Below are 144,179 nucleotides of genomic sequence, written 5' to 3'. Positions count from 1 at the left end.
AAATAACTGGCTTCACAATTTAGTAATTTAACCATTTTCCTAAATGCTATATATTATGTAGAATATACTAGTGGATAAGATATACTGTAATCTTGCATCAGCAAAGAAATGGAATTACTACTATAATATCCCAGTAAGTAAAGTAACAGTAATAATGTTCTGATGGAAAATGTTATTATTTTTATTAAAATAATCATTAATAATTTTAAGATTCTACTTCCCTTTCAGATATCTGTGTCTAACAATAAATGACCCTCCCCTGGGACCAGACTTTAGGACATTTGTTTCACAGCTTTTAATTAATGACCCAAACTCTACTGGATAAGTAGGATTTGAGAGAGAAAGAAAGAGTATAAACGGGGCGGGGTGGGGGGAGGAGCAGAGGGGCAAGCAGAGCAGGGAGCCTGACTCAGGGCCCTATCCCGGACCCTGAGATCCATGACCTGAGCCGAAGGCAGACACTTAATCGACTGAGCCACCAGACGCCCCAATAAGCAGAATTTTCTAAAAGTACTTTCTGGTGAAGTATTATCCCTTCAAGTCATGAGATAATCTTTACCACAGCAATGCAATGGACCATGGTGCTAAATGACCTGAAATAACAGATACCCCAGAAAGATGGTATTTAGTTGTCCTGTAGGTGACTTCCTGATCCTAAAACTAATTATAGTGAAGAGTGAATTTAACAGATGCCTGTGAAATTGATTGAGCAATCCTTTTTAAAAAACAACAACAAAAAAAGTACTCTGCAGGGGCACCTGGGTGGCTCAGTCAGTGAACTGTGCAACTCTTGATTTCGGCTCAGGTCCTGATCTCAGGATAGTGAGACTGAGCCCTGTGTCAGGCTCCGCGCTCATCGTGGAGTCTGCTTGTCCCTCTCCCTCTGCTCCTCCCCCTGCTTGCTCTCTCTCTCTCTCAAATAAATAAATAAAATCTTAAAAAAAAAAATACTATGCAGATATCTTAACGCATTTCTTTCTAAAGGTTCTGTGAGTTTGTGTTGGTATGGATTCCCCAAGAAGCAGATGCCAATTGAGGATTAAATGTGCAAGAAATTTATTAGAGTAAATGCCTATGACAGAGAATGAGGAGAGAAAATGGGTAATATGAAATGTGAATCTGATCATATCCCGGTCCTACATAAAATCCTACAATGCCTTCTTATAGCCCTTAGAGTATATACCATATCTTTAACATGGCCTGTAAGGCTCTGCATGATCTGGCCCTTACCTTACAACCTCAACTTTTGATTCTTTCCTTTTCAGCTGCTTCACACAGACATGTTGGGGAACTCTTAGCTTCTTGAAAATGTCCTTCTCTTTCCTGTTCACAGGCCTTTGCACTTGATGTTCAGTTCCTACCTTCCCATAGAGCTAACTCCTACTCTACCTTCTCATCTCAGTTTAACCATGATTTATTCTGGGTAACTGTCCCTGACTCTCCAGTAAGAGTTACCCTGTGTACGAACTCAGTAGTCAATAGATTCCCCTTCCACTCCTCACCTCCAATCCTCAAAGGGATTTTCTTATGTACAGGAAACACGGGTCCTAAAGCCATGTCTGCTATTGGCCTTCCCAACTAATTCCACCATCAGTTCAATGTGACTTTATTTATGTCTTACTTAATCATCTTGCCAGTGGTAAATGGGCAGATTTTGGCCTGACTCCAAGGTACAGCAGTAGGCACAATCAGGGAAATAAAGATATTTTGCCTATTTCCCCTAGACTGCTTTAATAGCTTAGAATAAGTAACCTGCTAGGAGGTGATGGCTTGAATTTGTGGCAAGAATATGAGCTTGGGAGTCAAACTCAGGTTATAATCCTAACTCCACCCCTGATGAGATGTCTGAGTTGACTCTGTGAGTCTCAAGATTTCATCAGCAAGAGACACCTGGGTGGCTCAGTCTGTTAAGCATCTGCCTTTGGCTCAGATCGTGATACTGGGGTCCCTGTATCGGGTTCCCTGCTCATCGGGGAATCTGCTTCTCCCTCTCCCTCTCCCTCTGTGCTTTCTCTCTCTCTTCCTCTCAAATTAAAAAAATAAATAAATAAAAATAAAAAAGATTTCATCAGCCAAAAGGGCAGGGAAATCATGGCAGACATGAAGGAACAGGGTGGTTGCAGGGCCTGTAGCTTTGGAACCTTCATGAGATTGTGAGGATTGAGGATTACATGCAGTGACATAAATATATGTAAAGCACAAAAAGAATCTGGCTTTGTTGGACACCTGCCAATTTGTAGCTCAATCATCCTGAGCTCAAGGAAATAATAAGCTGATAATTCAACTAGGTCCTTACATAGATGTTCCCTATCAGTGGGTGGTAGATTATAGGGGCTAATGCCATCCCTTCTGAGGGTGCATGCAGTCCTTGTATGCCTGACCCAAATTGTGGGTAATGAAGGCTCAGGCGATTGTGTATGCTCTCCTATTTGCTTTTAAGTTTTCTCTTAATTCATTCTATTTCATATTTGCACCATGCGGCAATGAGTGCCCATTACCTCTTTGCATAGCAGTTGGAGACTAAGTAGGGACACATACCACCTATTCCAGTGTTATGTGATTTTGTAAACAGCAGAGTTTAACTGGCCCACCTAGGGCAGGAAACAACCCTCTTTGGGGGGCCAGTCACCTGACAGTCTAGGGCTATGTGTTGCTAGCCCAGGATCATGTTCGGTGGCATCAGAGGAATCTTCAGACACCAAAGCTCCCAAACTCACAAGTCACTGGAAAGAGGTGAGTTTTCTGCAAAAAGAAAACCCAGAAGACTGAGACACTAGTTGCATGACTTCTGCTAAGTCCCAAGGCCTCACTCTTAGACATTATTTTACCAGGTCTGGAGTAAGGCCAGGTGTATTTCTGAAAATGTCTCTCACAAGTCGTAATGTGTCTCCCTAGATAAGGACTGCTAGAACAAGCCATCTCCAAAGTTCCATTAGCTTTTTAGTTCCAGAGGCAGGCTGAATTGTCAACATATGGGTTTTCTCTCTTGTTTTATTGGGTAAATTGTATAAAATAATTTGTACGTTCTACCTTGCCTTCAACCTCAAATGTCTGGTACCTTTTATCATTTTCATAGAACCTAGTTGCATGTTTAGCAACGGGATAGGTAGATGGTCTCCTGCAAAGTTAAGATGTTTATACAACTTTTGTTTGTCACATTGTGATGCTCTGATGTATGTTGCGTCATTTTCTTCTGCTTTCTATGTAAGGACCACTACTCTCTGGTTTACAATTCTGCCTTTTTACATCAATAGCCCATTTATAATTTACTGACTAATTTTGCAGCATGCATTCAGATATTTTCCTGACCCATCACTATAGTAACAGGGAGAGAGGCCTCATCTTGGAGGAGATGAAAGCTGAAGCCTGAGGAATAAGAGCCTATGGGGAAAAAAGGAAAATCTGAGGTAAAGGTTCCCTTCAGCTTTTTCTTTGAAAGAAAGACCTTTATGTTTGAAATATCGTAGGGGCAGCTTGTGCCAAGAGTGATGAAATCTTGTGGAAGTTACTGTGTTCTTCATGCCAGGTTACCTATTTAGATCTTGCTGATAATATGTAAATGATGCCAACATAACACCATCTGACCATTGTCCCTCTTCATTGGCATGTACTTTCATCCAGGGCTGTGGTACTCGCTGTCTTCTAGCTGATGCTGAGGAGGCCAAATCCTGACTCACGACAGTCATACTCCATGTCTCTTTTACTTGGCCAAGAAAACTGTTACATTCTCTCTTTATTTGTCAAATGTAAAGATATTGGGTCCTCCCTAAAACTTACTGCTGAGCTGCAGAGCATGAACACTTCAAGGAAAGAAAAGTAAAATATATCGAAATCTAAATGAGGAAAATAATGTATAAGAGCAAAATGAAGCAAAAAAATCTCTGAAGAGATGAGAAAATAATTTCCTAAATTCATTCCATTGGAATAGTCTACAAAGAGGGAAAGCCCAAATCAAGTTGTTACTATAAGTAAACTTTGCAAAATGACTACAGTCAGGCAGTTAGATTTTCATGACATTTCATATTTACTAAACTGCAGCCTTGAGATTGATGTTGGGGGTCATTTGTGTGATCTTCAAATATGTGGACTTTCTGCATAGGCCTCATAACTCCCAGGAAAATGGATAGGTTTCCCCAAAAGGGAAATTAGCGGATTCTAAAGGGATTTATAGTGTAGACTGTAAGGAAAAAGAAAGAACAGGGAAAAGTCAGGGGACAGTCTCTTTAGCTGATACAGTGCCATCCTTCTCCAGAACAGACTCCATTTTTCTCAGTTACTTAGTTACCCAGCATATCACAAAATCTATTGGCCCTTAGGTACAAAGAGGGGTGAGTCAGAGACTTTACAGGATTATTTCCTAGTAGAAAATTATAATAAATGTATCATGGATTTCTCTCTCTCTTCCATCACAAAGTGAACAAATACATAAGGGAAAAGAAGGGTTAGGTTAAGGGACAAGATTAAAATGAGCTTTTGAGCTCTCAGATGTGCCTTAGGGAGGTCATAACTGACTCTGAACTGCCTCTTATCATGTTGGGGTTCCAGAAAATGTTGAGTTGAAGGAGGATGGATTTTCTTGTAAAGATCTCAGGCAAATGATTTGCTAGAACCATAGCTGGCATCCAAGGGATAGAAATCATTGGGATTGTAGGGTATTTAAAGTTCAAAACTTTATTTTTTTTTTAAAGATTTTATTTATTTATTTGACAGAGACACAGCGAGAGAGGGAACACAAGCAGGGGGAGTGGGAGAGGGAATGAGGGAAGCTAAAAAGAAACATCCATTTCCTTTTAACCAGCAGGCCAAAGAGTCTTCTGGAATTAAGAGATTCCAGGTAATTATAAGAATAATGAAGTGGCTTGTTGATTTATTTCTGGAAATATTCATTAAAAATACAAATTACATTCTCTTTTGCTCCTTCATTAGGCTTGTTCAAGTCATTACAATGTGCCTCATTTTTGCTTATCTGCTGTCACTGGCAGTGAAGTAAAAGAACTCGCTCTGATGTAATGGAGTGGATAACCAACTGATATACCAAGATTAAAAATTTTGGTAAGGCAGACAAACCTCTGAAGTACCATTTGAGATATTTCCTGGCCGGATCTGACACGTTTAGCACCCTATCATAAAGTGAAGGGAGGCAAAGTTATTCTGTTCAATAAATGTGCATCCTCATGGATCTGGAAAGAAAATATATGAGAATTTAACTAAGGTCTAAGTGAATCATAACGTGAATCTTAAAAGGTTGCAGCAAATGTTAAGTTTCTTGTTCACAGTTTAAAAAAGAAAAAAATGACTCCAGATATGGTAAAATTCCAACATCCTAAGAATGTAGTATTGCATAAATCATAGTAAGTCAAATAACTGGAAAGCAGCATTACATCTTCTTGAAATCAGAGTCTAAACTAACTAAAATGACTACATCTTCTATGTTTTCTGTGCTTTTTTGACAAATCTGGTTGAATGAAATAAACTTCATCTTTCCTAACAGACACAAAATAAATAGGAGAAATGCCCATTTGGTGCTTCCTGTTTGGTTCTGTTGATCGACTAATGTTTCCTCCTGCTGTAGCAATTGAGGATGTTTGTATTCTTGAGCCCTCCACAGGGAAGCAGGAAAAAATCTGAACTCTGATGACTGTGTACTCTGGCTTTGATGCGCTGCTCTGTGCACTGGGCAGAGGAACTGAGCTGAACTAGCATTAAAAGCAGCAAAAATCCCAATTAAGAGTCTGATGTTTAGCAGCTGCATCTGTAAGTTTACTTGGGTAAGAGCATAATTTCTGTAGTAACACACATAATAGCTTCAACTGCTTTCAAAATGAGGCAGATGAAATATACAATAAGTCATTTTCTAAAAGATATGTAAAACGGCCAATGAAGTAGGAAGCATACAGCAATAATGGGCCCATTGGTAACAGAATAGTTCCAGGGAACATTTTAGAGTCGACTATTATTACAATGCTTCAAAGTTTTGAACTTTAGGGGTGCCTGGGTGGCTCAGTCTTTAAGCGTCTGCCTTCAGTTCAGGTCATGATCCCAGGGTACTGGGATTGAGCCCCACATCGGGCTCCCTGCTCAGCAGGGAGCCTGCTTCTCCCTCTCCCGCTCCCCCGGCTTGTGGTCCCTCTCTCGCTGTGTCTCTCTCTGTCAAATAAATGAATAAAATCTTTTAAAAATTTAAAAAAAAAAGAAAAGATAATTTAAAAGGAATAAAATAAAATAATAGTAAAATCAGTCTGCTTTTTATTATCACTATGCACTGACAATTCTAAGCAATGGCAATGATTCTACTCCTCTCTGAAAAAAACAATCTTTTGTTGGTCTAAGTTCTAAACAACTGCTGCAGTTACTGAAATTTAATAATACATATGTAAGCTGAAAATTACCATGTTTTCCTATCACTTATTCTTTAATAAACATTGTATTGCACACACAAGTAATTCCAGCTCCCCTACAGGTGGACTCAGCTACACATATTTATTTCAAGAATAAGCAACCGACTTCTGTTTTTTCGTTTTCATAATTGCTCTAGTATAATTATTTATTTTGAATCTGTGTTTAAACACAGTATTACGTAGTACCTCAGGGGCTAAAGATATGAACTGAGCTTGAAGCAAGCTCAAATAATTCGCAACCATTACAAGCTTTGAGAATTTTACCAAATAAAATAAAAATTTATGAGGAATTTTCTGGTGAAGGTATTCTTGTGGAAAATTTCAACTGCAGAAACATATGAAAGCTGCTACAATGAATCCCAGAGAACAAAGACATGGACAGTATTGCAATTTCTCAAATCTACTATGAAATGGGATATTTATGAATCTCTGATACACATCCTTACTTTTTTTTTTTTTTTTTTTAAAGATTTATTTATTTATTTGTTTGACAGAGAGAGAGAGAGAGAGAGAGAGCGAGAGCAGGAACACAAGCAGGGGGAGTGGGAGAGCGAGAAGCAGGCTTCCTGCCGAGCAGGGAGCCCGATGTGGGACTCGATCCCAGGACCCTGGGATCATGACCTGAGCCGAAGGCAGACGCTTAACGACTGAGCCACCCAGGCGCCCCCACATCCTTACTTTAAAGCTTTCGATTTGTATATCTGTTTCTTAATGTGAGAGAAACATTTGAAATTAAAATAAAAAATGTTCCTTAGTCAGCTATGAGTCAGGATAGATTAAGAAATCTGATATGTACTATATCCTGATTCTGTTGACCATGAGTATATGAAGATCAGGTTGACAAAACCATTGGCAAATTTGCAGAAGTGAAGTTTCAAAGCCAGAAACTGCAGTGGAATTATTCATCACTATGGCAGACCATTATGTAGGCATAAATATTTTTCTCCTTTTTTCAAAAAAAAATTAATGTATTTTTAAAAGTATTAGAACCTTATTTCTCGTATTTTATTATTTTTTTAAAAGATTTTCTTTATTTGACAGCAAGAGAGAGAGAGCATGAGCAGGGGGAGGGGCAGAGGGAGAAGCAGGCTCCCTGCTGATTGAGGAACCTGACTCAGGACTTGATTCCAGGACGCTGGGATCATGACCTGAGCCGAAGGCAGGTGCTTAACCGACTGAGTCACCCAGGTGCCCCACATTTTATTGATTTTTTACTAGCAATATTTTATATGCAAAATTTAATAAAGGAAAATTGTCACTGTCTGAATTGCTTTTCTGGACATAGTAATTGTTATTTGTTGCACTTCATGATTGTTGCTGAAAATACTTTTGTCTGTAAGAGAAAGAAGTTAAAATGGTCCTTTCAGGTGTCAACTCACTAGGTATGCCTAGTTTAACTCAAAACAAATAAAACACATTCTGTCTTTTTAGTTCAACTCCATTTTTGAAAATTATGCTAATAGCAATTCATTTTAATAAAGCAGACTCTTAATAATCAAGAAATAGAAGAACTACCCTTAAATACAGCTCTCATGTACCATAGATTTTAGTTATATATATAGTTATTAATTTTAATTAATAATTATTATTAATTACATGTTATATATGCTATATATTACCAAAATATATGCCAACAATAAATATATGCTTTGTGTCTTAACTAGTTTGAATAAGCTTAGTAGGATGAAAAAACACAAAAAAATACAGCCTGCTGAAATTTAGACATGAAGAAACAGATTATGAAGATCTCATAATAGCTAAAAAAGATGAATCTCTAATTTAAAACCTTCCACTATAGGTGATAGTTTCACTATTGAACTCTAGAAAATGTTTAAGGAATAAATATCTTTATGACTTTATAGAAAACAGAAAAAGAGGGAAGGCTTTCCAATTTAACTTACGAGGCCAGCATAACCTTGATATCAAAACAAAAATAGGAAATTATGAGGAAAAAATTAGGGGGCAACTTCAATCATGAACACAAATAACAAAATTCTTAATTTCAGCTAACCAAACAATATGTACAAATGATAATATGTCACATATAAGTTAAGTTTGCTGTAATGATGAAATATTAACATAAGAAAACCAAATCAGAATTTACCACATAAACAGAATAAAGGGAAGAAGTTGTATCAAAATCTTTCTGGAAAAGCAGTTGATTCAAGTCAGCATTTGTCTATGATTAAAATACATCTTTTGGCAAACTAAGAATAGAAAAGAATTTCTTTCATAGAGGATATCTATAAAACACCAATAGCAGTCACCATAGACATATTGAAAGCTTTCCTTCTGAGATTAAGAATAAGACACATATGAGAATTATCACCACTTCTAGTCAGCCTTATACTGGAGGTCCTATTCAACGTGGTAAGGAAATAAAAGAAATTTTTAAAAAAACCATAACACTGATATTATTTAATGTGACTTGTCTATGTGGAAAATCCCAAAGATTCTACAGATAGATAATTAGAATTAGATGAGTTTAGCAACTATATATTTTTTAAATTGCACTTCTGTGACAGGTTAACAACAGAAAATAAAACAAAAAAAATTTACAATAGTATAAGAAATATTTAAACCTAGGAATAAATATCTAAAAATTGTGAAAGAAACATAAAACATTTCTGTGAGACATTAAGAGACATAAATTAATGCAAGCTGATACCACATTCATATACAGGAAGACTCAACATTTAAAATGTTCATTTATTTGAAACTGAGCTTTAGATTCAATAAAATTACAGTCAAAATCCTACTAGGTTTATATGTGTGCTTAAATGTGTGTGTGTATTTGTATGTATCTGTGTATGAGAGAGAAAGGAACTTGAAAGCAATTATGAAAAAATTATGAAATATATATGTAATATTTTCAAGTTCACTTCTTTGCTATGTTGCTCTCCATCCCAGCTGGTTGGTTTTAACTTGTTTTACTTTAGTGAACATTAGTGTACTAATCTGTTTACACATTTGTCTCTCACTTTTAGATTCCAGTGTTTTACAGGGCTAGCTCTTATATTTGTGTCTGTGTTATTCCCAGTATATCATATCACACACATGTCTGTTGAATGAATGAATGAGCTTTTCTACTCAACATCTTGACTCAGTGGGTAAGTTCCCGTTTTAACCTTTTTAAGAAAGCTTGAAATCACTCTGCTACCTTCCAGCAGAATTAAAGCCAAATCACATTCTTTTTTTTTTTTTTTTTTTTAAATTTTTTTTTTTTTAGAGAGCACGAGCCCAGGAAGAGGGCAGCAGAAGGAGAGGGAGAAGCGGACTCCCCACTGAGCAGGGAGCCCGATGTGGGGCTCGATCCCAGGACCCTGAGATCATGACCTGAGCGAAGGCAGACGTTTAACCAACTGAGCCACCCAGGCGCCCCGCCAAATCACGTTCTGAAAGGTAAAGGATTCTACTTTATTTTTCCATTTGAAGTAATTCAGTTTCATTTCCTGTGGCTCTCTCAATGCACACACTGCCCAAGTTTCACAAACTGTATCCAGAGAATAAGGCTCTCTGTGCTGATATTGTTTTCTGTTTTCTCTGTGTGTACTTAATCATAAACATCTCTCTCAGAATTATGTTCACGATATGAACATCCCTGCTGTACGTTTATATTTAGATGTCAACTTCTTTGGAATCTGCGGGTAATTTTATTTAATAATAAATCTGTGTTTTATAGAAGAAAAATTTAAAAGTATATATCTTGCAGTATATCAACAGAAAATGCACCCTCTTGAAAAGGATCATGATGACCTAGACAGAATCTAAAAAGTTGTATGAAAGAATGGTATACAAGCCTGCAAGATGCTAAATAATGTGATAGAGTTAATTTTAGCTAAAGACTTGCTCATCTGAATGTTAGTTATAATTTCTAAAACACGTTTTAAAAAATACACATTATTTTATTTTATTTATTTATTTTTTTAAAGATTTTATTTATTTATTTGACAGAGAGACACAGCGAGAGAGGGAACACAAACAGGGGGAGACACAAGCAGTGGGAGTGGGAGGGGGAGAAGCAGGCTTCCCGCCGAACAGGGAGCCCGATGTGAGGCTTGATCCTAGGACCCTGGGATCATGACCTGAGCTGAAGGCAGATGCTTAACGACTGAGCCACCCAGGCACCCCAAAAATACACATTATTTTAAAAATAATACAGAATGTCACCTACCTGAATGACATGTGGTCTGTTGTGTTTGTTTGCATGTTTTGAAGAAAAACAATAACATTGAATTATTTTAATATAATTATCTTGTGCCCAAAATATCTATATATATATATTTTAGGCTAAGTTCATAGTCTCTGTTGCAAAATATTAATGACTGATATATATGTATTAATATTTATGACTATAAGGAGAATAGCTAGTAATAGTGATATACTGATAATACCCATGTTTACATTCTATCTTTTTAAAAGCAATAACCTTGTGAGTTATAAGTACTATAACTACCCCTGTTTTACAGATAAGGAAACTAAGGCACAGAGAATACGTATTTGCTCAATGTGACACAGTTGGTAAGTGGTAGAGCTAGTACATAAATCTAAATGATCTGGCTTCTGAACCCTTGCTCCTCACTGCCATCCTATAGTACCTTGTACATATAAGGAAAACATATATAAGAAAAGTTGTTTTGTGCAAGATTTCCTTTAGCTAAATTTTGCAATGGTATTCATCATTTAAAATTAGAAAATCCTAATTGCAGAATTAATCTGCATTAGTATTGAAAAACATTAGTATTACTGGTGATTACAGAGGGTCCTGAGGTCAAATAAAGACAAAAGATTTAGAAAAATTATGTTCTGATGAAGTCTGAGATTTCAGAAATATAGGGTAAAACAGTTTGACATACTTCTTAATGACTACTAGCAAAAATGACCTGTGTGATTTGGTTTTTTAGAAATGACTCTGAATATAAGTTATGTCTGCTCTGATTTATATAGACTTTTTACTCCTCTATTGAATAACACTTCTGGCAGTTTTGTAGAACATTCTTAAATTTGGTATAACTATGAAGATTACACCTTCAGAAACTCCAGCAGAAATTTTGCAATTACCATGATTCTGTCCGGTAAGAGAAACGACAAAAACCACAAAGAATAAACTTCATCAGTTCTTTCCTGTAACAAGAGCTTTGTTATTCTTCACAACTCTGTTTGGTGTCCTGATTAACCTTTTTTTTTTTTTTTTTGGCTCTACTTATCTTTAATTAATATGCATCCTTTCATAGTGAAATGTTTTAAATTTGGATCATATGAATTTAGAAGTTATTATAATTAATAGACTGAACCAAAGATTACCTTTGGCATAAATTCAGAGCGAGTGGAAAGCTTAGCTAAACAATTCGACCCACACCCAAGCAGCATCTGCAGAGTTTTTGTTACCTAATTTGCAAAATCTGTGCAGCTTATTCCATTCACAAAGCTGTAGAGTGATAGAAAGCTTTTTCCATTTTCCAGCAAAATACTGTTCAGGCAGCAACATGTTTATAAAAACAAAGCAGCTTCATGCCAGTTCATCAAGATTCTCCAGCTTCTGTAGTCAAGGGTCTCTGGACCTCTGAGGGCTTGCCCAGACATCCTTGCTCAGGACCATCTGGAACTACTGTGGTTCCAGATAGCAAAACTGAGTATTTCAGAAATGTTTGCTGTAATCTTTGTTTTATTTTTCTCATGCATCCTGTGCTAGAATCTCTATTCGTCTGTATCCATTTACTAGTAACATGGTTTTTCTCAGTAGATAAAGTAGTTTGTCTTCTTCTTGTCTTTAACTGGCTGAAAAAGTCCAGAGTGGGATCTCCTTCACCCCAATCCTGTCCATCTGCTTACCATATTCCATGGCCACGTGTCCTGAATTTTTCATCTCCCAAAGCTGATGTGGCCAATCTACACTTCCAAGAACTTACATAATGTTAAATCTAAGAACATTTACAAGTTGTCAGGGAACATGTAACGCCCACAAGTAATTATCTTTTTTTCCATTTTTTCCTTTTCTTTCTTCTTTTTAGAACTTACTTCAATTGATGAAAGTCTCCAAATTTTTTTCATGACTAGAATTTTAGGTTGATGAAAGGAAGTGCTAAATATAGTTTAAAAAGCAATGTTCTGGGGGCACCTGGGTGGCTCAGTCATTAAGTGTCTGCTTTCGGCTCAGGTAATGATCCCAGGGTCCTGGGATTGAGCCCCACATCGGGCTCCCTGCTCAGCGGGAAAGCCTGCTTCTCCCTCTCCCACTCCCCCTGCTTGTGTTCCCTCTCTCGCTGTGTCTTTCTCTGTCAAATAAATAAATAAAATCTTTAAAAAAAAAAAAAAAGCAATGTTCTGCTAACAAACTCAGATTTTATTTTTCGAGCCATGGGAAACTATCATTTTGCTGTTTTAAAAGGGACTGTAATGATCAGAGCTAAGTTTTAAGAATATTAATCTGAATACTATGTTTTGGATGGATTAAAGAGAGAAGAGGACAAGGTCATGAAAACCAGTTATTGCTGTATGATCAATCTGGATGAGAAAGTAATGAAATCCTGAGCTAGGGAAGTAGTAGTGGAAATAAATAGGAAGGAGAAAAGGAGGAAGGCAACTGAGGTTTCAGGTTGCCTATTTCCCTGTTTCCTACTCTTAGTGCTAATACTATTATGGAAATAGGGAACAACAGAAGAAGAATTGTTCTTCTGCTGTTAGTGGGCTAGTGAAATAAATATCCAAGAAGAGGTATTGAACCAGACAACCTAGTAATTAAATTTGAAAGTCTTTTTACTGATAGTCTGTGAAAATGAATGGAATTTCTACGTGAGAGTATGTGGTATAAAAGATAAGAGTTGCATGGGATTTTAAAATATACTCACTGGGAAAAAAGGGATTGAGAAAGAAAAGTATACAAGGAAGGAACAGTCATGGAGGTGTGAGGAGGGGACACATGAGAGTACACAATCACAGAAAGCCAGGAAGGAGAGTTTCATGCACATTTATCTATTTGGGGTTCATTGAGTCTCTTGGATAAGCAGATTAATGTTTTTAATCAAATTTGGCAAGTTTTCAGTCATCATTTTTTCAAATATTTTTTCTGCCTCCTCATGCTTTTCTTGGGTAACTCCCATTAAATGGATACTGATACATTTGATGTTGTTTCACTGATCTCTGTTCTTCAGCTTGGATCATTTCTACTGATTTGTCTTCACGTTCACTGATTTTTAATTCTGTCATCTTGAATCTGATTTTGAGCCCTTCTAGTGAATTTTTCATTTCGGTTTTCAAATCCAGAATATACATTTGTTTCTTTTTTCTAATTTCTACCACCTTACTGAGAATTTCTGTTTCTTGATCCATTATTATAATGCTTTCCTTTAATTCTTAAAACATGGTTTACTTTTGGGACGCCTGGGTGGGTAAGTCAGTTGAACATCTGCCTTCAGCTCGGGTTGTGATCCTGGGGTCCTGGGATCGAGTCCCCCATCAGGTTCCTTGCTCAGCAGGGAGCCTGTTTCTCCCTCTGTCTGCCTCTCCCCCTGCTTGTGCTCAATCTCTTTCTTTCTCTCTAACAAATAAATAAATAAAATCTTTAAAAAAAGAAAACAACATGGTTTACTTTAGTTCTTTGAACTAAATAGCCAATTTTTAAAATAAGTGCTTTGTATTTTTTGTCTACAAAATTCAACTTTTGGGATTTAGGAACAACCAGAGACTTTTTTTTTAAACCAGAGACTATTTATATTGACTGCTTTATGTTCTGAATATAGGTCACACATTCTTGTTTCTTTGCCTACCTCATAATTATTTAGTTGAAAACTGGTTAGACATACTAGACAACATATTGTAATGAGTCTAGATTTATTTATTTACTTACTTATTTATTTTTACTTCTGAAGGTTATTGCTGCTGTTGATTCTTGTTTGATAATTTGGTAACTTGCCTGGACTAAATTTGTAAAATTTTTCTCTCCTGCCATTTGCATGTGCTGATGTCCCCACATATGTGCATAGATCCATATGTATCATATATGTCATATATGTGTATATCTCTATTTCTTAAACTGAGCAAAGTTTTATTTATGTACATATATACATGTATATCTGTATATAAATAAATATATGTATATATACAGATATACACGTATTTCTGTATATAAATAAATATACATATATAAATAAATATATACAGATATACATGTATATATAGTATATCTACATACACACACATATACACATACGGTATTTTTTTTTTAAGATTTTACTTATTTATTTGACAGAGAGAGAGAGAGCGAGAGCAGAAACACAAGCAGGGGGAGTGGGAGAGGGAGAAGGAGGCTTCCCGCAGAGCAGGGAGCCCGATGCGGGGCTCGATCCCAGGACCCCGGGATCATGACCTGAGCCAAAGGCAGACGCTCAACAACTGAGCCACCCAGGTGCCCCCACACACATGGTTATTTTTATTTTGTTTCCCTGTGTCTGCATGACTTAGTGATTTGACAGGTTGTGCTGAACACATTGAGCCAGTAAGTTCTCTGTCCTCTGCCAGTGAATCTCTGTGAATATGGGAGCTCATTGAAAGTTCAGGCTATTTTTTTTTAAGTGTGCTCCAATTTCAACTTTTACTTTCCAGTGGGCCTTTTCATATTTCCCCTATGCATGCACATAGCTCCAAGGTTGGCCTGGAATGGGTGACTAGCTTTGGCTCCCTCTCATCTCCACATATACACAGACAGGAATATGCCTCAACCATGACCACAACCTCGGACTAGTAGAGCTGTTGGCTCTCTCTGTTCACCCACCTAAGAGCTCATTACTTCCACTAAAAATGTTGGGAGTGGTTGTCTCCCACCACTCCAAATCGAGTGAGCTCACACTTACCATGACAGAGAAGCTGCCAGTTTTTATAGCCTACCCTACCTCTACCAAACCTCTGTCCTTACTGAAGAGGCAACAGGGGGTAGAGAGCAGCTTCAGGCCAGAATGCCACAGTCTCTTTATTCTTACTCAAAATTCAACAGTTTTTCAAGCCTAAACACTTTTCAGATTGTTGTATACCTTTGGTCAATTTTCAGAGTATTGAAATTACTGGTTTTGTCAATTTTATCTAACTTTATAACTGCATTTTAGAAAGAGGTTTTACACTTTACTTTCAAATTTTATACTTTATTTTTTCTCTATTTCAAAGTGATTTGTATGTCATAAAGGAATAGGATAATAAGAAAATTGAAAATGATCAGGTCATTTCAAATGCCTTAATAAAAACTGTTCAAGAGGATACGGTGGAGGAATGATATAGAAAGTCAATGTACTATCCTTCTACATTATTCTAGGATCTACTTACTTCCTCACAGAATAGAAATCTTTGACTCTCTAACTCCTGTGGCAATAAACTTCATTTAAAGAAGCATACTTACATTAGAACTCATTCTTCAGGGGCATCTGGGTGGCTCAGTTGGTTGGGTGTCTGCCCTCGCTCGAGTTGTGGTCTCAGGGTCCTGGGATCAAGCCCCAAGTCGGGCTCCCTGCTCAGTGGGGAGTCTGCTTCTCCCTCTTCCTCTGCCCTTCCGCCTGCTTGTGCTCTCTTTCTTTATCTCTCTCTCTCTCAAATAAATAAATAAAATTCTTAAAAAAAAAAAACAAAAAAAACCTCATTCTTCAGAGAAAGGAATTTACATCTCTCCTTTTCATATCAGAAAAGTTTATGCCAGAGAACTCAGGATAAGCCAATCTGAAAATTACATTTTTTTTTAAAAGATTTATTTATTTGACACAGAGAGAGAGACAGCTAGAGGGGGAAAACAAGCAGCGGGGAGTGGAAGAGGGAGAAGCAGGCTCCTGGCTGAGCAGGGAGCCCGATGCGGGGCTCGATCCCAGGACCCTGGGATCATGACCTGAGCCGAAGGCAGATGCTTAACGACTGAGCCACCCAGGCTCCCCTGAAAATTACATTCTGAGCTTCCATCCAGATTTTCTCAGGGACAAACCCCTGACACAATTGTTTATTCTTTGAGGGTGCAAAAAATTCAATGAAGCATTGTGTTCTATTCAGTTGATCATTATGATATTTAAAACTATTCCTTAAAGAGCAAAGTATATGGTTCTCTAAATATCAGGCAGGTCCTCACTGCTTTGGTGGTATTCTCAAAGAGGAGTTATGTGCCAAACATGTATTTTCACTAAACCGGTATACTGCATGTACACATATAATCGGCTTCCAAGCAAGGAAAAAAGCTAGAGCAATTTTGGGGGGAGGGTTTAATGAAATTATACATGATGAAGATAGATTTTCATTGTATAACAATTTCCCTGGCACATGTTCCTTTCAGAAAAAAAAAAAAAGTCTTGAAAGTCACTCTGTTTGATGAAACATTCCAGTCACTGTTCTGCATTGTATTATTTTACACAGAACTTAGAGTCTTAGAAAAGAATGTTTATTTGTTAAAAGCTACTGAAATTGGCTAATATTATTGATACTATAGTTTGTTTTTACATAGAGTTTAGTAGAAAATTTATTGTGATTAAGTACAAATGTAGTTGTCTACCTTTCACCTTTTCCTCGAAATAGTCAACACCGTTAATAACTTTCCTACAGTAGAGATGTGAATGTTTTTCCTCTTGCTGAGTCCCCAGTGTCATGAATCCATAATCTAGAATGCTTATTTTATTTTATTTTTTTAAAGATTGATTTTATTTATTTATTTATTTATTTATTTGACAGAGAGAGACACAGCGAGAGAGGGAACACAAGCAGGGGGAGTGGGAGAGGGAGAAGCAGGCTTCCCACAGAGCAAGGAGCCCGATGCGGGGCTCGATCCCAGGACTCTGGGATCATGACCTGAGCTGAAGGTAGACGCTTAACGACTGAGCCACCCAGGCACACCTAGAATGCTTATTTTAACAGAACAGTCATCTGATCTCAGTTTGGCTATCCCATACCCAGATCTCCTGGCAGCCACAGAATAACCCTTGCTGGTACCCATGAGAGAAAACAGAGGTTCTGTTTGGGTATGGTAGAAGATAAAAAAAGGAACCTGGTACTTCATTTCACATCTTAAAATTTTTGGTTTTTATTTAAGGAAATTGGTAACCTTATTAACATCTAAAGTCTTAGGAACTATTTTTGTAGCTAATTATAATATTACATTCTTAATGACTAAATATATCACAACTACATTCTATTATAGTGGTATTTGTCATTATTAATAACCCATTATTTTTACCTCATAAAATAGCCATATATATATATATATATCCTGCAGTTTTTAATAACATTCCATAAAAAGAGAGAAAGAATAAGGTATTTGACCATCTTGGATTGTTTTTCATAAATCCAGTGCCCTCAAGTATATAATTTTAGAAACTCAGGTTTTATCAGTTTAATTCAAATGATCAGTCTTTGCTGATTAGAATAGTATTCTCTATCATCCAGTGTATTACAACTCTAATTTTAGGATATTTAGGAATTTGAGTTTGTAATCAGAAAGCTCCCTGGTGCTATGAATGGAGACAAAGGTCTTGAGGAATGTTTATCTCAACTCAGAACCTGGAGAGTTGTCTCTCATGTTTTATAATACATCTTTCTAGTGGCCTCAGTTCTCTCATCTCAGAGTGCTACTTTTTAGCTTATGAGAACTTTAAGTCCAATCATTAAACCTTACTAATTGTGTGTAACCTCCGTGGTTACACTTAGTTCCCACTGGACTATAGCCAAAATTCATTCCAGTCTCTCCCATCATCTGGAAAATGTTAGTTAAAATCTCCAGACCTCAATTCTGTCTGTAAATATGTAAAATAAAAGGGTTAAACTAGATGTCCAGCTACAACATTTTATGATTTTAGGTGTTTATATATTCTTGGAATCAGTATCAATACATAGTGATACCTTATTGAATGTTAAGTGAGTGAACCTACTATTATCTGTCTACACATAGTTTCCTTGGACAACCAGTCCTTTCAGACTTAGTTTATCCCGTTACTATGTCTAATGATTAGTTCAACTAATATGACCAGTCAGAACCATTTGTTTTCTCAATCACAAGGGCTCACCAAACACAGCACTATTTCAAATGATTAAGTACCTGCCCTGGAAGAATCTCTCAATATGGTGCTGAATTGGCATGGGTCATTGATCTTAATTTCTAGACTCTGCATGGAGATAGATGTGTTTGGGATGGTTGTTCTTAAAAGCAAAAGACTTAACATCTGGGACGCCTGGGTGGCTCAGTCATTAAGCATCTGCCTTCGGCTCAGGTCATGATCCCAGGGTCCTGGGATCGAGCCCCACATCGGGTTCCTTGCTCAGCGGGGAGTCTGCTTCTCCCTCTGCCTGCTGTTCCCCCTGCTTGTGCTCAATCTCTCTCTCTCTGTCTGACAAATAAATAAATAAAATCTTTAAAATATATATTTTTACAAAAAGGGTTATCCATAGTCTTAGCATTAGGTGGAGCAGAGGTCCATAGCTCTTGAATGGGATAGTAAATACCAAAGAATTGAGAAATATAAAGCAGGAACTTTGGGATGCTTTGAGGAGCACACGTCAAACCACCACAGCCTCAGATGTTGTGCTACAGAAGTAAGAGGGCCAAGAAGAAAGCATTAGTCAGGTCTGGAACTCCACTCATCCCAATAATATGCCTGGCAGAGAAATTACTACCTGTTTTGCAACATAGCCTTAGGGCAAGTCTGGGCAAGCTTTGGGTGAGCAAAAAATTGGCTTCCCAAAACTGACCTGGTTTGCCAAGCCAACCCACGTACATGCCTCACACATGGAATCTTCCTTTTTCCCTCTTCTCTTTCCTTTTTTCCTTCCCACTTCCTTCCTTCTTCATTTCCTGCCTCTCTTCCTCTTCCTCCAACCTCTTTCTTCTACTTCTCTCCACTACCCCTGCCCTATCTGTCTGTTCTTCTCTTTCTTTCTTTTTCAGAACGATTTGTGGAAATGTGGAATGTGTTTGTCAGACAACTGCATCAGGGACAGTTAAGCGGAAGCCAGAGGCATGAGTGTTGTGGTCATCATAAGTGCTTGGGCTTCCCCACCTCCTCATTTGTTTATGTTAGCTAAGTACTAAAATCAAGGTCTTTACTAATTTATAGTTCAAATACACATGTGAGTAAATGTGTTTGTGTGTATGTGTATATGTGGAAGCATATATGTGTATGAGTCTGAGTTTGTTTAAACACTGATGGATGTTTTTCCAAATGAACTGATGATGACCTCTAAGTTGTGGTTTAACAGAAGGAACTTTATGTCCTACTTTTTCTCTGGAGAAATTAAAAGATTACTAAGGGTAGTGGTGGAGCAGCACTGTGCATATTTGTGTGTGAGTGTGTGAGTGTTAGGTAATATTGGGTGGAAAATTTAGGGATATTTTCCTTTGTAGTATTCCAAATAAATCTGTTTATGTTGTTATTTGTTATGTAGTTACTGGGAATAAATATCTTTCTTCATGAAGGCCTTCTTAATTTCCAGAAAATCTTATAACTGTTTATCAGTAAGGTCTTTAAATAGACTTTGTTTCATTAACAGTAATAGCTACCTTTGAGCATTTACTCTGTCTGGCATTGCCCAACACTTTACATTCTCATATTTAATTCTATAGATGGGCACTAATATCCCCAGAAAAGATGACATTTGGGGAGGCTAAGCAATTTGCCTGATGTAATAGAGCAAATAAGTTGTACTGCTGTTACTTGAATATAGATCTGTCTCTAGCCACAGGACACCCGACATTGTGCCATAAAGGGACTCAGATAAATATGGCATGGCTTATTTTAGAATTTTTCTCCTTTGATGAGAGCTTGTCTGTAAAGATGCCTGCTTTTTGTGAACTTTAAGCTAATGTAAAATGATTTGATAACTATTATTTTAAATTTTAAAAAATCTTCGGGCGCCTGGGTGGCTCAGTCATTAAGCGTCTGCCTTCGGCTCAGGTCATGATCCCAGGGTCCTGGGATGGAGCCCCACATTGGGCTCCCTGCTCCGCGGGAAGTCTGCTTCTCCCTCTCCCACTCCCCCTGCTTGTGTTCCTCTCTCGCTGTCTCTCTCTCTCTTTCAAATAAAATTAAAAAAAAAATCTTTAAAAAATAAAATAAATTAAAAAAAATCTTATAGTCAGTCTAAACATACTCATATGCCATGTATAGAAATTCTTAGAAAAGGTTTTAAAGTAGATGTAAGCAGCCTTCAGATGCTGAATCATAATCATAATGGTTATCTGCTTTTAAAGAGTGATGTAGCATCATTTTCTAGACTTAAGAGAACTTTCAAATATACACCTAAACCTGCAGCAATATTTGGAGGTAATATTTCCTGATATATAGTCCTCTTAAAGAGAATGAAGGTAATAGTTAGTGCAGGCTACACAGGAACAGAGTCTCCTTGGGATGCCTGGGTGGCTCAGTCAGGTTAAGCATCTGCTTTCGGCTCAGGTCATGATCCCAGGCTCCTGGGATCCAGTCCCGCATCAGGTTCCCTGCTCCATAAGGAGCCTGCTTCTCCCTCTCCTTCTGCCTGCCGCTCCCCGTACTGTGCTCTCATTCTCTCTGAGAAATAAATAAATGAAATCATAAAAAAAAAAAAAAAAAAAGGAGCAGAGTCTCCTTCCTCACATTTGTCTTTGAGATGTAAGGTGAGGATTAGGGAACTCATTGAATAAATGTTGACCCAAACTGTATGAATTTAATGATCAAAATCCTTTTAAAAAATGTTTAAGGTTGGAAAACATTTTTATTTCCAACCGATAAATAAAGTTTTATCTGTTGAAAGCCTGTTGTGTGCTATGTGCTGCTTAGGTCTTGTATCACACAAACCTGATGCAAATCTTAACAACCACTCTAGGGACTGGCCTTTATTCTCGTCAGGTTCTGTTGGTTGCGAGAAACAGAGTTCCTCCTTTCATGCTGTCTCAAAAGTGGTGAGTTATTTTAGGGGTAGATGGGGGTTTGTACATTAAGGGAACCAAGAAACTCGTGGTATTGCTGTACAGTAAAGCCTTACAAGAACTGCAGTTAGAACTTTGTCAGAATGTGAAGCAGTGATTCCAGAAAATCACTCTTTCCACTCCAGGAAAGAATGATATTTTGCTGGCATTAATTTTTCTTTAAATGTTTGGTAGCATTCACCAACGAAACTAACTGGCTCTGGGTTTTTCTTTGTTGAGAGGTTTTTGATTGCTGATTTAAACTCCTTACTCATATTGGTTTATTCAGATTTTCTATTTCTTCATGATTCAGTCTTGGTAAGTTGTAAGTTTCTAGGAATTTATCAATTTCTTCTAGGTTATCTAATTTGTTGGCCTGTAATTGTTCATAGTTGCCTTATGATCCTCTCTATTTCTGTTGTATCAGTAGTAATATTTCCTATTTCATTTCTGATTTTATTCATTTGAGCTTGATCTCTCTCTCTCTCTCTCTCTCTCTCTTTCCTTTTCCCCCTCCCTCCCTCTTCCTAGTTAATCTAGTTTGTTGGACTGGTTTCTTAATTTAGTTCTTAGTTTGTCAATTTTATCTTTTCAGAAAACAATTCAGTGTCATTGATCTTTTCTGTTGTTTTTCTGATCTCTATTTCATTTATTTCTGCTCTTTGCTATTTCCTTCCTCTTACTGATTTTGGGCTTAGTTTGTTTTCCTAGTCTTTGAGATAAAAAGTTCGCTTGTTTATTTAAGATCTTTTTTCTTAATGTAGGTTAAAACTACTTTTGCAGTATCCCTATAGGTTTTGATATATTGTATTTCCATGTTTGTTTGTTTCAAGATTTTTTTTTCTCTTTTGATTTCTTCTTTGACCCATTGGTTGTTCAGGAGTGAGTTATTTAATTTCCACAAATTTGTGAATTTTCCAGCTTTTCTCCTGTTATTCATTTCAAAACCATTATGGTTGGAAAAGATACTTGGCATGATTTCAGATTTCTGAAATTCACTAAGACTCTTGTGACCTATCATATAATCTATCCTGGAGAAGCTCCTGTGTGCATTTCAGAAGAATGTGTGTTCTGATTGGATGGAATGTTCTGTATATGCTCTAGTGTGTTCTGATTGGATGGAATGTTCTGTATATGTTATTAGGTCCATTTGGTCAGAATTATGGTTCTAGTCTAATGTTTCCTGTTGATTTTCCATCTTTAATTTATCTATTGTTGAAAGTGGGGTATTAAAGTCCCCTACTGTTACTGTGTTATTGTCTACTTCTCCCTTCAGATCTGTTAGTATTTCCTTAATACATTTAAATGCTTCAATGTTGGGTGCATATATATTTATGATTGTTATATCTACTTGATGAATTAACCCCTTTATCAGTATATAATGATCTTGTCTCTTTTTGCTATTTTTGGCTTAAAGTCTTTTTTGTCTTGCATAAGTATAGCTGAGCTACCCCTGCTTTGTTTTGGTTTCCATTTGCATTAAATATCTCTGTCCCTTCCCTTTGAACCTACATGTATTCTTAAAGCAGCTGAGTTTGTTGTAGGCAGCAAATAATGTGAGTCTTTTTTTTTCTTAATCCATCCAGATTTTGTATGTCTTTTTAAATTTTGTTATGTTTTATTTATTTATTTTATTTATTTTCTTGTTTTAAAGTAGTCTCCATGCCCAGTGTGAAGCCCAGCACAGGGCTTGAACTCACGACCCTGAGATCAAGAGCTGAGCTGAGACAAAAGTCAGACCTTTAACTGAGAGCCACCCAGGCACCCCTGGACAGTTTTATTATAATGTGCCTTGGAGAAGACTGTTTTGGATTTAAATTTTGGGGGTGACCTATTAGCTTCATGAGCTTGGATATGCAAATCTCTTTCCAGGTTTGGGATGTTCTCAGCCACTATTCCTTTAAATAAGCTTTCTACCCCTTGCTTCCTTTCTTCTTCTGGGACTCCAGTGATGCAAACATTATTTCTTAGAATGGTGCTCTATAAGGCCCATAGGATTTCTTCATTCCTTTCTTTCTTTTTTTATTCTCTGATTAAATCATTTGATTGATCTGTTTTCTAGATCATTGATTCTCTCTTCTGGATTAACTCTGCTGTCGAAGCTCTCTATTCAGTTCTTCAGCTCAGTCATGAATTCTTCACCTCCAAAATTTGGGTTTTTTTTTTTTTTAATGTTTTCTATATCTTTTTTGAACTTCTCATTTTATTCTTGTATTGTTTCCTGATACTGTTAAATTTTCTGTTGGTGTTCTCTTGTAGCTCTCTGAGCATCCTTAGGACAATTATTTTAAATTCTTTGTTGGGAAATTCTTTGGGGCCAGTTACTAAGGTTTTTTGGGTTTTTTTAATATTTTATTTATTTTTTGACAGAGAGAGAGAGAGACAGTGTAGAGGGAACATAAGCAGGGGGAGTGGGAGAGGGAGTAGCAGGCTTCCTGCTGAGCAGGAAACCTGATGCGATGTGGGACTTGATCCCAGGACCCTGGGATCATGACCTGAGCCGAAGGCAGACCACTTAACGACTGAGCCACCCAGGCACCCCACTAAGGGTTTTACTGTATTCCTTTGGTAGAGTCATGTTTCCTTGATTCTTTGTGATCTCTGTAGCCTTGTGTAGGTGTCTATGCATTTGAAAAAAGTCACCTCTTCCAGATTTTATGGACTGACTTCATTAATGAAGACTTTCACCTATGGGTGGGGCACACTAGAGCATACTATGACCCCAGGTCTGGGGTACTGGGCACCAACTGTGAAGGCATGTGGCAGCACCAAGCTGGGGATGGGAAGGACATGATATCTTTTTGGCTCAGGCTACTGGGGTGAATAGCATTGACAACTGTGTGGTACCTGGTGAGCACAGTGGGGGTCCATAGTGGCTGCAAGGGCTGTTGGGGTTCTCAGTGGCCTCCAGATCCAATGGCTATGGAGCAGGGCAGGCAACAGTGGCAGCTGGAGCTGGTGATAGGCACGTACTGTGCTACTGGGGCCAGCTGCAGGTGCCTGTGTAATGGCAGGAACTGGTTGCACTATACTTGGTGGGGGTGGGGGGGCGGGGAGGAGGGACAGGCAACATTGGCTGGGGCATCTGCAGGGGCCCTGGCTATTGGCATGTTCTTCCATGGCTGCACAATTGCCCTGTAGGCTTGTGCATGCAGGGGCATACAGGGGTATAGCTGTAGGGACTAGTGGCAGGTAAACACAGTGGTGCAGGCTAGGACAAAGGACAGGGCCTGATCTGGGCCCACAAGCAGGTGGGGAGACCCTGGCTGTCAGTTTATCCTCCTGTGGCTCCACAGTCTCTCCCTGGGTATGCACACTGCAGTTGAGGTCAGGAACAGTTGTCAGGCCATTGGGTGCAAGTGTACAGAGCGGCTAACTTTGAATATGCACACAGCAGTGGGGGTCAACTGTGGGGGTTTGTGCTGGTGTCTTGCACTCTTGCAGCTACAGAGGCCTGGGCTGGTTGCTGGTGAAGTTCCAGTCTCTGATGGGGGGTAAGGCGGTGGGCGGTGGGTGGGGGTGGGCAGAGGGACTCAGGTGGCTGGCATCACCAAATGAGAATACCTGTGGGGTGAAAGTTGGTGAAATCTGCAGGGGTTCTGTTGCGTCTGTGCTGACCACTCTGCTGAATTAGTCTGGGGATCAGGCCCCTATGAGCTGTGATCGCCCCGGCTGCATGGCTGCTGTTGGTAGCACCTGCATTCCCAGCTGCCTCTGTCTCTGCTGTGCTGGTCTGGGTAGGGTGAAACCAAAGCAGGACCTTTGTGTAGTGTCCCAAAATGCTGGGTAAGCTGATTGCTCATCCCACTATTCTTTTCCTGTCAAAGGGAACTCTTTCTACCTGTGAAGTTCCCTCTTGGCTAGAACAGTGCCGGCTGGGGATGGGATGATACAGGAAAATGAAGCGGTCTTCACTCCCTTTTGGTGAGATTTCAGGTGTTTTGTTCCATTGTGTTGCTAAAGTTTCTTAAGTGGATGCCAGAACTCTGCGGGAGCTCATTTTGTTTGTGAATAGCTGTCTAATTGTTGATCTTCGTTGCAGGGGGAAGGAGGCTGCATTCTCCTATGTCACCATTTTGGGCTCATCTGTTGTTTTGTGGCTGATACTTTTCAGCCTTCTACTCCAGTTAAGCCACAAATACCCTCATCTACATTAAGACTCCTTTCTTTTCCCTTTGGGATAACACTGGGTAGAGCTTAATCAACCTAATTTCAACATATCTGTTTTTTGAAAATTCCCTAGTAGCCTCTTTTGTCCATGCTTAAATGATTATGGAAGTCTAGAGACTTCTAATACATTTACCCATTCTTTTCATGTCAGTAAAATGAAAGTATTATGGGACTCTTCCCTTTAAAAGTTTTTTCAGGGGCGCCTGGGTGGCTCAGTCGTTAAGTGTCTGCCTTCGGCTCAGGTCGTGGTCCCAGGGTCCTGGGATCGAGCCCCGCTTCGGGCTCCCTGCTCGGCGTGAAGCCTGCTTCTCCCTCTCCCACTCCCCCTGCTTGTGTTCCTGCTCTTGCTATGTCTCTCTGTCAAATAAATAAGTAAAATATTAAATAAATAAGTAAAAGTTTTTCCAACTGCTCTGTTACCACTCAACTAAGGACATCTGAAGGTGAGACTCAGTCCTAGATTGAGGGCAACTAGTGTACACAGAAATGTTAAACAGGCTCAGAAATAGATTCATAGTTACAGCTGCAGCTCCAAGTCACCAGCTGGATGTGTCCCGGCAGAGTAGAATCTGGCCTTTTTTGTTTTGCAGCATCAGCTAATTGTTCTTTAATGCCTTTTAACTTGAAAAAGTTAGTCTTCAATAACTGAAAGCACCCTATGCTCTCAGGATTAGTGTTGAAATCTTCCAGCCCACTGAGTGGACAGCAGATAGTCCTTTGGTAACTATCTGGTGTGGTGGGGGGGGACTGACCACGTGACCACTGCTTCCCTTATTTCACTCACCTCTCCAACAGCATGAGGCTTAATTCGGTCAGTAAAAGATGTTCAAACACTTCCCTGCAGATTGGTATGAACTGGCTGCTCATCAGATTTATCTGGTGAGATTTGTCTAGGATATGACCCATGCCCGAGGAACGGGGAGTGTTCAGAAATAGAGATATTTTTAAGTTCCTCCAGTAATTTTGGTGAATAGCCAGGCTTTGGAGCCATGGCCCAGAGCACCAAAGAGAAATGTAGCTCCTGCTTTTATCTTATGAACTTTACACTAGAGCAGTGCTGTCCAGTTTGGTAGATGGTAGCCACTAGCTGTGTATGGCCATCAAGCGCTTGAAATGTGAGTAGCTACTTGAGATTTCAAAGACACCTTGACACACAGTATTTTGAACATATTGGGTCATGCAGAAATTTTATAAAACCTTATTTTTTTTTTTAAGATTTTATTTATTTATTTGACAGAGAGAGACACGGCGAGAGTGGGAACACAAGCAGGGGGAGTGGCAGAGGGAGAAGCGGGCTTCCCGCGGAGCAGGGAGTCTGATGTGGGGCTTGATCCCAGGACTCCGGGATCATGACCTGAGCCGAAGGCAGACGCTTAACGACTGAGCCACCCAGGCACCCCTATAAAACCTTATTTTACCTGTTTCCTTGTACGTATTTATTTGTTGTATATAGATGATGACGTCACAAAAGTGTTGTGATCTTTTTTTTTTAAGATTTTATTTTAAGTAATCTCTACCCAATGTGGGGCTCAAACTTACAACCCTAAGATCAAGAGTCACATGCTCTACTGACTGAGCCAGCCAGGTGCCCCCCCGTTTATATATTTTAATGTAGCTACTAAACATTTAAAATTACATATGCAACTTGCATTATATTTCAGCTGGACAGTTCTGACCTGGAAGGCATTTGTTCCATGGGTCAAGAATTTTGAGTCATAAAGTTCTAAAGTTCAAGGAATCTTGCAGATGATACAACCCTTTCCTTTCATATATGAGGATACTGGCACCCAGGTGGGTGAAATAACTTATTTTCACAGGAATTGATGGCAGAGCCAAGATATCCCTGAATCGCATATACTTGGATCCCCATCCAGTGCTAGCCTCTCTCACGCATGCTGCCTGCGTTTGGCTGCAGTAGCTGTACTGAGTGTTTCAGGGTTCCTACAAGTCTGGGGCATAGAAAGTTTCATCACCTACAGCCCCTACTGCAGTTTCTGCTCACGGGCTCCTGTCTGCATAGCTGGTGCTTCCAAAATTCATTACTAAAGAGCCATCTTTGGGCCTTAAGCTGTTGTCTCCCCTTTTCACCATCTCACACTAATCACTAGCTTTGACTCCGCACAGAGCTGTGGTTTTAGTGAAGTCTTGGTAGTTTTCCAAAGCATGGCTCAAAAAACTAACAAACAAAAACTGTCTAGCTAATTAAGAAGTGTGAGCCTTAGGAATTCCTTAATAATGCCCCTCCCCAGAATAATGCCAGAAAAAAATTCTGGTTTTCTCTGTCATCTACCAAACAGTGTTCTTTCTCTTCCCTTTTCAGAGTACTAGCTCACTCTTCAGAAGGATCAAGTGCTGATGGGTAGCGAGCCACTCCCTGGCTCCTGCCCTTTAACCATAAAAACAAGTTTGTTTTTTTTACATGGCATCAGCAGAGACTTGCTTATATCAGACTTTTTTGGTTGTTTTTATTTATTTATTTGACAGAGAGAGAGATAGCGAGAGAGGGAACACAAGCAGGGGGAGTGGGAGAGGGAGAAGCAGGCTTCCTGCCGAGCAGGGAGCCTGATGCGGGGCTCCATCCCAGGACCCTGGGATCATTACCTGAGCCGAAGGCAGATGCTTAACGACTGAGCCACTCAGGCACCCCATCAGACTTTTTTATTTATTTATTTATTTATTTTTTAAAGATTTTATTTATTTATTTGAGAGAGAGAGAGAATGAGAGAGAGCGAGTACATGAGAGGGGGGAGGGTCAGAGGGAGAAGCAGACTCCCTGCCGAGCAGGGAGCCCGATGCGGGACTCGATTCAGGGACTCCAGGATCATGACCTGAGCTGAAGGCAGTCGCTTAACCAACTGAGCCACCCAGGCGCCCCCATCAGACTTTTTTAAAAACCAAAAAATATTTTTCCTTCTCTCTCATCCTTTAATAAACCATTGAGACTTTTTATAGATTTTATTTATTTATTCATTCATTCATTCATTTACTTACTTATTTAGAAAGTGCTTGAGCAGGGGGAGGGGCAGTGGGAGAGGAAGAGAGAGAGAATCCCAAGCAGACTCAACACTGAGCTTGAGCCAATGCAAGGCTCAATCTCAGGACCCTGTGATCATGACCTGAGCGGAAATCAAGAGTTGGACACTTAACAGACTGAGCCACCCAGGTGCCCCAAACTATGTGAGAATTTTAAGAAAATAATGTTATCGGTAGCATCCAGAATATTTCTAGAATCCTCTCCCTACCTCCATAGGAATATTTGCTATTCTAAATGGTGCATTCCAGGAACCTACTTCCCTGGATGATTCCAAGTCTGTTAAGATCCATGTATGTACGTGTCTAAAATGTATGAAAATCCATTTATGTGTGTCAAAGTCAGTGAAGACGCAGAGAAATATCAGGCCAGTGTCTTTGCATTTTGATGTATATCCTTCTGGATTCCTTAGATTTAATCTGTCTTTTTAAATGAAATAGACTAAAATGGAAAATGTAAATATCGGTTTCTGAAACTGTCTTAAATGTATCTATTTCTGTATCTTTCTCATCTATCGATTATCTGTTGTCTGTCAACTATATACCCATGTTAGTTTTTAGCTTTAAAAAAGTTTGAAGAAAATCTGCTTTAGGGGAACTGTCAGAAACAGATCATTAGACTTTGTAACAATTCTTACGATTTTTTTTTTTTTAAGATTTTATTTATTTATTTGACAGAGAGAGACAGCGAGAGCAGGAACACAAGCAAGGGGCAGTGGGAGAGGGAGAAGCAGGCTTCCCCCGGAGCAGGGAGCTCGATGCGGGGCTCGATCCCAAGAGCCTGGGATCATGACCCAAACCGAAGACAGACGCTCAATGACTGAGCCACCCAGGCACCCCACAATTCTTAACGATTTCTTGGTATACTGAATAGGGAACACTTCCTCTAAGTTTGCAGATGTGATGACATCCTTCTTTCACAACTTCTTTTTCCCACAACTCCCATATTGTTTTTTTGCCTTTTAAAATTGTGGGTAGAGACATAAAAAAATGGGGAGGGGGATGATACTAAGTCTTATGGACATCTTAATAAATTATCAGAGGCCTTTGCTTGGATGACTCCAAGCTCTCTGGGCCAGACCTAGCTGACGTTCCTCCTCACTGATGCCATTCAGCAGAAGAGGCAGATGGAATGTCAGCTCCTCAAAGGGCTTGCCTTGATGGGACCAGACTATCAAGGGTGCATTAAATGAAGGAGGTTGTAGAAAAGTTTGGGCACCTATTCAGACACATGTCTTTCATGTGTTATGCCTCAAGCACGTACTTGGAGGTCCGTAGCCAATGAGACTTGTTTATACTTCTGAGCCGTAGGACTACCAAACCAGTAACTGAAATTTAAAATGAAAACTTTACAGTGATATATAAAAGCAGAACACAATTCTGAAGGAGAAGGTATCGTGAGAAATATTGCTTCCCTATACAATTCTGACACTTCAGTCATCCAGGATATAGAATGTGGCACTTTTTAAATTGCTGATCCGGAATAATTGAGCCACCATTTGCCATTTCAATGTCAAAGCAACAAAAGTCACCTGCAAAGATTGAGGCCAAAATAATTTACATTTTCTGATTTATCCTTCATTACACCTATTCTGCTTATTGGGGAAAGAAGGACATGGACATATTCTGCTTCAGTTTCTGGTAAAGCTGGCAAATAAGACTTGCTTATATATTTCTGAACTAAGAAAATACAGATAGTTCTAGTTCTGACAATGTTTCTTGCAACAAAAACAAAATTTTATGTTTAGAATGGTATTTCAGCAATTTCCTGACTGAAAGTGAACAGTGTATTTTGTCCAGCTTCTTAATAGTAAAATGTAATTAAAAAATAACCATTGTTATCATTGTTTATGGATTTCAGTAGTCATTGTCAGCCATCATGATCAAATTTAAATTAAATATATCTTTCTTCCTATTTATAATTTTAGCTCAGCTACTATAGTCATATGTCTTGTTTCCTATATGTACTAAATAGTGTTTTCATATTAGAAGAATTCAGAAGCTTCTTAGCTTTCAGAGAATGACATCTGATTGATCAGGGACATGCGAAATTCAATGCTATTCTTTCACTCTCAAAATAGAAACTGTAATACAGATCTTTCATTTCAATACAGTATATATAACAGGTGTTGTGGTTAAGTGGAAACAGCTGGGAGTTTTACAGTATTATTACAAATCAGAATTCTATAATATTTCCTTTTCCCTTCAAGCATTTGTTAATCTCAGTTCATCTGTGGTTCTAAGTATTGACATAGCTTGCTTTCCTCATAAAATGGTATCGTTGACTTGTGAGGCAAGATCTCTTAGGTTAAATTGCTAGGCCATGGTCATTCTTAGTGGCATCCAACAGAAGCAAAATTCATATGGCAACATCATTTTCAAACAATTCCCCACCAAGTTATGTTTTACTTATAAACTTGCTTACAGAGAAGGAATATTATCCTATATCTGCATATGGAAAGAAAGTCACATCTTTTTTTAAAAAATGATTTTATTTTTTTGTCAGAGAGAGAGCACAAGCAGGGGGAGCAGTGGGCAAAGCAGGCAGGGGAAGAAGCAGGCTCCCCGCTGAGCAGGGAGCTCCATGTGGGATTCGATCCCAGGACCCCAGGATCATGACCTGAGCCGAAGGCAGACGCTTAACTGACTGAGCCACCCAGGTGTCCCAGAGTATGGATTTTTGAGTAGATGTACCAATTTGATGTTAATTCTCCCATTGCTTTGTGACCACTAGTATGGATATTTAGCATGTTCGTATGTTTGAAAATGTTGCCACCTTGGCCTCATTAGAACAGAATTCTAATTAAGCCAACTGCTCAGATACTATTCTTAATAACTCTATTAAACCCCAGGACTATTAAGGAGATTGTTAGTTTTTTTGTTTTTTTAAAGATTTTATTTATTTGACAGAGAGAGACATAGCGAGAGAGGGAACACAAGCAGGGGGAGTGGGAGAGGGAGAAGCAGGCTTCCCGCCGAGCAGGGAGCCCGATGCAGGGCTCGATCCTAGGACCCTGGGATCATGACCTGAGCCGAAGGCAGACGCCTAACCATCTGAGCCACCCAGGTGCCCCAGATTGTTAGTTTTGATTCGTTAGTTACTTGTTCCTCTCTGATGAGTTCGAGGTTTTTTAATTGTTGAGTTTTTAACTGTTTCATGTGCCTGGGAGAGAAAAGAAAAAATATCAAGAGGTTGTGTTTTCTACTCTCATGTGCTAACTTTTGTGCTGACAGTATTACAATTAAATTCACTGGTCAGACCTCTGGTAATTTGAGATGTTTTAAAATTTCATTTATATACAACTATTACATATTTGGGTGAAGTGGCATCTACAGTTTTTATCCTAGAGTGATTTATATTCCTGGTATTGAAAGAGATTTTGAAATTATGTAACTCAGAACGTAAGTTTTAATACTAAGAAATACTAGAAATACTGCTTTTATTTATATGGTTGAATGACATTTTTGAGATTTACAAAGTAATCATATCATGTTTGTATTTTAGAATTACCCCTGGACTCTAAATTTATAAGACTCCTTTTTTTTTTAAGATTTTATTTATTTATTTGAGACAGAAACAGAGAGAGCACAAGCAGGGCGAGGGGCAGAGGGAAAGGGACAAGCAGACTCCACACTGAGTGCAGAGCCTTTACGTGGGGCTCGATCCCCAGACCCTGAGATCATGACCTGAGTCGAAGTCAGACGCTCAACTGACTGAGCCACCCAGGCACCCCTGTAAGATTCTTTTAAAATATCTCATAAGCATCTGGCTACTATTCAAATCCTCATTTAGTCTTATACAGTGGAAAGACACTGACCATCAAATAAATCTTTAATTTTTATGAAGAAAAGAGAACCATGTATCTAGCAAATGTATTCTCAAAATAGCAATTCTAAAAAAAAAAAAAAATCCCTATTTAATGCACTACATCACCCGATTAATGAAAGGTATTAACAAATGTGTTTGTATCTAAAACTATAAAATAGAGCTATCCTATCACTTTCCTTTTGATGTACATTATCTAGATTATGTACACTATATTAAAATCCAAACTGTTTTAGGACTGAAAGACCCTTTAGTGATCTTCTACACCAGTGCTTCTCAGATTGGATTTACCTGCAGCACTTTAAAACTTGCTTAGCATGAGCATCCTGTAACAAATGGAAATCTCTAAAATTGGACCCCAGGCATCAAAGGTTTAAAAATTCCCCAGGTGATTCAATGGGCAGCCTAGTGTAACAATAAGTGGCCTAGGCCAGTGATCCTCAAATTTGTACATAAGAACCACCTATAGAATTTGTTACAACATGGACTCTTGGTCCTTACTTCCAGAGGATCTAATTCAATACATCCGGTTTTGGGTCTGAAGGGTTTCAAAATCCCAAGCTATAAGGACTGAACCAAACCCCACCCCCATTCATATGTTAAAATAGGGCTTTCAGGAGGTAAAGTTACTTGAGGTCATAAAGGTGGGGTCATAATCCTGTAGGACAGGAGGCCTTATAAGACGAGAGAAGGATCCTTCTCTTTCTACACATGCGTGCCCAAGGAAAGGCCATGTGAGGACAAAGTGAGAAAACAGGAAGAGAGCTCCCCCAGAAACCGAATTTCCCAGCACCTTGATCTTGGACTTTCTAGCCTCCACTATTGTGAGAAATAAATTTCTGTTGTGTAAGACACTCAGTGTATGGTATTTTGTTGTGGCAGCCCAAGCTGACTAATATGCCAAGTAATGCTGATGCTGGTGGTCCATAGACCACATTCTGAGTACACTAGCCTAAGCCACATCCCCCAGGAATTCTGTTTCAATTTGTCTGAGGGTAAAGGCAGGGAATCATTATTTTTTAATGTTTCCCGGGTGATGTTGATGTATAACCAGGACTGAGAACCACTGATCAAGGGCAATTGCTTCAACTTATAGCTAAGGACACTGAGACTCAAGGAGGTTAAGTGGTTTGCCCTAGTTATCATGTATGCTATTGCTGAATTTTCCAAATTTATAGGAGGAGAAAAAAATTCTCCTGGGGTTACACACTAGTATGTGAAAGATTTAGTCCTAGAACCCAGCACTCTCCATTTCTAGGATTGACCCATTCATTTCTCCCCAAACAACATTAATTTGTTTAATTCAGGTAGATTCACTTTAAGTGGCTTTTTCACTATAGTACAATCCAAGAATATTGTATTCTGTGTTATAGGTCTGCTCCAGAATTGTTGCTATTTGTTGTCACATGCTTAATGACTGATCATAAAGTGAGATTATACACACACACACACACACGTATATGTATATATGTGCATGCGTGTGGCTGATCTTCACACTGTAATAGTAATGTGCCCACTATGAATAGAAACACTGCCATCTAGCATTATCCTTTTTTTTAACCTAAATATTTTTATTTATTTATTTATTTGAGCGAGAGAGAGAGCACAAATGGGGAGGAGGGGCAGAGGCAGAAAGAGAGGGAGAAGCAGGCTCCCCACTGAGCAGGGAGCCTGATGTGGAACTCGATCCCAAGACCCTGGGATCAAGACCTGAGCCGAAGGCAGAGCTTAACCGACTGAGCCACCCAGGTGCCCTAGCATTATCCTTTTTGCAAGTAGCAGGAAACGTAGAAAATTGATTCATGCGATAAAAATGTGAAAATTTGTTGAAACTTTTGAATGCCTTAAAAATCCCAGGTATAATGAGGGTAAATGACTCAAGGAAGGTAAAAGTTTATTGAGGATTTCACCTCAAGGACAGGAGCTTGGTTAGGTGGCAATTGTTAAATACGTAGTGATGAGCATACTTTGCCCACATGTCAGTGGAAAATTATATGTAGCATTTACTATCGAGTTTAACAATGCTAAATGAAGGGTGCCATCAATTTACATTTTGAGTAGGCATTTGATTTCCTTCCAAAAATAAAGCTTACTTCTTACGCATTGATATTTTGTTAATGGAAAGAATGCAGATTTACATTTTTAAATAAATTACCACAGTTCATGTAAAATATGAGAACCTCAAAAGGAGAAGTTAGTTAGACTTTTTTGGTCAATGATGCAGCATGGGGAAGTGGGAAAAAGAACATGTAGCTAGGACCCAGTCTTCCCGTCTCTACCAGTAATTAGCAGCAGGAACTGGCAATCACCACCTAGGCTAACCTCAGTTTCATAGGAAAATGAAAGGGTTGGCATATGATTATTCCAAGGTTTCTTCTTTCTTCTTTCTTCTTTCTTGCATAGATGAGAAGTGCTTCTAAGAAATGCTGTTTTTCTGTTAGACTGTAGTTGGGTTTTTATATTTTGCTGCTTTAGCATTTCTTTTTTTCCTTTTTAGCACTTTTAAAAACACCAGTGTTTTCCATTTGGCCACGAAGAGCAAAAATGGCCACCCCAAAATGGAATTATTTATAAAAATAATAAAAGCCAGAACGCAGAAAAAGCAATCTGTATTCTTTGGAGCTAGTTTAGAAAAATGGCATTGGGTTACATACTTAGGTTTAACATCAGCAAACTAGCAGTTATTCCTATCCTCCAAAAGATCATCTAAAAGACAGTATCAATGCAAAACAACCAATATTTTCTTTGCTTAATACAGTTGATCTCATTGGCAGAAGAAAAAGTCCTGAGTAGCCTAGCTGTTAAATGTTTCATTGGAGTTTATTATTTATAATACTTGGGCAGCAGAAATTTGAAGTGAAACATTAACTACTGAAACAACTTCACTAGTTCACCTAATACTAAAATCAAGTATTACTTCCCCAAACTGCATATCCAACAATAGTACTTAGAAATAAATATATTAGTGAACTGGTGTAAATGAAAAGCAATCTTCACAATATTGTATATAATTATTAAACCAGTACAAACATGGTAAATTAACATATTATCTAAATCTAATGCTTCATTTGGTTCAAGTGCCCATTTAGTAACACTTCTACAGATGTTGGTTCCCAAACTTTCTGTATATTGGAATCACAGGGCTTTAAACACCCCAGTCATATGCTTTGATTGGCATAGGCCACCAGAAGCTGGCCACCAGAAGCTCTGAAAGCTCCCTAGATTGTTCTAATACTATGGACCATTGGTTCTTTTTTTTTTTTTTTTTTCTTTTTTAAAGATTTTATTTATTTATTTGAGACAGAGAGAATGAGAGACAGAGAGCATGAGAGGGAGGAGGGTCAGAGGGAGAAGCAGACTCCTTGCCGAGCAGGGAGCCCGATGCGGGACTCGATCCTGGGACTCCAGGATCATGACCTGAGCCGAAGGCAGTCGCTTAACCAACTGAGCCACCCAGGCGCCCTGGACCATTGGTTCTAACTATGGCTGCACGCTGGAACCATCTGGTATCTTTAACAACATATGGGATGCCGAGACTCATTTTAGAAATAATTACATCAGAATTTCTGAGAGTGAGCCTAAGCATTGCTGTGTTTTAGGTACTCCCCCCAGGTGATGCTAATACGGGATTAGAATTACTACTACAGAATATTGCCAAAGCAACTCCTTATCCTCCTAAATACATTAGCATAAAGTCCCATAAGGCTTGGCTTCCAGACTAATGCAAACCTGACCTAATCTCAACTACTTTTAGCAGCATTGTGAGTGAGTGGGGTGCATGAAGACAGAAGTTGGGCTATTTCTTGGAATAACACACCATAACAGGACATGGACATTGAGCAATCAGATTCCTGGGCCATGAACCTGTCCTCAGAATCTTCTTAAGGCAATTCTTCCTTAACTGCACTTTTCTGGAAGAAGCCAGAATTTGGTAAAAAGACGAGAATTAAGTACTATCCAAGCGCCTGTCATAAGGAATCACTAAATTAAATCACACCTCAATGAACATCCATTTCTTTTCTTTTCTTTTCTTTTTTTAAAGATTTTTTATTTAAACATTTGACAGAGAGAATCACAGCGAGAGAGGGAACACAAGCAGGGGTAGTGGGAGAGGGAGAAGCAGGCCTCCCGCTGAGCAGGGAGCCCAATGCGGGGCTCAATCCCAGGACGCCGGGATCATGACCTGAGCCAAAGGCAGACACTTAGGGCGCCTGGGTGGCTCAGTTGGTTAAGCGACTGCCTTCGGCTCAGGTCATGATCCTGGAGTCCCGGGATCGAGTCCCACATCGGGCTCCCTGCTCAGCAGGGAGTCTGCTTCTCCCTCTGACCCTCCTCCCTCTCATGCTCTCTGTCTCTCATTCTCTCTCTCGCAAATAAATAAAATCTTAAAAAAAAAAAAATTTAAAAAAAAAAGGCAGACACTTAACGACTGAGCCACCCAGGCGCTCCAGTGAACATCCATTTCTTAACTCCTCAGTGATGTTGACAGTTCTTTACAGTTCTCAAAAGCCACATTTAAGAAAAATATTAATATTAAACATGTTTAAACTACTCTCGGTTCCTTTCATGACTCAAAAGAACAAACAGTATCAGTCATTCATGTTGGAAATATCAATAATCATTTGTTTAATTTCAGAGAATAGTGCTGTCACTTGGTAGGTGTATGGGACACCTTGGATAGTTTATTTTATTTTGTTTTGTTTTCTCAAGACGGGGAGGCAGGGGGAAGTGGCAGAGGAAGAGGGAGAGAGAGAATCTTAAGCAGGCTCCATGCCCAGTGCAGAGCCCGACACAGAGCTCCATCTCACGACCTTCACGGCCCTGAGATCACAACCTGAGCCAAAATCAAGAGTCGGATGCTTAACACACTGAGCCACCCAGGCGCTCCCACCTTGGGTAGTTTTAAAATAAACCAGTAAGTGATATAAAAAGCATCTATTTCAAAAGTCAGTTGAGAATAGAGAATAACTTTCACCTGAGGACACTCAAACTGAAAGTGGGGGTTTTAGATATGAAGTTAGTATAGACCAAGTGATTTAGTGGAAAGAGCCTGGATTTGATATCAGAAAACGTACTCCTATGCAGTCTGAGCCACGTATACCTTGGGAAATTCACTTCACCTTTCTGAGCCTGTTTCCGGTCCAATGAGCATTGTAATGCTGACATCAGTGCCCGGCATACTTGATCTGTTAGAAGACTGGAAGGCCAGGAAATATGTACCTGAAAAAGAATTATATAAAAAGCCTTAAATTGTGACTGAGAATGGAGAGGGTACAATTCAATTATGATTAATAATATAGGTAAATGTTTTCTTTTGTTTTAATGATGAAAACTAAGTCCAGAAAGCTTGAGTCATCTGGAGATGAAGCAATAGCAACAGAACAGTCTGGGCAATGGAGAGGGGCCGGTCGGTGCTAGACAAGTCAGGGAGGCTGCGGGTCTGAGTCAGGGGGGTTGGAGAAGCCTGTGGTGGATGTCTGAGCAGGGCTGAATGCTCAGAAATGGAAGGGAAACTGAAGACTATCACTGAGTAAGTACAACTCAAGTGAAATCAGGCTTGAGCAAACCGAAATGATCATACCTCTTCAGTGACTCAAGGATGAATCTTTTAGGTGTAGGGTAAAGCAGTTTTACAAATAGACTATTTGGCCTGAGGTAGACAAAGAAAAAAAGCATTTCAAGGATGGAGGCAGTTGTACGGTCATGGACCAACTGGCTGGTTAGTAAAACCTAAAGGGCAAATTTGAGTTTAATGAATTAAACAAGGGAACAGAAACCATGCACTTTTAACAGCCCTATAAAATTGGGGTCCATTAGGCTAGAGCCAGGAATAAACCAGAAAGACAACTAGATAGATAGATAGATAGATAGATAGATAGATAGATAGATAGATAGATATAGATATATAGTTTGTTTTATTTATATATACATACATATTTTTTTGTTTTGTTCAGACCAGAAGAACATAGAAGGGATGCTTCTATTTGAGATAGATGACAAACAGAACTCATTCCTTTTTTCTTCCTTATCATGAAAAATAACCCTTCAACTGAAAGCGTAAAATGAAATTTGCAAGAGCTAATTGCAAACTTAGGTGAAGAATTTGGAAGAAAATAACCTAGCTCTCTAAAGCTTAACTTCTCTTATCTACAAAACTTACATCTCAGCAAGGAGAGTTTGCAAGTAAGGACTTTCATCTCAAATCAGCATAGAGAGAGATGAACACTAAAAGACCAGAGATGGACAAGTAGAGTTCCAATTTTCAAAAAAGCAGCACCTAGATTCCTGAAACCAAGACAGAGGGCTTTCTACAGATCCTGAGCAAAATCAATAAACCTATTCTTACAGTAATATCTAGGTACTTAGAAAAGGAAGAAATCCAGAGATTAACAAGAATTCACTAAGTAGTCATTTCCTTTCTTTGACAACGTTGCTACCCAGTAGAGCAAGGACCTCTCATAGACAACACGTTTGTTGTTTAAGCTGTATCTGGGAGGAAGAAGTTGCTTTTTCCTAATCCCTTGGCCTGGGTATGGGTGGGTAACTTTTTCTCATTTCCACAAAGATGCCAAGTACGCATGCACTTTAGCTGCTACTCTGGGACAAGAAAAGAAAATATGACTAAGTAACACGTGAGTCCTTCGTTGATGAGAATATTCATCAACAGTGTGCTAATTCAGTGTCAGTTGGCAGTGGAAAGTGCCTGAGAATGAGGACTTGAATGATGACATGGCATACAGACCAAATTTGTAGAAGACATAAAATTGGGAGGTAGAATTACCCAATTAATTATGTCAGTGATATTCAACATGTCAATGAGCTAAAAGAAGAGGCGTGACAGCACAATCAAACTTAATACAATCATGTTAAGGGATGAACACCAACTAGAATGAGTGTAGGCTGGGAAGGTGTGTTTCGGAGTAGTTATGAAAAAGACTTGACTACTTCAGAGTTTTAGGAGATTGTAATCCAGGAGTCATTAGGGTAATACTGCTGCCGTAATAGCTCACAGGGTTTACTTGAGGAAATACAGTAATTAGAACAAAGCAATTAAACATCTTTTTACTCTGTTATTTGGATGAAACCTTGAGTTTATTATTGGGGTCAGATTGTAAGAGGGACAATGGCAAAGGAAACTGCCTTCTAAGAGCTTTTCAGAAAGGATGAAGGAAAGCTGATAGAGTTGGTAGGTACCGAGAAAAACTGAAGCACTCTTCAGTGGAATTAAGGTGCCAGATGCTTCCTGGAAGACTCCAGAGGTCAAAGTTGCCGATCTTTGAGGCCTTTTGTATATGGGGCTTTTGCAAGATGTAGATGTTATCCAACAGCAGATTCTAGATCAATTGAAGGCAAAACTGGGGATGAAGGGAAGCAAATGACAATGGGTACTGTCACCTTTGAAGAGTTCTAAATCCTGCTGCACATTATGATCACCTGGGAAGAGATTTTAAATGCTAATGCGTAGACTCTAGCCCTAGAGATTCTGATTTATTGGTCTGGTGTGGGGCCCTTATTAAAAAGTATTTTATCAAAGTCCCTCTGCTGATTTACTGTTCTAGGTTGGAAAATCACTGAGCTAGATGCCTACTCGTTGAAAAGTTAAATCAAACCAGATGCTTTTTCTAAGGTGTCTTCCAAATTCGAGAAGATCAATGGAAATTAACACTTCTGGATTACCTTCTATAGCTAGGCACTTTCACAATTAATCCTCTCTAATAATTGAATTGATACATGTAAATCCCTTAGCACAGTGTCTGGCATGTAGTAACTCTCAAATATTAGCTATTTTTATTGTATAACCATTCAATGGAGGTACTGTATCTCTACATTACCAATGAGGGAACTGAGAGTCTGCAGTTAGTTTTCCAAGGCCTCTAGTAATAAATTGCAAAATAGGGGGTGCCTGAGTGGCTCAGTTGTTAAGCGTCTGCCTTGGGCTCAGGTCATGATCCCTCGAGCCCCCCATCGGGATCCCTGCTCAGAGGAGAGCCTGCTTCTCCCTCTCCCTCTGCCTACTGCTCTGCCTACTTGTGCTCTATCTCTCTGTCAAATAAATAAAATCTTTAAAAAATATATAAATAAATTGCAAAATAGGGATTTAAACCAGATTAAAGCCAGTTCTAAATTAGAGAGCCCTTTCTTCTCTGCTCCATAGGTCAGTGGTTTACCTGAGTGAACCTTTAAAAAATTTAATAAAACCACTTCCTGTTGACCTGTTTGTAAGGAATCTCTCTTCAAATGCATTTTTTTTGAAAAAGAGAAGCAAAAAAGTAGACATCCACATTTTTTTCCTAATGTGGCCTAACGTGGAAGGTCTTGAGAACCTCTGAAGACAAGGGAAATGCATGGAGGTGGCCCTTTAGAACTCCAACAAAGCACTTTGAAGCAAAACGAAGAAAAACTCTGCTCTCTGGTAAAACATCTCCAATTCTAATGAATGGGTAAACATCTGTCACTTTTGTACCTCTAGCTCTGATAGGTTTGAGTACACGCTAACACGGAGGGAGGCGAAGTCAGGCCTCAGGTGATGGCCTGGTCATATAGGACACCTCCCTGGAGTCAGGATGGACCAGGCTACGTGCAGTGGCTGCTTTAAGAAAAGGGAGGAAATCTCTCCGAAGGGGTTGTGACTACTAAGGTTGCAAATCCTCCACCTGGAAAACTTTGAGGGATCAGAGGTCTCCTCTCCCTCCTCCTCCCTCACCCTTCTCCCTACACGGGCCTAGGAGATAAGGTAAATGAAATTTCCTCTTGAAAGCCGCATACACCAAATGCTCTGTCCCTGGCCCCTTTACCTTTGATGATTAAAATCCGTTGAGTTTGCAGGGTTCGGGGCTTTTGGATTTAGTGATCTCCGTAGTGCAGTTAAGGGGAGAACTGCTTCTAAGTAGGTGATTTCCTCCCTCCTCTCTGAGAGTACAATCGAACACAGGAGAAAAGGAGGAGTAACTATTGTGGAGAAGGGGAGGGGAGTGGGCAACAGCCTCGGGAGCAAGGTTCTCAGCGTTTTCCTCGTTTCCTTCCCCAGCCTGTACGGAAGCATCAGCTCCTCCCCTCCGGGCCTCCAAAAGTATCTTTCGGAGTCGAACCCTAAGGGTGTGGGTCACTTAGAAACCAAAGCAACTCGGAGCCCGAGAGGCCTGGCAAGGCAGGGGTCCGTGGAGGGGAAGGGTGCGTGGGGCCCCAGTGGAGGGGAAGGCCCAACGCAGCGCTGAGCCGGGGAGCCCCCGGAGAGGAGGCGGCGGAGAAGGCGGGGCGGGCCGGAGGCCGGGGTCCGGCGTCGGGGGGGGTCCCCGTTTCCCCCTCCCCATTCTCGCCTCCCCGGGCTCTGGTGACGTTGCGGTTTCCTCCTCCCTCCACCGAGCCTCAGCGCCGGCCGCGTCCCGCCCTCCTCCCCGCTTCGCCCACACCCCTCACCCGCCCGCCCGCCCGGCTCGCAGTAGCGCCGCCTGAGGCTGCAGCGGCGCATCCCGTGGCGCGGCGCCCACCGGCACCCAAGGCGCGGCGGGCGCGCTGAGGGCTCGGCTCTGAGGGCGCCGGGGGTCCGGGCGCCCTGGAGTGAGGGGTCCGAGAGGAGGCTCCGGAGCCTGGGCCGAAGCTGGGGAGACAACGCCCGAGAGGACGAAGCCGCGGCGGGGAGCGGTAAGCGGAGGGGCGCGCGGCGGGCGCCGTTCTGGGCCCCGCGCGGCGCAACTTTCTTCCGGGGTCTCGGGCGGGTCTCTGGGCGCCGGCGGAGGCGGAGAGCCACGTCCCCTGCAGGGCGCGGAGCTCCGCGGGCTGCTCGCCCGGGCCCGGCGTGGCTGGGCTGTTGGAGGGCGCGCGAGGCGTGGAGCCCGAGCCGTGGGCTTGCCGGGGCAGCTCCTCGCCCCTTCCCGCCCCTTGAGCGCCCGGCGCAGAGTCGGCGCACCGTAAGGTCCCGGAGATCGGTTTCCGTGCCTCGGCTCTGGCCGGCCGCGCCGCGATTTCCCGGCCCGCCCGCGGGGCTCCCGCTTCCCCTCTGACGGGTCGGGTGGCACAGCCTCGCGCCCTTCTTTCCCTGCGTGCCCCGCTAGTTGGGGAGAGGGTGGTGATGGTCGTGTGTGCGGACCCCTCTGTGCGCTGGCATCTCCTCCGTGCGGCTGCGGAAGCCGGGGAAGCACGTCCCGAGCCTCCCCCAGATGCTGGATTCCAGCGCCGCTTGGCTCCGCCGACGCTCGGAGAAATTGTGGGTAAACCTCACTCGCAGGCAGCTCCTGGTGGTGGTGGTGGTGGGACGCTTGACTCACAGGCTGGGAAGCTCTGTAAGCAATGCCACATGGGCTGGAGATCTGTCGGGGCTGGAATCTGAGCTAAGTCTGTGACCCGGGAACTTTCTCGTTTTCATCGCTCATTTGAGGCAGCAGCCTCCGCTTAGGCTGGCTGCCATTGAAGGTTGAAGCCAACTCCATTGCTTAAATGCAGGAGGGGAGCCTCATTTACCTGGAATTCCTTAGGTCAGGAAATGACACTTTTAGTGTCTAGAGATCTTCATGTAATAAAGTTCTTTAAAATATTTTTCGTTAGTCGTGGTTAATGAGACATTAAATTTGAGAATGGACGTTCTCTCTTAGAAATCGTTTCAAAACAGGCTTTTCAGCATTTTTGACAATTTAATCTTTCAGGAACTCCCTTTTCTTCAGCTTTTTAAAAAAAATTTCTCGGGGCGCCTGAGTGGCTCAGTCGTTAAGCGTCTGCCTTCGGCTCAGGTCATGATCCCAGTGTCCTGGGATCGAGCCCCGCATCGGGCTCCCTGCTCCGCAGGAAGCCTGCTTCTCCCTCTCCCACTCTTTCTGCTTGTGTCCCCCCTTTCACTTCGTCTCTCTCTGTCAAATAAATAAATAAAATCTTTAAAAAAAATTTTTTTCTCAATAAATGATAACTTCTGAAATGATAATATGTGCACTATTTGGTAGAGTATTCGGACAATGCCACCAAAATGGATCATAAAAATGTAATGCCCTTGGAAGAATAGACTACAGGATTATCTGAGTATTTGTCTATCATGTGTTAACTTTTTTCTTTTAAGGTCACCATATAGGCACAAGTCCTTTTATGAAGTGTGTAGGTTAGATGTATTTTAGTAAAAATGAGAAAAGATGAAATTTAATGCCTCCATCATCTACTGACCCCTCTGTGTGGGTACAGCAAAAAGTGCAAGACAGTGCTGGTAATTGAGGAGATATACAGAGGTATATATAAGAAACTGCCCTAGTTCTCCTGGAGTTGCCAACGTAGGGAGAAAATATAACGAAGAAGCACCTGAGAGTTTGAGCCTGAGAAGTGTCATTTTCCATTGATTGGTATATCATGTCAGTGTCAGTTTCATCAATTTTTGGTTAATAAAGACAGTGGCCTGCAAAGTACATTTTTACATTCAGGTTAATATATTGATAGTACAGTCATCTCTGAGGTTAGGGGCCTAGTGTGGGAAGACAGTGGTAGGAAGTTAGCTAGGTTGGCCACATGAGGTCAGGACCATTACAGTGACTAACATTTTGTGTGAGTATCAACTTTAGTATTTATAAAATTAGTTCACAAATTAGCTAATACAGGTTTTCAAATGAGATTTGTGGTCTGGCTAGTCCAATTATCTTGCAGTGCTGCCTCGAGGGGACATGGTGGTCATCCATAAAGTTCTTAACTTCACAGATACTGTCCTATCTACCTTCCCCAGTGCTTCTTTTTAAAGATTATTTAATCTCTGAAAAAGGGTTTATGATCATAGGTGAAAATGCATTCTGCAATTACATAATAAAGTACTATACATATTTTCATGTTCTTTGTGGTAGATTATTTTGGTATTTATTTGTACTGCCTTGGATTCACACTGTGTTGTGTGAAAGAAATTACATTATTCCCATTCAGTATTAGGGTTGCAGCAAATGATTGGAAAGGAATAAAGGATAAAATATTTAAACGGGTTTTAATGTATCAGTAATCTAAGTTTTCAAAAGGGGTTAAGAAACTAGTAAAAGACCAGCATTTTGTCATTGCAGTGTATATGATGTATTACTTAACCATTAGCATGTTTGAGTCTAAAATATAGTATTCTTACTGTTTTCTCAGCCCCCCCCGCCTCCTCAAAAAAGAGAAATAGTGTTATTGGCCTGAGATGTGTTTGTGACAGGCCTTGGAGGAGGTGAGGAGCCTGTGGTAGAGGGAACTTCAACATCATAGTGGATTTTGGTATTTCATTTACTGAGAGGGGCTGGGCCTTTACTATTCTGAAGGAGTGGGTAAGGCATTCCACGAGGTTCGATGGGCAGCAGCCTTCTGAAAGAATGTGTCCAAGCAGAGGACAGGGCAGTTCTTGTTACTGATGCCTGAGGGTTTCCTCATCTTGGAATTACACTATCTTCCCCTAATTGGGGGTCACCCAATTACCAGCAGATGTTTGGATGACACAATAAAATTCTCTAAACCTAGAATCAGTGCCCAACATGGGAATTAGGCAAATATATAAGCCCAGAGTACCAAAAAGAGAAAATGTTTTCCCATGCAATTCATTTGGTGACTTAGTGGCAGAATAGGAACTAGAGAGTAAAATCCCAGATTCTTGAGGCACTGATCCATGCGTCCATTTGGTGACAGCGATAATTAGAAATGGATGAATTTCTAATTATCTTGCCAACTCTAATGCCCAATTCTAATAGGAAATTCCCTTTTAAAAATTAAACTCTGGGGGCGCCTGGGTAGCTCAGTCGGTTAAGCATCTGCCTTTGGCTCAGGTCATGATCCCAAGGTCCTGGGATTGAGTCCCACATGGGGCTCCCTCTTCCTCTGCTGCTTCCCCTTCTTGTGCTCTCTGTCAAATAAATAAATAAAATCTTTAAAAAAAATTAAACTCTGCATTAAGTGGATAATATTTTTAATTGAAATAATTGTTCTTTAAAGAAAATCTCTCTGTTAGTGAATAAACTTAGTCCCATGTTCTGATCCATCTACACTTAGTGTTTCACAATTTCTAGTCACATATAGAAGAGTGGTTTGGTTAGCTGTCGGTGGGGAAGTGTTACAGAAAAGATTCAAACTAGTAGAAAGTATTATGGGTGGGGTAAAGAGGTGCCATTAGGTGTAATAAACTCTTGCTTACAAATTCATATGTTTAGACAATTGAAGGAAAGGAAAAGTCCCTGATAGATCATATGGCTACACGAATACTTGCATTTTAAAATCACCTAGTACTTCTAAGTTTTTTTCAAATCTAGTATTTTCATATTTTGGCCTAGTGGAAATGGAGAGTGATACAGAGGAGGTGTCTTATCCTCATTTTAGGGGTGTGGAAATGGAAATATTGTGAAGGTAAGAGATTTGTCTGTCATTTTTACAAATAGTTAGTGGCCTACCTTAAATACGAGGTGAACCCACATTGCACATTTAATTAGACTTTTCTCCTTCATGACTCCAAGTTCATGTGATTAAAGACTCTTAAATTTCATTTTCCTACAGATGTAGTTTATTATCCCTTTTCCTACTCACTACTGTCCAGGGACTGTCAGCTCCGTCAAATGCTTATGTGCTTCCCAGACTTCTGTAAACTGGCTCTTTACAGACCCCCTTCCCACAGCTCCCTCTGCTTCCACTCTGGGCCTTATAAGGATTCCATTGTGGGGCCTCTTCGAATTCCCGAATTCCTGCAGAGTCCTAGGCTCATCGCTAAGTTCTCCTTAGCTGCCTTTAGGTCTTTGAGTGCTTTACCACTTGTGTGGCTTGCTTCTGCCTATCCAGGCAAGCTCCAGCCTGTTGGGGGTGTGGAATCCAGATCCTTTTTCAGATGCCCAGAAGAGTATAAACCTGCAGGAGGCAGAATGAGCGTTTGCAGAGCCTGTTGGAGATCACAAAGAAGAAAAGGGAATGATTTTAATTTGGCAAGAGAAGAAAAGACAGTTGAGGCCATCTGTTTATTTCTTTTTTTTAATCTTTTTTTTTTTTAAGATTTTATTTATTTATTTGTCAGAGAAAGGGAGAGAGAGAACAAGCAGGGGGAGCGGCAGGCAGAGGGGGAACCAGGCTCCCCGCCGAGCAAGGAGCCCGATGCGGGACTCAATCCCAGGACCCTGGGATCATGACCTGAGCCGAAGGCAGACGCCCAACCGACTGAACCACCCAGGCGTCCCCCCATCTGTTTATTTCTTGGGGTAGTTTGTAATTCAGTAATTCAGAAGAACACTATGAATTTTTAATGTGTGTGAAGATTACCAGTGGATTTCCTTCTAGTTGTTTCAACTCCTTAGGGATATTCCGTAAGCATGAACGTGGTAAGTGTTGTCATCAAATGTTAGTAAACAATTGCTGAAAGAACAGAATTTGCCTCTTCAGTAATATCTAGAAGCTATAAACATACTGATAATAAGCGTGGTTTGACATTTTATATTTGGGAATGGTTATGGCCATTAGATAAGTATGGTCCTGTTTTTAAAAATATAACAAGACATATATGCAGTTAACTCTCAATGGCTTGTACGTGACATATGTATTGTAGGTTATTTGTGTCCATCTGCTTTGTCCTAGACAGGGTCAGAGAGAGTTTGCGACTGAGTGTACATGCCAAAAAAATTTTTTGGTATTATTTATGGAATTAATATTGCCTCTCTTCTCCCCAGTTAATATGAAAAAATAGCAGGATAATCATAGTAAAATTCCCTGTATGTGTTTAAATTAGTATACACTGCTCTTTTTTTTTTTTTTTTTTTAAGATTTTATTTATTTATTTGACAGAGAGAGACACAGCGAGAGAGGGAACACAAGCAGGGGGAGTGGAAGAGGGAGAAGCAGGCTTCCCGTGGAGCAGGGAGCCCGATGCGGGGCTCGATCCCAGAATCCTGGGATCATGACCTGAGCCGAGGGCAGACGCTTAACGACTGAGCCACCCAGGGGCCCCACACTGCTCTTTTAGTAGAAATCAAATAGGTCCACAATCAGTTAAAGAACTGTCATTGAAATCTTTCCCTTTGAAATATTCATTGCATACACAGATGCCTTAGAGTTGTAAATTTCTATTTGTTGATTAAATCAAGGCTTCTGCATTTTTCTTGCATGTAACAAACTTAGCTACTAAGCAACAGGCACTTGATGCATGCAGATGTTATACCACAGCAAAGTTGAATCAGCATTTCATAACTCTTAAAAGGAATTTGTAAAGGAAATGGGCTTACGAAACTTGTGGGTCTATAATATTTTTATTGATGAAGTACACAGGCCATATACTGGCTTTACTATTGGAGTCTAATGGCTAGTGCAAGAAAAATGGGGATATTAGTTAGCAATTCATGAAGTGGGAGGTAACAACGTTAGGCTGGTTACATACATTTCAGTGTATAATGTAGTAATCTGCACATTATGTTGTGATGCTAGCAGGGATTACTCATTTCCAGATGTCACAGTCGACACATTGACACTTAGATTTAGAAGACTCTCTTAGATTGAAGTATGGAAAGGGTTATTGCATTGCTAAAGTTCGTTTGCATCCAGAAAGTTGCGTCACTGACAAGAAACTCAAGAATTGCATGATGAAAATCACCAAGTAGTTTAAAAGTGTTCCCATGCCAAGGTACGCTCAACAGCCTGGCAGGCCCAGGAGAGGGGCGGGGAAGACTGCCTGGCTGCGGGACAGTCCTGCTTACCTTCTTTACAGCTCTGCTTGTAATTCTTTCTTCTTGAAGCAGCACTGTTTTTGTTATTTGAGCCTACTGAGGACAGACTATAAGTCACGGATTTCTAGAATTCTACAAATTCTGGTGAAGAACTCTTCTTGGGGCCTTGGCTGTTTCATGATAGCATTCTAGGAGGTACAAATGGGGCCAGAGTACCAACAGTGTGGATAATCAGGCTTGGGCCAGCTGCATTTTGGAATCACCTGCAGTGTTTACACTTCTCCCTTGGGGGGGATAGGTCTGGCAGGAAGGAAAAAGTAGCCTAAAAGGGAATGTTGAACAGCTGTTTCCCATCTTCCCTGAAGAAAAAGAAGAGGAAATCGACTTACTGCAAGTATCAGGAGGGATTTATGCTAAATACAGGGAAGTTTTTCTGAATATTTTAACCTTTAGAATGGCTTTCTGAAGGAGGCCTTGGAGTTCTTCTGTGTTTAAAAAGGTTTAACTGAGGCTGTCCTGGAGGGATGTTAGCATCCGTCTTCTCGGGCTCTAATTTTATGACTTCGGCTCATCTGGATATGAAAATCTTAGGAATTAAAAAAGACTTAATTATATGAATATAGAAGAAATGGTCAGTTTTAGTGTTTGAAACATAAGTTATCTTTATGGTTTCTACTTAGCATTTTTGTTATTAGAACAAAGTATTTGCTCACTGGCTAAATACTGATTATGTGTAAAAGTCCTTTAATAACCTTTCATTCAGGTACACATTATAATATCTGAAAATTCCTCTTCTCTATACTTAATCTGTTTCCTCCCCCAAACAGGTCGCTTTTCTTCACATTTCTTTTTTATTCAAGAAAACCGTTAAAAAAGGTTTTGGCACCAGACTATAGTATTCCATTTGGGCTTTTCAGTAATATCTTTTATGTTTTTCTGCTCTGTTTTTTTTATAGTATAACTAGACTGGCAGTAGTGGCCACAGGAACATATGGGGCATTCATCAGTCATGTGGTCAAAATACAGAGGTTGCCTATGTCAGAAAGAGTCTGGAAACTTCTCTCATTTACCAAACTTCTTATAGCAGTATTTATGGTTAAAAATTAATTATGGTACTTATAAAAATGGAAAGTGAACTTTGTTTCATTTTTGTTTAAGAAAATAGAATCTCCAAGAGAATTGAGAGTTTCAGGCCAGTGGTTCTGTTTTTTCTCAATATTAAAATTAGACAGTACTTGAGGTGTAATTCTCTTAAAAGCAGGTTCATTTTGATGCAACAGCAAGTGTTGGAAAAAGCACTCTCAGCCAGTGTCAGTGGGCAAGAAGTGGAGCCCAGCAAAGTCAGTGTCTTAGGCAGTTGGAATCGGTGTTTCAACTTAGTTTTGCAGTCGATGGTTTTAAAGCAGTTTTGAAATGACCTTTCTCAAAGGAAATTCTGATTCTTGGAGGCACTGAAAAACCTGCAGACTTATATGAGGTAAGAGTGTCTTTTGCTGGCCCCTTTGGTGGTAAGCTTAATTTCTTCTTTCCCTCCTTTATCTTTACCTTAAGTCTTCCACAAGTTAGAGGCCATCAGTTCTACTGAGAACCCAGTAGAAGTAGAGAGCAAAATAAGAATCTGTTAGGGTGCCTGGCCAGCTCAGATGGAAGAACCAGTGACTCTTGATCTCGGAGTCGAGTTCCAGCCCCACATTGGGTTATAGAGATTACTTAAATAAATGAACATATAAAAATCTTAAGCTTCACCGTTTCTTCTAAGGAAACCGAGCATTGTTCAGATTGGATTCCACGTTAACCAGGTGCTATGTTATGGTTCTAAGGTTCTCACCATTAAAATTTTTAGACTTACTGTGACTTGTATAGAATTATTCCATATTAAATTCAAATTAACAAATAGTTAATTTTGAGTATCTGCTGCAGGAACTTGAGAGCTTTACAAATTCAATTTCATTTCTAGTTGTTGAATTTCATCTTGCCAGTTTCAGGTTAAGTTGGACCACATTCAGTATCTCTTTCTTGGGGAAGAAATGTGTGTAGTATTTATACTACTAAATTGCCATAAAATGATAAATCCCGTGCCTAAAGAAGGTGAATTGAGCTAGCAGTGTTAGGGCAGATATGTAACAGATCCTTCTTTGTGTGCTTACACCTTTTTTTCTTGTTGGTGAAGCCACTGAAGTTTGGTTCAGTGATTGCAAGTTTTAGAAAAGATAAATCTGTGTTACTTGGGAATGAATGCTTTGATATATAACTTTTTCCACTGTACTTTTGAACCTAGAGAGTTAGATGAAAGAACATTATACTTCAGCGATAGAAATACTGAAAGGATTTAGTCATTCTGCAAGTATTTGCCAGGTACTTCTGTGTTTGAAGGGACGTCTGTGTGGAGGCTAAGAGGGGAAGCATACAAAATAAATAGGACATGGTTTCCAGGCTTGGGGAGCTATAAAATCTGGTGGGGGAAGGATAACCAAGTATGAAACTTTATGAGAACAACTAAGTGCTGACCAGAGCCGAATGCATGCAGTAGAATGGCAGGAAGGAGGAGATCCGTAGGATTACCCCGGCAGAGAATACCCAGCTAGGAGGGGAGAACGAGCTGGGCCTCAGAGGACTTTATGCCAGGAAGGGGAAGGGAAAAAGCATCACAAGCAGGGCAGCTGAGCCAAGGCACAGGAAGCAGAGAAAGAGAGTGGCTGCTAGGTCGAGGAGAACTTGGGAAAACTATGGGAATTCACTTCTCTCCTGTAACATTCTCTTTCCTTTCTTCCCTTCGTTATGCATCTGTTCTTCAAGTGTTTCTTGAAGGTCTGATTGCATGTAATCAGCTGTGTATGACACTTTAAGAAAGACCAGACCAAGACCCCAGCCTCACAACAGCTTATACCTCAGTGGGTAAGATTCACCTCCAATCCCTTTTGGATCCAGAGAAGACTGAAACCATAAATATGAGAGAGGAAGATAACATATACCTTCAAATAACTCAGTGTGCATGTAATTAGTACTAAATGCATACATTAGTAAATGCATATAAAGCTATAAATATTTTTATTGACCTCTTTTTAGGCCCAATTCAGGCACCACCTCCTCAGTACCTCTTTCTCCACCCCAGCTTGTGGTAACTTCTGTAAATCTCCATAGTAATTTGTCATTCTCATGCAAACATCCTTCTTTTTATTTTAGTGGTTTGTGTAAAAATTTCATTTCTTTTGCCCTCTTATAAGATGATGTAAGCACCTTCTTGGCTGGCATTATTCCTGAATTCTCAAGGAATATTGAACAACGCATATACGAGGCCACAGGGGAGACCACTTATGGATGGAGCTGCCAGGGAAGGCTTCATAAAGAATGTTGTATTCTTTGAGAAAGATAAGAGTTTGGGTGTGGAGCAGCATCGAGGGGGAATTCCATGAACGAAAATAACAGTGGGAATAAAGGACAAAAATGTGAGTTGTGCTGAAGCAAGGAAGAGCAGGTAAGTACAAAGGGAGAATTTGTGTAGGGAGGAAATGAGTGATGAAATGAAGGTAGGCAGGTGCTAGATTGTGGAAGCTCTTGGATGAGAAATTTGTTCGTTTTATTGTGGGAAATAGAGGCTCTTGGATAGAAAAGTGATATTATAATAGTGATTGTTTAATTTGTGAGGAATTTTGTGGTTTACAAAGATAGTTGTTTCATGGGTAGTATGGTCAGACTGCGTGGGTTTCTCTCTTGGCTCTTCACTATGTATGTGACCTTGGGTAACTTACTCAATCCACCTATGCCTCAGTTTCCTCATCTGTAAAAAGGGGATGATATTAATATCTACATTATGGGCCTGTGGTGAAGATTAAATGAGTTAATCCATGTGAAGTACTTAACACCGTTCCTGGCACTTGGTAAGCACTATATATATTTATTGTTTATAGCAATAAGAATTACGATCTCTGCTTTTGAAATGAGAAAATTGTAGAGCTAGGACTGCATTTGCTAGAGCTGCTGTAACAAAGTACCTCTAACTGTGTGGCTTAAACAACAGAAATTTATTCTCACAGTTCTAGAGGTTAGAAGTCCAGAATCAAGGTGTTGATGGGGTTGGTTCCTTCTAAGGCCATGAAGGAGAATCTGTTCCATGCCTCTCTGCTAGCTTTCGGTGGTGTCTGTCAGTCTTTGGCATTCCTAGGCTTGGCAATACTTCACCCTGATCTCTACCTTCATCGTCACATGGCATTCTCCCTGTGTGTCTCTCTGTCTCCAAATGTTCTCTTTTTATAAACATACCATATTGGATTAGGGACCCATCCTACTCCAATATGAGCTTTTCTTAATCAATTATATCTTACAACCCTGTTTCTAAGTAAGGTCACATTCTGAGATATGGGTGATTCAGACTTCTACATGATGAACTTTTATCAGACACAATTCAACCCGTAACAGACTCCAAGTCAGATCTTTTGAGTCTATCACACTATGGCCATCATGTGCCAGAAGGATTGCGGAAGAGGGGAGGTAGGTCTGTATGAGAGACAGTTAGTGAGCTCTCCTTGGCTTTTCTGTCTCCTGTTTGCCCGGACCTGCACCATTCCCTGAATGGCTGCAGTGATGGACATGTCACAGAGACTCTTGAGATAAGGATATCTCCCTGTCTCCTGAAGGGATCTTTTGCATTTCTTTCTTCTTTCCAGCATAGCAGTCTCTTGCTTCTTTCCATTTGGGGATTGGAGAGAAAAGTATTCAGATAAGTTTAGGGATATTAAACTTACACTGGATAATTTCAGTCTTCTCTGTAAATTTGGACGATTTATCACTGTCCCAAAGTATAGGTGAGAAAGGAAGAATTGAATACTTTTGGAAAGAGGCAAAAATCCAAAGTATCAATGTAAGGATTTTATTAAAGAGTCTATTGGAGATGAGTAAGTGGGTCAATATGCTGAAGTCAGATAGAAGTTGATGCCTCTCGGCCTTATTGTTGGAATTGAGGTGGAATGGGCAAATATGATTGAGGTTTGTGAGTCACTGAAGTTAAAAATATCCCCAAACAATAGAAATTGCCTGCGATGGTTAAAAAGAGTACATCCACAAGTGGTGATTTCAAGTGGCAAAGGTACTAGAAGAGTCACAGAGAGAGCTAAGGGGTGGCCCCAGGAATCGAAAAGGCTCACTCCACCTTCCTTGTGGCTTGGGAAGAATGAGATGTGACCTCCCAGAGAGCATAGCAGAGGATAGGGCGTCACTGAAAAAATCAAAGTTTCTTTATAAAATCTTTAGTTTGGAAGGAGCCGAAGTGACATCTGCTCCCCCTCCCCTGCCTCATTTAACTTAGGAATTGCCTGACAGGTGGTCCTCTTACCTCCACATTCATTTAGGACGATACATGAGAAGAAAGTTTAGAAAATAAGATTAGTACAAAAGGAGTTTTCTCCAGCGTCCAGCTCCACGAAGAGAACACCATCAGATTTGACAAAAGAAATAGCTAGGTGGAAGCTGGTTGTGAGCAGAGAGGTTGGGTGAAATGTGTAGAGTGGAGATGAGAAGTGTATGCCTAGATTAGGAGATGTGGAAAACAGAGCTACCATTCCCAGAGTAGGATGCTAAAGACAGTATGAAATAGAAACAGTTGATTCACCAAGACATCCAGTTAAGCCTGTATAACCTTGGACATACAGACACAAACATTATTCTTTTGTTATTCTTTTGTTCTGCACAGTGATCATAGTCTTCAGCAGTCTAGTAGAGCTTTTCCTTAGTTTCCTGGCTAGTAACACTTTATAGATCTATAAAAACTCACCATAATAAGATATCTAGCACAAAATAATAGGAGTGGCATAGGTGTCCGAGAAATAATTCATTAGAAAGCATCCTGATTCTTTTGAATTCTCTAGCTAAAAGAAATGTTATCAGTAGAGGAAGGTTTGTTTGTTTTTTTTTTAATTTGCAAATAGCACTAATAAAGCTCTTATACCAAACCATTAAATAATAATAATAATCTTTGGGAATACAGTTAAAAGTGGGGACATGAAGGGAATCACTCTAAATTTCAGAACAGAACAACTTTAATAAAAGTCTTAGCACCAGACAACCAACCATCCAGCAGAAAGAGAGGCCTGGCTGGTCTGGGCAGGAGTAGATGGGAAAAGTGGCGGGATGTCTAATCCAATGTGAAATGAGCTGAAAGTTTTATGGTGGCATTTAGAGAAAGACCTGGAGAAAAACCCATGAAAACCATTTGTGGACTGTTGGGAAACAAAATGGGATGCTCAGGGCATGGAGTGTGATATGAGGTGGGCCAGACACATTAAGGAAGGTGTGACAAGACTTGGGGGCACAGCAAGCCACCTGCAACCTGGGGCAGATGCGGTGTGAGCTTTGTGCCCCAGGGAGGGTTGAGAGGGCAGTGAGTATGGGGGCCACTATCAGTAAACTGTAATAATCGCCCTGAGTAACCTTGAAAGGGTCAAACATTGTAGTCCATTTTACCTCCAGATGGTTTGTCTTGGTACACAAAGATTTTTATTGCTTCTTTTTATGTCGTTATATAATTATATGTATAGTTATCTCTGAGTTTTTAAAGGTTTACATCTTGACACATTAGTTAATCCATTCAGTAAATAATCTCTGCGTGTTTATTAAGTGCTGGGCACTCTTCTAGGTGTTGGGGATATAGCAGAAAGCAAAGTGCCCTTATGGAGCTTGCGTTCTAGAGGGGGCAGCCAAGCAGACAAAAGAAATAAGTAAATTATATAGTAGATTAGAAGGTTGTAAGTGTTCTGAAGAAAAGTAAAATCCAGAAGGGAGTTAGGGAATGGTGGTGATTGATTTAAATAACGTGGTCCCAGCCAGCCTCGCCGAGGAAGTCACATCTGAACAAAAGCTTAAAGGAGGCGAGGGAGCAAGCCATGTAGATGTCTGGGGGGGAAGCATTCTAGGCAGGAAGAACACAGGTGCTGAGGAAGGAGCACACCCCATGAGCACAAGGAGAGCAAGGGGGCCACATGGCTAGAATGGGAAAAGACACAGAGAGGCAACAGGGGCAGGCCACATAGTGCCTTGAGAATGATTGTAAGCACTTTGGTTCTTACTCTGAACAATGAGAAGCCACTGAAGGATTTTAAACAGAGCAGTGACATAACCTGAATTGTGATTGAACAAGGACAGGTCTGGCTGCTGTGTTGAGAACGGCCATGGGGAAGTAAGGGTGAAGGCAAGCAGACTAGTTTGGGACCTTTGTAATAATTCTGGCAAGACATGCTGTGGCTTAGGCATAATGGCAGGGTTGAAAGTGTCTGGGTTCTGGATGTATTTTGAGGGTGGAGTCAACGGAATTGGCTGATGGTTTAGACCTGGAGACAGAGTGGGCAAGGGAAGGAGGGGGAGTTTGGGCCTCAGTTGCTGGCAGTGTTGATTGCCGGGAACTGAGATGGGCAAGTCCTGAGAAGACAGTGCCTGTGTCTTTGGGTTAATTACATATATGTATCATTGTTTTACAAACCAAGGCTGTGGTATTCTGAGTTTTGATTATGATTCATAAAAGGACATTTGGAAAGTACTCAGAGATTTCAGTGCCAAAGGACTATGATCTGTGAGACAAAAATGAGAATCGAAAAAAGTGCATATAAAAATGTTTGAGAATGTGAAAGGCAGCAAAAAAGGTTCAATGTTGTCATTGGTGAGTACTTAAAGATTGGAAAAATGGAAGAATGCTTGAATATAAGTAAGAAATAAAAACGAGCTTCATGTATAGTGAGAAAAGCATCACTCTCCAATATATACTCTGTATACATACTCATGAGTGTATATACTCATCCAATAAATGAAATTTTTATTTTGATTGAATAAGCTGGAATTGTAGGTTTAATGCCAGCAAATTACTTTCCCATGAAATTCTTTTAAGCCTTTTGCCTAACATCTGTGTATTTCATTTTTTGGATAATACCTATAGCTTTTAGGCAGTCTCTAAGTCCAGTACTGTAAATTCTGCTGTGTCTTTTGCTTCAACAGCAATATCCTTGGACAGAATCATTTTTCTGGAGATAAATCATAGAAAAAAAGCAAAAGTTGAGTACAAGAAAAAGATTTGGTGAATATTATGCCAGTACTTTCTAATGGGCAAATTATGTGGCAAGACTCATACTTCTAACAGGAATTAAGATGATTGGACTAAGAAGAAGACTGGGGAGGGGGTTCCCCAAGACCACCATCAGACCCAGTGATCCACTAGAAGCCACTCACAAAAAGGTGTTTTAATCATGAATATAGTTTGACACAGCCAGGGGTACAGATTAAAATCAGCAAAGGGAAAAGTTGCGTGGGGGAGACTTCGGGAGAAAGCAGGCACAGGTTTCCAGGTCTCCTCTCTCAGTGGAGTGGCACTCCTGACCACAGTACGCGGCAGCAGGGGCCAAGCGTTGCCAGCCAGGGAAGCTCATCCCAGCCTTGGTGTCCAGAGCTTTCACTGGGGTCCCCATGTGTAGATGCGCAGCACCTGCGTGACTGACTTTAGCTATTCAGAGTCTTGCCCCTCGGAGCAAAGATAGGAGTTTGTCATGAATCAGTGTTAGTATAAACTATCTGGTCATGCTAGTACTACATGGCCCGAGGCCTCAGGTATACAAAAATCGTGTATCTGGCAGGATATTACAAGGGCTCAGAGCTCCTCTTGAGCCAGTCCTGAAAACAGGCCTTTCTTAGAAATTTTACAGGGTTTGAGCAGTAGGCCTACTGGGTTAACCCTTTACTGCATAGCGTGGTTAGCGTGGTAGGGCCTTGAGGATGCTATTAGTGTTTCTTAGAGTCATTGTGAGAGGCTGAACCTATAGGACCTGATCCTGGAGGAGAATGATATCAGGACATACCCCAAATATACACAGTTTTAGCTAAATTCATAAATGAGTGAAACTGAGTAGATTACATATCAGAGGTTAAGTGTGTTTTGTGGTACTTAGCCTGAGAATCTATAATTGATGTCATGACTCATTCCACAGAGGTTTGCAGATACTGGGCTAGAGGAGCAGAGGACCTGACCTGCAGGGACATGTGGTGTTGACTGAAATCAGGAAAGAGGTAGAAAGGAGGAAAGGGAGGCCTCAAGGTGACATTGAGGCAGAGGAATTGGTTCATTCGACTCTGGAGGCTGAGAAGTCCCATGATCTGCTGTCTGCAGGCTGGAGCCCAGGAAAGCTGGTGGTATAACCCCAATCCAAGGGCAGGAGAAGACTGATGGCCCAGCTCAGGCAGGCAGGCAGACAGGCAGAGTGCGCACAGAGTGTGAGCGCGCATGAATGAGAGTGAAATCTCCTTCTGCCTTTTGTTCTGTTCAGACCCTCAGTGGATTGAATGGCTCACCCACATCAAAGAGAACAATCTCCTTTACTTTTACTTGGTCTGCTGATTCAAATGCTAACCTCTTGCTGAAACCCCTTCGGAGACACATCCAGAAATACTATTTAACCAGATATCTGGTACCCATAGCCTGGCAAGTTGACACATAAAATTAACCATCACACCTGGTAAGAAAGAAAGTCATATATCTAAAAATCCAAGGGGGAGAATTGGTTATAGAATTAAAGATAGTTTTATCCACAAATTCAAGGAGTTACATTACCAACTGGAAGTTAATGTGTATTGCCATTTATTTATTTATTTATTTTTAAAGATTTTATTTATTTATTTGAGAGGGAGAGAATGAGAGAGAGCACATGAGAGGGGGGAGGGTCAGAGGGAGAAGCAGACTCCCCGCCAAGCAGGGAGCCCGATGCGGGACTCGATCCAGGGACTCCAGGATCATGACCTGAGCCGATGGCAGTCGCTTAACCAACTGAGCCACCCAGGCGCCCCAATGTGTATTGCCATTTTGGGGAAGTAGAAAATTATTTAAATCAAACATCAGATTTTTTGAAGTCAAACTTAGGTTCAGAAGTGATTTTTTCATCTTTTAAATTTCATCTAGACTGGTGTTTCTATGTGTAGGATGTTTTTCTGGCTGTAAACACATGTGTCATTGTGGTATATCAGAAAGCTTTATCTCTCCATATAAATATTGGTTGATGAAGAAATAGTATTAGATTGAAGATTTCTTTTCTTCTCAGACGTGTTGAGTTACTTGGAATATGTAGTCTGAAGGTTATAAATGTGCCGTTGAGCTGGAAAAAGGAGAAACCTCTTGGCCTACTTTGTATTTGTCAAAATATTTGATATTTTTAGGCTCCTGATGACTCTGCAAGGTTCTGAGCACACAATGCATTGTACCTATTTTAAAAATAACATTCTGTGTGTGATAGTTTTGTGAGCGCTTCCTCCTGGTGTCATGGCACACTTCCTCTCCGTTGGACCGACCTTGGTCTCATTGAGAAGATGGTGATGACTGCTAGCACTTAGGTATATCAGCTAATTAAAGATCACAGAGACCCTATGAGGAAGGTATTATTTTATCCAGTCTCTGGAGGGGAAAACAGGGACATAGCTAGGGCCGTGGTGGTGCTGGGATTCAAACTTTGGAAGTGTGGCTCCAGCTTATGGTTACAGCCACTAATCATGTTCTGAGGTGAACAATGATGACTAGCATTTTGGGGGAACTCTTACCAGAAAGTGTTAAGTGCTTTATAGGTGTTATCTCATTTATTCTCCTAACCGTTATATGAGACAAATAATATTTTCATCTTCATTTGAGATAAGGGACTAGGTTTCGACAGTTTGCTTGTCCAAAGTCAGAGCAGTAAACAAAAGCCACTCTGATCCCCCTGTGAGCTCTCTTAGCCACCTCTCCAGTCTGCCCTTGTCAGTCTATGGCAGGAAGAAAAATTGTACTTTAGCTTTTTAATGATTATTTATGGTTTTGTTTAACTGTTGTTATTTGAAATTGTATGAAGTTATATTTAGCCACTAGCTTCATTCTCTTTATCTTCTTTTCTGTGCTTTATATTTTTAGCCAGTAATGCCAGAAAAGTATTTTCGTGGTTAAAGATATTGCTGAGAAAGCTATAGCTGGTTTTGTAGAACCTTCCAGAGAATCTTTGGTTACTTACTGTTCAGAAAAATTTTGGAGAAAAAAATGATTGTTAATTTTCTTTTGGGGCCAGCTATAGTCTGTTAAATAAATTATGTTGGATTAAGGGAGAATTCCTTTTTATTTTTATTGTCAGAGTAATACAAGTTCTGCAGTTTAAAATAAACCAATTCAGGGGTGGCTCAGTCGGTTGAGAGACTGACTCTTGATTTCAGCTTAGGTCGTGATCTCAGGGTCATGGGATCAAGCCTGGAGTGGGGCTCCACTCCGCTCTTGGCAGGGAGTCTGCTTGAGATTCTCTCTTTCTGCTCCCCTCCCTCTGCTCCTCCCCCTGCTCGCACTCCAGTGCATGCACGCTCGCTCTCTCTCTTTCTCTCTCTCAAATAAATAAATCTTAAAAAAAAAAAAAACCTCAGAAACATCATTTTCGTAGATTTTTATCCTATAATTATTAAGGGCAGAGCATAATGTTTCTTGTTTACTTTTTATCCCTGTGCCTAGCACGGTTCCTGGATTTAATAGCTGCTCAATATGTAGCTGAATTAATTAATTAACATTTACAAGAAATTCTTACCTCCGACATGGATGGGAAATTGATCTTCCAGTTCTGGAAAACAATGCATTGGAAAACTTAATGTGCATAAATTACTACTTTTTAAACACTTTGGAATTCCAAAAAGAAATACACTTAATTATATTCAACATTATATTATCTGAAAATAGTATCAGAATAAAAAATATTTTTAAACAATTTTATTTATTTATTTTTAAGATTTTATTTATTTATTTGACAGGGAGAGGGAGAAGCAGGCTTCTTGCAGAGCAGGGAGCTCAACGCCAGGACCCTGAGATCATGACCTGAGCCGAAGGCAGATGCCACCCATGTGCCCCCAGAATAAAAAATTTTGAAAATACTTTAGCATATTTTATTTTAATACCATCATTAAGAAAATCAATTATAATTGTAGTAAAGAGGTACCAATTAGAAGGTGTCCAATTGTTAGACTGCTAGATAAACTAGAATTTACTTATAGCTTAGAAAGTATAACCATTTCATTTCCTCTTTTAGACTTTTTGTAAGCAAAATTAGCTGCTTCATTGATCTCCTCAGTGACTTTGTAAATCTTCCACCATACCTCTACCCTGCTTTCTCTTTGCCCCCATGAAAGTATAGATTTTACTTCCTTTCTATTTTCTGACAGCCATGCTCTCAAAAACTGGGTCTAATTTGTTTTTAGGTAATACCTTCATTTATTTATTTTTTAAAGTAAGCTCTGTGCCCAACGTGGGGCTTGAACTCATGACCCCAAGACCAAGAGTTGCATGCTCTACCTACTAAGCCAGGCAGGCACCCCAAAAGCTGGATCTTAATGGTTCTTAGTTTTGTAGTAATGTGCACCAGGCAGAACTCTACCACTAAATGATGCCTTCAGTTTGATAGCCACTAAATTACTTATTCAAGTAGTCCTCTGGTGAATGGGAGATGGAGCCTTCATTTTATTTTTATTTATTTTTTTAAAGATTTTATTTATTTATTTGAAAGAGAGAGACACAACGAGAGAGGGAACACAAGCAGGGGGAGTGGGAGAAGGAGAAGCAGGCTTCCCGCCGAGCAGGGAGCCCGACGCGGGGCTCGATCCCAGGACCCCGGGATTATGACGAGCTGAAGGCAGATGCATAACGACTGAACCACCCAGACGCCCCAGGAGCCTTCATTTTAAACATAATTTAGGTTAACCATTCTTCTTCTTCTTTTTTTTTTATTTAAAAAAAATTATTTATTTTTCTATTTTTAAAAAAATTTTATTTATTTTATTTATTTATTTATTTTAAAAAAATTTTATTTATTTGATAACCTTCGGCTCAGGTCATGATCTCAGGGTCCTGGGATCGAGCCTGGCGTTGAGCCCCCTACAAAAGGGGGTAGGATCAGAGGGAGAAGCAGACTCCCCGCTGAGCACGGAGCCCAATGCGGGACTCAATCCTGGAACTCCGGGATCATGACCTGAGCTGAAGGCAGTCGCTTAACCAACTGAGCCACCCAGGCGCCCAGGTTAACCATTCTTCTTATAGAAGGAAGTTATATAGTTACCAGTGTTGGTCTAGGAAAGAAGTGAGCTTCAGATTACATTGTGAGAAAATGTATTATCTTCACAAAAAACTTTCCCAGAAACAATATAGAAATGGTCTTGGACCGCACAGAGCTGCACTCAACTTACAAACCCAACTTAAAGTTTCTCCAGTGTTGAGTGTGAAGGTGGTGAGCACCATTATTATACACAGTGTGGTTTTGCTGTGTGGGTTCAGGGTTGTAATGACTCCCTCAGTAGTGGGTGGAAATTCTTGGGGGTTCCGTATACTATAATTTCATATTATGGATTTTTGTTTGGAAATGACTTTTTGGGGAGATATATTTCATTTCACCCGAAATAAGGAAAACAATAAACCCTCAGTAAAAGGAGCTTTCATTTTGATTAAGAGCCCTTGGTTTTTAAAATATTCTTTTTTGGCTGAGTCTACAGGCTTTACACGTCAGGGAGTATAATTTTAGCAAATGATTGTGTAGTACCAAAACCATATGTTTTCTTAGGATTTGATGTATGTAAGAATAATGTTAGATTTATTTCACTACAGAAATTTACCAAGGGCATAAAAGGTTTTATTTTGATATTGAGGTAGAATTATTTTTCAAAAAAGTATCCTAATTATACATTTAATAAAATGGAAATAGCAAAGTAAGGAGAACTTTAAAAATGTGTACATTTTGAAGTAGTATGTGAGACCACAGCAAGATGTTTCTCAAATCTTTGGAAATAGATTTCTCTGAGAGTTAAATCCTAAAATAGATCAGAGAAGGAAATGTGCAGTTCTGTTAAGATATGTTAGTGTTCTCAGGGCATCAGAATTTGCCTGAAACCTGATTGGAGGCCTAAATATGAGGAAACTTGGGTTTCAATGGAGTCATAGTTGCTAACTTCTACAGTGCCTATACATTTTCCAGGGAAGAGGATCCGAAGTCAGAGGCATTTTGTTGTCCGGTTTGCAGGACTGTTTTATGTTTTAGCCCTTCATGGATGTGGGCACATCCAGTTCTAGTGTGAGAAGTATTTAACTATCCTCATCAGGTAACTGACTACTGGGTCTATCCATTGGCTTGGGCAAACAGGAACAGGTACTCTTGAGCTAAACCTGGTGGGGGTGGTGGCAGGAGCTGTGGGGTATGTACATTTTGCTCTTCTTTCCTAAATATCATTACAATTCAATTTAAAAATTTTTGTTTTTAATGACATCCCCAGGGCGTCTGTGACAGATGCTGACAACGCAGCTTCCTTTCAAGAGAGTTATGGTGGTGATCTTGACTGGTTGAGTTGCCCCAAGCCCAAGGCCCCTCACCAGGCAATTATCAAATAATTTTACTACCTGTGTGGTTTTCTGATGAAGCCAGAAAATATTTCCCAATCTGCTTGATAATTGTATTTCTTGTAAATGAATGCAGTGACATTCTGGTTTTATATATGTTGGGGGAGGAGGATTTTGGTTTTATTAACATCAGATAGCACATCCAGGACGATCAGCTGAGATACTGATGACATTGCCTGAGCTAACTCCAGACCCTTGAGGTTACCTTATCAGCTCAGGCAGGGGCAGCAGATATCTCCCAAGTACTCATGTACCCCTTCAGTCATATAAATTTATTACTAGGAAACACTCTGCAGCCAGAGGTTTTATTTTCCAGGCCCTGTTGTATCACTGGGCCTTTTGAAAGAATACAGCAAGAAGCAGTCCACCTTCTACACACCAAGAATTATGGGCTTTGGGAGGCAATCAAACTCAGATATCGTTTATTTAATAATTACTCTTTTCTTTGAGGGCAAAACCCCTGACAAATACTTGAAAAGTCTCAGTGGTTATATGCTTTCTTTTCCAGTGAGTGTTGAGCTTACTAATGAATGATGTGTTAAAGAGTCAGGAGCAGGGGTGGCCTGGGTGGCTCAGTGGTTAAGCGTCTTAAGCGTCTGCCTTCAGCTCGGGTCATGATCCCAGGGTCCTGGGATCAAGCCCCACATCGAGCTCCCTGCTCCACGGGAAGCCTGCTTCTCCCTCTCCCACTCCCCCTGCTTGTGTTCCCTCTCTCTCTGTGTCTCTGTCAAATGAATAAATAAAATCTTAAAAAAAAAAAAAAGAGTCAGGAACATACTGTTTGAGTTTCAGGTGAGTTTCTAAAAAGTGGCATGACCTTGCCCAGTCACTTACCATCTATGATTTCCTTATTTTGCTTATAATATTTAGTTTTTTTCAAGAAAATATTTTATGAATAGGTTAATATAATTGTGCATGTCTGAAAAGTCTTCCCTTTTATTAAAAATATTTATAGAGCTCTTCATGTCAGGGTCTATGCTCGGTGCATCACATAATATTTAATCACCCCGTGAAGTTGGGATCGTTTTATGGATGAGAGAATGGAGACTGTGAGAGCAGGAGTCATTGGTCAACACTAGCAGACAGCAGAGCAGGGATTTTTTTCTTCTCTCCATGCCCAGTGTTAATCATAATGCTGTGCTCCTTAGACTTGACACATGCTGTAAGAGCGTTTTTAATCCATCTTCATTTGGGACATCTTTTACTTTCTACAGGGTAATATCACTCTTCGATCCTTATACTTTCTATATTTTCTAAAGCCAGGGAAATTGAAAGAACTTTTGTGCTACCATGTGACCATTTGGAAACCTACTTCATTTCTGAAACTTGATGTTACTAGTCTAGTTTTCAGTTCTTTTCCTCCTGAGCATATTCTTTCTGTGCTTTCTTTGTATAAGGATGGTGAAAATGGGAACTTTAATGTCACTGAATATTGTTAAAAATTTGGTTAAAGAAAAGAATGTTGGCTTAGGATTTAAGAGATCGGGTTCTAGTTCTGCCTTTAAGATACTGTTAGAGTATCAGTAGACACTAACTCTTAATACTGTTTGTCACATCAAGTTATTATAAAGTAAAAGATCAAATATGTGAAAAGCATTTCGCCAAAATTTCTGTGTCAGCAGTCATAATCGCTGCAGTGGATTGTTGGAACCAGGATTAAAGCAAAATAATTTTAGGCTTATTGTTGCTTTGTGAGGACCTACTTAATTAGAATTCAGGCATCTTGTTAAATGCTTTTTGTATTATTTGGCTTGGCTTAAGCATACTGTCAGATTTGGACTGCTGCCGATACAGGCTAGGCATTCAGGCAGGGGGATGATCAAATTGCTATCTCAATTATCTGGTAGTGACAGGTAATTCTTAAATGACTATATTATACTTACTGATTAGGTGAAAACTTAGGAACGTTTTGCTTTCTGGGCTGTGTAGAGTGAGATAGAAGAATGGGAAAGAAAACTAGATAAGGAAAGTTAGTGTATTATAGTGGAAGAGAAGAGGAAAGGCTTTTAGGGGAAATGAGGCTCCATAGAGTCATTCAAAAACATCCTGAGAATTGATTTATGAGTAAACTGAAATATTCATGGCAGCTGCCGGGGATTGCCCATGATGTTGCCATATTGAAAATGCCATGCTCTTGAGCTGGGCCAAGTGCAACCTAAAGATTTAAGGGAGTCGGCAGTGCTCTGCTGTGTCTGTAACACATGAACTAGGGGGAGAGTGGCTTGAGAGATCACCCACAGACATCTGAAAGTAGACTTGTTCAACGTGTGTGTGTGTGTGTGTGTGTGTGTGTGTGTGTGTGGTGGGGCAGTGGGAGAGTTAGAGTTGGCCCTTCTGGTAAACTCAGTGGTCATTGTTTCACTTAGCATTTCAGCATCTCCCAAACTTTAGTCATTCAGCTACCACTTTCAACAGTTTTTGCCCTATCCATTTACTTTTTTTTTTTTTTTTAACTTTTAAATGTAAATGTGTTTTGAACAGGAACTTTATATCTCTGTTGAAATCTCTGGTTAGATATCCCAGTGATAGTTTTCCCATTGAGGTAAGTTGGCATAAAACCTGTCCATCTGTGGTCCGCCTAAAATGATCATGAGAAACACTCCTTTCATGCAATTTCAGCTCTTCTCTCTACAGAGTGGTATGTAGAATGCTAAGGGTAGAAGTTTAAAGGGGAAACCCAAAGACTGGAAATGGGGGCTTTTCAAGGTAATTTTCTGGATAGATTTAAGATGGTAGATGTCTCCCTTTAGGTTATCAGCCTAAAGTAAGTTTGAGTTAGACTTTAATTAAGTTTAATTCTTTCTTTTCTTTTCTTTTCTTTGAAATTTGTTTTTAGGCTATAGAAGTTTCTCGGCCTTGTGAGTATTTTCCTCTATTAGTTTCCTAGCAGAAATATTTTTCTGAAAAATTCAGAACTTGCTTTGGCTTCAAATAAGAGGGAATAAAGTTTCTACTCTGCCAACACCTAAGTCCAAGGGTTAATTCAGTTTAGCCAGCATCTATGAGCTGCCTTTTCCTTGTCGAGCACAGTGCTAAGTCCTGTTGTGAGGCACGGCATAGAAACCGTTCCATGTGATAACTGGTATGTGCCTTATACAGAACAAATGAACTCTTTGGATAGATCAACGAAGGCCTTAATCGCGGGAGAGCAGTGGAGGCTGGGTGAGTCGAGTGCAGTATAATAGGAAGGCAACACACTCTGTGACATGATGAATGCTACGGCCCTTTCTTCCCAGGCGGCCCGTGTGCGTGATTGTTCTGTAGAATTTCTGTGGGTTCTGCACTGGCCCACATGGTATCCCAATAAGAATTTATGTTTTAAATGTGTGGTAGCTCACAGCTCACAGCCTTGCTGCCCTGACACCCTCACGTGAATTTGAAGCAATAACGAGGGAACCTTCAATAACAGTTGGCATATTGAAGTGGCATGATTCCCAAAGCAACATGTTAATGAGGTTCTGTGCTTCAGGAGCAACTCTTCTTGTTTAAACATACTCAGGCATGACCTACGTAACGGGAAGCGATGTGGCAGAAGTGGCTGGGATCACAGCATGAGTCCTCTCTGCAGCAGCCCCCAGTACCTCAGTGACTCTGGACCTGGGTAGGAGGACAGGATGCATAGGGAGGAGGGAGAGAATAAAACAAATCAGCCTTTAGCTACCTTTAGGGAATGTTAGTATAGGATCTGAGATAGAGAAATTCTAGTCTCCCTGTGGGTTCTCACCCATTCCCCCAAAATCCAGCCTCCCACAAACACCTAGAACGTGAGCTACAGATTCAAAAACCAGTAGTTGAGAGAAGTTCTTCAATACTATCCATGTAGGGGTCAATTAAAGGAGAAACTTCCAATTCATCCTCACTTTAGATGCCTACAAAACCTCCACAGTGTTAATTCCATTGATAACTGCATCCAATCTTAGACTTTGGTGGATTTAATATAGGCAGGCTTTTCTTTTTTTTTTAATTGTTTGCATGAATGTCCAATGAAAAGAGCAAAATAATAAACTTCGGGGTGGAGGTGGGGGTGGTGGGGACTCAGCATTACTTTAGACCCAGCCATGTCTCTGTGTTGCCAGAGACCACACCCCTCCCCAGACATAACCACAGAGGACTATTTCTTTTGGCCAGGTCTCTGACCTTGAAGGGTCTAGCCAGCCGCCTTGAAGCTTTGGGTGCTAGACATAATATGAGTAGAGTCCAAGAGTTATTTCTATTTCATATATTTTATTTAGCGTGGCTATACCAATTTTTTTTATTAATCACAAGATTGACTCTTGGAATACATCTACAGTGCTTTGCAAATTTGCTACCCTTGAGTTTCATATATATATATAGTCTAAAACACGTTCAGAAATATGAAGAATACTAGAATTAATGGCAGAGTATCCATAAGTGATGCCATATTGCCTTTCTCTTGGAGATAGAGCAAGTTGAGAATATGGACTGATCTCCAGTGTATGTTAAATCTTTGGTTTTCTTTCTTATGAATGTGACGAGGCAGCTTTTCCTTAGAAAAATAGTTTGTGTTCAGCTGGGGAGGTTGATTTTTCTCCATCAGTTTCTCTCTTTAATAATTGAAAACTACTCTTCATTATTTACATAAAACTGTCTTTTTCTGGTCTGTTTTCTATAACCTTTCCCCTCTGAAGAATTTTAAGAATTCCCTGACTTTCCTCTGGGGGATTTTATGCCTGCTTCATCCCAGATGTGGGACACAGACTAGGCTGAGGTTTTTTGTTTTTTTTCTTTTTTCTTTTTAAAAAATATTCTTGTATTTGAAAGATGTTCTTTTAACCTGTGCCGCTGAAAAAAGGATTTTTAAGAAAGTTAAGCAGTCAAGAAAATAAGAGTTTGGTTTCAATGCCTGACTTACTGAATGACACCAAAATCCCGTATGCAAAATGAAAAAGTAGGCAGCAGTTTCAAATAATAAGGGGAAAATGCACACATGTTATTTCAGCCTTTTGATTCTGGGATTTTATTTTCTGAATGAAGGCCTATCCGTTTCTAGTCCCTGCAGCCCCTTGTCTGGCCTTTCAGTACACACCTGTTGATGTCAGCCCAGGGAATGCATGGGCTTGGCTGTTGGTTACCCTGCTTTTGTCTTCTCTGTCCCCACCTTCTTTTTTATTTTTTTTTTTTAAGATTTTATTTATTTGACAGAGAGAGGCACAGCAAGAGAGGGAACACAAGCAGGGGGAGTGGGAGAGAGAGAAGCAGGCTCCTCGCTGAGCAGGGAGCCCGATGCGGGGCTCGATCCCAGCATCCTGGGATCATGACCTGAGCCGAAGGCAGACGCTTAACGACTGAGCCACCCAGGCGCCCCTCTGTCCCCACCTTCTGCTGACACAAAGAGGATATAGCTTTACTCATAATATTTTGTCTGCTTACACTCTTACAGATGTATTGATCCTAATCCCTGCTTCAGAATGTAGAATGTTAGGAAGCCGGGAGAAGCCAGAGTAATGGAAGCCTATAATTAAGAAAGACAGGATTTTCTCTTTTTTCCTAATGTCCATTCAGATTCCCAGACAAATTTCACCACCAGCTTTTGGTTATTGTGGTTTTCATGTTAATGTCTAAAAAAATACCATAAGATTTAAACTTTTTTGAGTTCTAAAATATGAGAAAAATGCCAAGGAGGGTTTGTCTTCCCTACTTGAGCAAATATTATATGGTTTCCCTAAGTCCAAAGTTCTGTTTTCCTCAATGAGTACATGTCTGAAGTATCATGTTTACTTGATTAAGTAATCAATAAAATTATTAGATTTTTTGAGTATAGTTTTTTTTTTTAAGATTTTATTTATTAGAGAGAGAACATGAGCGAGGGTGGGGGGAGAGGCAGAGGGAGAGGGAGAAGCAGGCTCCTCACTGAGCGGGGAGCCCCATGCAGGACTTGATCCCAGGACCCTGAGATCGTGACCTGAGCCGAAGACAGACACTTAACCAACTGAGCCACCCAGGCGCCCCTATTTGAGTATAGTTGACATACGATGTTATATTAGTTTCAGGTGTACAACTTAGTGATTTGGCAAGTTTGTACATTATGCTATATTCACCTTAAGTACAGCTACTGTCACTGAGCAATGCTATTATAATAATATCATTGACCATATTCCTTATGTTGTGCCTTTTATTCCTGTGACTAAATTATTAGGTTTTAGTAAGTCTCTTCCTAGCTCAAATTTTTATTGTATTTTTTTTTTAAATCTAAATTCCTAAGCTTTAGTTTTTAATATTTAGACCCTCTCCCAGTAAGCAAGGTTGTCTTTCCTACTTTGTTATGTACCCCTGGTTGACATCCCGTTTTCTTTTTCCTCCTATAGGATCTTTCGAAGATGGTTTGGCTGCCTTGGAGATTTGGAGATCTGATGCCACGATGAGGACTCACACACGGGGGGCTCCCAGTGTGTTTTTCATATGTTTGTTTTGCTTGGTGTCAGCTTCCATCACCGACGAGAACCCAGAAGTCATGATTCCCTTCACCAATGCCAACTACGACAGCCACCCGATGCTGTACTTCTCCAGGGCAGAGGTGGCGGAGCTCCGGCTGCAGGCAGCCAGCTCCCACGAGCACATCGCCGCCCGGCTCACCGAGGCCGTGCACGCCATGCTGTCCAGCCCCTTGGAATACCTCCCTCCCTGGGACCCCAAGGACTACAGCGCCCGCTGGAATGAAATTTACGGCAACAACTTGGGCGCCTTGGCCATGTTTTGCGTGCTGTACCCTGAGAACATGGAAGCCCGAGACATGGCCAAAGACTACATGGAGCGGATGGCTGCTCAGCCTAGTTGGTAGATTTTTGTCTTTTTCTTCTTACTGTATCAACTCTGCAATTTATTTATTTATTTTTATTTTATTTATCTATCTGACAGAGAGAGACACAGCGAGAGAGGGAACACAAGCAAGGGGAGTGGGAGAGGGAGAAGCAGGCTTCCCACTGAGCAGGGAGCCCGATGCAGGGCTCGATCCCAGGACCCTGGGATCATGACCTGAGCCGAAGGCAGACGCTTAATAACTGAGCCACCCAGGCGCCCGACTCTGCAATTTAAAGAAACTGAATTTATACACACTGAAATCTTAGAGGTCAGATTCTCACATACGTGTATGAGTGAAGGGGTGGGGTTCCTTGTTATCTGCGGGGTTAGCGGCTTATGAATGGCTCATAGTTTCAAAAGACTCAGTAATGTCCATGTTTAAAGTTAGCAGGAGAATATTTAGATATAACCTAGCCAAAGAAAACAATTTGCTGCATTGAGTAAATACTATTATCTCGATTGTTGAGAGTTCTTTCCTCCATGGTCAACAAGCATGTATTACGGTCATCTGGCTTTAGGTTCTTATTGACCCCCAAGTGGTTAAAACCTTCTGCCAGCAAGAGATTTTAGCTAATTAAGATTTATTTAAATTTTATGACAATTAGGAGCTAAAAAGGATTGGGATAGGATTAACTGCCAATTTATAAACAAGAGCTTATCCAATAACTACTGAACTGCCCAAACCTGTAGGAAAATGTGAGGGATTCTAACTATATAATAATTTATCTTCAGATGTTCCAAGGTTTGGAAACAAACTTGCTGTCCCTTTTTGATTAGCTTAAATTTATTTTGTTTATAATGAATATGTCTACCTAATTCCAAAAAGATATGGGGTAGGTTGATTAGGGATTCTGTAGGTATTCTTACCCAAATTGTGTTTTAATATATATTCATGGTACAGTTGCACCAAAAAAATTACAAACTATATGAAATATCCTTTTAAAATTAGAGAAGCTTCTTTTTTATAGGGCTATAGAGAGCTCATTTTTAAATGCTTAGAAAATCAGTGAATGCGTTTAGTGCTGTGATGAGTTACATATCACATGTCATAGGAGTGAAGAATGGTAATTTGCAACCTTCCTGAATTCTGTCAATATGGTAATGAAATTTAATTTTTCCTAAATTTCTGCCAAACTGATAATGCTATTTGCTTATAGAGTTTGAAGGATTTTCTGGAATTTCTTAGTGAAGAAAATTATGGAAGAATTGGCATTAAATCCATACCAGAGCTGAATTTTTAGGACTTATTGTGGGGTGCCTGGGTGACTCAGATGGTTCAGCATCTGCCTTTGGCTCAGGTCATGATCTCCAGGTTCTGGGATCGAGCACTGCATTGGGCTCCCAGCTCAGCAGGGAGTCTGCTTCTCCCACTTCCTCTGCCTCTCCCCTGCTTGTGCTCTCTCTCTCTCTCTTTCTCAAATAAATGAATAAAATCTTTAAAAAAAAAGACTTGCTGTTAGATATGTATAATAATTTGAAGTTTATAATATTTTAGGTTGAAAAGAACCTTTTTATTTGGTTTGTATGCAGTACTTTCTGAGCCATGTATGCAGTACTTTCTGATTTTGATTCTAATTAACTGATTTTACTCTATTCCTGACACCAAGAAAGATAATAAAAGATGTATGAGAATTTATTTGATATTTGAACTACAAGATTATATTATCAAATGTTATAATTACTTGACATTGTGTAATTGGTTAAAAATGGCAACCATTACATGTTTGAGGAAAAAAACCTCCGTTGCCTATAAAGCTACTTTTTCTTTTAAAATCCTTTTTTAGATAGAGAAGTTAAATTTGTCAGATTAAGATACTGATGAAAATGTTCCAGAGAATAGTTACTGTATAAAGCCATCTGTTTCACTTCATAGCTGTGAAGTACCATTGTTTCATGGAGATTTTTTTTAACACAAATACAGTAACATTAAGAGAATTACACAAAACCCATGCAAACGTTATAAAGCATTCAAGAGTATAAATACCAACTTGAATGAATGCTGTTATTAGAGAGGATTAGACTCCTAGGATAAAAGAAGGGAAAATTAAACAACTTCAAACAAAAATGGTGGTTTCCATATTGTTTCTATAAGTTGAGGTTTACTGGTTATTGAGATTTGTATAAATTTGTCAGAAGACTAGTACTTTATTCATGGCAGTATTGATAAAAATAGGTATAACTCTATGCTATTATCTGGTCACCAAAAAGTCAGTCTGTGATTTAATAGAGCTGAACAGTTGACTTCTTTCTCTTGACCTCCTTGAAGCTGAAGGTCAGAAATGGAAAATTTACCCTTACATCTGGTTTCTAGTGCCAGAAGTGATCTTAGCAGAAAAAAGTGGAGCTACTGGAACATTTTGTCTCGGCAAGTACTGTTACTAGGTTCTACTTTTAAATAATTTTATGGAAATTTTAACTTTTTTTTTTTTTTTTTAAGATTTTATTTATTTGAGAGAGAGAGCACGAGTGGTGGGGAGGGGCAGAAGAAGAGGGAGAAGCAGACTCCCTGCTGAGCAGGGAGCCTGACGCGGGACTTGATTCCAGGTCCCTGGGATTGTGACCTGAGCCAGAGGCAGACGCTTAACTGAGCCACCCAGGTGCCCTGGAAATTTTAACTTTTTAAAAGCTACCACACCCAACCCCTAGACTCTTGTATTTTCATTTAGATTTGTAGTTGAATGTAATCACATTTTGACAACTTAAATGTTTTTATTCAGCTATCCCTGTTTAAATTGACTAAATCATATGTTCCCACACTGCACAGAGAAGTATACTGTGGATGTTGTCACTGTCTTAGGATATAGTTCACCTCTGTTGGTTTCAGAGAAAAAACAGAACTAGCTCTTATTTACCAAAGAGATCAATAATTAATATCATAGATTTGTTTTTTAGAAAGCTTCCTACAGTGGCTTTATCAGACTGAACACGTTTGCCATTGTCCTTGAAGGGCATTTCTGCTCCTTTTAAAACCAATGACTAAATTGTGTTCACTCACTTATTCAATCAACTAACTTTTACTGAGTATCTATTGTGTGTCATGAACTAGGCTGGGTACCGGGGATTCAAAGATGCAGCGATAGTCCAGAAATTGTACAAGTCGCCCCTAGAGTGAGGGGTGCTGCAAACCTCGGGTATTTGAAACCTCAACTAGGGCTGTGCCCTCTTCTCAGAAATGAGTGTAAGGATCACTTAATGAGAGGTTTCCTCAGTTTCATTCATGACTTAAAGGTTTGTATTGTGCTGCACTCTGATGCGGTAGAAAAGTACTAACTCCAGAGTCTCACTGCCTGGATTTGAATCTCAGCTTTCCACTCTTCAGCTGTGTTACATCAGACAGACGTTCTTAATTTGTCTGTGCCTTAGCGTCCTGATATGTAAAGTGGCAATAGCAGCAATATCTCCCTCACAGCCTCGTTAGGATTAAACAAGATGATGGGAAGTACTCAGCGCAGTTCCTGTCACCTAGTAAGCCTTCGGTACATAAGAATAATGACATTAATGATAAGTATTGTTACTATTATTTACTCAGTACTTAGACCCTGTTTGGCTTATAATTTAATATATGTAGGCTCTGAGGAAATAGTATTTGGGATTTATTTGGAGATTTTACTCATCTTTGTTCAAATGCCTCTCTAAACTAGAACATCTGTTTAACTCACAGAATTTCCCTTTTGGCTTTGTTCCATTAAAATGCTCAGTGATGCTCCCAAGGGCCCTTTTTTAATGCATACAAGAATCTGATGGTAACGCCAATGAAGAAGGCTTAGTGGAATGTAACAGTGATGTGTCTTGTCTGGTATTAAAAAGAAGTCCATCTGGGATTATACGTGCATACAAATGTATTAATATGGTTCATTTTTCATTTGAGTATTTTGTAAGTAAAGAGCTAAAAGGTAACATCTATATATTCACTTATTTAAGGCTCTTGGGCCATTGTAAAAGAAAAGTTAAAGGAAAATGTTGTCTAATATACTGTTCCTGTTATATGTCCATTTTATGTGACACGTACTGCAAAGTAGAAAGGGAATCTGGAAGATTGATCACGAGGATGGTAGTGATTGAAAAACAATAGCATGCAAAACTTCTTTCTTCTTTTAACATTATACTTGCGTGTATCTCCCAGCACCCCGATGATCGGGCACCACAGAAAGTTGGGTCCTGTCTGTGTGCTGTGTCTGCCTTTGCAGGATGCCACATCCTCGCTCACACACTCCTTTGTTCTTCTGACTTCTGCTAAGGCTCATATGTTCATAAAGTAAAATTAACAGTAATTTAAGTTTGTTCTTAACTTAGTTCTAAAAATCAAATTTAAAAAGATAATCATTTTAACTTATATATAGTGGCAAATCATTTTCAGCATCACCAAAAATGTCTTTAACCTCTGAATGAATAGCCTTTTTTTGGTCCCCTATAGATCTCATCTTCCAAATGAGAACTAGGATTTGGGCTGCAGTGGGCTCTCTATTTTATATAAAGACTTGATTAGAACTTAATATGCAGCCACTTGAAGAAAGCTTAATGAGCTGAGACCATAAGTCTAGAGCTGGTAAAAATAGAAGATGCATTTTAATTCACTTAAAGTGAATTCACTTTTTATATAACGTCACCTAGTCACTAGAGCAGGTCTGCATGTCAGTTGGCATATGGGGATATTCTCATGTGTAAATGGTTGATTTCTGCCTTCAAACCTTACACAGTTAAAAAAGTACACAGCTAGATTCCAAATAAATGTTCTCCATTAGCCCCCCCCCCCCCCCGCAAAGCTTAAACTTTAAGGTAGGAAAATAATAAAAGCAGTTCTTAGTAGAGATTTAGAAGATATCTAGAAAGTCAATTTTTGGAGTTTTGGGACTCAGCACATATTACTCTACTTTCCTAAAAATTTCATATGTATATTTTTACTTATTTCTACTATACTTTCCCCCAGAAGATTAAGGAAACAAAATACAAGATTCAAATTAAAAGTAGCTGAAAAAGAAAAGGGAAGGAAAAGGTTGGGGATGTCAGCTGAATTAGGAATGAGACAGTTGCTAAAATGTTGCATCTCACAGACCATGAGTGGGCCAAAGTGGGCCCTCCATTGTTTAGCTCTAAAGAGAGTAGGCTTGGGGTGCCTGGGTGGCTCAGTCGTTAAGCGTCTGCCTTTGGCTCAGGTCATGATCCCAGAGTCCTGGGATCAAGTCCCGCATCGGGCTCCCTGCTCGGCAGGAAGCCTGCCTGCTTCTCCCTCTCCCACTCCCCCTGTTTGTGTTCCCTCTCTCGCTGTGCTCTGTCAAATAAATAAATAAAATCTTTAAAAAAAAAGAGAGAGAGAGTAGGCTCAGTAAGTTTTGAAGTGTAGAGTGTCCATGGGATCAAAAACAGATCAGTTATTCTATAGAACTACTACTCTTGACCCACCTAACAGACAGAAATATCTCCTGGGTTTTTTGTGAAGAAACTTCACAATAGTCTCATGAACATCCCTACAGCACATATGTGATGGGTTGCACGAGGCTGTTTTTTTTTCCTTTTAAGATTTTATTTATTTATTAGAGAGAGTGCGTATGCACAAGCGGCGGGGAGGGGCAGAGGCAGAGGGAGAAGCAGACTCCCCGCTGAGCAGGGAGCCTGATGCGGGACTCGATCCCAGGACCCTGGAATCATTACCTAAAAACAGAAGGCAGATACTTAACCGACTGAGCCACCCAGGCGCCCAATGAGTCTGTTTTTTGTGCCAGACCAGACTAAAGGCAAGGTTGTGGCTTTAGGTCACGCATGTGTCCTCCACCTCTTAGCATGGCATTAAGTAGACTTCTGTCCAGTGAATGAATGAATGAACACTATAGCATCCCTGGGTAAAGCATCTCCAAAGTGAAGTTCATTGAAATACAGGTGAAGGGCGCCTGGGTGGCTCAGTTGGTTAAGCGACTGCCTTCGGCTCAGGTCATGATCCTGGAGTCCCTGGATCGAGTCCCGCATTGGGCTCCCTGCTCGGCAGGGAGTCTGCTTCTCCCTCTGACCCTCCTCCCTCTCATGCTCTCTGTATCTCATTCTCTCTGTCTCAAATAAATAAATAAAATCTTTAAAAAAAAAAATGAAATACAGGTGGAGGTGGAAGGGATGGATCTATGGTTTAGCCTCAGGCCACTTTTTCCCCCTAGTCTAGCTTAATCTTTCAGTGGAATCTTGCATACGTATCAGGAAGCCTCCCTGTACATTGTGTATCTCACTCAAGCTCGTGATGGATGCCATTATACTCCTCAGGAAGTTCTTCCTGTGATCTAGAACTAAAAACAAGCAAAAGAAGCAGAAAACCCAAATGATTATTGGAAAACACTACGGATCCTGAATCACTTAAGAAAGGCTCAGTTGAGTCTATTTTACTTAATAATATGAAGAGATGAATGCACTTACAAGAGACTGAAGATAGGATTGTAACAAAAAGGATATATTCAGCTCTAGTTGATAGCGTCTAGTTATCTTGTGTGCATTTCCAGGCAACAGGCTTTTGTCCAAGCATTGTAAACCCTGGGGAATGGTCCTTGAATAATGGTCTTTGGAGGCTGAGCAGCGCTTGAGCCTTGACTCTGCCATTTTATTAGCCATGCATCCTTTGGCAGGTTTTTTAACCTCTGTAAACGTCAGTGTCTTCATCTATAAAATGTGGATGATCCTTCCCGTGCAGTGAGATAATGCATGTGAAGCTCTTAGCATTATGTACCTGGCATGACACAGAAATAGGTCTGAACGTGGAGCTTGATTCTCAAGTTTCTTGATACACAGTACTCTGTTTTACCTGCTCTGTCACTCTGGAGTTGTGTTTTTGAGAAGGATTCATTGTGAATCATGCTTTCCTCCTTTCTTTATAGTAGTTTTCCTTACTGATTGTCAGAAAATAAATCACAGAGGAAAGAAATTACTTCACTCTCGCATTGGAGCCAGTCAGCTACAGGAAATCAGCACTGGTGGGGGAAACAAAGAAAGCTGAACTTTCGGACAGAGAAGTAATTGTACTTTCACTTGCAGCTGACTGAGTACTAAATCCTTGCCTGGGGATTGCAGACTTCTGGAGAGTGACATCTGAGAGTGTATTTGGAAAATAAAATAAAATAAAATAATAAGGTAAAACGAAGGAGAGAGAAAAAGAAAAAAAAAGGAAAAGCCTCTGGCATATGGAAATGAATCAATCCGTTTCATTCCTGTACATTCCAAATTGAAGTGTGTGCCTGTCTTTCTCAGCATGCCCTTGCTGGGCTCCAAGAACAGTTCCCTACAGCTGTTTCGCAGACTTTTTACTTTTCTGAATTGTTCGTTAAGGCTGGGAATCAAAGGAAGGGGGAGGTGTAGCTGGGTCCCAACATGTGGAGCCCCGGCACCGTGAGTGAAAAGATCAGGTTTTCCTCTCATGACCTTACAGTGCTGAAGACTGGGAGGCTTAGCCCAGAATGCACCTGGAAACCATTGGATTCCAGGAAACACATCCAGTGAACCTGGGGAGACAAATGCTGGGCTCTCAGAAAACCCAGCCCCCAATTCCCCTAACTTTTTCTCATTCCTGTTTCTCCTTCCTTTTACCCTTCCCCTGCCTCTCTTTTTGCCTTTTTCTCCTCTTTTCATTCTGTAATCTAAAAGAAGTGACCGCCTTTTACCCTACTTCAGATCCTTGGAAATAGAAGACTGAAACTGATGACTACAAAGCTTTTAGGATGGTCAGATTTTTTTTTAAAAAAGAGATCCTACATTTATTTTATGTATTTTTTTTAGTAACCTCTACCCCCAATGTGGGGCTCAAACTCACAACCCCAAGACTGAGAGTCTCATGCTCTATTGAGCTAGCCAGGCTGATGATCATTATGGAAACACATATTAGGAACCTAGCCACTGGGAATTCTCTTCTTGAAGGCTATTTAATAGGCAGATTGTTGCCGTATAATAATAAATGGAGCCATTGGGTGAAAATTGAGGTCAGGTGACCCATAGCCGGAGGAAGCTTGTGAAAAGTTGCTAATTAAGAGACAACATCAGGTGTGCGGGTTAGCTGAGCATCTCTTAGAGTATGATTGTTCAGTACATGACAAGCAAAGTGTTCTCCATCTATTTCAAATGCAAGTGAAGATAAAGTAGTTTTAACAATGCTTCTTTCTAACAACAAATTTAAGATATTTTACAGCAGCTATAATCATACACAAGTGAGCAGAAATCGAAAGTTAATTTTCTTTGTGGGATCTGTTTTTTGTTTGATTCTGAGAGTCAATATTGGTGATGAGTGACCCTCTCTCTCCTACCTCCTGCCCTTTTAGTGTCATTTTGCCTTTTTAAGTATAACATGGGCTTTCAGAGTGGCCAAAGAGAGCTGTGCTGAAGGCCAGGGGAATCTTTGTCCCTCTTTTGATAGGGTTCTAAGTCAGAGTCCCTCACCCCGTATATACAAACAAGGGTAACACAAATGTTCCACATAGTCTTAACAATCTGGCTCTTAAATGTTTCTAATATGGAAAACTTACCAAGCATGAGGTTTGAATTTTGTCCATTTCTTGCGCCTTATCTTGAGGGAAGATATTTTTTTTTTTTTTTAAAGATTTTATTTATTTATTTGACAGCGAGAGACACAGAGAGAGAGACACAAGCAGGGGGAGTGGGAGAGGGAGAAGCAGGCTTCCTGCCGAGCAGGGAGCCTGATGCGGGGCTCGATCCCAGGACCCTGTGATCATGACCTGAGCCGTAGGCAGACGCTTAATGACTGAGCCACCCAGGCGCCCCTTGAGGGAAGATATTAATTGGCAAGTGCTGCGTGTGTATCTGTATTCTATTCCAATGACGCTTCATAGTCATTTTTTTTTAAAGTTGGCTTTATCTATTAGGTAAAATAACTATTCAGTTTTTTGGGGTTTTTTTTAAGATTTTATTCATTTGAGAGAAGAGAGAGAGAGAGAGCACAAGCTGGGGGAAAGGGGCAGAGGGAGACTCCCCACTGAGCAGGGAGCCCGACATGACACGGGGCTCAACCCCAGGACCCTGAGATCATGACCTGAGCCGAAGGCAAATGCTTAACTGACTGAGCCACCCAGGTGCCCAATAACTGTTGAGTTCAAATACTGCTTAAGATGTAAGGTCTTGCTGACATTAAGTTCTTCCTAAGAAGATATATGCTATGCAAATATATGCTATACAAATATTTATAACTCCTAGAGAGTGATAAGGACATGAGTATGCCCATGGGGTCTCTTATAAGCCTGGTAGTTCATTTTACCTTAGTTATCTTCAGAATGGCTTTTTATTTCTTCATCTCCTTTTTTTTTTTTTTTTTTTAAGATTTTTTTTATTTATTTGACAGAGAGAGAGAGAGAGAGAGACAGCGAGAGAGGGAACACAAGCAGGTGGAGCGGAGGAGGGAGAAGCAGGCTTCCCGCCAAACAGGGAGCCCAACATGGGGCTCGATCCCAGGACCCCGGGATCATGACCTGAGCCGAAGGCAGACGCTTAACGACTGAGTCACCCAGGCGCCCCTATTTCTTCATCTCCTTCTGCCATATCCATTAAGGGAGCTCGTTTTAGCCATGCTTACCACGGACTTTCTCATCCGTCTTGCTTTTCCTTTCCAGTGTCAATACTCTGCATTAGGACAGCAGGAGGAGACACTGTCAGGGGCCGCCAGATCATCGCTTATCCCACATTAGCCGGTGGTTTAGAAGCTTTGTGTGTGGGACAGCTTGGAAGGAGAGGAATCAGGAGGAGGGGAACTAGGTAGAAGCTTAGAATATTAGTCCAGGAAGGAAGTGAAGACCACAGTTAAGACCGTGAGGGTGGAGAGAAAAAGGAATGACTTAGGACAGAGAATCTGCACGGAGATTGATTGGATTTGAGACACTTTGTCTCACAGTGTGATTCTTTCATCAGAATTCTTAGGTATCCTTTTTTGGGCAGGGGAAGTTAAAAATTTTCTTTTTTCCTCTTAATCGCGAGTTTGGGCACCACATTGGGCATGGAGCCTACTAAAATAAATAATAAAAATTTTAAAAATTGTCTTTATTTCATATCTGCAAAAATCATACTACAAGTCCAATTCATTTATAACAAGTATGGTTACCAATAGGTTAGGAGTTTTTTTTAATTGAAGTATAGTTGACATGCAATAATAGTTTCAGGTGTACAACATAATGATTCAATAATTATATCAATTATAAAATGCTCACCATGATGAGTGTAGTTATCACCTGTTACTATACAAAGTTATTCCAGTATTATTGACTATATTCCCTATGCTGTACTTTTCATCTCTGTGACTTATTTTTTCTTACTTCTAGAAGTTTATACCTCTTAATCCCCTTCACCTATTTTGCCCATTCCCCCACACCCCCACCTCTGGCACTTAGCAGTTCTCTGTATTTATGAATCTGTTTCTGTTTTTTTGTGTATATGCTTATTCATTTGTGGTGGTGGTGTTTTTTAGATACCCATATAAGTGAAATCATATGGTATTTGTCTTTTTCTTTCTGACTTATTTCACTTAGCATAATGCCCTCTAGGTCCATCCATGTTGTCAAGAATGGCAACATTCATTCTATTTGATGGTTGAGGAATATTCCATGTAAATATATATATATACCACATCTTCTTTATTCATTCATCTATCAATGGATACTTGCTTGCTTCCAGATCTTGGCTGTTGTAAATAATTCTGGAATAAACATGGGGTACATATATCTTTTTGAATAAATGTTTTTGGGTTTTTTTGGGTAAATACCCAAAAGTAGAATTACTGGGCCCTGTGGTATTTCTATTTTTAATTTTTTTGAGGAGTCTCTATACTGTTTTCCATAGTGGCTACACCAAATTACATTCCCACCAGAAGTGCATGAGTATTGTCTTTTCTCCATATCCTCACCAACATTTATTATGTCTTGTCTCTTTGTTATTGGCCATTCTGACTGATGTGAGGTAACATTCCTAAAAAGACGGATTCCTGGGCCCTCCACAGACTCAGTGAATCACCATTGTTTGGAGTGAGCCAAGGAACCTGTCCTTTTAACAAGTCCCCCATGTGATTCTGAGACACACTAAAATTTAAAAAGGAAAGGAGAGGGAGGTTTTAAAAAATGGTACTTGGTTTTGTTCTTGGGTGAGCTGGTTGCACAGTGATGCCTAGATGTGGGAGGGAATATAGGAGAGAGAAGATAGTTCACTTTTTACATGTCTTTTGGTGTCATTATTTCTTCTGTCCACTTTATCTGTCTCATTTTGTTGATATCAACCAACTGTGCGGACAGATGAATTTCAAAGCCCTCTGCCCCTGTTGTCATCACAGAGGCTCAGAGATACCCGTGGTAGGTATCTTGGTGGGTATTTACTACTGTACTTACTTGGGCCTCCTGGCCGTATCTGTTACTCTTGTAAGTTCACCGTCTTCCACTTTCACCTGTTCCGTGGCTTCTGCGCTATTGATGCTACATGTTAACCTCCAGCTATTTTTCTCCTTCCTCCCCTTTATTCTGTTCTTCACTCTTGCTGTTCTGTGAATGCATCTTGCTCTTATCGTTTGTGTCATTGTTGAATGTGGGTGAGCGCTTCAGGAAAAAGTATTTTTAGGAGTCAAAAAAAAGATCAGCCTGTTGCCGTCATCATCATAAAACATGCCCCTATCCAGAGCTTACAGATTTTATTAAAGTCTTAATTTTTCCTAGAATTTTGTGTTTTCAGGGTTTTAAGCTTTTCACTGATAGGCATTGATATGCATGTCCCCCGCTGGACCACGCGTACTGGCATTTTCAACTCTGCCCTGAGTCTTGCGGCAGTAAGTTTACAGAGCAGCGCTGAGTTGGCCTTTCTGCTTGCAGGAATCCCAGATGTATCTGTCCCTTTCTTTCCTCCTTTCCCTCCAATCCTACCCAGACTTCAGGATCCAGTTTGACTTCTCCTTCCTCTATAAGATTTTCTCTAGCCTGTTACCCTTCTCAATTTCCACAGTTATTTTTCATGTGATTTGTCAGTTTGCAGTAGAAACTGGGTTATTTACTACTTGGTTCTCTAATCAGGAGTACATATCTTCAAGATGGAGCCCCCCCCAAAAATGTTTTTCTAGAAACATCGTGGACTCTAGCTTCTACCCATACCTTGTCCAGTGTGATTCCAGATATGCCAAGGGAACCATGCAGGCTTCTTATAGGATGTCTTGTCTGTACTAGACTTCTCGGTCTGTTTGTTTGCCTACCCCACATAAGCTTATTGAGGGTAGCACCATCATGTTTTACTTTTGAGTCCTGAGAGCCATATATGGTTACAAAGATGCTAATAAATTATATTGAATGAATGCATGTATTTATTTTGATTGAAAGAGCTGAAGTCCTGGATCTGTTCATAACTTTGCATCAGATTTGGTACCTTGTGCACCGTGGACACTCATATTTGTCTGCCTCACTGTTGCTCCTAAGGCCTGCCTGTCGTCAGCCTGTAATCACAGAGGTATTGTTCCTTTGCCCCGTTGGAGGCCAGTAAAAGGTATGTCAGGATTTGACATCTCAGTGCAGAGTTTCCTGGGAGAGTCAGATTACCTGCTCTTTGAAGTGCCCTTGCACCTGGTATTCTCTCCATCCCAGGTCCTCAAATTTGGGCATTGAGCATCTTAATATGTATATCGTATTCGTGGGTATTCCCTATCAGGTAACCTCAATAGAATTTTGTTCTGTTTTGTTTTATTTTTTCCCATTAAAGCCACTTGTTTCAGTCTTTGAAATGTATGGTAGTGATGTTAGTTGGGCAGTGGAGGTGATGGTTTATTGGAACTAGAGCAAGGTCGGTGGAGGCAGACTGCCTGCGTTCTAATCCCATTTATGGGTTCTGTGACCTGGAGCGTGTTAGTTGGCTTCTTCATGGCTCAGTTTCCTCACGTATGAATTGGTGATAAATATAATACTGATGTTGTAGTGTTGTTAGAGCATTAAATGAGTTAATGAAAGAGTATATAGCATAATGTTACTGTTATCTTTATTAGTTTGCTTATATTGTGTTATAAATCGATGCCAACAAAGGTAATTTTCATTTATAATAAATGGATGTACATATTCATTTTATTTATGTTTATTGTGTACTTACTCTGTTCTAGGCATTTTGCTAGGAACTGGGGATATGAAAATTTGAGGGCAAGTTATACATCTTGCCTTGTTGTTGACCTATGGAAGATATCCACTAATAAATATGAATGCAGATGATAAATGCTGTGATTTGCAAAGTACAGTGTGTAATGGGTAGGTGGAAGGGTACTTGACCCAACATTAAAGCATCGGGGAAGACTTTCCCACTGCGGCCTGAAGGGCAAATGGGAATCAGCCATCTGAAGGGGGAAGAGAGTGCATTTGATTGTTCTAAGCAGAAGTAACTTATGTTCAAAGGCCATGACATAAGAAAGCACAGTATTTTTGAGGAACTGAAAATGTAATGTAGGGAGGACACTAGCAATCGTTGAGGCTTTGAGTAGAGAGCCAGGTGCCTCAAGGCCTTATCTAACCATGTGAAGGAAAGAGTTTGTACTTTTCCTTACAAGCACTGTGAGACCACTGAAGGGTTTTAACAGGGCAGTGACATGATCCAATTTGTGTGTGTGTGTGTGTGTGTGCGCTAACCTTTTCAATGCAAAATGAAACAATACCATATGAACAAGCATGTAGCTTAATAAAGCAACTAAAGGAAACTCCCTGGTAACCACAGCACAGACCAAGAAATAGCACTTTGCCTGCCATTCTGAGAAGCCCCTCCATGGGCCCCCATTGCAATCCTAGCTCCATCTGTCCTCATGGAGCCTACCCTGGCTTCAGTCATTCTGCCCTTGTGTTTCTTTATAGTTCATTCAGGTGTTCATCCCTAGGTACAAGTTCAGTCTTGCCTCATTTTGAAAGGTTAACTAAGCCTTTTTGTTTTTTATATGCTACGTTTCCTCCATCTATTTTTGTTACAATTTATCTATGGAAGAACCTGGGACCTTTGGCCTGTGCAGCTCCCCACGGTCTGGAGGTTGCTGACTGTAGCTCATGGTGTAGCTCTGGGGGCACCTTGGCCCTTGCTGTTCCCTGCACACTGACGAGCCCTAGCCAACTGTTGTGATTGCGCTGACGCAGGCGTAGGGTTAGGGGGCAGCTGTGTTCTCATCAGGAGACATAAAATGGCTGGTGTTTTCTCCATGTGACAGCTTTGTGTTTTAGGAAGTCCCTGACCACATGTGGAGAGTAGATTGCAGAGGTCAAACCAGAAAGACCAGTTAGGCCCTTTGTGTTTATCCAGATGAGAGCCTGGAATAGGGGCTCTGAGAATGGAAAGAAATGCTGGGTTCCAGAAAGTCTTAAGAATTTGTGTGTATAAGACTTGACAACTGTATTGGAGGACAGAGAGGACGAAGGAATTTCTTCATGGGATGCTGAGAGAATGATGAGACCTTTCAGGGAGATGGCAACACTTGGAACTGTTGGGGAGTGCTAATAAAGGGTTTGGTTTTGGATATACTGAGTACGAAGTGCCTATGAACCCAAGAGGAGGTAACTGAGCTCACAACTCTCAAGTGTTATTTTTAGCTACTTCCTGTTTGCCATGACTGTATTGTGACTTTAAAAAAAAAGTCACCACAAGAAAGATTTTATCAAATATAAAATAGGCTTTCAAGTCCAATATACGTAACTTCTGTTGATGATAGAAAAATGTAGAAGGAAAGTTCAAAGAAGGTCACATTTCATTAAAGTAGGCCTACCACAGTAAATAAATGAATAGCAATCACAGGAGTGAAAAGAAAAAGCAAGGGCCTGACAGAGCTTTATAGCCACATGGGTGTCTTCACGTTACTTTGTGGAACTGAAGCCAAAATGAAACTTCGGGCAGGCAGCACTCCAGGAGGAAAGCATCAGCTTGAGAGAATCCTCCTGTTTCTCTAAAGTTAGAAAAAGAGAAAAGATTCTTGAGGAAGCGTGGGTAACCATTCGGGCTTGTAACAATGGAGTGAGCAATTTTGAGTTCATGTCTGCGATTCATTTACAGGAAATTCACTCTTAGAAGAAAAAAATCTGGGGAAAGGAGAAGATAAGAATAAACCCACAGATATTGTGAAAACTTTATAATAACTTTAGTATCTTCCTGCCCTAAACTTTTGGCCATGATTTTGAAAAACCAAATGGAGTTTGCTGTTTTACCTTCTTTGGAGAACTTGTTGACATGGGAGAGATATTGAATATTACTGAATCCAGTTTGAATCTTTTCCTCTTGGTTTTTTACCATGGCCTTTCATTGGTCAGAAAAGATGCAGAGGCTGGGATTGCATTCAGTTTTGGGGGTGGGAGTCAACTTTTATTTTCAAAACAACATAACTAGATTTAAACTTGGGAGTGTTTAATGCACATGGCATGTTGATGATAGCTTGCAAGGTTGGCTCATAATTGAAACTTAGTTTATTCATTAATTTTGTTTTCTGGCAACATGTGAGGTAACACATCCTGCAATTTTTTTTATGATTCACAAAGAAAAATCCTAAACTGACTTTTCCACTTTACTGCCAAATTGTTTTTTAAGAAGTACTCTGAAACTATGTCCCAAGGACATTAAATAAACATTATTGGTACAGACCACTGTTCATAGGCATTACTTTATTGTCTCTCTTGAATGTAATTGGCCTCAAAGCCAAACAGAATCACTTTGGGGAGGATGAGAGATGCTTTTCTGCAGAGTGATAAATTATTTTTCATTCCTCAGTTAACTGCCTGGGCCTATTTGGTGTTTTCTGTCTGCCTTTATCATACAGTACCTTCTGCCCTCTACTTTCAACCAGACTGAACTCATGCTCTGGGTTCCTTCCTGGTGATCTCACAGTGGGATTTCCCCACAGCATTGGCTCTGCCCTGTGCTGGAAAGTGCTCTGGGTGGCCGGGTCTCAACCAAGCTCCACCCGCTAAAGCAGGCCCTGGGCCCAGGTCCTCTCTGCCTGCAGGATGCATCTGGCTGGCTGCTTGTTTGGTGTCCAGTTTACCCTCTAAGACCTTTTCAAACCTTCTTGAATGTGACCCATAGTAAGAAACAAAGTTTGCATCACAACTCAATACACGGTGACTTTAATGTGTGTGTGGGTGTGTGTGTGTAATATATAAATATAATACATAATATACAGATATATAAGATAAATATATGAGTGAAAGTTGCATGAATCAGCCCTTGCATATGTCATGTTTTGCACCCCACAATTTTCTATTCTATTCCATTTCATTAAATTCCACTAAAAATATACTAGTCAGGGACGCCTGGGTGGCTCAGTCGTTAAGCGTCTGCCTTCAGCTCAGGTCATGATCCCAGGGTCCTGGGATCGAGTCCCACATCAGGCTCCTTGCTCAGCAGGAAGCCTGCTTCTCCCTCTGCCTGCCGCTCCCCCTGCTAGTGCTTGCTTGCTCTCTCTCTCTGACAAATAAATAAAATCTTTAAAAAAATATATATATACTAGTCATAACCCATTATATTTATTTCACAATCTATTTATAGCTTGTGATTTAAAATTTGAAAACTCTGCCTAACATTCTAATAAACACATGATTCCTTTTCAGAGAACCCTTTCTTAATATCCCTCTTAAATCTTGCCAGTGAAGGGACTGCTTTACCCTTTGAGGTGGCCTCTTTCTTCCATAATTTGAGTGTTTAGAGTACTTGTTCCTAAAATATATTAGGAAGCATCTTTTTTTCATTAGGAAAGAGTGCAAGTCTGTGATTGATGATTGCATTTCAGGTTTTCAGGGCTGAATGGAATAAATTCTGCAGCACATTATTTCCTCTTGGTGCCTAGAATAAAATCAGCCACATCTCATTTCACTGTTTCAAAAAGGCAATTTCAGTAAAACCCTTAGAAAGCATATTGTAAAAGAGAACAATTTTGATAAAACATTAAAAAATGGGAATCTTGAGTAAATATTAACCTTACTGAGGAGATTATAAGAGAAAGTAAAATATCTTTTCATGTATCCTAGCACTTTAAAATCTGCCTCATTTTGGTTTTGATATTTTCCTACCATTAGGGTGGTAAGATTTAGCAAATTGAGTAGCGTTTTTGCTTTGTTAAGGTGTCCTTCACTTTTTAAACTTTCTATTGCAGGTAATTCTTTGCTCTTTTGCATGTTGTGTTGTCAGAATATTGGGGGATTGCTCTTTAAAATAAATGGGAGTGGGGCGCCTGGGTGGCTCAGTCGTTTAAGCGTCTGCCTTCAGCTCAGGTCATGGTCCAGGGTCCTGGGATCGAGCCCCACGTCAGTCTCCCTGCTCAGCGGGGAGTCTGCTTCTCCCTCTCCCTTTGCCCCTCCCCCTGCTTGTGCTCTCTTCCTCTCTGTCTCAAATAAATAAATAAAATCTTTTTAAAAAAATAAATGGGAGTAAACTCATGTTCAAGTAGCGGTGGGAAGATGGGTACAGGATGGCAGTGATGGCTGGTCAGACTCTTTAAGGTCAGTGTATTCATTGCTGGGGCAGCTATATAACAAAGTACACAGACTGGGTGGCTTAAAACAAATAAATGGAGGCTAGGAGCCTGAAATCAAGTTGTCAGTGGGGTTGGTTCCTTCCGGAGGCTCCAAGGGAGGAACTGGCCCATGCCACTCTCCTAGCTTCAGGTGGTTGTAGGCAACCCTTGGCATTTCTTGGCTTGTGGATACATCACTCATCTGTCTCTCACACATACCATCCACCACCCACACATGTCTACTTCTTATCCCTCCATCCTTCCTATATAGATATGTTGTAATTTTAGTTAGATGGATTTTAAATGTTTGCATATTTTAACAAGGCAAAAGTTATTGACACCTAAACCCTATTGTATACTAGGATCTCTTTTCAATTTGTGTACAACTTTTGTTTCTTTAGGATTAGTAACAGCTTTCTTGTTTTATCTAGTTAGTTTCCTATATATTTATCACTAATTATCAACCAGACTCTCACTCAGTTACATAAATCTTCTCCTAGTCAATTCACACAAGACGTTCTTAATGACATTTTAGGTTTCCCCCGCTATCCAAAAATAGAGCTTTCCTATAAAAACCTACGTAAGCTGAAATGGCATAAAGCAAAGAACCAGTTACCATTAATTTATATGGAAATATTTTTTAGTGTGCCCAGACCCCAAAAATAACCTGTTTTAGGCTGTTCTGATAACTTAGGACACATCTTGCTAACGATGCACAAAATAAATCCAAATAAAGAGCAGATGCTCAGACACAGTTTTGGCAGCCTGATGCTGAGATACCTAGTGTAGTTCCCTGGGAAGGAGCCTGGTGGCGTCACTGTCACTGCTTGGCTGTTTGCTGCCTCCCAGCTGCTTACTACAATACAAATGCTGAATGCTATTTTCGCTTTTCTACTTCTTTTGTCAAAAGGAGAATCCTCAGGCGCCTGGGTGGCTCAGTTGGTTAAGCGACTGCCTTCAGCTCAGGTCATGATCCCGGAGTCCTGGGATCGAGTCCCGCATCGGGCTCCCGGCTCAGTGGGGAGCCTGCTTCTCCCTCTGACCTTATCCCCTCTCATGCTGTTTCTCTCTCTCTGTCAAATAAATAAATAAATAAAATCTTTAAAAAAAAAAAAGGAGAATCCTCTTCAGATTTCTTTCCGTTAGCAAAAAATGCGTACTAATGTAGGTCTTTCATAAAAGTGACGTTGTATAATTCAAAGTTTGGGAAGGCAGGAGACACCTGTATTCTTTTTTTTTTTTTTTTTTACAATTATTTAAGACCTTTATTAGCGGGTGCTTGCCGTTTGTTGATTTTTTTGAAAAAATCAAGTTGTAAACTTTTTATTACAAATTAAAAATGAGGTTCTTAAAAATCTCAACTTGGCCAGATATGAAACAATTTAAAAACCTTTAAAGGTGGGGTGCCTGGATGGCTCAGTTGGTTAAGCAACTGCCTTCGGATCAGGTCATGATCCCGGAGTCCTGGTATCGAGTCCCGCATCAGGCTCCCAGCTCAGTGGGGAGCCTGCTTCTCCCTCTGACCCTCTCCCCTCTCATGCTGTTTCTCTCTCTCTTGCTCTCTAATAAATAAATAAATAAAATCTTAAAAAAAAAAAAAACCCAAAAACCTTTAAAGGCGTATTGAGAAAAACCAGGTTTTTTGTTGTTGTTTTTTTAAACATGTTTGTCATTACCAAAAAGAGCTGTCTTTAGGTAAAAATACACCTGTATTCTTAACGGTTCATCTTCGTGAGGAAGGAACTGCCAGAGTTCCTTTTGACTTAAGTCCTTTTGACTTAATGTGATCTAGATCTGCTGTACAGCTGTTGACTCGTTCTCCTTTTCTATCTTGTGTTGGATTCCCTGTGCTGTGAGAATCATGTTGTCCTCTTCCTAATTTGGTGGGGAAATTCTCCATTGGTTTCCAGAGAAAGTGTCCATGAGAGGTGAATTTCGAAACCTTGGATGTCTGCATGTGTTTATTCTGCCCTCGAGCTTGAATGTAGCTTGGCTGGGTATGGAATTATAATCTGGAAATTGTCTCCCTGCGTTTTGAAGGTGTTGTTCCACTGTCTTCTAGCTTCCAGTGTGCTGTTGAGATGTCTGATCCCACTCTGATTCTTTTTTTTTTTTTTTAAAGATTTTATTTATTTATTTGAGACAGAGAGAATGAGATACAGAGAGCATGGGAGGGAGGAGGGTCAGAGGGAGAAGCAGACTCCCTGCCGAGCAGGGAACCCGATGCGGGACTCGATCCAGGGACTCCAGGATCATGACCTGAGCCGAAGGCAGTCGCTTAACCAACTGAGCCACCCAGGTGCCCCCCACTCTGATTCTTGATGCTTTTAATGAAACCTGATTTTTCTCTCTGAAGCTTTTTTGGGTCTTTTCTGTCACCAGTGTGGTGAAATTCTGGGTCTTGGTTTGAGATGGGTCTCTTTTCAGCCACGTCCTATGCATCTGATGGACTCTTTAGGTCTTGAACTCCTGCGCTGTAGTTCTAGGAGATTTTCTTGATATATTTGATTTCTTCCCCTTTGTTTTTCTTTGTTTTCATTTTTGCTTCTCTTCTTACTCAGATAGTCAATCTCTGGGGCCAATCCTCTAATTTTCTTTTCCATTTTCTGTTTCATTGTCTCATATCTCTCTCTCTTGATATTTTTTTTTTTAAAGATTTTATTTATTTATTTGAGAGAGAGAGAATGAGAGACAGAGAGCATGAGAGGGAGGAGGGTCAGAGGGAGAAGCAGACTCCCTGCCGAGCAGGGAGCCCGATGCGGGACTCGATCCTGGGACTCCAGGATCATGACCTGAGCCGAAGGCAGTCGCTTAACCGACTGAGCCACCCAGGCGCCCTCTCTTGATATTTCTTCAACTTTCATTCAGCCCTTCTCTGGAGCTTGTCTTCCTGTTATTTTTCATTTTCAAGAGTTCCTTTTTGTTTTCAAATTTTTTTCTAACTGTGTAATTTTTTTTCCGAAGCTGCATTTATCATTTTGTTAATCTGGGCCTCTTCTTTCCTATTATGGGATTTCCTTAAATCTCTGGTAGTCATTAATTGCCTATTCATATATGTAGAATTTTATATTAGTTTCCTCTTGTAGCTGAAACGAATTACCACAGACAGAGTGACTAAAACAATACATACAGGCTTATCTTACACAAGATAAGATGTAAGATTAGAACTCCAACATGGGTCTCACTGAGATAAAATTATGTTGTTAGTAGGACTGCATTTCTTTTCAGAGGCTCTGGTAAGAGCTTTATCTGGCTTCTAGAGGCCACATAAATTCCTTTGCTCGTGGCTTCCTTCCTACACCATCTAAACCAGTAACATTGAATTTCTTTGATTTTTCCTCTGTAGTCACATCTCTTTATGACCATAGCCAGCCAAGAGTTGATGTGCAACCACTTGACCAGGTGCCCCTTAGATCATTGTTTTTATACTTTTTTCTTTTCTTTGCTCCTCTCTCTCACTCTTTTTTTTTTTTTTTTACAGATTTTATTTAGTTATTTGAGAGAGAGAAAGAGAGTGTACATGTGGGGGGAGAGGCGAGGGGCAGTGGGAGAGGGAGAAGCAGACTCCTTGCCGACTAGGGAGCCCAGGACCCCCGAGATCACAACCTGAGCCGAAGGCAGACACTTAACTGACTGAGCCACCCAGGCACCACTTTTCTTTTTTTAAAGAGAGAGAGAGCGTGCACATGCATGCACCTGTGTGCACACGCAAGGGTGGAGGGAGGGTACAGATGGAGAAGGAAAGAAAATCTTAAGCAGGCTCCATGATCAGTGCAGAGCCCGACCCTGAGATCATGACCTGAGCCAAAATCAAGAGTCGGACACAACCGACTGAGCCACCCAGGCAACCCTCCTTTTTCTTTCTTCTAAGGACTGCATTAGCTGCATCCCACAAATTCAGACATGTTATATTCTCATTATCATTTGCAGTAATTTGTATTTGTTTGTAATTTGTTCTTTGACCCATGAGTTATTTAGAAGTGAGTTGCTTTTATATATATTCAACTTTTCTAGGTATCTTCCCCTTATTACTATTTTAATGCCTTTGTTACAAAGCATACTTAAAATGATTTCAGTCCTTTGATATTTACTGAGACTTGTTTTATAGCCCAGCATCAAGTAGGCTTTGGTGAATATTCCATGTGCCCTTAAAATAATGTGTGTGCTTAAAAAACTACTAGAACTGATAAATGAACTCAGTAAAGTCACAGGGTACAAAATCCATGTTCAGAAATCTGTTGCATTTCTATACACTAATAATGAAGCAGTAGAAAGAGAAATTAAGAAAACAGTCCCATTTACAGTTGCACCAAAAATAATAAAATACCTAGGAATAGACTTAACCAAAGAGGTGAAAGACCTGTACTCTGAAAATTATAAAACATTAATGAAAGAAATTGAAGACAGCACAAAGAAATGGAAAGATATTCCATGCTCATGGATTGGAAGAACAAGTATTGTTAAAATGTCTAAACTACCTAAAGCAATCTACACATGTAATGCAATCCCCTTCAAAATATCAGCAGCATTTTTTACAGAACTAGAACAAATAATCCTAAAATTCATATGGAACCACAAAAGACCCTAAATAGCCAAAGCAATCTGGAGAAAGAAAAGCAAAGCTGGAGGCATAACAATTCCGGACTACAAGTTTTACTGCAAAACTGTAGTAATCAGGGCACCTGGCTGGCTCAGTCAGAGGAGCATGCGACTCTTGATCTCAGGATCCTGAGTTCAGCCCCACACTGGGTGTAGAGATTACTTGAATAAAAAAACCCAAAAACCTGTAGTAATCGAAACAGTGTAGTACTGGGGCAAAAATAGACACATAGATCAGTGGAACAGAATAGAAAATCCAGAAATAAACCCACAATTATATGTCCAATTAATCTTCAACAAAGGAGGAATGAATATCCAATGGGGAAAAAAATGGTATTGGGAGAGTCACATGTAAAAGAATGAAACTGGGCCACTTTCTTTCACCATACACAAAAATAAACTCAAAATTGATCATGGACCTAAATGTGAGACCTGAAGAACTGATACAACTCAATACCAAAAAAAACACAATCCAATTAAAAAGTGGGCAGAAACATGAACATTTCTCCAAAGAAGACTTCCAGATAGCCAACAGACACATGAAAAGATGTTCAACATTGCTCTTCATCAGGGAAGTGCAAATCAAAACTACAATGAGATATCACCTCACACCAGTTGAAATGGCTAAAATCAAAAACAAACAACAAGTGTTGGGGAGGATGTGGAGGAAAAGGAACCCTTCTGCACTGTGGGAATGCAAACTGATGCAGGCACTGTGGAAAACAGTATGGAGGTTCCTCAAAAAGTTAAAAATAGAACTATTCTATGACTCAAGAACTATCCTATGACTCAGTGATCACACTACTGGGTATTTACCCCCCAAATTTAAAAACACTAATTCATGCACCATTTTTTTTATTGAAGCATTATTTACAATAGCCAATTTATGGAAGCAGCCTAAGTGTGCATTGATGGACGAGTGGATGGGCAGGATGTGATATGTATAAATGGAATATTATTCAGCCATGAAGAAGTGGGGTCTTGCCATTTGCAACAACATGGACGGAGGTGGAGAGTATGATGCTAAGTGAAATAACTCAGAGAAAGACAAATAGCATATGATTTCACTCATATGTGGAATTTAAGAAACCAAACAAATGAGCAAAGAGGAAAAAGAGAGAGAAACCAAGAAACAGATTCTTAACTATAGAGAATAACCTGATGGTTACCAGAGGGATGGTGGGAAAGAAGATGGAAGAAATAGGTAAAGGGGATTAAGATTACACTTACGATGAGCACTGAGTAATGTACAGAATTATTGAATCACTGTATTGTACACCTGAAACTGATACAACACTGCATGTTAACTATAGTGGAATTAAAAAATAAAAAAGAATGTGTGTGCTTTCTACAGTTGTTGGATGTAGTGTTTTATAAAGGTCAATTGAGTTGAGTTGGTTGATAGTACTGTTCAAATCTTTTATATCCTTACTAATTTTTTTCTTTTTCTATCAGTCTATAGGAGAAGGGTATTAAAATCTCCAACCAGAGTTGCAGATCTGTTTTTTTCTTTCTTTAGTTTCTTTTTTAAGATTTTATTTATTTGAGAGAGAGGACATGAGAGAGAGAGAGAGAGTGCGCACAGAGGGGAGGGACAGAGGGAGAGGGAGAAGGAGACTCCCTGCTGAGCAGAGAGCCTGACGATGCACACTCGATCCCAGGGCCCTGGGATCATGACCTGAGCCAAAGGCAGACGCCTAACCAACTGAGCCACCCAGGTGCCCTCTTTCTTTAGTTTTGCCAATTTTTGCTTTATGTATTTCTGAAGGCCAATTAGGAGGGTGCACAAACATTTAGGATTGTTATATTTTCATGGTGAATCAACATGTTTTCATTATAAAACTTAGCTTTTTATTTCTGGTAATATTCCTATCTTAAAGCCTACATTGATATTAATATAACCATTTCCACTTTTTAAAATGTTTATCTTTTCTTATCTTTTACTTAAAACCTGTTTGTTGTGTCTATATGTTTAAAGTATGTCTTTGTAAATTTATTTCCATTTTGCTTTTTTTACATACAGCCTGGCAATCTCTTTACATGGTGGGTTTGTCTGTTTACATTTATTATAATTAGCGATGATTGGGTTCAAATGTACTAACTTGGTATTTTCTATTTATCTCTTCTCTTTTTGTTCCTCTGTTTTTCCCCTCCTGCCCTCATTGATGTTAGTCAGGCATTTTTTAGTATTTCATTCTATTGTTTCTGTTAGCTTTTAGCTATACTTTGAGTTACCCTAGTAGTTGCTATGAATTACATTATTTACAAGATATAAATTATACCTCTTCAGAAAAGATGCAGAAACCTTACAGCAGTGTAATTCTATTTACTTACGCCCTTATGCTCTTATACTTCTACATTTGTTATAAACCTCACAATACATTGTTACTTGTATTTTCTTTAAAGAGACACTCATCTTTCTTAAAAGTTTAGAATGAATGAGTACTCATACACACATAAATATAAATATTAGAGGAAAACGTCTTTTTATATTTGCCCACATGATTATCCTTTTTGGTGTTCTTGATTCCTCTGTATAGAGTCCAGTTTTCATTTGTTATCATTTCCATCAGCTTGAAGGAAATCTTTTAGCATTTCATGTAGCACAAGTTTGCTGGTAACAAAGTTTCTCAGCTTTTAATTTATCTTAAAATTAAAGCTTTATTTCACGCTCATTTTTTTCACCTTTTATTTAGGTATAATTGACAAGTAAAATTTTAATGTATTTAAGGTTTATAACATGATGATTTGACATACATATACATTGTGGAAGAATACCCATCATCGTTAATTAACACACCCATCACCTCACATATTTACCATTTTAAAATGAGAACACTTGACTTCTTTACTCTTAGCAAATTTCAATTATACCACATGGTAGTATCAACCATGGTCACTATGTTACACTTTATAGATTATCAGACCTTATTCATCTTAAAGCTGAAAGTTTGTACCTGTTTCTCAGCCTCTCCCTGTTTCACCTACTCCCCAGACCCTGGCAACATCATTCTCTCTGTTTCTAGGAGTTTGACTTTTTAAAAAAGATTTTGCATATACTGTGCAGTATTTGTCTTTTGCTGTGTGATTTCACTTAGCTTAATATCTTCCAGGTTAATCCATCTTGTCACAAATAATAGGATTTCCTTCTCTTTTTATGGCTGAATAATTGTGTGTGTGTACGCATGTGTGTGACATTTTCTTTATCCGTTCATTTGTTAACAGACACGGGTTGTTTCCACACTTGGGTATTGTAAATAATGCTACAGGGAACATGGGAGTACAGATATCTCTTCAAGATACTGATTTAGTTTCCTTGGCGTGTATACCCAGAAGTGGGATTGGTTGATCATAGGGTATTTCTGTTTTTAATTTTTTGAGGAAACTCCATTCCATTTTCCATAGTGTCTGTTCCAGTTTATGTTCCCACCAACAGTGTATGAGAGTTCCCTTTTTTCTACATCTTCACCAGTATTTTTCTCTTGTCTTTTTGGTAATACCCATTCTCATAGGTTTGAGGTGATCATCTCATTGTGGTTTTGATTTGTATTTCCCTGGTGATTAATGATTTGAGTACCTTTTCATTTACTTGTTATATATATTATTTGCAAAAATGTATATATTATTTTGGAAAAATGTTCAGTTCCTTGCCCATTTTTTAATTGTTTTTTTGTTTTGTTTGTTTTGTTTTTGTTTGTTTTGCATTGAGTTGTGTGAGTTCCTTGTATATTTTGGATATTAACCCATTATCAGGTATATGTTTTGCAAATATTTTCTTGAATTTCATAGGTTGCCCTTTCATTTTGCTGATGATTTCCTTTACTGTGCTCCCTCCCCCCCGCCAAAGTGTTTTAGTTTTGATGTCCTACTTCCCTGTGCTTTTGGGGTCAAATCCAAAAATCCTTCCCAAGACCAGAATCAAGGAGTTTTTTTGCTGTGTTTTTTTCTAGAAGTTTTATGATATTAGTTCTTATGTTCAAGTTTGGTCTATTTTTAGTTGATTTTTGTGTATAGTATAAGATAGGGGTCCAGTTTTGTTCTTTCTCATGAGGTTATCCAATTTTCTCAACACCATTTATGAAGACACTATCCTTTTCCCGTCGTATATTTTTGGCTCTTCTGTCAGAAATTAATTTGCCATATATGCATGAATTTATTTTTATTTTTTACTTTTTTAAAAGATTTTATTTATTTATCTGACAGAGAGACACACAGCGAGAGAGGGAACACAAGCAGGGGGAGTGGGAGAGGGAGAAGCAGGCTTCCCGCCAAGCAGGGAGCCCGATGTGGGAACCGATCCCAGGACCCTGGGATCATGACCTGAGCCGAAGGCAGATGCTTAATGACTGAGCCACCCAGGCCGTCCTATGCATGAATTTATTTCTGGGCTCTCTATTCTTCATTGATCTACATGTCTGTTCTTATGCCAATGCTATACTGTTTGATTACTCTGGCTTTGTAATATTGTTTGCTGTCAGCAAGTGTGACACCTCCAGCTTTGTTCTTCTTTCTCAAGATTACTTTGGCTTTTCAGAGTCTTCTGTGGTTCCACATGAATTTTAATATTTCTGTGAAAAATGCCTTTGGAATTTTGATAGGGATTGCATTGAACCCATGGATGGCTTTGGATAGTATGGACAGTGAGGACACCAGCAAAGAGTGCAGCCTCTCCACCCAGATGTTACCTCTGATGAAGTACTCTGGGCAGACTTCCAGACTCTGCTTCCCCTACCTCCCAGTCAATGACTCGCCTCTCTCCACTAGCCCCAGCCCAGGAGCACTGGTGTTAGCTACCTCATGGGAACTGTCCGGCCGGCTGGTCAGCCAGCCTGAGCCCTGACCCCTTCCTCAAAGTATTTTTGAAGTGGTTGAATTGCAGAGATGGGTATCTGGAGGGCTGGAGGGGTAGTGGGAATGGGGAGAAGGTGAGGAAGGTTCACTGGCTGGTACCTCATATCTTCGCAGAGAAGTCATTGATGGCCACTCAGCCTTATAAAGCAGGGTTTGGTTTCTAACTTAAAAAAAAACAAAAATTAGTTCTTTCAATTCATGATCATGGGATATCTCCCCATTTACATTTATGTTCTTCAATTTCTTTCATCAGTGTTTTATAATTTTCAGTGTCAAGATCACTTACTCACTCCCTTGAATAAATTTATTTGTAAGTATTTTTATGCTATTATAAATGGAATTTTTTCTTAATTTCTCTTTCTGATAGTTCATTGTTAGTATATAGAAACACAACTAATTTTTATTTTTTATTTTATTTATTCATTAGAGAGAGAGACAGAGAGAGCACAAGCAGGGGGAGTGGCAGAGGGAGAGGGAGAAGCAGACTCCCTGCTAAGCAGGGAGCCCGATGTGGGACTCTATCCCAGGACCTGGAGATCATGACTTGAGCTAAAGGCAGACGCTTAACCATCTAAGCCACCCAGGCACCCCACAACTAATTTTTATATATTGACTTTGTATCCTGCAGCTTTACTGAATTCATTTGTGAGTTCTAATAGTTTTTTGTTTTTTGTTTTGTTTTGTTTTGTTGGTGGAATCTTTAGGGTTTTCTATTTATAATATCATGTTATATTTAAATAGAGGCAGTTTTACTTCCTCCTTTCTGATTTGGATACGCTTTCTTTTTTCTTTTTTGCTTAATTGCTCTGGCTACTACTTCTGGTATCATGCTGAATAAAAATGGTGAGAGTCAGCATCCTTCTTTTGTACCTGATCTTAGAGGAAAAGCTTTTCGCTTTTCCTGTTGAGTATGATGTTAGCTGTGGGCTTGTCATATATGGCTCTTATTATGTTGAGGTATGTTCCTTCTATACCCAGTTTGCTGAGTTTTTATGATGAAAGGATATTGAACTTTGTCAAATGCTTTTTCTGCATCTGTTGAGGTGATCATATTATTTTTATCCTTCATTTTATTAATGTGAATATATCACATTTATTGCTTTATCTTAGTTTCATTGATCTTTTCTATTGTCTTTTTAGTCTGTTTTATTTATTCCTGCCTCATTTTCATTATTTCCTTCCTTTTACTAACTTTGGGCTTAATTTGTTCTTCTTTTTCTAGTTCCTTGGATATGAAGTTAGCTTGTTTATTTGGGATCTTTCTTTTTTCTTAGGGTAGGCTTTTATTGTTATGAACTTCCCTCTTAGAACAGTTTTTGCTGCATGTATTGTGTTTCCATTTTCATTTGTCTCAAGATATTTTTTGATTTCCCTTTTGTTTTCATCTTTGACTCACTGGTTACTTAGGAGCGTATTGTTTAATGTTCACATATTTGTGAATTTTCATATAATTGATTTCTAGTTTCATACCATTGTGGTTGGAAAATATGCTTACTACGATTTTAATTTTCTTAAATTTATTAAGAGTTGTTTTATACTTAACATATGATTTGTGCTGGAGAATGTTCCACATGGGCTTGAGAAGAGTGTGTATTCTGCTACTATTGGATAAAATGTTTTCTATATATATATATATATATGTGGTCTATGTGTATATATATCTTTATGTATATCTGGTCTAATGTGTAGTTTTGTTTTTGTTTTTGTTTTGGTCTAATGTGTAGTGTAAGTACAATTTTCCTTATTGATTTTTTTTCTCTGGATGATCTATTCATTATTGAAAGTGGGGTATTGAAATTTCCTACTCTTATTGTATTGCTCTATTTCTTCCTTCAGAACTGTTAATATTTGCTTTATATATTTAGGTGTTCCTATGTTGGGTGCATAAATATTTACAAATGTTATATCCTCTTGATAAATTGACCCCTTTATCATTATGTAATGACCTTCTTTGGCTCTCATTACCATTTGGCTTAAAGTTTATTTTGTGTGATCTGAGTATAGCTACTCCTCTCTTTTGCTTTCCATTTGCATGGCATATCTTTTCCCATAACTTCAATCTATATGTCCTTAAAGCTGAAGTGAGTCTCTTGTAGGCAGCATACAGATGGGTCTTTTTTTAAAATCCATTTAGCTTCTCTATTGTTTTGATTGGAGAATTTAATCCATTTATAATTAAAGTATTTATTGATAGATATGGACTTAGTTGTTAATTGTTTTCTGGCTGTTTTTTAGTTCTTTTGTTCCTTTCTTCCTCTCTTACTTTCTGATTCAATGATTTTCTGGTGATTCCTTTCTCTTTTGGTTATCTGCTATAGGTTTTCTGCTTTGTGGTCAACATAAGGCTTACATCTTATAGTTTTAACAGACTGTTTTAAGTTGATAACTTGCAACACATATAAAAACTCTACATTTTTACACTCCTTTCCACCACATTTTATGTTTTCAGTGTCACAATTTACATTTTTTAATATTGTGTATCCATTAACAAATTATTATAGTTATTTTTAATATTCTTTTAAAATTTATACTAAAGTTATAAGTGATTTACTTACCACCATTACAATATTAGAGTATTCTGAATTTAAGTATATATTTATTTTTACCTGTGAGTTTTATACATGTTACTAGTTAGCATCCTTTCATTTCAGCTTGAAGAAGTTCCTTTAACAATTCCCGTAAGTCTGGTTAGTGGTGACGAACTCCAGCTTTTGTTTGTCTGGAAGACTCTTTATCTCGCCTTCATTTCTGAAGGACAACTTTGCTGGGTAGCGTATTCTTGATTGGAAGTTTTTTATTACAACACTTTGAATATATCATCCCACTTTCTTCTGGCCTGAAAGGTTTCTGTGGAGAAATCTGCTCATAGTCTTATGAGGGTTCCTTTGTATGTTAACAAGTTACTTTTGTTTTGCTACTTTTGAGATTCTTTATCTTTAATTTTGGACAATTTAAATGTATCTTGTGAGTCTCTTTAGATTCATCTTTTTGTAACTCTTTGGGCTACCTGTATCTGGATGTCTGTTTATTTCTCCCCACTTTAGCCATTATTTCTTTGAATAAACTTCTGGCCCTTTCTCTCTCTTTTCTTTCTGAGACCCCTATAATGTTTATATAGGTCCTCTTGATACTGTCCTATAAGTCCTTTAAGCTATCTTTATTATTTTTTATCTTTTTTTCTTTTTGTTCCTCTGATTGGATGAATTCCACTGCCCTGTCTATAAGTTTACTGGTCCTTCTTTCCACTTGATATAGTCTGCTGATGAATCTCTCTTTGAATTTTCCAGTTGTATTGTTGTATTCTTTAGCTCTATGATTTCCATTTAGTACTTTTTAATATTTTCTCCCTTTTTGTTGAAATTCTTACTTTTTCCATACATTGCTCTCCTGACTTTGGCAAGCATCTTTATGATGATTATTTTAAACTCTCTATCAGGTAATCATTCTTCTTCATTTCATTAAGATTGCTTCCTAGAGATTTATCTTGTTCTTTTTTGGGAGCATTTGCCCTATTTGTTCATTTTATTTTGAATCAAATCCCAAACATTCATTTCATTTCAGTATTTATTTCTGACATAATTAATTTTAAATACTTGAAACATTTACATAGTTCACAGTGTGCCGTGTCAGAATCATATTACAAATATTACAAATAATTCCGTGATAAACAACCTTATGCATATGTGCTTTTGTATTTATGGAGGTGTATCTTTGGGGTAAATTTCTGTAAGTGATATAACCAGGTCAAAAGATAAAATGCTTATAAAATTGTGTTAAATTATTGCCAAACTGTATCCTATGGGAATTGTACTATTTTGCACCCCTAACAGCATTTTAAGAGGGTCCCTGTTTCTCTACAGCTTTTACTAGAGTGTTTGTCGTACTTTGATATTTTTACTAATCTGGATGTTACCTTGTTGTTGATTTAATTTACATTTCTTTTATTATAAGTGGAGATGAGAATTTGGGAGGGGAGATATTTACCTTTCTTTTTTGTTAACTGTCTTCTTTGTCTTTTGTTCATTTTCCTGATGAGATTTTGATCTTTTCCTTAAATTTTAAGAGTATTTTGTATGTTTGGGTAACTAACGTATTCAGGATGTATGGTGCAAATATTTTTTACCAATTTGTTATTTGTGTTTGATTCTGGTGTTTTTTTCCTCTTATGCAAAAGTTGTTTTAAAATTTTTGTATGTCCAAAATGATCACTTTCTTTTTCTTTTTTTTGTTTTTGAATCGTAGCTGGAAAGTCTTTCCCTTCTCCAGGTCACAAAGGAATTCATGTTTTCTTCTAATTGTAGTTGAGATGCCTTACTTATTTAGAGTTTATTTTGTTGTATTCTGTGAGGTGTGGATTCAACTTTATCTTTTTTCAAATGACTGTCCAGTTGTTCCAGTATAACTTGTTTAAAGTTACTTCTTTTTCCCTGTTTATTTTCGATGCTGCCTTTATCACATGTACCAAATTTCCATGTGTTTTACACCTTTTTCTGTTTTGCTTCATTAGTGTGTTTGTCTCTTCATATGTCAGTCCACTCGGTTTTGATTGGTGAAATTTTACGGCATGTTTTCTTCTCTGGCAGAACTAATCACCCTCCATCATTGTTCTTTTTAATCGACTTCCCTGGCTATTCTTGCATGCTTAATTTTTTTTTACAATCAAATTGACTATTTCCAGGCATTGTTTCTTCTTTTTTCCCCCCAGGTATTGTTTCTTACATGGTCGGTGGATGCTTGCATAGTCTTTGACTAAAGCAATGACAGCAATAAGGTGTCCTACTAAACTCTTTGAAACATATTTTACATTGTACACATCTAAATGTAAAGTATGTTAAACTTATAGAATACCAAGGTACTTTTTTAAATGGGCAAAAATCATTTGATTTAGCTTTGTGAACAATATGGGCAAATCTATGTTATTCTCTCCTATTCTTTGTAGGTTTCAGGATTTTTCCATTATAATGGGTTCTTTGATAATTTTTCATTAGATTTTGATAGGTAAGGACTAACCCTAATCCTTTGAGCTCTGTCATGCCAATGACACAGAGGTCTTGTTATCAAATTTGAATCATCTTTTTTTTTTTTTTTTTTTTAAAGATTTTATTTATTTATTCATGAGAGACAGAGAGAGAGAGAGAGAGAGGCAGAGGGAGAAGCAGGCTCCCAAGGAGCAGGGAGCCCGATGCGGGACTCGATCCCAGGACCCTGAGATCATGACCTGAGCCGAAGGCAGACGCTTAACCATCTGAGCCACCCAGGCGCCCAAAATTTGAATCATCTTGCCTATCATGTTTCTCCTTCTTATCTTTTCAGGCTGGACACTAGCCCAGGCTGGACACTAGCCCACTGGTCAGTTAAAAGAGATTACAATTATAAATGCTTTTTGATTCTATTTAAATATATTATGCTTGGATGGCATACTTGGATATTTGGTTAAGACTTTGTGTCAGTGAATTACACATTGGAATAATGACATAGCAGTGCCTTTTCCCATTTAACAACACTGCTCTACATTTTATTCACATTAGCTTGGTATGTTTTGCCATTCAAATTAATTCATTTTCTCTACACATTATTTAGAATACCTTTTTTAAGTAAAAAAGAATATTCTCTTTAGTTTCTACCTTTGTATAATTGATTCCTCAGTATTCTGCTTGAGTGGAACCAACCTGACCTAAATTTTTGTTTTTAGAATTCAATACTTAGGATATTGAATTCTAAGCTTTCAAATGAAATTAAGTGGTAGTATTCTGCTATCCTAAATCTAGTATTTTAATGAATATAGAAATATGGATAGTGGGAGAAAGTGTTTTTATATTTTAGGGCTGATAATTTATTTTTCCTGAAGATTTTTTTTTTTTTAAGATTTATTTATTTTGGAGAGAGAACAAGCAAGAGCATGGGAGGTAGGGGGCGAGGGAGAGAGAATCTTAAGCTCTGAGTGCAGAGCCTGACGTGGGGCTCAGTCTCATGACCCTGAGATCACGACCTGAGCTGAAACCAAGAGTCAGACCTTAACCAACTATGCCATTCAGGTGCCCCGATTTCTTAATATACTGTTAATTTCCAATCTATCATACTGTTATCCTTCCAGCACTACTTTTACCAAGTAGGGAATAAAGTAGATATTGAAAAAAGAAAGCTCGTTGTCCATTTCTGTTCATTGTAGCCCTGTCCAGCTTAAGGAGCTGATGGTTCTGAGTGTGCAAGTTCAGGCCCACTAGCCCCTGTACCAACTATACTTGGAGTAGTACGTTAGGAGCCCCAGACTGAGCAGACATCTGTGGGGAGAGGAAGAGTTGTTCCATGCATTCTGGATGATTGTTATCTCATGTTCCTTGAGTGGGTCTTGAGCAACCATATGAACACGGAGTCCTGATATCTCTTCTTCTAATGTCTGCCTCTTTTCTCACATTTCTTGCCTTTATCTCTCTTGGTGTTGTGGATGTGATAGGGCTTGGAACCCCGGATTGTATTTCTGCCTGGCTCTTGGTAGGTCTGCTAACTCTAGCAATTTCTTCTGGATGGGTTCCTATTGCAAACTTGGTGACTTTCTTTGAAAGCACTGTGCTTTCCCTCACCAAGAAGTAAAAAACAATTCTAGATTCAGATAGTCTTGGATTCCATTGTTGGCTTCACCATTTAATTTAACGTTGTGGTCTTAAACAAGGAATTTTCCTATCTAAATGCCAGTTTTACAATTTATAAAATGGGCATGTAATAACCTAATATGAGTTTTGAAGATTAGATGAAATAAAGTATATAAAGGGCTTGGCACATACTATGTGCTTACTTAATATGAAGTACAACTTCTCTCTTTCCTCTCAGCTATAAATAGTGAATTTTGCTTGATGATGCAAATGCCACCCTTAGCCACCTGATCAAACACTTGGAATATGGACACCAAACCAGGCCAGAATTTAGCTGAATATGCCCCTTGGATACCTGGTCACCCACTCAGAGGTCGCTGCATCAAGTCTCTCTGAATTCCAGGCTTACTCTGCTCTTGGCAAATCACTGTCGAGGCCCCAATGTGCTTCACAGGCGAGGCCACACAGCTTAGAAATCCACTTCCTTTGGCTAAATTTTATGGGAATAACTTACAAAATTTACCATATTACTGACATTTAACATTCATGGTTAATTTTCACGTTTAACTTACAGAGGGGAAAAAGATGAATCACAACTGCCATTAGTCATGTTTTTAAAAACAGTAGTAATACAGGACTCTCCTCTAACTATTGGAAGTCCAAGCACACAAAGACATTTGGTCGGAAAATCGAATGACTTTCTATCAGATTACTGTCTTCCCAACACTTTTAGAATGAATAGACTAATTTACATTTTAAGATAGAAGTGACCTTATATTTTGGCATATTTGGGTCATGTGACCAAGTGCACCCTGTAGGCAGAGGTGTGGCTTATTTACGTAGACACAGTTGCAGTGAAGCTGGCAAAAGTGAAGTTGCCCTGCTCTAGACCTCTTTAATTTTCTCTTACATTTGTATTGATATAAATATCTGTTGTCTCAAATAAACCAGATTTTTTTTTAAAGATTTTATTTATTTATTTGAGAGAGAGAGAATGAGAGAGAGCACATGAGAGGGGGGAGGGTCAGAGGGAGAAGCAGACTCCCTGCCGAGCAGGGAGCCCGATGCGGGACTCAATCCAGGGACTCCAGGATCATGACCTGAGCCGAAGGCAGTTGCTTAACCAACTGAGCCACCCAGGCGCCCATAAACCAGATTTTTTAACATTAATCTTCTACTTTATGAATTTACTGGGTAAATATGTTATGGGCTTATAAAACTATGTTGTCTCAAAATGAGAAAAAGGATTGTTTTGAGTTCTGCTTTTTGTAAAGGTTAAACAAAGAGTAGAGCCTCATTTAAACATAAAAGTACATAAATTTGCCTATACCGTGGATCACATCATGATTTTCACAATATAGTCACATATGGAAAAGCCTGACATAAAACTGTTTGGCTGTAAAAAGTGCTAGGAAACAGGACTCATTACCATAATAACATTATAAAGGGTGTTACGAGTTGCCCCATTGTTTCTAGTATTTATTTTTTGTATACTATTGATTCATTTAAATAAGAAATCAGTGATTTCTTGACCCCTCTTAGATTTTAAATACCAAACTTCTGTTACTCCACGTATTTACTTTAACAGTATTTGTGTAAATGAAATTAATATATAAAAAGTTAAACAAGATTATGTAAAAAGTATTATGTGAATCTTGTAATCCTAAATGTCAATCTTTTCAGAGATGGTTATTTTCTAAAGACTACATATCTATTAAAACTATATGAAAAAAATTTAATCATTTGATCATTCTTAAATCTATACAAATAAAAATAGATGCCAACATTATTATTAGACTTCTTTTTACTAGTTTTTTTAATCAAGTAAGCTAATTTTTAGTAATAGAGACTTAGATTGCCTGTTTCTCTCTATACATAATGGATAGTTCAAAAGGCATTTATGATAATGGAGGCAGTCTGTTCATATAAAACTGGCATAAAAATTTGAATCAATGAAGCTATTACATTTTGGAAAGATTTTTATGCCTCTTTTCTTCCTTTGACAGTCAGCATGATTCATGGAAGCAGCACATCTTGATAAGCTCTATGCCTTTCCCCACCAACGCCATAGCCCTCAACTTAGGCAATTAATAGTTCATTTTCGTGCTCACATCATTCTGTGTCACATAAATTCATTTAAACTCATCTGTGAAAGTATTATAGGCAGCAGTTTTTAAACTTTTTGGAGTCAGAACTCTTTTACATTCTTAAAAATTAATGAAGACAGCAAAAGGCTTTCTCTGGACTGTATCGATATTTAAGTATCAATATTTACCATATTAAAAATTAAAGCCGGGAATATTTAAAATATGTATGTGTTCACTGGAAAAGTCCATTTCTTTTTTTTTTTTTCCTTTAGGGTGAAAAGTCCATTTCATAGTAATATTAAATAACATGTTTTTAGGAAGAAATAACTGTACTTTTTAAAGCAAAGTATTTAGTGTGAAGAAGGTCATTGTTTTGCATTTTGCCTGTCTGCTGTATTCGGTCTGTTTTGGTTGACTTATATGAAGAAAATACAGCTACTTCACATCAATATGTGAAGAATACAAGATTCTAAGGATCTATTCTAATATTCTAAGGAGTACTTTAAGAATCTTCTCAGATAATTATGGATACTCTTTTTTTTTTTTTTTAAGATTTTATAGTATTTGGGACGCCTGGGTGGCTCAGTCGGTTAAGCGTCTGCCTTCGGCTCAGGTCATGATCCCAGGGTTCTGGGATCAAGTCCCACATCAGGCTCCCTGCTCCTTGGGAAGCCTGCTTCTCCCTCTACCTGCTCTGCCTGCTGCTCCCCCTGCTTGTGCTCTCTCTCTCTGACAAAAAAATAAATAAAATCTTTAAAAAAAAAAAGATTTTATGTATTTATTTGAGAGAGAGAGAACATGAGCGGAGTGGAGGGGAGGGGAGGGGCAGAGGGAGAAGCAGACTCCCCACTGAGCAGGGAGCCCAACAGGGGGCTTGATCCCAGGACCCTGGGGTCATGACCTGAGCCGAAGGCAGACGCTCAACCGACTGAGCCACCCAGGTGCCCTTGGATACTCTTTAATATTATACTAGAACTTGACAAGTGGTAGTTTCATAGAAGTTAATTTTATATGGACTCTGGATCATAAAATTTAGTTTCACTGTAGAATCTGAAACCATGTTATCTTTTAATCAGTAGAAAAATCCATTGGTATATTTTGCACTTAGAGTGGATCTTTTATCTATGTATGGTTTTGTAATATCTTGCCTTTTTTATTTTGAATGTTTGTTTGCTGAGTTATTCAAGTTTTCCAAGTGTTGACATATTTAATAATACAATATAAAAATAAATCACATTTGTTATCACTGACCTCACCAGAAAAATTTGTAAGTATTGGTAAACTCTTAAACACATGGCAGCAGCTATAAGTTTTCTAAAACTTTTATTTTCACTTGAAAAAGCTCAAATTTTATCATGGGCAACAAAGGCTTTCGATTTTCTTTAAACTGGCAGGCTTCCTTGTTCATTTTCAAGAAAACTTCCACTTAAATACGTAGTTCTAAATAACTAGAATTTGTCAGTTCAGCATTCTCGCATATAAAAATGATGTTTCATGAAAAAAAGGAGCTAGTTCAGCTCTTAATGCATAATTTCTTTTCATTGTGGCAGTTCCCACACTTTGGTATCCACTGTGCTTTTTTATACATACTTCCCATTTCATCACACAGAATATGGAAGAGAGATCTACTCAAAAGGTTGAGATTTTATAAAATTATCATTTTACCACTTTACTAAGGATATCCTTAAGTTAAATTGGCTTTTTTTTTTTTTTTTTTTGTAACTTAGAGTGCTTGGCCGCGTGCGGAATCACACAAGGATTGCTAGAGTTGGTGCCCCTGCCTGGATTCTTGCTTAAGGTGCCAGCATTTTTAACCTGTTAGTGCTTTGGCCTCATCAGTGCAACTGTCAACATGTAACATCTTTATATTATTAGGAAAATAATTTTTACTTGAGGATTCCTTCAAAGAGTCTCAGAGACCCCGGGGGTCCATAGACCTTACTTTAAGAATGGCTCTTAAGGGGAGAAGGTATAGGTTATAAAAAGAGGACTACAGTAAAAATGTACCTAACCCTCCTCTTAACTGACTTGCCAGTGAAATTCACCTCCCTTGCTCATGTAATCTGGCAACAACTCCCATAGAATGCGCAATGTCGAGGCCAGTTGGCTGCCCTCTGCTATGTCCATTCATCTCTGTTCCCACTAGTAGAATAATGTGCTTTGCAAATATCAGTTGTATTTGTTCTCAAACAAATTTATGCCAATTTCATTAATACGTGTAATTATACAATTTTAGTAATATTATGTAAATAGAGTGTGAGTTCGAGGCACCTGGGTGGCTCAGTCGTTAAGCGTCTGCTTTCAGCTCAGGTCATGATCCCGGGGTCCTGGGATCGAGCCCCGCATCGGGCTCCCTGCTCAGCGGGAAGCCTGCTTCTCCCTCTCCACTCCCCCTGCTTGTGTTCCCTCTCTCGCTATGTCTCTCTCTGTCAAATAAATAATAAAATATTTAAAAAATAAAAAAATAAAAAAAAATAGAGTGTGAGTTCAAAAAGAAAAAGAATGTATGTTTCTAAAACTAACTTAAATGCTTTAGAAGGACGTACTGTAAAAGATTGCTATCATAATTTAGTGTGGATGAGATTTGTAAAGGTTTAGGGGAAAACATAAAAATCTGGAAGGATTCTACATTCCTTCACAAGTATCTTTAATTCCTATCTTTTAGAGAAACTAAGGCTTGAAATTGTGATGATGTGTTACGTGTGTTCTTTGTAAGAAAGAACAATGAACTGATCTGTAGACCCACTTTCAAAGAAAAGCTTTTAGTTCACCTTCAAAAGATTGGTGAATGTGTATACATATAGGTATTTTAAGCTATATTCATAAATTAATATCTGTTTCTTTTTTTTTTAATGATTAACCTACTCAACCAGCTTTTCCAGTAGATTTATTAGCCAGTAGTCAGGATCACATTGAATCAGTTTCTTTGCTGCCATCCATGAGCTACAAGCAAATTTCCTTTAGTTTCCATGGCCATAAAATATGCTCTCTTCCATCATTACACTTAGTATCTACTGCTAGGTCAGATTGTATTGGTAAAGGATTTAGATAACCTTTTAGAAATGTAACTATTACAGGTCAGATTTCATCATGATAGAGTGTGAGCCTGATGGTATAAGCTCTTTTTTAAATTGGTGTACTAGGGATGCCTGGGTGGCTCAGTTGGTTAAGCGGCTGCCTTCGGCCCAGGTCATGATGCCAGGGTCCTGGGATTGAGTCCCACATTGGGCTCCTCGCTCAGCAGGGAGCCTGCTTCTCCCTCTCTCTCCCTCTGCTTGTGCTCTGTCAAATAAATAAAATCTTTAAAAAATAAAAATAAAAAATAAATAAATAAATTGGTGTACTGGGGCTGCCTGGGTGGCTCAGTCGGTTAAGCGGCTGCCTTCGGCCCAGGTCATGATGCCAGGGTCCTGGGATCGAGTCCCGCATCGGGCTCCTCGCTCAGCAGGGAGCCTGCTTCTCCCTCTCTCTCCCTCTGCTTGTGCTCTGTCAAATAAATAAAATCTTTAAAATAAATAAATAAATAAATAAATAAATAAATAAATTGATGTACTAGCATTTTATTGGATTGGAAACTGGGGGGCTTGGAGATTTTCACAGAAGTTGCATAGTAATGCTTCCGAAGGATGAGAATGATAATAAGTGTCCTTTGATCTATAAAAATAAGTTCACTGTTAAAAAAAGCAACAAGTTCACGGGTTAATCAGATGTGTCAGATTCGGGCAGATGGTAGCGGTTCATTGATGTCAGCTCTGCCATGGTTAGGTGGACATGCGTCATTTATAGATGCATCGTGACATGGCACAAAGACACAGACTGGGAAGCAGATGACTCAGATTCTGTGCTTGGTTCACCAACCACCAGGAGTCACTGAAGACTGTTCCTAATTCCCTGGCAGTGAGCTTGCAGGAGAAGTTTTTTTTTTTTCCCAGAAGTGGGGAATGCATTCACACTCTTCATAGTCTATTTCCAGCCAGTCCACGCTAGCAAGCTGACTTGCAGGGTGGCTTTGTGACCAACTAGTTAAAAAACTCATCAACCTTAGTTATTTTAGCACCAGGCCATATCACCACAGCTAACCCAAACACTGGAATTATTATTAAGTATCAAGAGATTCCTCCAAATTCCTGAGTTCATGATGATCATATATTCACTGTTAATAGTGTGGCCTAGTTTTACAGGCCTGTTCCTTCATTTTTTTCTTGCTTTCCAGAAATGTTTACTAAGCATCTACTCTGTGTCAGACACTGTTGTAGGATTAGGGATCCAACAGTGAATAAAATAGAGGAAAAAATAAAACCACACACTTGCAGAACTTAAAATCTAGTAGAGGATGCATATGCATATACATATACATATACATATACACACATAAACACTAAGAGGACAAAAAAGTGAGAAAGGGAAATGAGATACGGTCAGTTGGAGAGCAATGTTGAAATTCTGCAGAGTGACCACAGAAGGTATCACTAAGATCACATCTTTCATATAAAACTCCTAAAAGAAGAATATAATCGGGGCGCCTGGGTGGCTCAGTTGGTTAAGCGACTGCCTTCGGCTCGGGTCATGATCCTGGAGTCCCGGGATCGAGTCCCACATCGGGCTCCCTGCTCAGCAAGGAGTCTGCTTCTCCCTCTGACCCTCCTCCCTCTCATTCTCTCTCTCTCAAATAAATAAATAAAATCTTAAAAAAAAAAGAGGGGTGCCTGGGTGGCTCAGTTGGTTAAGCGACTGCCTTCGGCTCGGGTCATGATCCTGGAGTCCCGGGATCGAGTCCCACATCTGGCTCCCTGCTCAGCAAGGAGTCTGCTTCTCCCTCTGACCCTCCTTTCTCTCATGCTCTCTGTCTCTCATTCTCTCTCTCTCAAATAAATAAAATCTTAAAAAAAAAAAAAAAGAAGAAGAATATAATCTAGAGGAGGTAGTCTCTTAGAACATTTTTGAGTATTCTTGTCCTGGGATCTGTGGTGTTTTATGGGAGAAACACTGCATCTTAATTTTCATTAACTCTAAGTGAAATTTAGCCTTTCTTCCAAATCATGAACATAGGTGACCCCTATAGTGATGTTGGGAGAACTTGTAACTTTGTCATAGGTAGGTATCATGGGTATTTTCATATCCCATTATAGTTATTATAGATACTATTGTTGATGCTCATCACTACTTACAAATTACAGTAGTTACTATCTCTGCTATTAAATCTTGTTTTTTAGTGCTGTAATAAAGGACAGAGATCACAATTTTTTAAAAAATCTGTATTGATAGCTACATGTCAAAGTAACAGCTTTCTTTATATCCCTTCGTATTCTATCTTATGAATTTTAAAGCACTGAGAAAGAGGCTGAGGCTTCACCAGATTGCCCAGAGGTCAAGAGGTTCATGGCATAGAAATACTAAGCTTTCATTTAATCCCTAATTGTGTTTTCTTATACCTCCCATCTGTACAGCACACTTTTCACTGGAGTCGCTGTCCTAGAGATTACTCAAATATCTCTCCAGCATTTTCTGGATAGTTCCATAGAATTGCGATTGTGAAAGATCCTTTCTAAGCTTTCTGTATAACGCAGGCCACACACTGTTAAACCACTTGCAGAATAATGTAGCCAGCCAAGCAGAAACTTGGCTTCCTAGAAAATGATGGTTTCATGCTTCACAGGTCAGCTTTTACACTTGTCTGCAAGATACTCAAAGGACCTTAAAGGCAGTGCAGTTCATCTTATGAGAAAGAACAAGATGTAGAAATCTGAGTTAGAATCAGCTCATTTCACTCACACCAGATTTTTAGTCACCCTCCTCATCATGGCCTTGACCAAGTGGGTCTGTCCAGATTGAGAGGTCATAAACTCTAGACCAGGATACCTGCACCTCGACCAGCCTATGGGAAGTAAGGTGAGGTGGGATAGAAGTATTCCACTGGTTTGCCAAGGCAGCCATAAGAACAGAACTGAGACCCTCTTACTGTGTGTAAAAAGGGGAGGGTGACTACCAGTTAGATGGATGCTCCTGAGAATTTCGCCCTGGTTATATGCTTTAGATCTATTTGAGCATAGTCTTCTACCTCTCATCAAGAGTAAAAAGTCAAAAGGAAAAACTCTCAATGAGAGAAAAGCATTCATTCCGTAATTTCCCCATGAGACAAATTTTGTGCTTGTGTCTGATGTGGGAGGCAGCTAATTCTGAGGCATTCAGCCTCTTGGATTGTATCTTCAGTTGTGCCCTTTCCTTCTGAGAAACAGACAGTCGAAAAGTGTGCTGAACGCTGTGGGACTGTTGCACTCATTCACACGGTCGATTTTCCTCTGCAGGCTGGTGAAAGATGCTCCTTGGGATGAAGTCCCACTTGCTCACTCCCTGGTTGGTTTTGCCACTGCCTACGACTTCTTGTACAACTACTTGAGCAAGACACAACAGGAGAAGTTTCTTGAAGTGATTGCCAACGTCTCGGGATATATGTATGAAACTTCATACAGGAGAGGATGGGGATTTCAGTACCTGCACAATCACCAGCCCACCAACTGCATGGCCTTGCTCACAGGAAGCCTGGTTCTGATGAATCAAGGTGCGTTGTGGACACAGCCAAGGGAACGCCGAAGCCAGCGTCAGCCATAGTTGCCTTGTGAGCAGAGCATTTTTATAACTAGCCTGAATACATGTTCATGGTGGATCCTAACTGAGCTCCTGAGATGAAGTAATACCCAGGGCATCTCTTAGACAATTGAGAGGCATCGCTTCCTCATTGCAGCTACTTATATTAGCCTGCAGGTTATTTAAGTAAGGCTTTTGATGGCCCCGAGCCATATGCTTATGGCACTCCCATCAGTGGCGGATGTTCATTTCCCCAGAGAATTTTGACAGTGAAGACAGCTATCCTGGGTAAATGGAGTTTTTAAAAGCTAAATGGGTGGTTTATTATTTGAAATGAATGTTCTCTGCACACGGATGTCTGTCATTACAACACTCTATTTTTTTTTCTCTAAGGACTTAAAACCAATCTAGATCATTTAGGTCAAATTTGGAAGTGACTTTTTTGAATCACATAGCTATTTTCCCTTAATGTATTACGTAATTGCTGATACTACATTTTCTCTCTTATAATTCTGACTTCATTACAACACCTGTGAAAGTCTATACATGATTAATTTAGACTGTATTTAAGAAAAGCAGCCCTAAGATCATAATGACTTATTAGGATATTAAACATATACTTGGAGCTGGCAAATCTAACAGAACTCTTGACTACTTCCCCACAAGAATTAGTATGCATTTTGTAGATTATCCAGCATCAGATTTCCTCAAGTCTAGCTTTCTCCCTTGTCTTATCAACCAGCCATCACTTTTAATTAGTCTTAGAGGAAAAGAAACTAATATTAACTGAGCATATGGCATGTGTCCATTGCTCCTTGTCCCTATTTGATATGTCACATCAGCCATATAATGTAGCTGGGATTTGGATCCAGTTCTGGCCAAACTCAAAGTTCATTCTCTTTCCACTGTATTTTGTTGCCTCTCTTAGAATAGAGATTCAAAGTAATTTAAGGAAAGCTTTAAGAGGGCCAGGTTTCATTTTGGCTCCCTTTGCCCCCTACTCTCACAAAAACAAACAAGATTTAAAAGATCAAAATGCAAAATGCAAAAAAAAAAAAAAAATTTTTTTTTAAATAAAAGATCAAAATGCAAATCTTCAAACTATTGATAAATAAATCCCAAGGCCTATGAAAAGACATCCTCGTGAAATGGTAGAAGGAACCCAGGACAAGCTAGCTCTCAGCCTGGGGCCTTGGGTTTTAGCCTAGTAGAGTCTTACTTCTTTACATAAATGTTTAGTTCTTTAGTAGCAGGAATAGAGCTTATTTATTCATTCTTTGTGGGAGATAAGATTGCTCCAGATACTTGCAGGCATCGAAAATACCAATTCAGTTTGGACCAAAATGTGTAGTTCTCCTCTTGCAGGAGTTTGTGTGTGAATTTATTTTCTGATTACAGTAATGGGTTGCTCAGGGAGATAGTGTTCCAGAACCCCCACGTCGGCAGTGGACAGAAGAAGAGGTGAAATCTCTGGTCCTGCGCATCTCAGTTAATAATGAGGCTTACCGTCCTGGCTTTCTTGGCACACTCACCACCTTTAGGAGCCACCTCACAGGCTGTTTTGACAATCCCATGTTCTCCAGACCAGCCTCACAGAAACTAGGCTAGCTTAGTGTACCGGTAGTTCCCATCGGAAGTGGGAGAATTAGAATGTTCTCTCTGTTCTGCTAACTCTATCTAAGGCTCGGTGCACAGGGACCACAGGATCACACATTAGCCGTTTACAGATCAGTTGGAAGGAAGACATGTAAAATGTTTAAATGAATACGCAGTAGTTACCATAGCACCAGAGAACGGAATAAGAGGTGTCATGAAGCTATGGTTAAATCTCGATCGAGTGTATTAAGTTTGAATTCAGGAGAGCAGTGTGAGAAGGTTCATAGAACTTTGAAATATAGATAGGATCTGGATAAGTGAAAATAATGAAGACCATTCCAGACAAGGTGTATGGATGGTGGAAAAGCACAGCGCATAGCATCAATAACAGTATCAACTCCTAAAACCAAGATGCACTGTATGTTAACTAAAACTTAAATAAAATACCAGTATCAGTGCCTTGTATTGACAGATTTGAAGTTTAGGAAGGCAGACATTGCCTCATATCTCCCGAACAGGATTGTTGTAGGGAAAAAAAGAAAGGAAAACCAGGTCATGTGATTTCAGGGAGCAGTAAGTAGCAGGCCTGATTTTAAGTATTCCATTGGAGTCTGGTTAGAGATGGAGGATACAGAGAAGAAAAAGAGGAAGATGACTAGAACTTGAAACCCTAATGATTACAGAATGGAAGCTAAAAACTCTCCAGAAGACTGGCCTGGCAGGTGGACAGCCGGATAGGAGGAGATGGGGTACAATCCACAGTCACCTCTGTGCCCTCAGGAGACGGGAGCCAGGTCTTACAGAGCCTGGCACCTTGGATTTAGGCTGGGATCTTGTGGTCCCAGGGCCCCTGGAAGCCCTCACACCTAGCACATGTGGTAGGCCGTGGTAGTGTTAAGTGCTGGTGATCACACACGTCTTCTTGAGAGAAGCAACAAGACTCTATCCACATCAGGAGGCAATGAGCTTACTTTCATCCTCACTGATGGTATGTTTTAAATATGTAAGCAAACAAAACAAAACTGAAATCTAAAGACCTAGGTTCAGATCAAAGTTCTGTTCATTTTTAGTCATGTGTCAGAGGTCTTGAACAATCAAGCTTTTCTGTAATTTTGGAGTAATAATGCCTAATTGAATTGGTAAAAGGATTAAGGAAGATTGTGTTCAGTGCTGTGTAAATTACAAATGTTTTAGAAATGCGAGTTGTGATTGTTACCTAAATGCTAGTCTTGCAAGAATTATAGGAAGCTAGCATTTTTGAGTCAAAAGTATTTCATAAAAATTTTAAGGCCTTTAATTTTCAGTTGCAGAAGTAGAAAAATGTGACAGGTTGAAGTGCTTGAACAAAATTTTAGCTCATTTTTGGTAGATTCAGGACTCCCAGTTGATATTTTCACCATTAGATTGTCACTCCAGTGGTGTCTCTGACCCGCTGCGTTGCCTTTTGAGATCCTATGGCATCTAAAAGCACATAAAGGATGAGAGATTGTCTTCTAATGACAGAACAAACTGAAGACTATCTGTGGCTTAGCCTTTATAGTATTAGCAGCTTATTAAAAATCCTATGAAATAATGGTGCAAGTTTTATGAAGATAAGAGCTTTAAAAATATTTTCAAGTAGTAGTTTTTAGAAAAATTGAATGAAAGTCTTAATACACAGATCTTTTCTGGTAGCCTAAAGTTATGTGCAGTTTGTAATTTTGGTGTGGTGCGGTTTCAAATGTATTAAAGATTGGAAACTGATACTCATTTCACAGTTTATCTTCACTTAATTAATAAATGATTGTATTCGAGAACTTTGTACTTTACATCATGGACCCAACACAAACCTGGATTAGCAGAATGTTATTTATAATGTTGGTCAGTGAGGGTTTTACAGAATGCTATTTGACCTGTAGTCAGATAACTCAGGGGATTTTATTTGGTCATAATTTTGTTTATGCTTCATTATAGCCCTCGTCAGTGTTTCCATGTGTTTTCATTCTTCAGGGTATCTTCAAGAAGCCTACCTATGGACCAAACAAGTTCTGACCATCATGGAGAAGTCTCTGGTCTTGCTCCGAGAGGTGACAGACGGTTCCCTCTACGAAGGAGTTGCCTACGGCAGCTACACCACTAGATCCCTCTTCCAGTATATGTTTCTCGTTCAGAGGCACTTTGACATCAACCACTTTGGTCACCCATGGCTTAAACAACACTTTGCATTTATGTATAGAACCATCCTACCAGGTATAGTGAGGAATCAGAAATGGGAAAACATTAACTATGATCGTTTTTTCTGATTATGAAAATGGGCTAGACTAGGAAAAGAAATGTGGGGTTCGAGTCATATTGAAATTAAAGGGATTTTTTTTTTAAATAAAAAATCAAAGAAGAATTCAAGAGTTGCATATAACCAGAACGTTTGGGAAGTTATTGTGAGGATTTGTGATTTATGTACTGTAAAGCTCGGAGCATAATGGATCAAATATAATTCATAGCCCCCATAGTACTTTTATTTTTGTAGATGTAAAACTTGGGTACATATACAAATTCCTTTTCATGAATCTTTTTTTTTTAATTTTCAAAATATTATTCTGTTTATTTTTGTGTATTTGAAATAGCTCACAAAACAAAAAACTTTATATGTTTCTAATTCATCTGCAAAAATAACATTTCCTTTTCACAAATCTTAACAAAATATAAACATTTATGGTTACATGTTAGTTTTCCTTTACATGCAATCTCAAATTGATCCTCTTTTGTTTTTTAGTTTTTATTTCCAAACTATATAGATACTCAAAATGAAAGACTATGCCTACATATTTGTTGGAGCTTTAGTATTTTCTTTGAATATTTTACTGAAATAAATAGTGTAAAATATAAAAGATTAAAAAAAATGAATTGCTATAAAACTTCTAATTCCTTGTTGCCATGTAGCTCAGTCTTCTAAGAGAACTAGCTCTAAAAAAAAGATGTATATGATTTAAGAACACTTTCATGTGTAGGACAGCCTTATTACTCTCCTTGTTTCAAAACAGGACTAAGATGTTAGAAAAAGTTTAGGAGGTAGATTTTCATCAGGATGGGGATTTTTTTAACACCCAAAAAACAAATAATCCAGTTAAGAAATGGGGGAGAAGACATGAATAGGCATTTTTCCAAAGAAGACATTCAGATGGCTAACAGACACATGAAAACATCACTCAATACAAAATACAAAAGTATGAGATATCACCTCATACCTGTCAGAATGGCTAAAATTAACAACACAAGTAACAACAGGTGTTGGCGAGAATGCAGAGAAAGGGGAACCTTCTGGTACTGTTGGTAGGAATGCAAACTGGTGCAGCCACTCTGAAGGACAGTATTCTAAGGGGCGCGCGCATACTGATGTTTATAGCAGCATTATCAACAATAGTCAAACTATGGAAAGAGCCCAAAGTCCGTTGACTGATGAACAGATAAAGAAGATGTGGTGTATATATACAATGGAATACTATTCAGCCATGAAAAAGAATGAAATCTTGCCACTTGCAACAACATGGATGGAGCTAGAGTGTATTATGCTAAGCGAAATAAGTCAGAGAAAGACAAATATCATATATTTCACTCATATGTGGAATGTAAGGAACAAAAACAGATGAACATATGGGCGGGGGGGATGGAAGGAGAAAAAAGAGGGAAACAAGCCATAAAAGACTCTTAATGATAGAGAACAAACTGAGGGTTGATGGAGGGAGGGAGGTGGGGGATGGGCTGGATAGATGATGGGTATTAAGGAGGGCACTTGCTGTGATGAGCACTGAGTGTTGTATGTAAGTGATGAATCACTGAATTCTACTCCTGAAATCAGTATTGCACTGTAGGTTAACTAACTAGAATTTAAATAAAAATTTGAAAAAAAAAAAAAAAAGGATGGGTATTTTTTTCCCCCCAGTGAAATGTAATTTTTAGATGGTGATTCTAGACCTACAGTAAAGAATCCAGTCTTTAAATCTTTTTGCTCTGGTTGTGTACACATGGACTGAATAGAATCTCCATTATTTGATTAGTTATCCAAAAAATACTGCAGAGCAAAAGAATGATAAGATTCTTAAAGTTTAGTTGAGAATTAACTTTCAGAACGCTATTGTTTTATTGCTTATTCTTAGATATGCAGGAGAGGCCTGTTTTTAATTATCTTGATAAACAAAGGCCATCTAAGGCCAGGGACCTTGAAGAGGACTCAGTGTTTTGTAATTTGATCTGAGATCTAACAGCCAGCCACATCACTGCTGTGAGCTGCATCTGTGACTGCATCCTAAACTGGGAAAGACAGGATGAACACCTCTAAGAGGAGGATTCAATGTATTTATGTCAATTAATCCAACAAACCATTATTGAACATCTGTGTGCCAGGCACTGTACCAGGCAGGGGATTCAAAGAGAAATAAAACACATCAGCTTTCAGGGAATTCACAGATTAATAGAAGATTCAGGAAATCACATTTTATCATAAGATTCACTTGGAATAGCATTTACTAAAATGGTAGAAGCAAAAACATTAGCTGTAAATTATGTAAATATGGTCATGGTATCATTTTAGAAGGGATTATGTGTTAAAAGTCAATTTATTCTCAACAACATTTCTCTTTTTTTTTTCCTCCACAATGGCTGTTCTAGTAATGATTATTCCTGTCTGGCTCAGAGTTGTCTCCCATTCTTTTTCCAGAACACCTGGAGCATATCCAGTCTTACCTGCTTTTGTTTTGCTGACCTATTCCAGTATGCTCTTTGCATTTTCTCTCTTGAACTTCCAGCAGTACATATTAGCAGGATCTTCTATGGGAATTACGTTTTCTTCCTGTATGGGGGCGCCTGGCTCAGTTGGTTAAACGGCTGCCTTCGGCTCAGGTCATGATCCCAGGGTCCTGGGATCGAGCCCCGCATCGGGCTCCCTGCTCAGCAGGGAGCCTGCTTCTCCCTCCCCCTCTGCCTGCCGCTCCCCCTGCTTGTGCTTGCTCTGTGTCAAACAAATAAAATCTTAAAAAAAAAAGTTTTCTTCCTACAGAAATGCAGTGTCTCCCTTAAGCCTTATAACTTCCACTTTATTGGATGCCAAACTGCAGCACCTTATGTCATCCTGTTGGTGCAGAATGTGGGACAAGTTGGTAAGAGATCTAGTGCTCAGTCCAGGTTTGGGAGCTCCCCGTGTTCCAGAGGAGAGCCTATGTGTCTCTGCAGTTATGATGACACCTAGCATGGGCACTGGGAAATGCGGCAGGTGGGCAGTGTTCAGGAGCATTAAGAAGGGTGGCACTTCCATTACCAGTGATAGGTTGCCACATAACAAATACAAACTTGCACACTTGTGGAAGACCTTCAGAGGTCTCATTAACTGGTCTGGGGTGAAGCGTGGACATCGTGCTTTTGGTTTTTTTTAATCCAAGGTACACAATCGATTCTAATTTGCAACCAGGATTGGAAATCGTTGTTTAGGTCTTTATAGGAGCATGCCGTTTGAAATGTATCTTCATTCTGTCAAACTTCTTTCCCCAGGGTTTCAAAGAACCGTGGCTATTGCAGACTCAAATTACAACTGGTTTTATGGTCCAGAAAGCCAATTAGTGTTCCTGGATAAATTTGTCATGCGTAACGGCAGTGGTAACTGGCTCGCTGACCAGATCAGGAGGAACCGGGTGACCGAAGGTCCGGGGACACCGTCCAAAGGGCAGCGCTGGTGTACTCTTCACACGGAATTTCTCTGGTAGGACATGTTGGGCTGCCTTTAAAAAGAAATTGTACCCAGGGCTAGAGTGTGCTAGATTTCTGCATTTAAACAGAAAAACTACGTAAAGCACTTTGTAACCCCTTCTCCATATGCCGGCTCAGCTTCGGTTCCTGTTGCAGCACTGGAGGCTCTGCTAGAAACATTTCCTTCCATGTAGGATCTCATTACTGTTGGCAGTTTTGGGTTTTCTTGTGTTAGAGATGTCCTGGGCTCACACTGTTTCATAGATGGGCATGTTTTGATTTACATCATTTTTGAAATCATATAAAGAAAAAACTACAAAATTTAGACTGGGTCACTCTGACAATCACAGCAAAGAAAGAAATAAAGGTAGGAAAATGTTTTGTTTTAGTAAATGGAGCATTATAATCTTCTAATAGCAAAGCTGTTACTGAATTTCCAACACTGTTTAAAAGTGTTTGACAGTATTTGACAGTTTCACTTTGATAATAAAAGAACCATGTAATTTTTTCTGCCTTAATCTTTTAAGCCCAGAAAGAGAAGCCAGGTCTCCTTTTTAAAGTACTGCCAAGTATATTGTTGGCATCCAATAAATTAAAATAAAAATTACAGGGAACTGGTTGATCATTAATCCTTGATGTCTTTTCAAGCTATTGAAATGGGTATTCAATTCCAAAATAAGCTTCTGTGGTTTGATTTTCTTCTCTTCATTATTTATTTATTTATTTTTTTTAGTTTAAACAAGTAAGAGGGGGAAAAAATATTAATAAAGTTATAACTGGTGGTAATTTAACCAGCATCTTAAAAAACTATTGTCACAGATGACGTAGATATATTAATATGTAACCATTCCTGTTTCAGGGGTGTGAAGTAATTATTTAGTACTGATTTCACTTATCCTAAATAAACAACCAGGAGAGTTCTATAAAGCTGAGTATAGGAGTCAAATTAATGCTAAGTCTAACTTGGTTCAAAATCTGCCATTTATAGGAATATGCAGACCAAAATCAGAGAAGTATGGCCAATTCATCTTGTGTCTAGATTTGTTAAGTCACGGTAATTAAGCCAACATTATTAACTAGACCTAAGTAGAGACACAGTTTCTGATGGCCTGAAGCTCTAGAACAACAGACGAAACAGCCAAAATCAAACACCAGTAAGATTAACCATAGGTGATTGATTCGTTTTAGAGAAGTATCTAAGAGCTAATAGTCTAGGCCTGCCTTACTTCCCTTGAGCAGGAAATCATCTAAACCTGTCAGAAATGTTATCTCAGATCATCAAAAGCAAATAATCATGTTTATGATTACTTCGGGGGCCCTCTCTGATTCAGAAACCTGTGTTCTTAATCACTGTGGAAGTTTAATGTTAATTATTGTATTGATTTGATAATAAACATTTGTCATAAATGAAAATGAGAGGCCATTTTTTGTCCAAAATCCATGATATCATCTGCAGAGCAAAACAAAACCCATGGCTCTTGGTAGGCCACAGTTATAAATCTCCCAGTATTAATAGTTTCTTGAATTTTGTCCACTTATATTCTTAGATGTGATATTGGCAGTAAATTTTATCTAACACGTAAAGTTTGACTCTATTAAAACTTATTTTTTTGGAGGGTGAAAAGTACTCTAACAAACTTTCAATAATATTGGTTGTCACAGTACAAAACTTGCTTACAACTGGAGGCTTGTTAAGAGTCTAGATCCTAACGCGGGGTTCTCTAGAATAGGAGCCCCTGGACTAGAAGTTTGCAAGTGTAATTCTGTGAGCCCCGGTGGTTCGGAGGGCAGCTCTGAAATCATTCAGTGAAGAAGGTCCGTGTAGCAATTAGCAGGCTCAAACCCAAGGATCATAGGTTATGAAGATAGACTCGTCTCCCCTTCAGTAAGGGTGTTCCCCTGTGCAAGCTCATCCATGGGTGTTTCCAGAAGTGCCTCTCCTCCAGAAGACACTGCCGGCCCTCTGGGTACCATGTGTGCTGGTTCCTGCGGCCACATTACAAAGCAGCATCACGGTTCTGATGGGTTATTTTAACTTCCACCAGAAAACCATTTAATTGTGAACAATTCATCCTTTCAGGTATGACGCCAGCTTGAAATCTGTGCCTCCCCCAGATTTTGGTACCCCCATGTTGCATTATTTTGAAGACTGGGGTGTTGTGACTTACGGAAGTGCACTGCCCGCAGAAATCAATAGATCTTTTCTTTCCTTCAAGTCCGGAAAACTCGGGGGCCGTGCAATATATGACATTGTGCACAGAAACAAATACAAAGAGTGGATCAAAGGATGGAGGAATTTTAATGCAGGGCATGAACATCCTGATCAAAACTCATTTACTTTTGCTCCCAATGGTGTGCCTTTCATTACGGAGGCTCTCTATGGGCCAAAGTACACCTTCTTCAACAACGTTTTGATGTTCTCACCAGCTGTGTCCAAGAGCTGCTTTTCTCCCTGGGAGGGTCAGGTCACAGAAGACTGCTCTTCAAAATGGTCTAAGTACAAGCAGGACCTGGCGGCCAGCTGTCAGGGGAGAGTGGTTGCAGCAGAGGAGAAAAACGGAGTGGTTTTCATCCGAGGAGAAGGGGTGGGAGCTTATAACCCCCGGCTGGATCTCAAGAGCGTTCAGAGGAATCTGATCCTCCTGCACCCCCAGCTGCTGCTCCTCGTGGACCAGATCCACCTGGGAGAGGAGAGCCCGTTGGAGAGCGCAGCAAGCTTCTTCCACAACGTGGACGTTCCCTTCGAGGAAACAGTGGTAGATGGGGTCCACGGGGCTTTCATCCGGCAGCGGGACGGTCTCTACAAAATGTACTGGATGGACGATACCGGCTACAGTGAGAAAGCAACCTTTGCTTCCGCGACGTACCCTCGGGGCTACCCCTACAACGGGACGAACTACGTGAACGTCACTGTGCACCTGCGGAGTCCCATCACCAGGACAGCTTACCTCTTCATAGGGCCGTCTGTCGACGTCCAGAGCTTCAGCATCCACGGAGACTCGCAGCAGCTAGGCGTGTTCATCGCCACCAGCCAGCATGCCTACGCCGCTTACCTCTGGAGCGGAGAGAGCACGGCGCAGCCCGCCTTTGCACAGGTCATTGCCGATCGGAGGAGGATCCTGTTCGACCGGAGCTCGGCCATCAAGAGCACCTCGGTGGCCGAGGTGAAGGACTACGCCGCTGTCGTGGACCAGAACCTGCAGCGTTTCAAGCCAGTGTTCCAGCAGCTGGAGAAGCAGATCCTGTCCCGGGTCCGGAACACAGCTAGCTTTAGGAAGACCGCCGAGCGCCTGCTGAGGTTTTCAGACAAGAGGCAGACGGAGGAGGCCATCGATAGGATTTTTGCCATATCACAGCAGCAGCAACAGCAAAGCAAGTCGAAGAGAAACCGGAGGGTAGGCAAACGCTATAAATTTGTGGACGCCGTCCCCGATATTTTTGCACAGATCGAAGTCAATGAAAAAAAGATTCGACAGAAGGCTCAGATTTTGGCACAGAAAGAACTGCCCATCGATGAAGATGAAGAAATGAAAGACCTTTTAGATTTTGCAGATGTGACGTACGAGAAACACAAAAACGGTGGCTCCCTGAAAGGCCGGTTTGGACAGGCCCGGATGATGATGACAACTCGCAGCAGGGCCCCGTCGCTGTCGTCTTCCTATACCCGACTGTTCCTGATCCTGAACATTGCTATTTTCTTTGTCATGTTGGCAATGCAACTGACTTATTTCCAGAGGGCCCAGAGCCTGCATGGCCAAAGATGTCTTTATGCAGTCCTTCTAATAGATAGCTGTATTTTATTGTGGTTGTACTCTTCTTGTTCCCAATCACAGTGTTAGCATTAAAGCTATCCATTGTTTGATCGTTTTGTGGTCACAAGAGTCTATGCAAAAAAAACCACAAAAAACAAAAACAAAACTTGCCCCAGTTTGTTACTGGTCTTTTTATCTCAGTTTCCTTTTAAACAAATTAAGGGGAACATATTTTTACACAAAAAGGCAGGGATATGGAGAAATCAAAATTGGAAAGGCAAAGATTTATCAGAGGAATAAGAGTGGCTTGGTTGTCCCGTGGTGTTTCTGGAAGTATTTGGCTTGGCTAATTTAGCAGTCCATATAATATTACCCTTAGAAGAAACAGCAAGTCTGGTTTTAAGAAAAAGATTTAGATAGATTTGGATTTTATTAATATTAATTTAATGCTATTAGCAATTTCCAGATACTATTTTATGGAAAAGACTGAAGCACGCGATTCTGAGAAAATCAGAAAATTTTTTTTCACGTAGTCATGTTGAAAAATAAGTATTATTAAGTCCTGGTATGGTGGTGTTAACTTCCTTGGAGAGTAGTTCATTAGTTAAATGAAAGCAGGATCTCCATATTGGATTCCTGTTCAGACAACACAAGAAAATGATGGCAGACGATCATTAAAAATTTAAAATATGTTTTCAGTAGAAAAACATGTGTCAGTGAATGAATATTTCCTTGACGATGTTGGTCTCTGCACACACATAATGCCTCCATTGGTTGTTTAACCAATAAGACAATTACAAGTAACTTAATTTTCTCTTTTCCTTATATGGAAAACTGTTGTAGACCCAGTGGCTCAACTTCAGAATAAAATATTTTATATCCCAAATATATTGATTTCAATACCAAAGAAGATGGGGAAACTAAAATTTGGATATGATTCTTAATGTTTTTTAATAGAAAACTTTAAGTTTATTTTGCTAAATAAACATTATAATTATGATTTATCTATAGTATCTTCCTTCTTTGTTCCATTACATTAAACACGTATGCAACAACTTTGTAATCTCTGAAGAGAAGTCTTTATTTGGACATGCGTTAATTAAATTTATAAAGTAGTGTTTGAATCGGAAGAAGTAACTTCTCTGCTTATTTATCTTTTTGTGACCTAGACATATTTTAAACATTAAAAACAAAACCCAACTTCTAATATTTAAGTAATTAAAAACATAAAATCACCTTAGTTACTGTTAATCAAGTTCTCCAGTGGCAACAGGAGCAGAGAGGCCTGGGAACACGTCGCACAGGTTAGATAGATTTCAGCCTAAGAAAGTGATCTACTTACAGGGAATTTTAAGAGTAATTATCTTACATTCTAATAGATGAGCCTTGCAGATTTCTTCCTTTTAAACAGAAAATATACTTGGCTCAGAGTTTACAGCAAGGACACATTCACTGATCTGTAGGTCTGAAGTCATAATGGCAATCTTTTCTCTTTCCTTGTCCTTTCTGGTCATGGAAATACCAGTGTGGAACAGAAAACAGGGATATGGAGAAACCCTTAGGAGCACCTTTTTGCAGTTCTAATTCTGAACCTTCTTACATAAAGAAAACACAAGTTTTGACTTCACTCATTACACTTGGCACCTAGAAGATGACTTCTGAGGAAGCAGTTTTTCTTCTTTCGTGGAGGACGTCTCTAGGGAGGATGTCATTACATACTGTTTAAAAGAATAATGTTTTCAAAAGAATAATGCTTCCGTTTGTCCTGCATGGATGCTATTACTGGGATTTAAACTTGCTTTATGTGACAGATTCTCCGTTTACTTAACCTCATTCAACATTCCTCTCTTCTCTTTCTCATTCCAAAGGATGAATTGTCTGAAATGATCAAAAGCAAATTTTGAAAAAAAGGGAAAATTGCTCTTTGAGGCTACCAAGCGAACCTGATCTCATATCCAAAAACTCAAGGCCTACTTTCTAATACGGATAAAAAGCGCAAGCGAGCGCCAAATCCAACTTTCCTTTTGTTTTCATTAGGTCAGGGCAGATGGTAAATTAGTCATCATAGTGTGCTCCAGTCGAACACATTAGTTCGTTCTTTAAGTAATTTTTAAAAATATGGTAATCATGCATCTTTGAAACAAAATTGATTAAATAGGTTTTTTTCCTTCTAATTGGACCTCATATTTCACTTAAAAAGAAATTTCCACAGGCAGTGACTTAAGTGGTTAAAAAAAAAAATGCTGAAAGGAATCACAGCTCTTTATGATGAGACATATTTTATATCAGGGCTAGTGCATATTTGAATAAAACTAAGGAACTCTTTGTATCTCCCAGAAAACCAAGCAATGTTAAGTCTCCCTTGTAAACTGAGTAATCAATTATGGAATCTGTTTCAGCACTGCTGCCTATGAAAGGAGTGTTTCAAGTTCACTGAATAATACGTAAGTCCTAGCCTTAAAGAAAATTTGGGAATTATTAGCATACAGAGCTTGTCTGTGCAGTGGAAGGGGCGTACTCCCTGGCTGGTAACTGATTAGCTTACAACCAGCCATGATGATGGACGTATCATCTGCTGTGAACATTATTTTGAGATCATTGTTAGAACTGTGGATAAAGTCAGGTGGAAGACCTTATTCTGGGACTGTTTTAATAATTAAAATTTGTTGTATCACCTAGGATATTAATTCTTCCACAAATATTTTAGTCATGATTTTAAAGAAGTAGCAAATATTCTAAGTTTCTGAGCTTATTTAGCTCACTGTCAAAGATAACATACTTTCCCAGCAGTGTTTCGGCTAGATATCTGCTTTATGCTATAACGCCAATCAGCTACTGACATTTCTCAGGAAATGACTGAGAAATCATGCAATCCACTACATAATCTAAATATTTAATTTTTGGTCATTCTATTTTAATAGGTTCAAGCTCTGTTAAACAAGACACATCACCATGTGAAGAATAAAGGTCCAAGTTGCATGAGGACTTTCTTGCTCTTCTTGGCTGTATAGTTTCCCTCTCTTTGTTTAGGGAGTCCTTTTTGGTTTTGGATTTTTTCCCTAAATTATAAACATACATGATTGAAAAAGTAAAATAGTACTAAGAGGCTTATATTTTTGGGACACCTGGGTGGCTCAGTCGTTAAGCGTCTGCCTTCGGCTCAGGTCATGATCTCAGGGTCCTGGGATCGAGCCCTACATCGGGCTCCCTGCTCTGCGGGAAGCCTGCTTCTCCCTCTCCCACTCCCGCTGCTTGTGTTCCCTCTCTCGCTGTCTCTCTCTGTCAAATAAATAAATAAAATCTTTAAAAAAAAAAAAAAGGCTTGTATTTTTAAACATTTTCTGCCCACTCCTTTCTCACTCTAGATTCATGCTTTCCAGAAGTAACAAATTTTTGATTGCCTTAGCTGTTGTGTCCATGATGTCCTTGTTTATGGTAAGGTCTAAAACTTCCCCTACCAGGGAAGAAGAGGATTTAGCCCTCTTGTCCATCTCCCCTCTCTTCACACCTATTTCATTCACCCCTAACCTTCCCACACAGCTACCATAGTTTTGGTTACGTCAGTATTTGGTATTTACATGCCATAACTGTGGTAAAGAGGACTCATGGGTTAGCCGAGTAGAGTACTGTCTTACCTCCTTTTGTGTAGAACTTTGGTTTCCCCAAAGTTAATGACTATTTCTTTGGTTCATTTGCTTAGTTGTCAAGCAATTTCATTGTATCCCCAAACTTTTCCAATATGTGTGGGAATCTGCTCACTCTGTTCAATCACCACTAGGTAATCAGGCGGTTCTTTTTGTTCTTGGGGCCAGCCCTCCTCCTATGTTGGTTGTCTTCAGATCTCCTTTCTCCATCATTCTGAGGATTCTCTATGCCTTTTGCTGGCTATATCTTGTTTCCTGAACCCCATGCTTCCTTTTTCTTCATTGATATCTCATTTTGGTGGAGCATATCCTCCCTAAGATTTCTTTCATTTCTTTCTTTATTTAACAGAGAAAGAGAGAGAACAAGCAGGGGGAATGGCAGGCAGAGGGAGAGGGAGTAGCAGGCTCCCCGCAGAGCAGAGAGCTGGATGCGGGACTCGATCCCAGGACCCTGAGATCATGACCTGAGCCGAAGGCAGACGCCCAACCGACTGAGCCACCCAGGCGCCCCCTTCCTGAGATTTCTGAGAAAGAATGAATGAGCAGTAAATATCTTACCCTTTTGCATGTCTGGGAGAAATGTTTCTTCTTTCACTTGATCCATCACTTAACCAACAAATGTAGGTTGGAAATAACTTTTCCTCAGAATTGTGAAGGCATGGCTCCATGACTTCCCAAATGTTACTGCGTTTTCTCCTGGATAGAGCAATTGTAACCAGAGAAAGTCTTCATTCTCTTCCCTGGTGACGTCAGTGGAGGGCGCCTGCAGAGGGAGGTACTTAAAAGGCCTAACTGCACGTGTTCTCAGAGTCACGGAGGAAGGGAGCTAGAGGTCTCCCTCATCCTCTGATTAAGTACAGCAGCCACTCTCAGCGGTGCTGTCTTTAATCCAGAGTCCCTCTTCTCAGTCTCTCCAGGGAGTCAAAGCCTCATCTCCTGCTGGAGTCCAAGTACGCTTTGCCTGCTGTGGGCCCACTTTCCACTTCCAGCTGCACGCCGCCCCGCTGCCAATTCCTGAGCCTTGTTGCAGCTCCACCGAGCAAACCGGCTTGTTCCTGTTGATGCCAACCCTATTCTCTTGCTGGCTTGGATTTCAGCCTCCTCTTTAGGCACCATTCATCCATCTTTTTTCAGTATGTGTTTGGTGTGTTTCAGGAATCCGGAGGCCAGTGTGGCTGGAGCAGAGCGGGAGAGGGGAGGATGGTGGGAAGCGAGATTTGATTGTACATGCCCTCATAGGCTGTAGCAAAGACTTGGATTTTGAGGTGAGAAGTCAGCCGCAAGAATGGAGTTACAGATAACTGAGATGTGGCCAGCAATTAGGAGGAATAACTAGGGGGAGGTGAGTCCAGGAGCTTATATATTTTCTAAACACCCGACTGGTCCTAGAATCCAGGAATGGGCTCTGGCTGAAGATATAGTTGTTGGTGCCTTCTTAAAGGTTAAATGGAAAATCCCTAGCTGTGTAAGGGGAGACATGCATTCCAGGTAAATGGAACGGCAGGAAGAAACAGAAGTATGAAAAACCACATCTCGTTCAAGAATCCACCCAGATTGGTGTGGTTGGCTCAGAGGGCATGAAGTGGGGAGTGGTTGAAGACGAGACTGGAATGGAAAGCCAGGAGAATATTAAAGGGGACTTTGTACGACATGTTAAGGAATTTGGACTTTATTCTGCAGTGAGGGCTCCTCAGCCTTTTTCATGCTTTAGCATAACTGAGGGAGACAAGCAAAGCACATCGCTGAGCCAACATGGCAGTGATTTTCACCAGGTGGGGTATGTCGATGGGGTGGCTAAAAGGACTTGAAAGAGGGGAGGTGATGATGTTGCACACCTGTGTGTGTGTGTGTGTGTGTGTGAGGTTTTGAAAAATCCTTGAGGTGGCGTTGATATGCCCCCATTTCCCATACATTCACTCTAGAGGGAGGTTTCCCTCTAGTTGGAAATCACTGCAGGCAGTGCAGAGCCACTAAAGGATTTTCTTTTTAAATAATCAGATTTACATTTTATTTATTTTATTCCTTAAAATTTATTTATTTGACAGAGAGAGTGAGAGAGCACAAGCTGGAGGAGCAGCAGAGGGAGAGGGAGAAGCAGGCTCCCCACTGAGCAGGGATCCCGATGTGGGGCTCGATCCCAGGACCCCGGGATCATGACCTGAGCCGAAGGCAGACGCTTAACTGACTGAGCCACCCAGGAGCCCCCAGATTTGCATTTTAGAAAGACAACTTTAGCTTCCACAGAGAGGATGGACCCGATGGGGAAGAGATAGGAAGCTATTTCCATAGTCTGTCTCCTTCCATAGGTAGGAGATAATCAGCTCCAAAACTAGATGTAGAGAGGGAATGTTTAAGGCCCAGCTTACAGGCCAAACATGTGACCAAAGGGATGTATATTTTGTGGAAGTATATGGGTCAAAAGATGATGAATCCAGGGGCCCTCGGGATGTATGTGACTCCGAATCTCATTTACATTTACTGACGAAGGGCACAGGTGCCTGCCACGCCTCAGCCCCAAACCCCCTGACTGTCCCTTAATAAACTTTGGAAATTGTCCAAGTCTCCCTGCCATTTCTCTTTTCAGCCTGCCTGTGTCAGGGACTCCACAAAGATTGTTGTGGCTAGAGGAGAGGGTGTAGAAGGGGGGGTGGTGGCAAACAAGATTAAAAGGTGGACAGTGCGGTAGAGGGGACGTCCCCTTTTTCCCCTTAATTTTTAAATTTAATTTAAAAAAATTAATGCCAATGGTATGGGTATCTTGAGCAACTCGGGCAGTTGAAGGACCGTCTAAATGGGAAAAGTGAAGGTGCTCCTTGCTCCTCCTGCTGCCTCTAGAAGTTAGTTATAGGGCCGTCTTTGTTGTGGAAGGATCACATGCTTTTAGTGGGGGGTCCCAAAGGAAATGTTAATGATTTGAGATGGGCCTCTGAGGCTTTGATTTAAGGGGGATTTTCTTAAGGTAAGAGCTTCTAAAGACATTTCAGTTAGCTTGCATTTTCCAAATTAAACAATGACAAGTGATTTTAGTATGTATTTAGGAATTATTTTCCGAACAAAAGAAGTTCCCAGGGGTGGGGCGCCTGGGTGGCTCAGTCGGTTAAGCGGCTGCCTTCGGTTCAGGTCATGATCCCAGGATGCTGGGATTGAGCCCAGCATCGGGCTCCCTGCTTGGTGGAGAGCCTGCTTCTCCCTCTCCCTCTGTCTGCCGCTCTGCCTACTTACGCTGTCTATCTCTGTTAAATAAAAAATTAAAAATTTAAAAAAAAAGTGATTATTTAAAAAAAAAAAGAAGTTCCCAGGGGTTAAGGCATCTTCCCTTTCTTTCAAAGAAAGTATAATAACAGGAACTACTTTTCTCTGTGAAAGGAACTTCTTGTCAGTCTTCTCTACTTTTCACTTTTCAGCCCCTGTTGTTTACCACTTTTTAATTTTGTCCAGGATAAGAGACAGCCAGTAAAATAAAAGAAATTTATTGCTTTCCTAAGCAGATAATCTTGATTTCCTAGCTCCTTCGCCCACTCTCTTAAGGAATCTGTTTTTAATGACAGAAGGATGGATCCATGCCATTTATTAGAGTTCTGAGGAGAATTCTTGGAATTCTCAGTTCCTTTTTTTTTTTTTAAGATTTTATTTATTTGACAGAGAGAGGCACAGCGAGAGAGGGAACACAAGCAGGGGGAATGGCAGAAGGAGAAGCAGGCCTCCCGCAGAGCAGGGAGCCCGATGCGGGGCTCCATCCCAGGACCCCGGGATCATGACCTGAGCCCAAGGCAGACGCCCAACGACTGAGCCATCCAGGCGCCCCAGAATTCTCAGTTCCTGATACAAAAAGGACTGAGGAAAGAAAAACATCTTTTGAAAGATGAATTCACAGAACTTTTCATCAAAGTTGAAATATAAATTGCAATAACAACTCAAAACATTACTGTTATTAAATACTGCCCTTGGATAGCTCACACTTAGAAGACATAAAGAGAACATAAAAATCACTACTCTGATTTCCCCACTAGACTACACTCCTTGAGGGTAGGGATTGGGTCTCCTGCTCATTTTCTGTACATGAGTCTTGCACAGTGCCTGGCACATACATGGTATTCAAAAAACACTTGAGGAGGGGCGCCTGGGTGGCTCAGTCGGTTAAACGGGCCTTCGGCTGGGGTCATGATCCCAGGGTCCTGAGATCCAGCCTCGCATCCGGCTTCTTGCTCAATAGGGAGCCCATTTCTCCCTCTGCCTGCCACTTCCCCTGATTGGGTGCTCTCACTCTCTCTATCGGACAAATAAATAAACAAAATCTTTAAAACAACAACAACATCACTTGACGAGCTGAGTACGTGAATGGAGGCCAGACGACCATGGTCTCAGAAGACCTTAAAACAGGGAGCTCCAGCCGATTCAGTGAGCTAACCTCAGGAACCTCCCACAGAGCTGTGAACTTTGGCCCTGAAAGATGCTCCATCTAGGTCCTAGAGCTGTTTCAACATTGCCATCTCCAGGGGCGCCTGGGTGGCTCAGTCGTTAAGCGTCTGCCTTCGGCTCAGGTCATGATCCCAGGGTCCTAGAATCAAGCCCCGCATCGGGCTCCCTGCTGGGCAGGAAGCCTGCTGCTCCCTCTCCCGCTCCCCCGCTTGTGTTCCCTCTCTCGCTGTGTCTCTGTCAAATAAATAAAAATCTTTTTAAAAAACAAGACAAAACATCGCCATCTCTGGGTGGTGGTTCGAAAATTCAACCTCAAGGACAGGGCGCGAGAGAGACAGACGTTAACACCGTCCACAGGCAGCTGCTATATGGCTGTTACACGTGTGGTGGCCCCGAGTGGCCTAGAAAGCCCAGATGCCACAGCACAACTTAAAATAACACACCATTTGTGTGGGATGTTGTAAACCACCAGGCATCAACAGACTGTTGCTAAGCTCCGGTAATTGGCTGTGAGAATGCCTTCGGAGTTCACGACATTGTGCAATTCCAGCAAGCGAGGCGAGCAGGGGACAAGGCGGTGCGGGTGCAGGGGAGGGGAGCAGGCAGCGTGGCGGGGGAGGCGGGTCAGTCGCTGCCTTTGCAGCCCCAGCTCCCCACGCGCTGAGTGTCGCCGGACACCGAGGAGTGCATCCGCCTTCCGGATAAGTTACTACATGTTTTCTCTACTTCTAAATAGCGTTTCTGTGTTGCTCCGTGGATATTTTAAAAGTCTTATAGATGGGGGCGCCTGGGTGGCTCAGTCGGTTAAGCGGCTGCCTTCGGCTCAGGTCATGGTCCCGGGGTTCCTGGAATCGAGTCACGCATCCCCTCATCGGGCTCCCTGCTCAGCCGGAAGCCTGCTTCTCCCTCTCCCACTCCCCCTACCTGTGTTCCTTCTCTCCTGTCTCTCTCTCTGTCAAATAAATAAATAAATACAATCTTTAATAAAAAAAAAGTTTCATAGATGATGAGAGGACCTTTGTGAATTCACTGCTTAGGCGAGGTCATTTTTGATTTAAAAAAAAATAATAATTTGGATGCCAGGGGAAGAAATAAGGAATGAAAGAGTATTTAATAATTCTGCAAACGGAGTTGTGTTTTTAGAATAGGATATAAAGAGCCCACATCCGAGGCTTATTTTATAAAATGTCCAATAATTCATGAAAACACTGCCCTGTCCATGTTTACCCCGTGATGATGTTAAAGCATACTGCCTAGCAGTGATAATAACAGCCCTCTTACTGAGGCCCGGAGAGCAAGAATTTTGCACACATCTGCACACCGATTCAGTAAGGATGTAAGGAAGATAAAAGCTACAGCCCCATCTTATAAATTAGGAAGCTAGGCTCAGAGAGGTTAAGAAATGGGACTAGAGATGCCCAGCAATTATTATGGGCTACTTCATGAAGCTCAAAATACAACAACGTTTTAATATTTGCTTTTGATTATTTGAAATGTTCAAAATGCCACATAATAATTTAAACTATTGAGTGATGAACATAATCACGTCGAAACTATTAAAGTCTCGCAGCAATTTTTCCTTTAATCTTGTGACACTGAAAAGAGCAAGCAAAAATTTTTTTTGTCAAAGTAGACTTTAAAAAATAAGATAGGCTAAAAGACATCCTCATATTTTATTTTATTTATTTTTTTGAAACAATGGCTCTTTATTTTCCTGTGGACAGTTCAAAGGAGGTTTAATATATATATGTATATATATATGTGTGTGTGTGTATATATAGATAGATAGATAGATAAAGAGATGCACACACACAGAAAAAGAGAAAATCTTGGGTTTAAAGGAAACCTAAGTGTCACTAGAAACCTGATTGAAGGATTCACACTTTTAGAAGGGAAATACAGTACAGATTTCTCCAGAGAGCAGTTTTTAAAGAAGTTGCCGGGGTGGTGGTGGTGGGGGGGGGTTACGTTTTAAAGGTAGCTTGTGGGGCTTATTTCCTAGGCTTAAAATAATTTAGGGGAGGTGTCAGTCACAGTGCTAAGTTTAGGGTGACGGGACAGTAGTCACTGCCCAGGGCCTTGGAATGGATCTTGCTATCACACAGTGCAAGGTAAGAGAGAGTAATCACGGCGCCAACCAACATTTTTGGATTGAGCATTCATCACAGAGGCCCAAAGGGTATATGCATAGGCCACTTTGGGGTGGAGGACCCCAAAACTGTCAGCCGGTGGCACGGCCTTAGCAATTCCCCAAAGCCTTGACGCTTTTGTGGAGTGAAGCCAGCATTCTTTTCGTTTCCCTTGGGGTAGAGAAGGTGGATTTCTTCATGAGCCACACTGAGGCCCCCACGTAGCGCAAGCGGCTTGCGGGAAGCCAAGCCCTTCAGGAACTCGCAAAAGGCTTCATCCCAGCGCCGCCAGGACTCCAGGCGCGTCAGACCTCCACCTGCTTTGGGTACAGAGGCTGTTCCCAGAACAAATGTGTCAAATTCAGCCACAGTCACTCGGCCTTCCTGATCATGTTCCTCTTCACCAGTGCCATAGGAGGCTTTGAGTGGGTACTGGTGGGGGAGCAGGCCCACACCCTTGTACTCTTCCTTGGCTGAAGGTGCTCACCAGTACTGATGGGATAGTTCAGGCAGCTCTTTTTTTTTTTTTTTTTTTAAGATTTATTTATTTATTTGAGAGAGTGAGAATGAGAGAGAGTACATGAGAGGGGGGAGGGTCAGAGGGAGAAGCAGGCTCCTCGCTGAGCAGGGAGCCCGATGTGGGACCAGGCAGCTCTTGAAGTTCAGCTGATAGTTTGTTCTCTGAACAGTTGGTCTCTCTGAGGCACAGGATATCTGGGGGGCTTCTTCCTATACCCAATCTAAACTTTTCTTCTTAATACAGGCTTGAAGCTTATCCACATTCCAGGAGCAGCTCTGGAGTGTGGCCGATTTACCACTGGGTGAGGTTTTCTGATCTGGGGGTGGGGGTCCTCAGACAGAACTGGTGCCTCTCCTGCTGCCTCTTTTTCATTTTTCTTTGCTCCTGCCTTACTCTTCTTGGCGTCCAGCTCAGTGTTGGGCTCTTCCCTGTCTTCTGCCACAGCTCCCTTTTCCCCACGCTTTTCCCACTGTAACGAATGCCCTTCTGAACGTGTATCATGTCACCCACTGAAGCCATATTTTTACTATGTTACCTGCTTGGGTCCCAGCCTGCCTCCTCCTCTAAAAGACATCCCCAAATATTAGAAATTACGACTACTTGTCATAGTTAAGATCCCACAGCATGGCTTACAGAGAGCATAAGAAATAACCATCAGTGCAAAATCAGACTTTTGCGTTTTGTTTCTGGTCTCATCTTATACCCAAACTGTGAGTCACTTTGATTTTTATGAAGTAGAAATGCTTCATAAACATAAAAGCAAATTATTTACTAATTTCTTAATATTCATCTCTTAACTTAGTGTTATTATCTGGAATTTGCTCTTATTCATAAATGTTTGTGGTTTTTCAGGTGGTTGACATGAACGAAGTCATTGTAAACCTATAATGCTTTCAATTGGCTGGCTATTACTTTATATAAAATAAGCCTACTTTATCACCCTCTCCTAAAGAAGACAAAGGTTCGTCTGAAATAATTATTCCTGGGTGTGGAGATATAAAAGAGTCTAGAAAATATTTCACGATCAATGCATCTTTCAGACAGCCAATCACTTGTCACTCACATTGCTTTTTAAACCCCAGCATTCTATGGAAGGAACATTGGAACTGTTGTTTTGTTTTGTTTTGTCTTCCAGCTTGGAGGATTTAAACAATGATTTGTTTTTCACTTTTGATTAAATTTTGTCACTTTTTGGTTGAATGTTTATATTTTTGGAGATCACGCCTGTTTCCTTCTAGAACTAGAATTGTGTATTACAGAATGATAGAGTTGAAAGGTACCCTGAAGTTGATCTAGCCCAATTCTCTTGTTTCCCAGTTGAGGAAACACCTCATTTCTTCACTTTTGTGCATATGAAGGCATCACCAAAATCAACGTTGCCTGCTTTGACATTTCCATTGCAAGCTGGACCTACCCTGGGTTGGGGAAATAAACAAACAGGGACGGAAACAAGTCTATGATGCCATCAATCCAGCTGTTGGATTGTTCTTCCTCCAAATAATTTCAAGTAAGTTGCAGACTGAAATTCTTGAACTATATTCGTTTATTTCACTGAATAAAGATGGCTGATAATTTGTTTACTAAACTTTCTTTGGTTCTCTGTTAGATGATCAAGCCAAGGGTTAACACCCCATAGAGCACAATAGCCTATTACAGCAGTGAATTAGCGCCCTCTAGCACATTTTTGAGTCACTACTGCTAAAAAAAATTTATAAAATATAACTGAAACCACGCTGGGTTCTTTACACAATCTTACTTTAATTCTCACAAAAATTGAATAACATCCATTGAGACAGCTGTGTAAGGAGAGAAAGATAATATGCAATATGGTGAGGGCTACTTCGGGAGTGAGAAGAGCTGTGGACGGGGAATGACTGACTTTATTGAGTGACACTGATGAATAGGAAGAGGCCTGGCCCTCTGGAAGCTCCCCGATTAGGAGAGACACAATTCCTGAAAGGAATGTTGCAATAGGCAACTTAAGAACTACTGCAGAGTTATTATCTTTTTTAATAGTGTGGGAACAAGGAAACAGAACCACTAACTCTGCTTGGGGGTTGTGAGGATAACTTCAATGAAGAGATGACATTGGATGAAGAATTAAAGGAGAGTAGTTTGCCGGGTGAAGAACAGAGAAACGTCATTCAAAGCAGCAGTAGAAGCAAGTGAAAAGGCTCATCATTGAAGAACACTCTGATACATAAGTATGGGTAATGTAGGAGGTCAGTGCTGTTGGAAACCGGGGTGCATGGGATGGAGTGGACAGAGGTGGCTGGAGCAGGACTGGGAAAAGCTTCTATGTCAACAAAGGGAATATGGAACTTGGCCTCTTGACAATGGGAGTAGTGGGGGGTTTTCAACTGGAAAATAGTGTAATTAGATTTCTTTCTTTTTCTGCCTTATAAGTTAAGAAATATAACCCACAGTCAGAAAACTACTAAACTACTAAAACTAAACTAAAAACTACTAAAACAAACATGCTGTGTAAAGCATAGTTATAAGGCAAACACTTCTATACCCTGCACCCTGGTATAGAAATATAACATTGTGAACACCTGCCCCTTCTTTTTACCCCAATTGTAATCCCATCCAAGCCCCAAAGACAATAGCCACTGTCTTTGTGACTCTTCATCACTACTTTGCTTTTCTTTACTGTTTCATTACTTGTATATACTTCCTCAGAAAATAACATTTTGTTTTAACTGCTTGTGAAGTTTTTATAAATGGAATCACACTTAAAATTTTCTTTGTGTTTGATTTTTACTGCTCCACATAATGTTTGTAACATTCGTCCTTGTTGGTTGTTGCCGTCGCTGCCATTTATTTACTTAAACTTGCTGAACAGCATTCTCCAGTCTGAATATTTTGCAATTTCTCTTGTATGATGCTGTCGGATATTTGTTCTTTGACTTTTTTAAACCAGTTCTTGCCCGACACACATACTATTGCTATGAGCTTTTGTACTTTGTATCCTACTCACATGGGCAGAACAGTTTCTCCAGCCTACTTCGATTTCTTCCAGGAAGTTAACTCTGATAGGACTGTGTGGCATCCACCAGAGGGGAGTGAGGTGATAATGGGCTGGTCCACTTTCAGTGAGGGTGGAGAAGAGTTCCGATTGGAGGGCTGTCCCCGAGGCAGCATGGAGCTGCGCAGGACATGGAGTGGCACCCACAGGTGACCCTGAGTTTTCTAGCTTAAAAGACTGATATCCTTACATGACAGAAAAATTCTGGAGGAGAAGTAAGTTTTAGGGGGAAAATGAGTTCTATTGTGGGTTTGAGGTGACTGCTGGACATATAAGCAGAAATGTCTGCTAGGCAATCAGAAAGTCCTATTGAGAACTTAGGAGGGGAGGGGCTGGAGGTGAAGACGTGGAAATGGTAACATACAGTTGGTTGTCAAAGACACGCAAAAAGAGAATAACAGTCATTGACCGCACTTTCTGACAGGCACTATTCTAAGAATGTTACATGTATCTCAAGAAACACAAGCGTTGGGGCAGATGTGGAGAAAAAGGAACCCTCTTGCACTGCTGGTGGGAATGCAAACTGTGCAGCCACTCTGGAAAACAGTACGGAGGTTCCTCAAAAAGTTGAAAATAGAGCTACCCTATGACCCAGGAACCACACTACTAAGTATTTACCCGAAGAATATACAAACACTAATTTGAAAGGATACATGCGCCCCTATGTTTATTGAAGCATTATTTACAATAGCCAAACTATGGAAGCAGCCCAAGTGTCCACTGATGGATGAGTGGATGAAGAAGAGGTGGTATATATACACGATGGAATATGATTCAGCCATAAAAAAGAATGAAATCATGTCATTTGCAACGACATGGATGGAGTTAGACAGTATAATGCTAAGGAAAATCAGTCAGAGAAAGACAAATACCATATGAGCTCACTCATACGTGAAATTTAAGAAACAAAACAAATGAACAAAGGAAAGAGAGAGAGACAAACCAAGAAACAAACTCTTAACTATAGAGAACAAACTGAGGCTTAGCAGAGGGGAGGTGGGTGGTGGGATGGAGGAAATAGCTGATGGGGATTAAGAGTGCACTGATGAGCACCGAGCAATGTATAGAATTATTGAATCACTATATTGTATGCCTGAAACTAATAGAACACTGTTTGTTAACTCCACTGGAATTTAAAAAAAAAAACTTAATAAAATTAAAAAAAAAATGTTACATCTATCAACTCATCTAATCTTCACAACAACCCAAGGAGTCATAGAATACTATTATTTTCATTTTACAGATGAAAGAACCGAGGCACAGAGAGGTCAAAAGCTTGCCCAAGGTCACACATCTAGCTAGTGGTGGCTCCAAGAGGAGATTATTCAGGTAGTGTAGGTGGAAAGGATTGAATTTTGGTGAGTACCAAAATCAATGGTTGTGAGGAGGATCCTGGCAAGGATACTTAGCTAAACAGTCCCCAAGTTAGGAGGAGAGCTAGGAGAGTGTCATTAATAGCCAAACTGAAGTTAACTGGATAAGTTACGTCAGGTGCCTGGCTGGGGGGAGGTCAGGTGGAGTGCCAAAGAGGAGTCATAGCCAAGCTGGAGACTACGTGTCAACAAAACCTATTCCTGCTTGGCTCATTGCTTCCAAGAAAGGAGATGAACTCTTTTTAAGGAAGTTAATAATAAAATATAGAAAAATAGTTATTTACCTTTGGTTGCAGTCTACAGCTAAAGTAAAAAGAAAAGTCCCTCCCTTGAGAAATCAGCTAAGTATGGTAGGAGAAGATGGTAGAGAAATGCGGCTGGTAGTGGGGAAGGTGAGTGCTAGATACCAGACAGCTCTGCTGAGTAAACAAGCTGAGCTGGGCAGGAAGGAGGAAGTTGTGGGAGAGTCCCTACTCTGCCGGCACCTGCCTCTCTACCACCCCTCACTGTGGCTTGGTCACTCTGATGCAAGTGAGTGGGGGTGGGTGTCCAGATGGCCCTTCAGCTGTACCTGGAACCTGTCCCATGGCCTTATCTTCTCCATGGTCTTGTCCTCATCCTCCCTGGAAAGATTTACCTTCTGTTTGTCACAAGGTTGGCAATTCAAGATGCTCAGGTAGGCAGGATCTCTGTAGAAGGGTTCAAGTTCTTAGCTGAACAAAGTAGACATGATGCTGACTCTGCAGTAGTTCATTTATTCATTCATTCATTCATCCATTCGTTGATGGATTCACTCGTTACACCCACAGATATTTACTGAACACCTATAATGTCCTGGGCACTAGACTAAGACCTGTGTAACCAAAAAGGGATTAAATCAAGCATGAATCTTGCCTTCATGAAACATATAATCTAGTTGGGGAGATGAAAAAATAGTAAGTAACAAATAAAAGATTATAAAACTGTCATATGTAATAAGAAGACAAATAGGAGGCTGCAAAAGATTGAGGGGTGATGGGTGAATTTAGAAAAATTGATCATACAGCACATGGTAGACTTCACATGCTCATGCTTGTCCAGTTCTCTTTGCCTTTAATGCATAGGAGAGGACCATACTGCCCCTTTCCCTTATAGTTTGGTGGAGGCTTTTGACTAGTTCGGACCAAATACTGGTATTTAATGCAGGACACTTCCATGATAAAAATAATTTCTCATCTTCCCCACTGTCTGCCCCATTTCTCCACTATCTCCCATACCCACACATAAGGGAATGAATTAAGGGAGGGGTTTTTCTTTTTACTTTAGTTATAGAAAACAACAAAGAGGAAATAACTTTTTCTATATTTTATTATTAGGTTTCTTAAGGAAGTTTCACTTCCTTTCCGAAAGTATGTGGCATTAGTTTAGCAGTCTCATGGTGAGCAGCCTGGAAACTGATAATGGAGGATAGAGAGACCCAATTCTTATTTGGCTGCTAATAAAACTAACTCCTGCATTAATTTGGAAAGATTATATAGCTAAAGAAAATGTTTCCTGTGGTGTCCTGGCGCTGTTCCTCCACTGTACATTGCCTGGGGGGACAGATTAATCTATTATTGTTAGTTCATGGTTCTGTAGCTCAAGATGGGCCACATGAAGACCTGATGTAGAGAGTGCCACACACTACCCAGACTCTGGACTGTGAGTTCCATGTTTGGACTTCTGGTTTGTTTCTTTTGGGAAGAAGGTTAGTGACTTCTGGAGTGGGAAGAAGAGTGAAAAAAAGAGTGGTCTGTAGTAGAACTAATGATCATTCCTTTCCTTCTGGCAAATGGTAAGGTTACATGTCCTTGTCCCCTTGCAGTAAGGTGGACCACGAGACTGTGCTGAAGTATTTAATGGCTACTGTGAGACCACCCCCCACTGCCCCTGGAGCTAGGGATCTCGATGGAGCCTCTTTTATAAGAGCACTAATCCCACTTATGAGGACTCCACCCTCAAGACATAAGCACCTCAGAATGGCCCCACTTACTAATACCATCATTTTGGGGGGTTAGATTTTCAACATATGAATTTTGGGGGGACATATTCTGACCATAGCACTGTCTGAAATGAACAGGAAGAAGGAACAGAAAATGCCCTGGAGACAGGGTGTTATGGAATTATCCAAACCTTGCCAAGATGCAAATGTTGCCTAGGAGAAGAATGTAGACACAGAGATGATGATCTATATGTTCATCTTTGAAAAGCAATCTCTAAAGAGGGGAGAGTTACTCCCTAAAGGAGCAGAGTATTGAGCCCCCAGAGCTGGAGCAAGGAGAGTACGGGGTTCCTAAGAAGGCCAAGACTTCCAACTGGAAGACAGTGGTGTCCCTCCGGCCTGGTTTTCTGGTTGCCCTGAAGATTATGTGTCAGTGTGTATAGATGAGAAACCATTTCAATTCAGTAATGAACTCCCAAAGCACTTTCTAATATCTGCCCCAACTCCCTCCTCTTATGAGAAGAAAATAATAACACTTTAAAGGCATTTCCTTTCTTTTCTTATTGGTCTTGCAACTTGATAATAGTCAGGAAAGGGATCCTGGGATAAATTGGAATTCTTTCTACTAGGAGTCACTTCTCCCCCCCCCCCCCCAACACTCTGTTGCTCAGTCAGGAGCAGTTCCCAGCCTACATTAAACAATATCTAAACATTTTTATTTTTCTTTTGTTTTTTAAAAAATATTTTATTTATTTGTCAAAGAGACAGAGAGAGCACAAGCAGGGGGAGTGGCAGGCAGAGGGAGAAGCAGGATCCCCGCTGAACAAGGAGCCCGATCTGGGACTCGATCTCAGAACCCTGAGCCAAAGGAAGCTGCTTAACCGACTGAGCCACCCAGGCATCCCGTGATACAATTAAACAATATCTAAACTCATCAAATACATTGGTTTTTTGGATTTCCCCCATACATTGATAGTTTTTAATGAAGCTAGACCAAAAGAGGTAACTCCTAGAAACTCAGGAAAAACTTGTCTGGATCAACATTTAAAAGAAGTGATGGTGGTTTCTAAACTGCTGGGAACTGAACTTCCTGCTGTCCTTCAAAAGCTCCACAATCTAACCACTCACCCACCCACCTCCATTCTTCTCCACCTGCCTTTCCTCTCTGCCTTGTTTCTATGCCAATAATGGGTACACAGAAGACCCTACAGAGCACAGTTGAAGCCTTCTCTGAAGGAGGCAGAGGGTCCTTCCATCTTGTTTCATGCAGGACTTGGATAAATGCCACCCAACCCCACCTTTCCATTTGATCTTTTCCTCTTCTCCTCCTACTGCTTTTTGCCATCTTCCAGTTCTCAAACACTCAGTTTCTTTATCTTCTATATTCTTCAAACACAGTCAGTCTCTCACTAGGATTTATTACTTTTGGCAAGAAGAGGTGAATTGTTGGCATTTCAGGTTCAGGGAGCAACCCTTCATATAAGCTCTGTGTGCAGAGAAGGAAGGACAAAGAAGAGCCTGGGAAATCGCCTCTTCCCAGATTTCTTCTTCAGAGATTCTTCATTAGATCAAAACATTTCATGTATTTTTTAATTGGAGAAGGAACATAAGCATGTTTAAAAAAAAGACAAACACTAAAGAAAGGTGTGCAACAAGTCTCTCCCTGTATTCATTCACAACCCTCTCCTTACTTCTCAGAGGTAAGCATTTGACATATTTTTTAATCTTGTAGAGTATCATACACATCAGCAAGAGACGTACATACATTTTCTTTTTCTTTTCTTTTCTTACATGAATGTATGGCATGCAGTGTTTTTGTTTACCTTTTCCAATTAACATGTCAACTTTGTCTTTTCACCCACACCAGCACATACAGATCTACCTCAATCATATGCACCTATTTTGTATTCCATTGCATAGATGTGAATGTTTTAAATATGCAGCATATCTCATGTGATACATTCTTTTTTATTTCATTTATTTATTTTTAAGTAATCTCTACACCCACTGTGGGGCTCGAACTCATATCCCTGAGATGAAGAGTTGCATGCTCTACCAACTGAGCCAGCCAGGCACCCCTCATGTGACATATTCTTTTTTTTTTAATATTTTATTTTTTTATTTGACAGAGATACAGTGAGAGAGGGAACACAAGCAGGAGGAGTGGGAGAGGGAGAAGCAGGCCTCTGGCTGAGCAGGAAGCCCGATGTGGGGCTCGATCCCAGGACCCTGGGATCCTGACCTGAGCCGAAGGCAGATGCTTAACGACTGAGCCACCCAGGCGCCCCTCATGTGACATATTCTTTTAGGGAAGATCTTCCACAACATTTTAAGTTCTCCATTGAGTTAACGTGAATTTTTGAGATTTGGCAATAATGTCATTTATAATTTGAAGAAATCCAAATTTCCTCCTATTAAATTACTTTTTTCTTTATTCTTGTCCTTTAATCTTGTTATTTATTATTATCTTTGGAAATCCAAATCTTTGATCATAGTTCACAAACTAGTAAACCAAATCTGACAGCAGGGGGACCGGACTTGTGATGAAGAAAAGTATAAGTAAGTGGCCATTGACAATGAAGCTCTAGCATATATTAAAACCACCTGTGAAATAATTTGAGTTAATGGAAAAACATAATGTAATTTACCAAAATTCCTAATAGACATTTTTTTGTTTGCTTTTTTTGTGTGTGGTTTTATACCTTTATTTGACAATCAGCGATTAGTTCTCATCCACATTAACTGTAGATTTTTGAAAGTGGTGATAGGTACACAGGTAACCAATGGATAGAGCTTGTTTGGTGAATCTTCATCCTCATATTGTTTTCTGGACAACCACACATGGATAAACATTCCTTATTCCTTTGACCCAGACAGCTTTGTTGAGCCTGGTGTCGATGTGTACATCTGGAGTTCCCACCTCCTTCATGGCAAATTTCCGGATCTCTCTGAGTGCCCGAGGGCACACTTCTTGAAACCCACTCATAGATGCACTTGTGAATGTTGATGTGAATGTATTCTCTGGTCACTACCTCGTTGATGGCAGAATGACCCTTCTTCTTCTTGCCACCCGTCTTTGTGGGAGCCATTCTGCTGGGTCCTGGTTGGAAAGGAAGATAGACATGGGTTTTAAGAGCCATGGAAGGATGGGCACCTGGGTGGCTCAGTCGGTTGAGCATCAACTCTTGATTTTGTCTTGGGTCATGATCTCAGGGTTGTGGGACTGAGCCCCATGTTGGGCTCCATGCTCAGCACGGAGTCTGCTTAAGATTCTCTCTCCCTCTGCCCCCCACACCCCTTGCTTGCACTCTCTCTCTCGAAAGAAAAGAAAAAAAAAGAACCATGGAAGGAACACTAGAACCTTTATAGACTTATTGTGTCAGACGATGATGACAATGATGATGACAACAGTGATGACCGCAAAGACTGGCCACATCTAGGTTCTTAGGGGTAAAATAATCATCTTTTGTAAAAAAAATTTTTTTTTAGTGTGTGAATCAGTGAATATTTAAAATTTTATGATAGGTTTAGAAAATCATGCTAAGAAAAGGGGAAAATAATCTGTAAAAAGATTACTTGAAATGTCACGGGATTGCCATTTAACAAATGACATTCCTGTGTCAGGGAAAGGGTCTGATCTTTCCCTCCTTCTGCTTTATACTTCCACTGGAAGAATTTTTATAAGCATTCAAAAATCTTAAGATAATAATGGGTTCAGATTTTCAAATACATACATAAACAATATATCCATACATAATAATGCACAGAAAGGTATTCTCTAAGATTAAGAGTGTTAGATCTAAATTTACTTGTTATTTTTGGCATCTAAAGTTGTGTCTTGCACATGGTGGATACTTAAAATACAGATGAATTTTGATTTGATTTTATTCTTACGGGTGGATCTTGGACCAGGATCGATACCTTGCTAGAGTCTAGAAGTCATATTCCAAGCAAGGTCATACCATTAGTCTGAGTTCTCATGAAGATTACAGAGAATAACGTTTGAGAGCTAGCTCACTTGAAGACGACTACAAGGAACTTTTAGGTTTACAGTGTGAAATTCTTTCAAGAGTTTCTCTTCCTTTCTTTTCCACGAATTTTTTTGAGGTCTCTGAAACCCATTCCTGACAGCAATAATGATAGTGCTGAGAAACAAAGTACTACAGTTAAAACAAAACAAACAAACAAAACCCATAACAATTGGTTTTCCAATGTGCTTGCCATGAGAATCTCTCACTCATTTTTTAAAAGTTGAAGTAAATTGATGTTAAATTATAGATTTTCAAAAGTGTAAAGGTCTTTCAAATATTATTTAGTCTACTCTCAAGAAAAAATTCTTCAATCCTCCCCACACCGTTAGTATATTATTCTATTTCCGCTAAGTACTGAACTTCTCAGCAATGTCTTCTCCAGACAGAACTGGGTATAAAGGGCTGAGCAATCTTCAAGACTTAGAACTAGAACTTAGAACTAGAGCCATCCACTACTTCAGTGATGGCAGGGGTAGATGTCACATACTAGACTCATCTGCTGGTACTGGGAGAAAATTCAGACTGGCCGGCAGAACCCAGACTCTCACAATTACGGTAACCTGTAGTAAGTACAGAGTGATCATTGGTATCTGGGAGATCCATGATTGGGGGAGCACAGTGGTGGCAACCCCAGGAGGTAGTGTTTGGAGACACAAGCTGATAGGATAATCAGTCAGGATGCGGCTCAGTCTGTAATGAGTTTCAGGGG

General features: G+C 39.9%; 1 protein-coding gene and 1 pseudogene across 2 annotated transcripts; one reads left to right on the top strand and one right to left on the bottom strand.

The window, feature by feature from the left end:
• The first annotated feature begins 41,931 nt into the window (after positions 1-41,931).
• On the top strand, positions 41,932-123,026 carry DSE (dermatan sulfate epimerase). 2 transcript variants are annotated; one of them, XM_021693172.1, is made up of 6 exons: positions 41,932-41,956; positions 68,653-69,121; positions 111,024-111,277; positions 114,889-115,128; positions 118,420-118,627; positions 120,695-123,026. In XM_021693172.1, exons 2-6 carry the CDS (start codon positions 68,706-68,708, stop codon positions 122,451-122,453), a joined length of 2,877 nt encoding a protein of 958 aa, XP_021548847.1. In that variant the 5' UTR covers positions 41,932-41,956; positions 68,653-68,705; the 3' UTR covers positions 122,454-123,026. The 2 variants fall into 2 exon arrangements, with proteins under 2 accessions (XP_021548847.1, XP_044773247.1); XM_044917312.1 differs by lacking the exons at positions 41,932-41,956; positions 68,653-69,121; positions 114,889-115,128; positions 118,420-118,627 and having other exon boundaries at positions 111,148-111,277.
• Positions 123,027-132,459: 9,433 nt separating this feature from the next.
• On the bottom strand, positions 132,460-142,528 carry LOC110583285 (annotated as a pseudogene).
• Positions 142,529-144,179: the final 1,651 nt, after the last annotated feature.

The sequence above is a fragment of the Neomonachus schauinslandi genome, chromosome 8 (genome assembly GCF_002201575.2).
Source record: "Neomonachus schauinslandi chromosome 8, ASM220157v2, whole genome shotgun sequence".
NCBI lineage: Eukaryota > Metazoa > Chordata > Mammalia > Carnivora > Phocidae > Neomonachus > Neomonachus schauinslandi.
Note: the sequence above shows the minus strand (reverse complement) of the source record. Positions and strands in the feature narration are given on the sequence as shown.

What these genes read in the sequence shown, in the direction of transcription:
- DSE (XM_021693172.1), top strand. Translation starts at nt 68,706, where the DNA reads ATGAGGACTCACACACGGGGGGCTCCCAGTGTGTTTTTCATATGTTTG. An exon ending in CCTGGTTCTGATGAATCAAG is followed by an intron (nt 111,278 to 114,888) that starts GTGCGTTGTGGA and finishes TTCATTCTTCAG; the next exon opens with GGTATCTTCAAGAAGCCTAC. An exon ending in GTATAGAACCATCCTACCAG is followed by an intron (nt 115,129 to 118,419) that starts GTATAGTGAGGA and finishes TTCTTTCCCCAG; the next exon opens with GGTTTCAAAGAACCGTGGCT.